This window comes from Bos mutus, chromosome 18 (assembly GCF_027580195.1).
Source record: "Bos mutus isolate GX-2022 chromosome 18, NWIPB_WYAK_1.1, whole genome shotgun sequence".
Lineage (NCBI taxonomy): Eukaryota > Metazoa > Chordata > Mammalia > Artiodactyla > Bovidae > Bos > Bos mutus.
The window spans coordinates 51,431,286-51,546,124 of NC_091634.1; the positions used below are offsets into that span (position 1 = coordinate 51,431,286).

At 51.8% G+C, this 114,839-nt stretch overlaps 3 protein-coding genes across 7 annotated transcripts; 2 read left to right on the plus strand and 1 right to left on the minus strand.

Annotated features, from left to right (window-relative positions):
- The first annotated feature begins 3,598 nt into the window (after positions 1–3,598).
- CIBAR2 (CBY1 interacting BAR domain containing 2) lies at positions 3,599–15,788 on the plus strand. Its single transcript, XM_005892453.2, is given in 10 exon segments — positions 3,599–3,743; positions 5,577–5,811; positions 8,161–8,191; positions 8,194–8,228; positions 8,342–8,443; positions 8,575–8,580; positions 9,665–9,769; positions 12,795–12,908; positions 14,637–14,738; positions 15,227–15,788. Coding segments are annotated over 10 exon segments (864 nt in total). The 5' UTR covers positions 3,599–3,723; the 3' UTR covers positions 15,341–15,788.
- A 2,243-nt stretch (positions 15,789–18,031) lies between these two features.
- Positions 18,032–78,524, minus strand: KIAA0513 (KIAA0513 ortholog). Of its 4 annotated transcripts, none has more exons than XM_070388609.1 (12): positions 78,307–78,524; positions 39,587–40,094; positions 37,564–37,663; positions 36,693–36,766; positions 33,530–33,600; positions 32,048–32,252; positions 31,669–31,709; positions 31,120–31,198; positions 28,474–28,551; positions 24,484–24,564; positions 23,994–24,088; positions 18,032–23,042 (listed from the first exon to the last, which is right to left on the minus strand). In XM_070388609.1, exons 2-12 carry the CDS (start codon positions 39,913–39,915, stop codon positions 22,993–22,995), a joined length of 1,203 nt encoding a protein of 400 aa, XP_070244710.1. In that variant the 5' UTR covers positions 39,916–40,094; positions 78,307–78,524; the 3' UTR covers positions 18,032–22,992. The 4 variants fall into 4 exon arrangements, with proteins under 4 accessions (XP_070244710.1, XP_070244709.1, XP_070244712.1 ...); XM_070388608.1 differs by lacking the exon at positions 78,307–78,524 and adding an exon at positions 69,407–69,544; XM_070388611.1 differs by lacking the exon at positions 78,307–78,524 and adding an exon at positions 69,290–69,409.
- Positions 78,525–78,634: 110 nt separating this feature from the next.
- ZDHHC7 (zinc finger DHHC-type palmitoyltransferase 7) lies at positions 78,635–97,369 on the plus strand. Of its 2 annotated transcripts, XM_070388612.1 has the most exons (8): positions 78,639–78,874; positions 88,708–88,793; positions 91,095–91,416; positions 93,194–93,318; positions 93,613–93,709; positions 94,137–94,218; positions 94,788–94,918; positions 95,528–97,369. In XM_070388612.1, the coding sequence occupies exons 3-8, from the start codon at positions 91,102–91,104 to the stop codon at positions 95,702–95,704; spliced, it is 927 nt and encodes a 308-aa protein (XP_070244713.1). In that variant the 5' UTR covers positions 78,639–78,874; positions 88,708–88,793; positions 91,095–91,101; the 3' UTR covers positions 95,705–97,369. The 2 variants fall into 2 exon arrangements, with proteins under 2 accessions (XP_070244714.1, XP_070244713.1); XM_070388613.1 differs by lacking the exon at positions 94,788–94,918 and having other exon boundaries at positions 78,635–78,874.
- The last annotated feature ends 17,470 nt before the right edge of the window (positions 97,370–114,839 follow it).

A 114,839-nucleotide genomic window follows, 5' to 3' on the forward strand; every position in this document is an offset into this window, starting at 1 on the left:
TCACATGATGTGGGGGCTGGCAAGTCTGAAAACCACAGGGCAGGTTGGAAACTCAGGCAGAAGCTAATGCTGCCGGTTTGAGGCAGATTTCTCCATCTCCAAGAAAGCTCACTTCGCTCTTAGGGTCATCCAGTGACTGGGTGAAGCCTCCCCTCCGCCCCCTAGTCTCCTAGGGTCAGGTCATTTACTTAAGGGCTGTGATGCCCACCACATACGCCAAGGCCTTCCCAGCAACCCATGCATGTGTGCTGGAGGAAACCACAGGACGCTAGGGCCCAGTCAAGAAGACACAGAAGCCCGGCCATCACAGTCAGCTAACTGCAAAGGCTGCATTTTAAAGTGAAATGTCATGCCTCAAGTATGTTGTCCTGCTGATTCCCAACTCTCACTTTAAAAAACAAACAAACAAAAAAAACCCCCACCCTTTTGAGTGTGTGAGTCAATCAGTGCAGGGCTCAGAGTAGGACGGGCCCAGGGCTGCCCCACAGGTATTGGTGTTATTGTTGTGACAGGAATTACCTCCATGAGTTGTTCATGAAGCTGGAAACAGACGAGCAGAGGGAAGGAAGGAGGGAGAGGGAGGGGTAGAGACAGCGTATGTCAGGGAGAGAAAGAGGCCCAGGGATGGAAATGAAGCTCTTCTCTAAACGTGCAGGGAGCGAGGGATGCCAGGCCTGGCTTGTGGCCACACCCCTCCAGGCTCGGCTCACTGTCACAGGGCTGTCTTCCCTGTGTGTGCCTCTGCTTCCTCTTCTTCTAAGACCCCAGTCATGGGACCACAGCCATCTTGCTTTGCTCCAGGAGGGCTCACTCAGCTAACAACAGCTGCAAAGACCCTTCTTCCTAATAAGGTCACTCTCTGAGGTTCTGGGTGGACATGCATTTGGGGGGACATTATTCAGTACCATGCAGCCCCCACAAGAGATAGAGCCGACAGCGTGTCAGCACAAGGAGGATGTGACCCCCCACATACACCCCAGCATGATACAGGCAAGACTCGCACAGTGACCAGCAGAGCCTCAGGGCAGCGCTGGTCAGAGGCACCACCTGGGGAAGTCGGGGAGGTGACTTGCTCCAGAAAGGAATAAGCCGAGGTACGTGAATGCATCGCTCAGGACCCACGGGGAGCTCTCGGCTCCCATGCAGAGAGACAGCTGGAGTGATAAAGGGACCATACAGGGATGCGGGGGAGGGCAGGTACCAGCACAGGACCAGCCACAGTAGCGCTGTCACCACCAGGGCTGGCAGACTCAGGCGATTGCCCTGGGGGCTGCCTGCCCTGTCCCTTTACTGCTGCACCAGGGACTCAGTTCTCCTAACAACAAGGCAAGGAAAGAGGGCCCTGATCCAGTTTCACAGGGGAGAAGACTGCTGCCCAGTGAGGTCAGGTGACTTGCCCCAGGCCACACAGCAGGGCTGGGGGCTGGGATCTGAATCTGTGTTTAGCTGACTCTAAAGTCCTCGCTTTCAAGGTGTGGAGAAAAGGGAACCCTCGTACACTGCTGAGAGGAATGTAAACTGGTGCAGATACCATGGAGAATAGTATAGAGGTTTCTTAAAACTAAAAACAGAGCTACCATATGACCCTGCAATCCCACTCCTGGGCATATATCTGGAGAAAACTACGATTCAAACATATACATGTACCACAGTGTTCATAGCAGCACTATTAACAATAACCAAGACATGGAAGCAACATTAGTGTTCATCAACAGATGAATGGGTAAAGATGATGTGGTATACACACACACACACACACACACACACACACACACACTGGAATATTACTCAGCCATAAAAAAGAATGAAATCATGCCACTTGCAGCAACATGAATGGATCTAAAGACCATCATACTAAGTGAAGTAAACCAGACAGAGAAAGACAAATACCATATGACGTCACTTATATGTGAACTCTAAAATATGGCACAAAAGAGCTTATTTACAAAACAGAAACAGAGTCATAGGCATAGAAAACAAACTTATGGTGACTGAAAGGGAAAAGAGGGGAGGGGTAAATTAGGAGTTTGGGATTAACATATAGACATCACTTTATTTCTGAGTGCCAAAGAATTGATGGCTTTTGAACTGTAGTGTTGGAGAAGACTCTTGAGAGTCTCTTGGACAGATCCAACTAGTCCATCCTAAAGGAAATCAGTCCTGAATGTTCATTGGAAGGACTGATGCTGAAGCTGAAACTCCAATACTTTGGCCAACTGATGCAAAGAACTGACTCATTGGAAAAGACCCTGATGCTGGGAAAGAGTGAAGGCGGGAGAAGGGGATGACAGAGGATGAAATGGTTGGATGGCATCACCGACTTGATGGACATGAATTTCAGTAAGCTCCGGGAGTTGGTGATGGACAGGGAAGCCTGGCGTGCTGCAGTCCATGGGGTCGCCAAGAGTCAGACACGACTAAGCAACTGAACTGAAAGCTGAATCACTCTGCAATACACCAGAAACTAACATACCATTGTAAATCTACTATGTTTCAATAAAAATGAAGTCCTTACTTTCATATACATTTTTAAAAAGATCACTCTTCATTATGAAGACCTCCAGGCATATACAAGTGAAGACTTGGGCAGTGGGTCCCCCATGGTAAGAGTTACCAACATTCTGCTTTTCTGCCTTCACCTCTTCCCATCCAATCTCTTATCATTGTTGTGGTTGTTAGCGTCATAATTCTTTAGGTAAGAATGGCAACCCACTCCAGTACTCTTGCCTGGAAAATCCCATGGACGGAGGAGCCTGGTAGACTGCAGTCCATGGGGTCGCTAAGCGTCAGACACGACTGAGCGACTTCCCTTTCACTTTTCACTTTCATGCATTGGAGAAGGAAATGGCAACCCACTCCAGTGTTCTTGCCTGGAGAATCCCAGGGACGGGGGAGCCTGGTGTGCTGTCTATGGGGTCGCACAGAGTCGGACATGACTGAAGTGACTTAGCAGCAGCAGCAGCAGATGTATTGAAATGCACAAATCTAACAATTAGCAAAATGTATTTTACTTAGTACAACTTAATGTGTGCTGCTGTATCTGTTTCCTTTTGTGTTATCTTTGTTTTCTTACTTTCCTAACAGTAAAAGTAAGTTCTTATAAAACTAAAAAGTAAGTTGATAACAAGGGGGAAACAAGCAGCAAAAATGAGAATTAACATATTTAAGACATACTTATACCTCCCCTCCATTCAGCAACAAGTCCTCAGGACCCCCACATTCCCTCTGTGCTTTTTCACACACCTCTCCTGAGTAGCCAGGTCTCTCAGGAGCCTGGGAGGGCTGGGTGGCCTTCTCGTGGGAGGTGTCCCAGCAACAGGACCCATGAACACAGCTAGGCCCAGGGCTGCATCCCAGGCCAGCAGCCCTAAACCCAGTCCCTGCACCTCTGGGGGAGCCCTCACACTTCCAGGTCCATAAGAACCTCTGTATTCACCACAGCAGGGGCCTCTCTGGGACCCTACCTGGACCAGTGCACGGCAGGGTGAGGCCTCCTAACCCTGCCTGGGGAGGCTGGTCCCAGGAGAGGTTGCCCTGGTGACCAGCAGAGGCTCCTCCCAGGGTTACTGTGGGCAGCCACGTTGCCCAGCAACCAAGTGGCAGCGTCCCTTGAGCCAGGACCACAGCTGCGCCCAGCCCTGTGCGACTTCTCCCAGGCCTGGGGGACCCCTGGGGCCCTGCCCTTATTCCCCAGGACCAGGACAGCTGCTGCCTCTGATCACAATGAACATCATTCTCTCCAGGTAAGCAGCTCCATGCTGGCCCCAGCTGAGAGGGAGGGGGGCGGCCAAGTTCTCAGGGCCAAATTAACTGAGATAGATGAGGCTGCCTGGACTGCTGAGGGGGTGGTGATAAGGATGCTGTCCTGCCCGCACCACACCCACCTCAAGGTCAAGGGACCATGGGGGCTTCCAGACTCGGGCCTCCATCTACTTCTCCAGCATTTTTGCCCACAGACCTGGGGTAGCTAAATTTACACGGTCCACTCCAACTTCTCTAGCTCATCTCTACCTAGGAAATCCCTTTATGCTTCAAAACCCACCAGGCATCATCCCTTCTGTGGAACTGTTCCCAACCCCACTGCCTGCAGCCTGATTCAATCACTGCTTTCTCAACTGCCTGTCCCTTAGCCAGCTGTTCCCACACCTGGATCCTCTGGGGATTGCAAACTCTGGACCACCTGATGTGTTTATTTACAAATGTAACCCCTGGGCCCCACTCACAGGGAGTCTAGGTCACAAGCCTGGGGGAGGGTGGGCTGGGATTCTGCAGGCTTAACTTGTGCCCTAGGTGATTCTGATTGAGGGGTCGAAGGACTCCACCTGGAGGGACAGAGAATGCAGCTGGCTGTGTGACCTGGAGCAAGGTGCTTCACCTCTCTGGCCTCCATGTACCTTGCTTGCAGGGTCATGCACATGATGGGTACTGCACCAATTAGGGTTTCTGGGGAGGACAAAAAGCCCTCCTCCCAGCTTCCAGCCTTAGAGATACCATTAGAGGAATGCTCGGCTGGGAGGTTTGGTCAGAGGCGGCTAGGGCAGCAACCACCTGGGATGAGGGATGAGGACAGGGTGCAGTGGGGTGAGAGGGAGGTGAGTGAGGCTGTGCCACTCAGCTGTCTCAGGAAGACAAAATCCAGCAGGTCCTCACTCACTCCGCACTTCTTCATGGAACACCTTTGATGGGCAGGCTGCTGGCTAGCAGCACATAAAAAATGAGTCAGCAAGCCCTCGCCCCCCACCCCTCTGCACAACAGGAAGTGATAAGTACTGGAAAATGGTGCACCACAAGGACAAACAAGGTCCAGGGCTGGGAGAGGCAGGAGGGACCCAAGGCAGAGCACAGGGTCTTTAGGGCCGTGAAACTTCTCTATGATGCTGCGATAGTTGGAGACAGGGCATCGAGCATTTGTCAAAACCTACGACATATACCACACCAAGAGGGAACCTTCAGGTAAATGAGGGACTTTAGTTAATACGGATGTATCGCCATGGGTTCGTCTTTTGTAACAAAGGTCCTGCAGAAAGGAAGGCTGTTAATAATAGGGGAAACCACGTGCTAGGGAACGGTTTGCGGGAACACTCTGTACTTTCCACTGTTTTTCTGTAAACCTAAAACTATTTCCCCCCCAAAAAAGTTTATTAATTCCAAAAATAAAAAGCTTTATGATGCAGAGAAGGCAGAGAATTTCAACAGCTCAGGAAAAAGACAGAATCAGGGAATTTCATAGAAGAGAGGTCACTGCCCCTCAGGATGGCTGGAATACAGACCAACTCTACCGGGAAGATAAACCCCCTCTAAAGGATCTCACAGTGCGAAAGGCCAAGTTAGGAGCCAAACCCACGCTTGCATGCCTGCCTGGCCACTGACCAGTCCCATGGCCCCTCTGGCCTCTGGCATCTGCCTTGCTGGCCTGACCCAGAGACTGTGGGTATTATCTTGGGGAGCAGGCACCTGGGCCAGGCCTGCCACTGAGGAGGAGGGCCGTGGGTGGGCAGTCCCTGTGTCACCTGTGTGGGTGTGACCTGGCTGGGTTTCACTGCCCAGAACGGCCCCTCAGGCCCGTGCCTCCCCAGGGACAGCCAGGTTCGGGTGATGGAGGACACAGTGACCAATGCTGAGAAGTCCTTCGGCCAGTTCTGCTCACTGCTGGCCGCCTACACCCGCAAGACAGCCCGGCTGCGTGACAAGGCCGACCAGCTGGTCAAACAGCTCATCGACTTCGCCAATACAGAGAACCCAGAGATGCGGGCCACCCTGAGGAACTTCGCTGAGGACTTGGCCAAAGTGCAAGATTATAGGCAAGCTGAGGTGAGCAGGTAGCTCCGGAGGAGCCACTTCCCAGGGTGGGGGGCAGTCTGAGGGTTGGCGCAGCCTGGTGGGGTTCACAGTTAGTGGATGCATCTCCTGCAAAGACAGCCCCAGAGGAGCCAGGGTGAAATCTTAGTTTATAGAACTGAGAGCCTGGAGGCTTGTGCAAGACAAGAAAGATGCAGGGAGTCAGGAAAAGAATTAACAATGGAAACTCCATGTGGTGTATATACAACGGAACACTACTCATCCATTAAAAACACCAATAACGCCATCTGCAGTAACACGGATGGACCTTGAGATTATCATACTAAGTGAAATCAGAAAGATAAAGGTAAGTGTCATAAGATACCACTTATATGTGGGATCTAATATATGACACAAATAAACACCTATGATAAAGACTCACAGATACAGAGGACAGACTTGTGGTTGCCAAGGGGGAAGACGTGGGAGAGGCATGGATTGGGAATTTGGGATTAGCAGAGGCAAACTATTACATATAGGATAGATAAACAACAAGGTCCTACTGTAGAGCACAGGGAACTATACTCGATATCTTGGGATAAACCATAACGGAAAAGAATGTGTAACTGAGTCACTCTGCTGTAGAGCAAAAATTAACAATATTGTAAATCAATGTTTAGGGATGGACTAGGAGTTTGGGTGGAGAAGGCAATGGCCCCCACTCCAGTACTCTTGCCTGGAAAACCCCATGGGCGGAGGAGCCTGGAAGGCTGCAGTCCATGGGGTAGCGAAGAGTCGGACACGACTGAGCGACTTAACTTTCACTTTTCACTTCCATGCATTGGAGAAGGAAATGGCAACCCACTCCAGTGTTCTTGCCTGGAGAATCCCAGGGACGGGGGAGTCTGGTGGGCTGCCGTCTATGGGGTCGCACAGAGTCGAACACGACTGAAGTGACTTAGCAGCAGCAGTAGCAGGAGTTTGGGATTAAAAGTAAAATGAAATAAAATAAAATAATAATCTCCAGCCAGCCCCCAAAAAATCCCCTCTGCTATGGTAGAGAAGACTGAAACAGCTTTTCTATCGAATAAGCATTAAACCAGAAGACAATGCATGTTGCAGGTGATCAGATAAGTGATGGCAAAAACAGAGAAACCTTACTCCCCACCAAGTGCACTCTCTGGAGATAGGAGATGACTGTCCTCAGGGAGGGGATGCCCTGAGAACAGGGAAGGGGACAGTGCCTCTGTCACAGAGGACTTCCTAATTCCACCCGGTGATTAGGGGGCCAACTGGGCTGGCCAATCATCTTTATCCAGAGCAAACTAAAACCTCTTTCTAACAAACAGGTAGGTACGGCCTGGAGCCAGGTGCCAGGCAAACTTCCTGGAGACACTGTCCTCCTGATGTTTACAGTTCAGAGATGACTGGCCTGGCCTGGTTATAAAACCAGCCAGAGGCTTCTTTAGCTTTTAAAAGGTTTACATCCATCTCAAAGGGACAGAGAAAGGATCTGTAACTGCCAAGTTTTTCCAAAGAATTGCTGTACAGAAAGGGAGGGGAAAATGTTCCTTTCCCTTTTGGCATTTGGGGAAATTATTATTTTTTTTTAGATTTGCATTTAGAAGAGCCACAAGCCTTGATGGAGGAGGAGGAAGGGGTTGGGTAGGGATTCCAGATCCCCTGGCCCATCTGTCAAGCCAGACTCAGATCTTATTAGAAAGGCATATTTGGGGGCAATGCCCTGGATGTGCTGAGTCAGAACCTCTGGAGAGGGGGTGGCTGGCGATCAGGGTTATAAGAAAAGCCTTGGAGGGACCCCTATGCCTGCTTAGTGTGACATCCACAGGGTAAGCACTTAATCCATGCCAGCTTTAACTGGACTGTTACTATTACCGATAATGTTCACTTAAGTGTCAAGCGTTGGGCTTGCACACAGACACTGACCCAGGGGCGTGAAGTGTCCCCTCACCCACCCTGCCAGTCCCTGGGGCTTCCCAGCGTGGTCCACTCTGGGTTCTCTGCTAGTTTGTGTTCCAGGTGACTCTGTCAGCCTCCCTGGTGACAACTTAAGGCAGTCTGGAGAAATAAAATGCACTGCGTCCCACCCAGTTGCTAAGAAACCCTGGGCGGGTACACTCCTTATACCCATTTTACAGGCCAGGAAACGGGCTCATCAAGAGGAAATGTGTGACTGTGCTCTTGGGAGGCACAGCTCTGAGCCCAGGCTGGTGCTCGCAACCCCAAGGCTGGGGGATAGCCCAATGTACAGTCCTGGGTATGCAGTCAGAGCACTATAAATGCAGGCCAGGGACCGCACAGCCTCTCAGCATCTCTCTGGCTCCACCTGTTCTGACTGTGTGTGTGTTTACGTGCCCCCAGGTAGAGAGGCTGGAGACCAAGGTCGTCAACCCCTGAAGCTCTACGGGGTGCAAATAAAGCAGACCCGGGTGAGCAAGGGCAAGGCGCTGCGGGGTGGGCCCCTACTCCCTGCGGGGTGGGCCACAGGGAGGGAGACACTGGCTGGGCTGGGGCCTCGGGAAACCACCCTCCTCTTCCTTAGGCTGAGATCAAGAAATTCAAAAGTGTCAGGAACAATGAAATCAAACAACTGGAAAAACTGGAGAAACTGAGGCAGAAATCCCCTTCGGATAGACAGACCATCGTATCCCTCCCGAGGCAGGGGCTGGGGGTGGGGGGTCGGGGCAGTATGTCACTGCACCCTCTGGGTGGGGGCTGCGTGGGCCACCCCAGGGGATGCTGGTTAACCTGGATCCCTAACAAAACCATTCTCAGTCTCAGGTGAGCGTCACAAATCTGTGTGAGGAAGGCAAGCTCACATGCAGGTAATGAATAGACTCACAAAATGGCAAGGTGAGCTCTACCCGGACAGGTGTGTGCAGGGCCCTGGGCTCAGGATGGGAGGATCAAAGGTCTTGGGAAAGCCATTGGTTGGGACTTGGGAGACCTGGGTTCTGTCCCATCAGCAATGCTATTCAGGCAAGTCGAGGAGTCAATCCTCACCACAGCCTGCTTCCTTGGGGTTACCTACTTACTGCTTGTAGAAGGCAGGCACTTGTAGATGAGAAAATGGAGAAAAGTGACTTGCCCAAGGTCACAGAGAGCTAAGGGGCCAACCCCAACTCACCTCTGTGTGTTCCTTCACGTGCCAGGCCTGCCATGGAGTCAGGCCATAGAGATTAAATCAAAGCAACCAATAAAGTAATCAACTAAAATCGTTCCACATATAGGAATTAATTATCAGCAAATGTGGAGTACCTACGGAGAAGGCAATGGCACCCCACTCCAGTGTTCTTGCCTGGAGAATCCCAGGGACGGGGAGGCCTGGTGGGCTGCAGTCTATGGGGTCGCACAGAGTCGGACACGACTGAACGACTTCACTTTCATGCATTGGAGAAGGAGGTGGCGACCCACTCCAGTGTTCTTGCCTGGAGAATCCCAGGGACGGGGAGGCTGGTGGGCTGCCGTCTCTGGGGTCGCACAGAGTCGGACACGACTGACGCGACTTAGCAGCAGCAGCAGCAGTGGAGTACCTAACAGGTTATAGTTAGAGTAATAGCTCAGCTGCACCCACTCTTTCATTCTTGGAACAATCCCGCAAAGCAAGCCTTATTACTGACCCATGTTTGCAGGCAAGTACATTGAGACTCTGGGAGGTTAAGCCACTTGACTGAGGTCACACAGCTAAGTGGGTCTGTCCAAGTGGCAGCTGCCCCTTTTGCTGTGGTCCTACTTGGCCATTCCTTCGATGACCAAATTGGCAAGAGGTGCCCATTACACAGGACAGCTGGCCCAAAAGTAGGGCAAAGGAACAGAGAATGATCCAGAATGGAGTCCCCATGACACCTTCTATCTCTGGGGCCAGGCAGAGACCAGCGTGCAGAGGGCCTCAGTGGATGCCAGCCGCACCTCCCACCAGCTGGAGGAGACAGTGGACACCTTCCAGAAGCAGAAGCTAAAGGACATTCAGGTAGGGGTGATCGGTCCCTGGTCAGAAGTCCTCGGGCTGTTTCATGTGTGAACTTTGGTGTGTTTGCTCATGTATGTCTGTGCATTTGTGTCTGCACCTGTGTGAATACACATGTGTTCCCTGTGACAGTGTGTGTGTGACCTTGTGCCCGCCCAATTCTCAGGGCCCTGACTCCCAGAACAGTAAATCCTGGCTTCATCCTGCCGTGGGCGGTAAGAGGCCGGCTGCTTGGGCAGCTGTCCTGCACAGCTGTCTGCCCGGAAGCCAGCACTGGCAGCCTTGCCTCTCACACCCGGCTGGCTCCCTGCCTGCCAGGAGAATTGGGCAGTCTGTCTCTTCCAGGCCTCTGCCTTTCCACACAGGGCCCTCAGGGCTCACCCTGACTGCCTCCTTTCCTCCGTAAAGCCGCAGTCACACATAGCATTCCTCCTTCCACCGAGACCCCACCCAGAAAGGTCCAGCACCCCAGCTCTTACCAGAGGCCCCAGGGAGTGAGGATCTTTAAGGGCAAGATGGTCACAGAGGCCCCTGCACCCACTCCTGGCCCCTCCTTTAATCCATTTTCCAAATTGCAGCCATAGGAATCTCACAAAAGGCAGCTCTGATTGGTCACTGGTACGGGTTTAACACCGTTCTGTGCTTCCCTTGTTCCAAGAAGAAAAGCTGAAATCTTCCCAAGGTCCCAAAAACCCCAGTCCAGACGTCCAGCCTCATCTTGGACACACCACTCCAAGCCCACCTGCACCAAGGCCTTTCATAACTCAGGGCCTTTGCACAGGCTGTGTCCTCCACCGAGGAGCTCTGGCATTACTCTGCATCGAGCCCACACCTCCTTGTCCTTCAGAGAAACTCACCTGCACCCTAGACCTGGTCCGATCAACTGTTAACACACACCGATCCCCCTGGCCTGGGCGGGGGGCAGCACAGTTATCCCTGAGGCTGCGTTCATTGTATCTTTAATTCACTGGTGAACCTAACACATGTTGAATACGCACTATGTGCCAGGCACTATGCTTGAGGCTGGGACACCACAGCCAGCCAAGAGGGGCCCTGTCCTGACAGGGATGACACGTTGAGGGAGACAGATCATGCGGAGCCCTGATGGGGTGGTGGAAATGTCTGGGAGAACTTGCCATTCCATGCCTGCCTCCCATACAGGCAGGAGCCCTGCCTGCCAGGGCCCCTCCTGGGTCCTGGGCACCACCAGCTCCAGGGCAGGGCACTCGGCGAGTACTCGTAAACGTTTGGGAAATGAATGAAAGAACGAACGAATGAAGCGAGTGAAGCACTAATGAGGACTGCTCAAGCATGCGCGTTGCAGGCAGAACCTAAAACCATCAGCACGCCGCTTTTCAATACCTGATGCGGCCGCGGCGGGCGCAGGCGCACACGTTTCTCCACGGTCAGAGGCCAGCAAAGCGCGCGGGGCGACGCGGGCGTCCTTCACATCTGGGGGATTCCATCTGTAAGACACTTCCCCGAACCAACAAATTTTCCAGAACTGGAAATAATCAATACCATTCTGTCGGTTTTACGTCACACTTCTAATGAAATATTTACAAATGAACTCTGACGCCGAGAGAACAGAAGCCCCGCTTCCAAGCAGGGGGGTTCGCTTACCCGAGCGGGCGTCAGAAATCTCCTGGAGGGCTCCTTAAAACGCTGCCGACGGGCCCGTCTCGGGGTCGCAGCCAGTGGGCCCCGGTGGACCGGGAATCTGCATCCCTGACAGGCCCCCAGGTGGGGCCAGCGTCGACGAGGCGCCCACGGGTCGAGGGCCGCGGCCCTGACAGAACCTCTCACAGGTCTCTGTGACTGGGACCACTCCTGTCCCTCCCGTGCTGACGAAGAAACTGAGGTTTGAGAGGGAACGTCATTCCCTCGGGGCCAAGCGCCAGTGAAGGGCAGGAGGAGGCCTCGCCTGACCGCCAGCACTGCCTCCGGCAGGGCACGAGGGAAGGAGGCGGGAAGCAGGGATTTCCAGCCCGCTCTTTGCCTCCCCAGGCCTTTCTTCTCCCAGGTGGCTTTGTGGCCCCCGCTGGCCCTCCGCCTTCTCCCAGGTGGCTTTGCGGCTTTCTCTGGCCCGCCTCCCCCAGGTGCTTCCCCTGTGACCGGAAGAGGAGAGTTCCCAAACTGCAGAGTTCCTGCCTATACCAAGCATGTGCCCTGATGATGCTTCCCTCACAGTGGGAACTTGTACTGAACACAGCATGTAGGAGGGGCCTGACACACAGTAGATGCCTCCTCTCGGGTCTGGTGCACAGTAGGTGCTTGTGCTGGGTTCATGGCACAGCAGAAACCCCCACTGGCGCCTGAGACACAATAAGAGACTGTGCTGGACATGACATGTAGTAGGAGCTTATCTGCACAGAGGAGGAGCCCCCACCAGAGCCAGCAACGCAGCAGGAGCTCTGTGAGAGTTTACTGAGCCAAGCTGAACCATCTGATCTAGAGAAGCAAAACTCTTTATCACTAATAACATGTTGACAAAGTGGGGCATCAGGTTGTGGGGCCAGTGGGCCTGGCAGTGAACCAGTTTCTGAGCTGAACCATCTGATCTAGAGAAGCAAAACTCTTTATCACTAATAACATGTTGACAAAGTGGGGCATCAGGTTGTGGGGCCAGTGGGCCTGGCAGTGTCTTACCAGCAGCACCCCCTCCCCATCCTGTAAGGCCCACTTCCAGTCTGTGGGTGACAGAGGCTGCAAGTTTGTAGCTGTCAATTTGCAAACACCAATCCTTGGAGATAGAGAAACAAGGGCCGAGTGAGGAAGCCCAGCTGGACAAGAGCTGAGAAAACGACACCCTTCAGAAAGTTCACAAGACCTCACACATTTCTTGAACAACCCCTGTGCAATTTTTGAACCATGGGAATGCATTAACAGTTCAAACAAAAATAATTAGAAATAATGTATTGAAATTCCCCACCTAGGACTTGTCCCCTGGTTGGTCCACATCTGAGGTGAGCCCAGAACAGTCCCTCTGACAGTGTTACTTACGTGATCTGGGTTTCTCTCCCCACAGAAGATTTTTTCTGACTTTGTGACCATTGAGATGGTCTTCCATGCCAAAGCAGTGGAGGTGTATTCCAGTGCCTTCCAGACTCTGGAGAGCTATGACCTGGAGAAAGACCTGGAGGTGGGTCACAGACACCCCATCTCCTATTTATGGCTGAATTGGGGGTTGTTTTTGTCTTTTTTTTATTGAAGTATAGTTGATTTACAATGTTGTGCCAATCTCTGCTGTACAGCAAAGTGACTCAGATGTACACACACATACGTTCTTTTTTAAAAATACTCTTTTCCCTTTTGGTTTATCCCAGGAGATTGGATACAGTTCCCAGTGCTATCAGTAGGGCCTTGTTGTTTATCTATGCTATATATAATAATCTGCCTCTGCTAACCCCAGACTCCCCATTCATCCCTCCCCCCTCCCACTCTCCCTTGGCAACCAGTCTGATCTCTATGTCTGTGAGTCTGTTTCTGTTTTGTGGATAGGTTCATTTGCGCCATATTTTAGATTCCACAAAGAAGTGATATCATATGGTATTTGTCTTTCTCTTTCTGGTTTACTTCACTTGGTATGATAATCTCTAGTTGCATCCATGTTGCTGCAAATGGCATTATTTAGTTCTTTTGTGGCCGAGTAGTTGGTTTTGTCTTGATAGAATCAGTTTTTGTTGGCAACATTTTGTAATTTCTCGAACTTTGAAGGCTTGTTTTAATGAACTTTTTAAATATCTGCCCCTGGGCACAGAACCAGAGGTGGAAAATTTCCCCAACACCATCTTTATGGACTATTCGTATCACCATCACCTGGGTGCTTAAAAACAAATGAAACAACAACAGCAAAAAGCATCTCCAGGCTGATGCCTGCTGTGCTTTGCATGTAGACTAAGTGCTTATGGTCCTTATCTGATGTAATTAAGATCTAACATTAGCCTTCTGAGTTATCTACAACATCCCGTGCCATGCCTCGTGGTCAAAGCAGCGCAGCGATTGTCTTCCACGATTATCTTCTGTGGTTCTAGGGTTGGCGGGTTCAGCTGGGTTGTCATCACTTGGGTCTCTCTGCCACTCTGTAGCTGGGGCTGGAGTGGTTTCAAAGGCTTTCTGGCTCATGTGTGGCTGTCATCTGGGTCCAGGACATGATTCACAAAGTTCAGGGCAAAATGAAGACACTGGCCCTTTGTTCAGTAATCATTAAGACTTCCAAGATAGCCGAGTCCTTCCAAGCTGGGAACCTTGGAATAGTGCATGAGCTGTACCCCTACAAGGCCCACCCTGTGTGGTCTGCAGTGGGGTCTGTGACCAAATAACTGCCCATGGCCCCTCCATAGGCCATAGGCTTCCTCACATCATGGTGGCTGATCCAAGGGTGAGTATCAGAGACAGAGCCAAGTGGATACTGTGTCGCTTTTATGACAGGTCTGCCACATTCTGTTTCTTAGAAGTGTGTCACTAAGGCCATATTCAAGGGGAGGAAAATTGTAGTCCAGCTCCTGATGGGAGAAGTCAAAGAATTTGTGGATGAGCTTAAAAACCATCATAGGAGGGTCAGTGAAGATTGGCCTGGCTCTGATGCCTTCACTCATCTCTATTTTGGTGATGGGGGGAGTGTGATCTCTAATCTTCCTGTGGAACTATGGACTTGTTACATAGCCTCTCTGAGCCTCAGTTTTCCCATCTGTAAAATGTGATGATAATACCCACTAATACCAGTCTGCTGCAGATCATATGGCTCCCAGATGGACCTGGTGCAGGTGGACGTCCTAGCAGTGACCTCTGCACCAGCCTTTTGGTTCTGCCGTCTTTCCTTCCCGCTCCCACCACTTTGTTCCCTGACCAGATCCAACCCTCCTGACAGGATTTTAGAGCCAAGATGCATGGAGTTTATGGGCGTTACGATGCTCGGCCACCACTCATGGATACCACCCTGTCCCCAGCTCTCCCATGGTCTCTTGCCCAGGTGAGTACTGGGTGGGGTGTGAAACCTGTGACAAGGTGAAGTGACTAGAGACCAGAGGCCGGCTGAGAATTCAGGTCTGAGAAGGAGGTGCTGCTTGCGGGGGTGGGAGGGTGGCCCTGAGTCTGACCTGGACCATCCTGAAGCAAACTCAGGGAACCACAGTGCGGGGACAAGGGGTGTCTCATGCTTTCTGAATAATTCTCTCCAAAGGCAGTGGAGGAAGTATGGTCCCAAGCCAGACTGCCTGGGTCCAAATGCACTGCTCCCAAGCTGTGTGACCCTGGGAAAGTTCCTTAACCTCTCTGTGCCTTAGATCCCTCACTTGCAAAGTGGGGCTAATGATAGTAACCCTTCAGAGGGTTGTGGTATTAGGTGAACACATCTACCTGAAGCACTTAGTAAATAATACTTGTCACCATTATTATTATTACTGCTATTGTTGCTGTGATGATGATTTTATTATTGTTGTTACTGTTATTCTTATTAAGAGTGCTCAGAGCACCATACGGAGCCAGAGAAAAGAAGCAGTGAGTGAGGATGACTCTGCTGAGGAGGACCCCGTGGAGGACCTCAGGGGACAGGCACAGAGGCTCCATCAATAGGACAAGAACTCCCCAGTCAGGAGATGGGGCTCACACTGGACCCTCACAGGCTCTGCCGTGTGCGAGTCACATGTTTTCTGAGTCCCGGTTTCCTCATCTGTACGACAGGGATCATATCCCTTGGCTCACAGGCTGCCCTGGGGACCAAGGTGCCCAGCAGGTGCTCAGTAAACATGGCTGCCTCTCACCCTAACTTGTACTGGGTCTCATTTCCTGTCTTATGACCAGGGCTCCAGCGTGTTTAAGCCTGTGTTAATGTTGAGAGTTTGGTGTTACCGAACCAAACTCAGGTTCACTTGCCTGTGTGCGGTAAAGTCACTTTACTGACACCAGGCGGTGGTGAAGGAAAGTGAAGTACTTACTGCAGGTGCTTGGCAGAGTCCTGGGCAGCTGGTGCTCAAAAGACCTGAACTCCCCATGGCTTTCAGAGGAGAGTTTTTAAAGACAAAGGGAGGGAGGGTGGCTGTGGGCTGTGTAACCTTGGGACCAGGGACATATCACCAAAGTAGAGGGTGGGGTGAGGTCCACAGACTCGGCTGGCTACCTGCCAGAGCCCTCCGGGTATGTACATTTGGGGAGAAGACCCCTCATAGTGCGGGGGGGTCATCTGAGCGCTGGATCACTCAGGGCTTAGCATACCTCCTGCTGCCTCCTGGAGACCTCTGCTGGGGAGAGGACATCCTGCAGTCTCTCGGGAGAGACGCTTGGCTCTGCTGATTCGATTCCCCATAGGGGTACCACAAGCGCCTTGTCAGCAAAGTGGGAAAAATAAACCTTCCTTGTGGGTGTGAAGAAAAGGGTGGGAATGTAAGCTGGTGCACCCACTGTGGCAAACAATTTGGAGTGCCTCAAAAAACTAAAAGTAGAGCTACCAAAAGATCCAGCAATCCCACTCCTGGGCATATACCCAGACAAAACTCTACTTCAAAAAGATATATGTGGGGACCCCTGGTGGTACAGTGGTTAAGAATCCACCTGCCAATGCAAGGGACATGGGTTCAATCCCTGGAATATTCCAGATGCCACGAAGCAACTAAGCCTGTGCTCCACAACTACGGAGCTGGCGCTCTAGCATCCAAGCTCCACAACAGGAGAAGCCACTGCAGTAAGAAGCCCACACACCTCAGGGAGGAGTAGCCCCCTCTTTACCGCAGGACTCTTTACCACACACTGCAGCTAGAGAAGTGCTGCGCACAGCAACTAAGACCCAGCATGACCAAAAACCGCAGAAGGTACACGCATCCCTACCCCAGCAGGACTGCTCGCAGCAGCCAAGTCAAGGAAACACTCTAAAGGTCCGTGGACAGAGAAATGGATAAAGATGTGGTACACATATCATCGATTGTATTATATATTATATATCATCACATTTTACACAGTGGAATATTATTCAGCCATAACAAGGAATGAAATGCCATTTGTATGGCAATATGGATGGAACTAGAAGTTATCATACTATGTGAAGTGAAGTCAGACAAAGACAAATATCATATGATATCACATATGTGGGATCTAAAATATGATACAGATGAACTTATTTTATACACATATGTATAACTGACTTACCTTGCTATATGCCTGAAACACATTGCAAATTAACTATATTTCAATTAAAGTTTAATTTAAAAAAAAAACTAAAACCCTCCTCATGAGATCACCACAGGATTAACATCCTCACTAGTGACTTTTATTACCCCAAATCCAGCTTCAGGACACCTCCTTGGGGAAGCCCACCTTGATACCCACTCCAAAAATAACCAAAACATTCTGTATTTCCTGCATTACATGATTTATAAAATATCTTATCAGTTGTATATAACATCACACTTTACATGTTATCTCATACTTTTATATTCTGTGTGTGCACGTGCACACACAGACACACACACACACACACAAATGCACCTTTTTTAACCTCAGCTGTCTCAACCCCACTTAGAGTTCCTGAAGGAAAATGACTTTGCTTGTTCATCTTGTGGTCCTGGAGCCTGGTGGTACCTGGTACATGGTGTGAGCTCATTAAAGGTAAATTGATGGTATAAGGGGCCTCTCCCCTCCCCTTCTGGCCCCAGTATGCCCGGAAAAGACCAATCGTTCCTAATTCCAGAGTTGGGCATTGGACAAGCTTCATGGGCTCTCTCCTATGAGAATAAAATTCCTAGCTTCCCTCCTTTGGGCCCAGGAGGTGGGAGGAGGGGTGAGCAAGGGCAGGAGCATAACTTTCAGGGTCTCTTATAATCAGAGAGAAAGTTGACCACTTCACCAAACATGCCTGTTGAACCGAGCTGTAAGAACCGACACGAAGGTGTCCTGCTGCTGTCAGGCAGGAGCGGTACCCATAGCCCTTCAGCCCCAGAGGCAAACAGTGAGGCAGCTGGGGCTCAAAGGCAAGACCAATGCCAGCTGGAAGCGGGTGGAGGCATCCCGGGGGCCGAGGCTCCTCTATTCACTCACGCACGCCTGGCGGCAACGCAGTGAACACTGCTTCCGCCCATTACCCTTCCCACGAGACACACACACGTCTGTATGATACTCAGCTGCTCGACCTAAATGGGGAGAACGACTATTTGACCCCAGAAAAAAGTGTTTTCTTCTGAAAAGCCACTGCTGTCAGTGACAAGATTGCAAATTCCATTTTTAAAAGGTGCTCATGGGTATGTGAGAACAAAAATTCAACATCAACAGACTGACTTCCTTTTTAGAGATAATTTATTTCAGTTTCCACCTTTTGACAATCTGAGGTGCAATATATGGACTTTTTTTTTTTCTTCACAGGAAACAGCTTTGATTTTAGCGCTGTTTTCAAAGCTCAATCTTGAAACTTTCTCCACCTGAAAACACAGTTTGTAGAACGCAACCTCATGGGATATAAAACTGGGAAACCATACATATAACACACTCGAATCACTGACCCTGATTTCTGGGTCACTAAGGGCAATGTGTGGAAGTGGCCAATGGGATGTTTGGGTCCAAGACCAACGGGCGCGAGAGAAACAGGGAAAGCACGCGGGAGACCCTTCTGCAGCCCAGAGGCCATGGTTAGGGCCACGAAGCTCTCTCACCTACACATTTTAAGGCGAAGAGCCTGCCATCTGAGTGTGAGCATCTCCTTCGGTTGGCCTGTCCTTCTCAAGGTGTCCATGGGACTCCCAAGCCTCCAGCACAGGGACAGACCAGGGCCCTCATCTGGGGCCCGTGCATTGGAACAAAGCCCATTGAGCACTTCTGTTTCCACAAGCGTATCATCCTGGACCAAGGAGAGGACAGATGTAGCCCCGCTAAGGCTCCAAGGGGCATCACCAGGAGCCCTCCTCCGAGCTCAGCACACCACTCAGGAGGGTGATGAGAGACAGCACCCTGGTCTGACCCTGCAGGACATGTCAGGATGCAGGTCACCCCTCCTGCACAGAGATCCTGTGAGAAGTGATGGGAACACAGAAAACCCAGACCATTCTAACTAAGAACTCTACAACAGGAGCAGGGCCCCCTTGAATCCTGGGGACACAGCCAAGGGGAGGGTCCTCTCCCCAGCTTTCCACTCGTCTCAAGCTCAGACTGATCAGCCGACTTGGGGACACAGGCCAGAGCCAGGCCACCTAGGGACAAGGCAGACCGTGTCTGAGGCGCTTGCTTGGGGAGGGACAGCGGGGAGACAGCAGCAGAACAGGCCTGGGGAGCCATGAGGAGCATCTTGACGCTCCTGGATAGGTACCCCTGGATGGGAACCATCTGGAAATGCTCCCCATGTCTGCTCTCTGGATAACCCTCACAGCCCTGCTCCTGGCCACATGGCCACAGGGAGGTACTGTGGCACGGCTCAAGGGAATTAAAGGGCTCTGGGTGGGGGAACAAGAACAACCCTGGGGCAGTGGACCCCCAAACCCGCAGCTCTGTCCCTGGCTGAAGAAGTGAGTAGCCAATGGGGTGACCAGCCTGGGATGGCCCAGCTGCTGCCCCCTCCCCCGAGGCTGCTGCAGGGCCCTTCCCCTTCCCCTTCCCAGTCTCCCCACTCCTCTGGCAAATGACTCCGCCCCCTGGCTTCCCAGCTGTCTCAAGTTGTAGGTAATTTGGCCACACAGCTTATCTGACCACACACACGGGCCTGCCGGATGCTCCCTAACTGAAAAGCCAATCAGTCAGGGTGCAGTGAAACCCAGGAAGGTCAGGCTCAAAGCTGCGGCCCTGACTTCTGGTTGTGGTCACCTGGGTTCAACAAAACCTCTGACAAACTCCTTTGTGGTGTGAACACATCTTTTTCTCACATCAGGAGACTGGGATACACTGCTCTGGCTGATAAATTAACCCACTTAAAACAGCCTGCAGAAAAACACACCTCAAGGCTGCCACCTTCTCTCCACGGCAGTGGACGTCACCATCTAACTGGGGAGGGACAGGTGAGCACGGGCTCCGGGAAGGAGAAAGAGGTCAGGCGGCGTCTCGAACTCCATCCTTGGGTCTCCATCCTTGACCCAGCGTGGGCTCACCTGTGACCTTGACCCTCCGAGGTTTCACTGGAGCACAAATCTCAGAAATTGAACTCTCTTTCTAGTCCTTCTTTTGGTAATTTAAGAGCTCCTTGGCCTGGTTGGTTTTTTTTTTTTTTTTTTTGGCAATAGGAAAATCACGGTCTACTTCATTTCACTGTACAAATAACTTACAGTATAAGAACTTGGTTCTCCTGCCTTTGGTTAAACATGCACGCACAGCAGATACAATCTGAATGTTAGCATGTCCCTCTTAAACACCTATCAATATTGCTAGAACTCTTAACAAAGGCTGAAGACACAACAAAGCCACATCTCAACAGCATCCTGTTTGCAAAGCAGGGTACTTTTCACTTGGGAGAATCAGCTATTTGGGCTCATTGCATTCACAGAGCCCTGAAGGGCAGACAGCAGGAGACCCGCCATGTCATTGCTAACGCAGGCCTTTGAAGCTCCGGCTTGGAACACTGAACATGCTGGGATGGGAAACTCTCCTGTGGATGTGACCCGATGCTTCCTGCCCTGAGCCTAAGTTTACAGGAAGTCCCTGAGTGTACAGGAAGGGCCAGGAGAGCACTTTCAGCAGAGCCTCCTGGGCATGTGGTGGGTGAGACTTCTGCACACGCTGGCACCTCTGAGCACCCGCCTGGGGCTATCTGTTCTGGCCGGGCCTCACAGGGAAGATCAAGACAAAGAGAGGAAGTGTCAGCGAGGCAAGCAGCCGGCTTCTGCTAGGGACACTGTGCCTCCTCCGGGTGATACTGGCCAGACACCCTGAGGTGACATGCTCAGACAAAGACAGTCACCAAGAGGAGACAGCAGAGTAGCCTCCCAGTCACCTTGACGTCGGCCACTCCGTGAGGCCTGTGGTCTCTGGTGGTGTCCCCTCATGGGGCTTAGTGTTTCAGGCAGCGGTTTTGGGGTCAGACTTACTCTCAGGAGTGAGACCTATTAATATATGAAGGGGAAGGGAAAAGACCCAAAGCCACCCTTGTTTCTACCTTCAACTGCTATTGCAAGAGACCTATACGGAAAAAAGAAAAAGGTCTCAGGATCATCCTGAAGTGAAAGTGCTTGGAAAAGCCTGGAGAAGTCAAAGCTGCATTTCCTTCCTGGTTTGCGTGGGTCCTCCTGCCCCACCCGGGATAAAGAGCCCTCCACTCCCCAGAACCCCTGGAAAGACCCAGAAGCTACTGTCTTCCTCCAGAAATCAGAGTGAATCACACTTCCACACAAATCTTATATATACAAGGATAAGTCTTTTGGGCACCTTAGAATAAAATGTTAATGCATTTCAACTAACCACTAAGAAAAAACTAAGAAAGCCAATGACACACAGTGGAGAGATGGCCCTTCGAGGGCCTCAGACAAGCTGGTCACTGGGCATGGCCCTGACTTCAATGGGGGTGCGGCACAGAGCATCAGGGGATTGTTGAACGTCTTAGGAGGGGCAGCATCACCCCAGGAGGCATTTGAGGAGGGCCTGCACACTCATAAGCTGGATGTTATTTCTCTGAACTGCATTCAGGAAAGACATATCTGATCACTGGGCCGGTTTCCAGCTGGCGTGACCTACCCCCACACAGGACAGGCAAACCAGCCACACGACTGTGCTTTGTTTAGTGATGTGGCCAGAGAGACTGCCAGCATACACACACAGACACGCACACACGGGTGTGCATGCCATCATGAACACAGCAGGGCTCCTGGAGCCCAAGCCCCCACTCCCTGACTCCTGGCAGGACATCTCACACCAGTGCACTCGAGTCCCGAGTGTTTCCCATCGCCTCTCTTAAGATCACCAGGACGTGCGTTGCTCAGCTCAACTAACACTCACTCTTCTCTGCAACGTTCCAGGGAGGCATCCCCCATGAGGGGACCTGTGATGTGCTGCCTGGAGGGCGGAGTCTCAGACATGTTTGTCATGCTACAGGAGGTGGAGCGAGAACGCGGGATGGACGGCCAGGGCAGGAAGGACAGAGCCCCGCTGGCCTTGCAAGGCCAGCGCCCTGGAGCCGGGCTGGCCAGGGCAGCCAGCATGCTGGAGGCTTGCTGCCAGACTGCAGTCCCTCGGGCTAGGTGGCTGTGCCTGGACAGACCTGCAGGGAGGACCCCTGGTTCCCAGCACCTGCGACGGTGAGGGGGGTGTCTGCAGAGTCCTCGGGAAAGCAGCCTGAGGGCTCAGGCAGCGGAAGGTGCAGACTTCCCAGGTGGCTGGGGTGGAGGGCCTGACCCTGCGAATCACACAGTCCCCACCAGAAGCCACCTGAGCCACGATGCCTGTAACTGACACAGATTTTTCTGTCTTTTAAAAATAAAGAGCAGCACTGTTTGCTTAGAAAGGGCAGATGTCTTGAAGCTGCTGAAGAAAATTCTCTTTTCTGGGCTTCATCATGGAACAGATGGCCCCAGGGAGTGAGTGGTGGAAGTCTCTCTGCCCCAGAAGCAAGCGGTCAGCTGACCAAGAACATCTCAGACGCTTCACACAGACACCTGAGGGCCGCGTACGTCCAACACAGCCACTTGGAGCGTGACGTCCCCGGAAGCCCACACCCCGACTGTGGCTGGGCCTTCTGCAGCCAAGAAAGCCGTCCACTGCCTCGGTCTCTCTCCCGCCCTGAAACAGAGGGTGTCTCTCTCCTCCTGGAGCTTCCTGTCACACGGAAAGGGCACCCAGTACCAGCCCAGACTGACACTGAGAGGCCGTCCCCTCTCTGCGTGGCTGTGGAAGGAACCCAGTCCCGCCCTGCAGGGAGGGGCCCAGATCCTCACTCCCAATTGCCCCGTGTCACTGGCGTGGGACTGATGTATGCCAGCTCACATCTGCCCTTCCCTACCTTCCCACACTCCCCGTCTTCTCAGCAGGAGGCTGTGATGGACACGTGCCCACCTGGGACCCAGCATCCTTCCTTCTGTGCCCCCTCAGTCCCAGGTCGCAGGCCTGCCACTCGAGGGTATGGACAGTCACCTCGGTTTTAGCTGTGTAATCCCAGGGGCACTTTGGCACGCAGGTGGGGAGCAGACACAGGCAGAGGGAGGTGGGGAGGATGGGCAACCAGATTCTTCTAACCGCTACTTCTAGGGCGGCGTAGGTGCTGCCGATGTCATGCAGGGGGGGTAACAGCCAGCTGCAGTCCTCTGGGGGAGTCTCGGGCCACCTCCTGTGGCCTACTCGGCAGCCATCTGCTCGATGTGGTCGCTCAGCAGCTTGTACTGCTCTGCAAGAGAAAACAACATTATTCCTTATGAGGGAGAGGGCGACACAGACAGGCAGGGTCTTCTCACAGGCACGGTGAGTGCAAGCTTCCGCAGGTGTGTCCGCAGCCTGGAGGTGGGCTCCTGGGAACCAGGCTGCATCTTCCCACAGAAATGACGCTACAGAGGGTGGGCCAGTAGGCCCAGCAGCCTGGTGTGGGCGGAGGAACGTGTCACAGGAGCCAGGCTTGGGTCCTGGGGGGCCATGTGGTAGGGGCACGGTGCTCTGCCCTGTGCTGGGTGACAGGGCTGGTGACAGCACCATGAGGCTGTCCAGGGCACCTCCTGAGGCCGCCTGTCCTTGGCCCTCTTTGACTTGGTGCAGGGTGGAGTTTTGGACAATACTGGTCTAGCCAAATACATGTCTAAGTGGAAGGCTTTTCGGGGGACAAGGAAGAGGCATTTGGTACCCATCATGTGGGATGATGCAGAAAGGCCAGCTGTTTATCAGGGAAGTTGGCATCAGCAGTGCATCTCCTTTCATTACAGAAGTCAGAGATTCTAGAAAAACCAACCTCAGGACCTCTGCCCCTCCCCGCCCCCAGACCTCCCAGGGCAGTGTGGTTCAAGAAATCAAGGTAGGTCATACGCTGGTCACTTAGAAGGAGGGCAACTCGGGGCCAGAGTCTGTCCATTTTCTAGGTCAGAGTCTGAGTGCCAAGTTACATCTTTACTTGGACCCTGTCATTAAGCACTGACTGGGCAGAACCCTCCCCCGCCCCCCACCAACTCCTACTTAGCAGAACTGGGTTTCCAAACCGAAGGACAAGTGTCCCACGCACTTAGGCAGGCAGGAACATTTAACGTCCCATTTCTAAGTAAAGTAGGGATAATTCTCTGATTGGGACGGGGATCCCACGTGCAGCCCACTTGGCTCCTGAACCCCCAGCTCCGCCGGCCTGGCCGGCACTCACCCTCATCCAGGTTGCCGATCACCGCCTGCTTCTTCAGAAAGTCATTGCACAGCTTCTTGTTCAGCCCGAACGCCAGCATGTTGTGCGTAAACGTGCTGGGGGAACATGGCCATGAGCTGGCACCCCTCCCACCTCCCGGGGCGGCGGGGGGCGAGGGGGAGGGAAGGGAGCTGGGGCCCAATAAGCAGCCTGCCAGGAATCATTAGAAAGAAGGAAAAACTAAATCGCCTCCTCAGCCAGCCAGCTTCGCTCACCGTGAAACGGTGTGGAGGCCAAATGGAGTGAATAGTGTGCTTCTGAGACATTTAAGAACTCATGGTGGTAACAACCCTGAGTCAGGGGCATGTGACATCATAAGGGTGGCACTCCCCCAGTGGAGCCCCCGCCAGGAGCATCTTACCCGGCGGCCCCTCCTTACTGAGTCTGGGCCTCAGTATCAGCACCCAGCCCCGCCTGCCCTGCTTTCTCGTCCCAGGGTGGTAGCACTCACCCCAGCTGCCCGAAGGTGATGTTCTCGTTGAACCGCAGGCTGTCGTCCCGCTCCTCCTGGGTCATGTGGCACCACCGCTCCCTGCAAGCACAGGAGGGGCAGCGGGGGGCTTCAGGCCCGCGTCCCCGCCGCTCGGCCCTCCCCTGCTCTGACCTACAGGTGCTGGCCTCCCTGACACAGAGGGGACTCCTGGGCCAAAGAGCTGTTGGTGCTGCTTCTAGGAAGCCTACCTGAGTAGGGGGGAGCGATATATACACACTCATCACCTTGTCCTGGCGGAGATGAGACCCAGGGCCCTGAGACAGTGTGCACTTAGCGGTCACCTAGAACATTTGCTAGGAAATGAGAATCCTGTCCCCCACCTTTTTGAAGGTTCAAGGACAAAGGAGGCCACAGCTCATGTTACAGGCAGGGACAACTGCAGAGGCCAGGGCCCCATCGGTATCTGAGAAAAGTGGGAGTCAAGAAGCCAGCAAGGAGGCCCTGGGGCTCCCCTCCCACTGTCTCCAGGCCTCCAGCTCTCCGGCAGGGTCCATAGCCTCTGACCACATGCCGCCTGCCAGGCTGGCCCAGCTCTGCCACTCACTCTGCTCCTGGCTTCCTCGTGGCCAAGGCCCGCCCTGCATGGCCGCCCCAGGGCCGGTGACTGCTATCCTGTGACCTCAGTGAAGATGGCGCAAAGCCTCTATGCAAAGATGGGAAACTCTACAAGGAGGGACCATGGTGCAGGAGCATAGGGTCAGGGGTCAGGGCTCAGTCAGGGAGGGTGCTCTTCTGAGCCTAAGGAGCTGTGTCCACGAGAGAGAGCCCAGGCCACCTGACCCCGCAGGGCATCGGCCCCTCCCCTTACAGCAGAGCATCGCTAGTCTCCATGGGAAGTCAGCACCCCCCATCCCCTAGGCATGACAGCCCCATGGCCATCTGGGAAATGAGTAGATGCCTACTTCCCCTTAAGAATTACACTCTGGACAAGGAGTCTGATTAAAACAGGGTTGAGAGAAAAAAAGATAAAAGGGAGAGAAGAGGGAGTATGAGGAGGGTCAGGGTGATGGAAAAGCCAAAGGAAGTGGAACAGAACCAAGAACATCAACTCTTGACTCCTCTCCCTCTTCAGGCCGAGGGAGGCCACTGGTGCTGCTGCAGCTGAGTGGGAATCACAGGACACCAAGGCGCAGCAGAGGCAGGAGGAGGTGTCACTCCAGTCTCCTCAGGCTCGCAGAACAGCCACGAAGACACCTGGAAGGCGCTTCCAGGCACTATACTAATGCCATTCCACGCTCCTTCCCATCCCCTTTCCCCTGGTGGACACCCTTAGGACTGTCCAGGCATTAAATCCCCACACCACCACCCGGCTCGCTGGGTACAGTTGCACAGGTCGTGCACTGTACAACCCCATCCCATGTGGAAGTGGCTCCCTTGCAGTTGTGCAGCACAGTAGTCCTGACAGTAGATGCAGAGGTGACTTTTTTGCTGTGGTGAGGACTAGAGTTGGGACATTTAATCTGATCTCTGACAAAATAGGCAGAAGGTCAATCAGGGGATGCCTACAATCAAATCAATTCTTTAAAACTGAGTCCGACGTCCAATATTGGTGGAAGTCTAATACCACAAGAGAGCAGGTCATGTGTCTAAAATGCCACAGTGAGAATCTGGATGTGACGAGCAGGTTACAGAACAGGAGGCCTCCTGAGAACAGAGAGGATGCTGATGGCATTGTCAGCCGACTTTGCCAGAGAGAAATCACGCTGGAGACGCAAGGTTGCCCAAGGACCCAGAGCTGAACTCTGGTCCCCCGTCTCAGGGCGTCCCGGGGGCAGGTCTAGGAGGTGCACGGCCAGACCACACCCGCCACAGGTGAGGAGGCCTGTGAGGCTGAGACTCACTCGCCCTCACGAGGCTCAGAGGCCACGATGCTCTGACCCGCTCAGACCTCGGCCACGGTGCTGGGAATCCTTGCTCCGGGAAGGCTGGCTAATCACCCTATCCCTTAGAGAGACTGTGGGAACGCGGGGGCTTTTTATGAACGGAGGTAGCTGCTGTGCTTAAGTGCTCCTTTTAAAGCCATAATAAGGCTGTGTTGAAAAAAAAAAAAAGACAAGATTTCACATAGAACAATAAGCACTAAAAATACATCACTGATTAAAGGAAGCATGCTTTGGGAAATTTCCACCAAATTTAAAAAAAGCACTGTTATCAGAAATTATATTTTGAATAGGCAGGCCTTTAACTCTAAAAATATCTTAGGAAGAAATCTAACACATATCAACTTCAAACAAAGTCAGAGTCCATCGTGGGCTCGCAGGAAGCAGCCAGTCTTCGACATTTGCCTTCAGAGGCCCCTTGACACGCACAGGCCCCACATCACTCAGTGGCTGGGGGCACGGAGCAGCTGTCCTTTCTCTGGGACCCTCAGACTCGTCCAAGTGGGCGAGGGTCTGCCAGAGCCCGCACGCCTCTGGACATGACTATAGAGACAGGTCCTCTGGCCGCATTGGCAGCTCCAGCCAGGATCAATAACCAAGTGGGCAACAAGTGACCCGGAGGGTGTGGTTTCAGGGTCTGCTTGGAGGGCCAGACTGGCCTGTGGAGGCTGGCTCACTCACGGTCAGAGCTGACCTTCTAGACCTCACCGTCCTCTCCTCTCAGGACACACACCAGGCCTTGCAGGGTTCTTGGGGGCTGTGTCTGCCTCCTGTCCATTTCAAGGTCTCTATCGTGGGCGAGCTCCCCACCATCACCAGCCTGTCCCAGCGCCGGGCCCGCCAGCTGCGAGTCCCAGCTGCACCTGGGTGCCCTCCCCCAGTGGCCCTAGAAGGGGCCCCGCACTGTCCAGGGACAGGCACGTGGACACACACCTCTTCTTCTCCTCCTCTCCAGCATCCCCTCTGGAGCGGCAGCAGAAACAGGTAAACAGAGGAACATGTCAAACTCATGCAAGATATGTGGATGGAAAAAGAGAGCAAGCGCGGAAGGAGGGTTATCACAGCAGAGACGGAGATGGAGATGGGGTTCCGGGCAGGTGGGGGGCGCTGGCCGAGATGTCAGAGAGCAAAGCAACATGAGATCCCCCTCACCTACAGGCGTTTCCTGCGTCTGCGTCTCCCAGCAGAGCAGAGAGTTCTGTCTAGAATCCTAAGGAACGGTCCAGGACCTCTCCCGCCACGTGCTTCCCTGCTTACCAGGATACACAGCCACAGCAGGCCATCCCGCCCCCATGGAGGTTTACTGACTCTCCCCCCAAAAGAAAGATTTCACTCAAGATCCCCTAAGTGCCAGTGGACTGAAGTATTAACCAGCAGGCTCTGCCCTCTCTCCTGCCGGGAGAAAGGTTCTGAGGTCTCCCCAGTGTTCGAGAAGAAAGGGGTTTATCTTATTAATGAGAAGAGATGCAGAGACTTCAAAGTCCCATGACTGGAGGGGCAGATAACGTGACCCAGGCCTGAGAGGCTGCTGCCCCTTCCCTGCCCTATTGCTGCACACAGCAGGCGCCAACCTTGGCTCGCTGAGCCCCAATGTACACTCCTCGCTGCTGATGGTTACAAAGTGGGGACTCCAAAGGGGCCCCGGGGAAGCTGCAGCCCAGAGGAGGCAGCTGAAAGTAGCGACTGCCTTCCCCAGACATGAATCCTGCAGCCAGGGTCCCAGCTCAGGAGCCTGGGTTCTTACAGAGAAAATCAGAGTGGGTCCAAGGGAGCCCCAGGGGCTTCGTTCAGTGGGAGTTCGCATTTCTGAGGAGGGTCAGGCCAAGTCATGCCAGAGCCCCAGGAGGAGAAGCGCTCATGCAAGCTGGGCCCCCCAACCCGGAAGCTGTGTGCTCAGGACCCTTCAGGCAGCTTGCAGGGCACCGGAGCCAGAAGGGTTCAAGGAAGAAACACAAGACGCGAGGACTCAGCCATTTCGTCCCTCTGCTGTCCTCTTCAGAAACGGGACCAAAAAGCCTCTCCCTGGTCCTCTTCCCTGAGGCAAGGCAGGCCTGGACTTGGCTCCTACCTGGTCGTGGGAGACCGCTTTCTCCTCTCACAGTGGACGGCATCGAAAAAAGCTGCATTCCAGAACCTCAGCGTGTGCCTGCAAGACAGACAAGATGGGAAAGCAGTGGGTCTCAGGCCCACGTTGTTGTTCAGTTGCTAAGTCATGTCCGAGTCTTTGCGACCATGGACTGCACACGCCAGGCTCCTCTGTCCTCCACTATCCCCTGGAGTTTGCTCACATTCATGTCCGTTGAGTCACTGATGCTTTCTAAGCATCTCATCCTCTGTCGCCCCTTCTCCTTCTGCCTTCAGTCTTTCCCAGCATCAGGGCCTTTTCCAGTGGGTCGGCTCTTAGCATCACGTGGCCAAAGTATTGGAGATTCAGTTTCAGCATCAGTCCTTCCAATGAATATTCAGTGTTGATTTTCTTTAGGATGGACTGGTTGGATCTCCTTGCAGTCTGAGGGACTCTCAAGAATCTTCTCCAGCACCACAATTTGAAAGCATCAATTCTTCAGTGCTCAGCCTTCTTTATGGTCCAACTCTCACATCCATACATGACTACTGGAAAAACCATAGCTCTGACTATATGAATCTTTGTCAGCAAATCAACATCTCTGCTTTTTAGCATGCTGTCTAGGTTTGTCATAGCTTTCCTTCCAAGGAACAAGTGACTTTTATTTTCATGGCTGCAGTTACCATCCGCTGTGATTTTGGAGCCCAGGAAAATAAAATCTGTCACTGTTTCCACTTTTTCCCCTTCTATTAGCCATGAAGTGATGGGACTGGATGCTGTGATCTTAGGTTTTTTAACATTGAGTTTTAAGCTAGCTTTTTCACTCTCCTCTTTCACCCTCATCAAAAGGTTCTGTAGTTTCCTCTTTAGTTCCACATGGACCGTAAAGGCGTATGTGCCTTCATCCTCAGTGGAGCTGGTTTCCTGGGCCTCGGCAGTGTGTCCTGGGGTCATCTGCATGTCTCCCAGGACCTATAATCTGGGAAGGCAGAACCTTCACCTGTAGGACACGGATGAAACCACTTCCCCTTCTCAGTCTCCCCTGAGGCTCCCAACAGGAAGCAGAGGCCTCAAGGAGACTTGCTCTTCTAGAGCAGCGTCTACTAACGGAAATGGGAATCTGGCAGGGACAGGCCATGCGCAGAGAGCAGACACGCTTATAGGGTCGCACAAGACAGAACCATTCTTCCCAAAGATCAGAGTCGGCAAACCCATGGCACATGGGCCAAACTCAGGCCTCTGTGTCTGTGTAAATCAAGTTTTAAGGGCTCACAGCCACGATCACCCACTTACATCCTGTCCATGGCAGCTTTTGCACTATAGAGGCAGAGTGGAGTGGTTGCGGGCAAAGCCTAAAAGATTTATCACCCAGCCCTCCACAGAAAAGTGTGCTGAGCCCTGAAGCAGAAGGTAAGACAGTAGCCCAGCTGAGCCCAAAGGGGCCCGAGTTAAATCATGGACGTGGGCCCCAGGCTGGTGGGCTTCTCCCTGCTGCCACCCAAGCCTGGCCCTGCAGCCCGGGGCCACAGGCTTCCGGACAGCTGCAGCCCAGCTCTGGCCGGCCACATGTCTCCCACACCCTGTCCTGTTGTGCCAAGCTCTCATGCCGCTAGACTGTAATCCTCACGGGAGGGGAGCGTCTGACACCCTTCGGGTTCCAGATGCTAATCTGCCTCCAACTTGTGAGTAAATAAAATAAAACACGTGGACAGAGAGGCTTTGGAGGGATGAGGGTGTGCTCACAGCAGAGGGTGGGGTGTCCCCTGACCATGGGTCTCCCACTCCATGGCCTTCGAGTGCGTACGTTATTTATATAGGTAAAACAGCTGGCTGCTGCTGCTGCTAAGTCGCTTCAGTAGTGTCCGACTCTGTGTGACCCCATAGACAGCAGCCCACCAGGCTCCTCTGTCCCTGGGATTCTCCAGGCAAAAATACTGGAGTGGGTTGCCATTTCCCTCTCCTAAAACAGCTGGACTAGGACATAATTCACATACCAGAAAACCCACACTGTGGTCTACAACTCAGGGGGTTGGGTTGTGGCCTATTCATGGACTTGTGCAACTGTGCAACTATTACCACTATCTGTTTCTGGGACATTTTCATCATCTCATTCCCTGCTTCCCCCGGATCCTGGCAACCACCAATCCACTCTGTCTCCAGGGCTTTGCCTCCTGGACACTTTATGTAAATACACTGCGTGGTCCTTTGGGTCTGGCTTTGGTCATTTGGCAGAATGTTTTCCAGGTCCACCCACACTGTGGCGGGTGTGGGCGCCCCATTGCTTTACGTAGCTGAGTAACAGCCCACAGTTTGTGCATCTGCATGGATGGACATCAGGTTGTTCCCACCTCTGGGCTCCTATGAACAGCGTGTCATGAACGTACGTGCACAGATTTTGCCTGAGTACCTGTTTTCAATTCTTTTGCTCATCTACCCAGGAGTAGAATTACTGGGTCATGGGGTAGAACTCTGTTTAACCTCTGAGGAACTGCCAGGTTGTCTTCCACAGTGGCTGCTGCCTCGGACAGTCCCACCAGCAGTGTATGAGGTTCTAATTTCCCCGCATCCCCGCCAACACTCGCTATTGTTATTTCTAATGGGGACGCAGGCGCTGGCAGCTGCTGCCCTCCAGGTGGAGGGTGGCCTTACCAGATAGGCTGCTGCTTCAGGTGTGTGTACAGGTAGATCTTCTCTCCTTTCCTCTCCTCCTCCGGGCTGCACACAGTCACTGTGGGACGGGGAGGGAGACTTGAGCAGGGCAAACCGCCCCAGCAGCCCTCCCGGCAGGCCCCATGTGCCCCCAGAGTCACACAGACACGCAGGGGAAATTCCAGGGCCCACACTGAGGCCCACATCAGTAACGGCATGCTCAGGCCTGGCCCTGAGGACTCAGTCCAGGGAGGGTCCCAGGAACGGCTCCCCCACCCTGGAAACGTTCCTTGACGTCCCTGGGATGAGAAGTTGGTCCCTAGAGAAGTGGTTTTTCCATGGAAATTCAGTAAGAAATTACAGGCTGGAGCAGGAGCAACTGGAGAATCACACAGGACAGTGTCTCCTGCCACGGGGAAGCTCGAGCCCCAGATGTGTGGTCACCTGCCCGGAGGGTTGCTGGTTCGCTGTGGACTGAACTAAGGCCCCGAGCGGCTGCAGTGGTGCCACCCGGGCACCCACAGCCCTGGGGCCCAGGGAGGCACTCACCGGTCTTCCGCGGCTTCTCCTGGGGTCTGCCCTCTTCCTCCCTTGGGGAGAGAAACCACAGAAGTGACAAAACAACCCCCAACCCCCGGTTTCCCAAAGAACCCTTCAAGATTGCTTAAACAGGATTATGTACATGTGTACATTTGGGTGGTTTTCTGAAAGCATGTGCATGAAATCAATGCTACGTTCACCAATCGCTAGTCTTTTAGAACTGAGATGTGGAAAACTCTGGAGGGCGGGGAAACAGCTGCGCTTCCCAAGAGTGGCTCTCAGGCCCCAACAACAGCCGAGGAGGCTGAGGTGCTTCTACCACCAGGCCAGGGAGCAGCCTCCTGGTCACACTCGTGGTCAGGGAGGGGCGCACACGGGGCACACTCACTCGCTCCTCCTGGCTGGGGGCCCCTTGGGCTTGGTCTCCAGCCCGAAGAAGCCCTTGACATTCTCTGTCTTGGCCGATGTGTTCTTCAGCAGCCGCTCGGCAATGTCCTTCTTTTCTGCCAACCAGCTGTTGGCTGACTTCAGGTAGGAGTCGATGCTCCCAGTCGGCTTCTCCTTGGACTCTGTGGGGAGCGGGTGCGGTTTACCTGGAGGTGGGAGAGTAGGGATGAGAACCGACTGGAACCACAGAGGCTGGGTTCGCCGCCTCTGCCATCGCTGGACATGCTGATGGGAAGCAAGGGGCTCAGGGATGCCCTCGAGAAAGCACAGGGCCTGGGCCCCTGTGCTCTCAGATGGCCCCTAAGCACCTACTGTGTCCAGGTCAGCCAGGTGTCACCAGGGATGGAAGAGGAAACAGGCAGGGACCCAGCCCCGAAGAAGCACTGAGTCCAGAAGGCGGGTGTGCAGCGCACATAGGTAGAGGGTAGCACACAGAGTGTGCTGCGTGGCCGGGCTGGGCCTGAAACAGGAGGGTGTTGGGCACGGGAGATGGTGGAGGAGGGCAGCCAGGAGAAAGGAGGAATGTCCTTCCCCAAGGCCGTGTACCGACCAAGGTCCAGGCAGCCCCATAGGCCCAGGTTGCTCTCTCAGGCCAAAGGGCCCCAAGCTGAGGAGTCAAGCCAGCAGCTATAGCAGCGCAGAGGGTGGGGAGAGGGTGGGCAGTGCATAGCTGTCAAGGGGAGGACGGAGTTGAGACACAAGGAAGGGGATGCTAGAGTGAACCCACGGTGCCAGTGCTGCCCTGACCCAGCTCCAGCCCCTGGGTGGGCTCCCAGAAGCCCTCTCCTTGAGGAGGCCTGAACAAGTGTCTGTGGTTGCAGCTCAAGGAGCTTACCAGGGGAGCCCTCCAGCTGCAATGCACCGGGAGGCCCCAGGGCCACGAGCCAGCACAGGTCAACCTGCCCTCTGCTCAGAGGCAGCTCCAGCCCACAACCCAGCTGCTCCTCTTCACCCTTGTCACAGCTGACCCTGCATTCACGTTCACCCGGAACATGAGACCTGCACATCCTCACACCAGCCATCCGGCATCCACCCTGAAACATCCTGCCCCGTGTGTCCACCTTCTCGCTTCCTCACAGCTGGACCCTCAGCCTCCCGACCCATGCTGTGGGCCCTTCTCCTCCTGTTCCAGGAGCCTCCCTCTTCCTCGTCCCTATCCTAACACGAGCTCCCTTTGTTTTCTGGACACCCCGCAGCTTTGCCTTAAGAAATCCCCACCTGGGGACTTCCCTGGAGTTCCAGTGATAAAGATTCTGTGCTTCCACTGCAGGGGCTGCGGGTTCGATCCCTGGTCAGGGAAGTAAGATCCCACATGCTACGCAGTGCAGCCAAAAAGTAAAAACTAAGTAAAAAAGAAATCTCCACTCGATGGGCGTTGGAAGGTGAGGGTCTGCCCTCCCCGTGAGCCGCGCTGGGGCCTCACCGATGTGGTAGTAGGTGAAGCACATGGTCATGAGGTTCTTGGCGGGCCCGAAGTCGTCCATCTGGTGACACCTGAAATGAGAAGAGCGGTAACTGGCTAACGGGTCCTCCCACCCGCTTCCCTCTGCACCTTCCTGAGAGGACCAGCATACTCACAGGCACGTCTGTTACCTCACCCACCTGATGCTCTGGAGAAGCCACAGAAAGAGCTCCCCGAGTCCAGGGACACGGCCTGGGAGAAGGTCTGATTCTGGGTGGGAAGGCCCTCGCCATCCAGCTACCAGGCCTCTTTCACTGTCAAGGTGGGACAGCCAGGGCCCAGGAAGCTCGACCCCGCCCCAAAGGGCAGCCCCAGAACTGGAGGCTGGGCCTCGCATCTCAGGCCTATATCTGCGTCTGGCCCTACTTCTCGGGAAGGAGCATGGGCTTGGGTGATACGCAGACGTGGGCAGCACCAGGACCACCTGGAGAGCGTGTTAGGATGTGGATTGCTGGGTCCACCCTGGAGTCTCTGGGTCATCAGGTTTCACGCAGGGCCCAAGAACATGCATTTCTAACAAACTGCCTTGGGAGGCTGATGTTCTGAGGCTCCTGGCCCAGAGACAGCACTTTGAGAATGACTAGGAATATGAATACCTACCTACCCTATACCACTTGCTGAAAATCAAAGTAATCAATTACATACCAGAGCCTGCACTAGGCTAGAAGATGTCCTACAAATGTAAAGGACTGTACTTACTATATTGAGAGTATGAGATACACATGGATCCATTCAACTTAGCAAACAAAAAAAGGGGAAAAAACTTCAAAAACAGGACCTGCCTGCCCCTGGCAATCTGTAGTTGCAAAGCTATAAGGATGTCCACTGCTGCTGCTGCTGCTGCTGCTGCTGCTAAGTCGCTTCAGTCGTGTCCAACTCTGTGCAACCCCATAGATGGCAGCCCACCAGGCTCCCAGCGTCCCTGGGATTCTCCAGGCAAGAACACTGGAGTGGGCTGCCATTTCCTTCTCCAATGCATGAAAGTGAAAAGTGAAAAGTGAAAGTGAAGTCACTCAGTCATGTCTGACTCTTAACGATCCCATGGACTGCAGCCTACCAGGCTCCTCCATCCATGGGATTTTCCAGGCAAAAGTACTGGAGTGGGGTGCCATTGCCTTCTCTGGATGTCTACTGCAGTACCATGAATTAGAGAAGAAAAGGAGGAATCAGCTAAAGCCCGTTAACAGGGCAGGTGCTGAGTAAATCTTGGTATAGTCATGCATTCATATATTACAACACCTCATAGCCATGACAGATGCAGCACTGGAATGCAAACGCACGGGACTGCATTTTTAGAAGAAGTATATCCTTGCTGGTGCATGCATTATTAAGAGTGGGGTTATCACTAGGAGATGGACCAGAAGTGAGAGAGCCTTTCCGTTTCCTCTTAGGCTTCTGTGTCTTTCCATTCTGTTCCTTCATGCACTTTCTTTCCTGTTTAGTTTTTCACTTCAGATAAGCATTACTTCAAAAAAGAAAATCAACAGACATTATCTAAATAGTGGGATGCTACTACTACTACTAAGTCACTTCAGTCGTGTCCGACTCTGTGTGACCCCATAGATGGCAGCCCACCAGGCTCCCCCGTCCCTGGAATTCTCCAGGCAAGAACACTGGAGTGGGTTGCCATTTCCTTCTCCAATGCATGAAAGTGAAAAGTGAAAGGGAACTCGCTCAGTCATGTCTGACTCTTCGCGATCCCATGGACTGCAGCCTACCAGGCTCCTCTGTCCATGGGATTTTCCAGGCAAGAGTACTGGAGTGGGTTGCCGTTGCCTTTTCCAAAACAATAGGATGAGGGCCACTTTATCATTTAACATAAAAATAATCCAATAAATCTAAAAAGCTACATTTCTATAAATATTTTTTGCAACCATAAAAAAATATATGCTCACAAACAAAGTCATGGAAGGAGTCTGTGTTTAAAATTTAACTCCCCCAACCACCCAGTATACTTATTTAAGGAATAATTGAAAGAAAAATGGAGAATCAGATAAGCATGTTATCATACGGGGCATACCATATATGACACTATCTATAAAAAGTATACATTCATGAAAGTTCCTATAGATACAAATGTCTGGAGGTTGAAGTGTCCTCAGGGCAGGAGAGTGTGCTGACCCCTGACCTCCTGGGGCTGCTCTGTGCAGCTCCCGATGCACCCCCAGAGAGTGTGGGCCCTCGACTCCCTCCACAAGGCCTCTCCACCCAGGCCAGCTCCCAGACCTGGATTCCTCCTGAGCACACCCGGAACTTGGCACATTCCGAGCAAGTGTAAGAAAAACAGGGGCTCCTTTCTTTTGGCAATTTTCCTCCAGTCCATGCCCTGTGTTCATGGGGAAGAGAAAAAGGTGGGGAGACACGGGAAAGTGGCTACAGCCTAAGCCACAGACCAGGACCTGCTCCAAGGCCACACTGAGTTGATGGGGGCAAGTGGGTTTAAATGACGGTCAGATCAGAGTCAGGGCTTCCCTCTGTCCCCAGTTTCCCATGCACCCACCCCATGATTAAAGTCACTGCTTAGTTACCCCCAGGCAGACATGGCTCCTCCCGTTCACACTGCGGAGGGCATGTCCAGGGCGTCTGAATCAGGTCAAGAGTCCTAGAGCCCCAGGCCTCAGGAGCAGGAGCCCCATGAGTCATCGGCCAGCCTCCACAGCCACACGTTGGCGGGGGGCTTCCTCCCCAGCCCACATGGTTCAGGACACCCTCTGAGACAAAAGGCCCCAGCAGTGCCTCACTAGGACTCCGGGCAGGTGACATCATCCAGCCATCTCATTAGTGGGTGGTGAGAGTATACAGCACGTCACTATAGGAAGTCCAGAGAACCCCGATCTGGGCCGGAGGAGGGCAGGGAGGGCCGTGGAATCACAGCCTGTCTCCAGACAGGAAGGGGGGACTGACTCACACCCAGCTGTGGCCCTCTCCCCTCCTGCCGGTCGGGGGGACTGTGCACTCTCCCCCGAGATGCTGGTCACGACTCCTAGCAGAGGCCGGGGAGCGCCAGAGCAACTGAGCTCACGACGCATGTGTGGGGCCGGTACTCATGACTGGGGTCTCTTGGGCGGGGATAGAGGAAAGATGAGCAGTTAGGACGGAGGCTCTGAGCCGCGATATCACTTACTCAAACAGGACCACCGCGAAGGACTGCACCAGGCGGTAGAAGGTGGGCTCCGAGACGCACTTGGAGTTGCAGCGCTGTCCAGGAAGAGGGCAGACAGTCAGGCAGCCGCTGGCAGGGCTGTATTCAGCTCAGAGGGGCTGCAGGTTCACCACAGTGTCTCCAAGTGCCGAGCATCTCTAAATGCAGCCCTACTCGAGCCCTGCACGAGCCCTGCTCCACAAAAACCCGGACTCAGCAAAGGGCTGCCCTGCCCCCAGACTGCCCCACATCATTCCCTGTGTCTCTTTGTGAGATTTTAAAAGCTAGGAACTTCACCCGCTCACCCACACATATGCAACCCCAAGGTGGCAAGGCTGGCTATTTTTTGGATGGGGGATTTATGGGCAGTTTTTCTACTTTTGCTTACCAGCATTTTCTAATTTTTCTTGTAAGAATAAATTAGTTGTGATAAAAAAATACTTTTTAAAAAATTTTATTATCAGAGCATAATTGCTTTGCAAAGTTATGTTAGTAAAAAGTACTTTAAAAACTAAGAACTTCATTTTACAGGAAAAACAAAAAAAGAACCTGTTGGCTATTTATAAAACTTCTCATCTGAGCTAACACGGCTGTCATTGTCTTGAATACTTTATGAAAACTGAATGTTGTGGGTTCTTTAATAAAAACACGCAGGGACACAGCCTACGTGCTTGTCTTTAAAAAGACGAACACACCTGGGATTTCCTGTGGCTGAGAGGCCGGGCTGCATCTTCCACTGTTCTAAACAGGCCTTTTCGAAACATCGCTAGATGAGCTTCGCATGTTTCTCCTGTGGGGTCGTTTCTCCTGAGCAGGTGGGCTGCCCCACCCCACAGCCCTGTCACCCCCTTACCTGGGCGCTCACATACCGGGCAAACCATTCCCGGCCTTTCCCATTCTCACTGCTACAGTACTCGCCAAACTTGGCTTTCTCCTCCTGGTCCAAGTCCTCCCTGCAGAAGAGGGCAGAGGGGAAAGACAGGAAAGCTTTAATCCTCTGGAACTAAAAGGACTACAGTCGGGGAAGAGGAAGGACAGGAAACCCTAAGTGCAGGCGACGCTGGACCCCGGATCCCCATCCTCGCCTCGGCTCCCCGATGGTACTGCACTCCATCAAGTGCAGAGGCACATCCCAGCCTCTGGGCAACCCCGAGAGGAAATGGGGTTACTGCTGTTTCCAGGATGAGGAGCCTGGCTCAAGGATCAGACACAACTGGGGAACAGCAAGCAGAGCCCCATCTAGACTTCCTGGCTCCAAAGCCCATGAGACTGCCCGTCTCAGTGAGGTTTGGGCACTCACCAGGTCCACAAGCCTCTGACAGCTGGGCTCTCCAACTCACCCGACTTCCCCTCATCTTTAGAGCTGATGAGGTATGGAGCCACCCACTGGAGTTAAGAATTCCTAACCTGCTCAGTTTCAGTATGACATATGGAGCCCATAGTCTGATGCCCCTCCAGCCATCAGAGGGCCTCGTTGCTTATTCCACTCACTTCTGAAGGGCCAGTCTGCTCTCTGATGCTCCCCGGCTCTGTGTGTAAGGGGTGAAGATTGGGGAGGGGGCCTCAGGCCTGCGAGTCACCACCCCCAGGGTGGACAACATGCTCACCTGATCTAAACCACTTCTAATCACCTTAGTTGGTGAGGGGGGCAGTACTCTACCTCCAATCTAATGACTAAAATAGGGTAGCAGAAGGCTGAAGGTCAATTGGCTTTTGCAATTTCGTTTATTTAAGGTTTCATAGAAAACATCTTGGCCTCATTGATCCCAAAATACCAACACCAGATGAAATGTGAGAATTTGCCAGGCATGTGCATGCAGCTTTGGAATGACTGCTCTTGACAAGGCATCTGACTCAGTTGTCCAGGTCCCATACTGCCCACAGACAGGCTGCCACAAATCGAACTGGCCTTCCTGGCAAGTCAGTGAGCTTCTGAGCTTTCTCCCCTTTTCATTAACTGGGTGTACTTGGAGAAAGCTGACTAATTTCAGTGTGAGTCAAACAAAATAAGTAGGAAGCCATCTACTGCTCTCCCAGAATGCACTCAAAATCACACATAAAAGCATTTGGGGGATGGACAATTATTAGGATGCTAATAAACTCTTTCCCTCTCCAATCGCAGAGAAAACTGAGCCACATCTGCAAGAGGTGGAAATCACCCTGCCAGTCAACCACTGAGGGGCTAAAGCACACAGGAAACAACATCCTGGCTGTGTGTGGTCAACAGGCAGAAATCCTTCTTACGCTGTAACAAAGCTGGAAAAGGGGCCCTTTGGCCAGAGCTCCTCAGGCCACAACATGTGCCCACCTCAGAGGCCTTGTTAAAATGCAGATTCTGACTCAGTGGGTCGGCTGGGGCCCAGGACTCTGCGTTTCTAACAATCCCATGGTGCTGATGCTGCAGGTCCTGAGGAGGGACCTTCAGCATTTCACGTGCTGCTGTGCAAAGATGTAAGACTTTGCACAGCAGCAAAGGCCAGAACTGACCCCATGTTTCCCTTTCCCCTGCTGAGCTGGTAACAGCTGTGAAACAGATTCCCAGGTCCAGCCTCTACTTCTGTGCAGCTATCAATGCTCCTGGTTCAAACCGTCAGGAGCCACCAAAGCGAGGCTGGGGAAAGGTGCGAGGGCAAGTCCCCATCCTAGCAGCTCTGTCAGCGTACCAAGAGGATTGGTACCTGAAACCTTCTGGCCTTGCAGCACCCCTAATTCACTGTCAGCTACAACACTTGGAAGGCATGCCCATAGGGGCTCACCTCAGATGCAGAGGAAGCAAAGCCAAGCCCTGAGCGGGGGGATCTTCCCAAGGGGGTCTGCAGGCAGCGGGTGGCGCTGAGCCCAGGAGGTGCCAGCCGCGGGTGAGGGCTGGGGCTTACCCTCCAGAGAAGATCTTCTCCACGTAGCCGCGCATGAACTCGCGGAGCTCCAGCGGCTCCTCGTCCTTGGCCGAGTCTGCGCTCTGGTTGGAGGAGAAGGACTCGTTGGAGGAGGAGCGGCGGTACTGGCCCCAGGACGGGTGAGAGGGAGACTCGCCCATGTCGTTCTCGCTGTCCGCGGACTCCGTGGTCTCGCTCTCCGAGGCGCCCTCTCCTGGGGAGCTATCCCCATCCTGCAGCTTCGGGGGCGGCGCCTCCAGCGGCGAGGAGGCAGACGGCTGGGCCCCAAAGTCAATCAGCGAGCCCACAGGGACCTCGGGGGCCTCCATGGCTCAGGCGGGGGGCTGCGAACCAGGACGTCGGGTGGGGAGGCTGGGGCACGGGGCTCCCAGGTGCGTCAGCAGTAGCCCGAGGCTGAGCGGGAGCCCGCCGGGCGCATGTGCGCTGCTTGGGAGCTGCTGGCCGCTGGGACCGACTCCTCCAGATGGCCCAGGGGGCCCTAAGGCATCTGTAATGGAAGCAGAGACACATCATCGTTCTCACCATGAGAGCTTCCCAACTTAGATGAAGGAATTAGGGCACTCCTGCCCCATCAGAAGAAGCTCCCAACTTCCAGAATTTGGGCCAGCTCTCTGCTGATGTCCTCTGCTGCTCCCTCACCATTAAGCATCCGCCATACGATGGTCAAACAGCGAACAAACACACCAATCAGGCTTTCTCCAGACTAAGCAAGCAGACCTCAAGAGGGGCTGCTCCCGCTGGCCCGCTCCCCACTCCAGCTGACCAGGCCGAGGCCGATAAAACCGGAAATCACCCGCCACGGGCTGTCGCTAGATCAGCAGCCGTGGAAGATGGTGTCCTCAGGCGCAGGCTACGCACATGGGCTCCTCACCTCCAAGGCCCGAGGCTCACCCTTCCCGGTCCCCTTCTCAGCTTTTGCCGACTTAAGACCCAGGGCCTCCCTGGCTGTCACACGTGGGGTCATCATGACCCCTCAAACCCTTCCATGGTTTCTAAGGGGCATTTGCCAACCAGACCCACCTCCTCCTCCCTGCCCGCTCCCTGCACCAGGGCCACCCTGGACAACGGCACCCACCTCCTGCTGCCCATCCTTCTGACCCTTAGGCTGAGTGGTCCTCTCCCTTCCCCTCCATCTTCCTCGCCCCACCCGGAATTCTATTCATCCCTCTAGACTTGGCTGAGTACCACCTCTTCACAGACCCTTTGCTCAAACCCTGTGCAATCTATTTACTGATTCCTGTGTGGCCACACTGGAACTTTACTGACACTCATTTAATAAGTCTCCTTGTTTGACAGATAGATATTAGTATTCCTGCTTACCCCACTAAAGTATAATCCCCTGAGGGGTGGACCATGCCTCAGCCACCTTTGTAGCAATACGCGAGCACCCGGCACAGTTCAGTTCAGTTCAGTCCCTCAGTCGTGTCCAACTCTGCAACCCCATGAACCGCAGCACGCCAGGCCTCCCTGTCCACCACCAACTCCTGGAGTCCACCCAAACACATGTCCATTGAGTCTGTGATGCCATCCAACCATCTCATCCTCTGTCGTCCCCTTCTCCTCCTGCCCTCAATCTTTCCCAGCATCAGGGTCTTTTCAAAAGAGTCAGCTCTTCACATCAGGTGGCCAAAGTACTGGAGTTTCAGCTTCAACATCAGTCCTTCCAATGAACACCCAGGACTAATCTCCTTTAGGATGGACTGGTTGGATCTCCTTGCAGTCCACGGGACTCTCATGAGTCTTCTCCAACACCACAGTTCAAAAGTATCAGTTCTTCATTGCTCAGCTTTCTTTATAGTCCAACTCTCACATCCATACATGACCACTGGAAAAACCATAGCCTTGACTAGACGGGCCTTTGTGGACAAAGTAATGTCTCTGCTTTTTACTATGCTGCCCGGGACAGAGTCCTAACTAAGTGTCCACTGTATGTTTGCTGGATGGATGACCAGACCTGACTGTGAACATGCGCCGGGAGTCGGGAAGCTGATGATGCAGGCAGAACTGGGATTAGGATCTCTGCTTCTAACCAGGTCTCCACCACTCAGTTCAGGGGTCACCTGCCAGTTCTGGGGTACCTCCCCAGTGACAAGAGAGGAGCCCTCCTGATATGAGTCCACCTTGATCCTGGGCCCCTGTCCCTGTCCTCTGCCTCTACAGATCCCAAATATCTAAGACAACACCTGGCAGAGAGGTGGCTTCCTGTACCGTACAACTAACGTATCTTGTGAGGCAATTCAGTATCAAAACTGCATTTACTGCCTCTTAAGAGCTTAATGTCCATGGATCGATTACGGGCTCCTCCAAATTCCCCAGCCCAGGATATTTTCATATGTCCTGAGTCAGAAGGATGGGATGGCTGCCTCCCTGTCAATACAGGACTCAGGAGAGTCCTACAAAGACTGCCTTGGTCCAAAAAAGAGATACAGCATGAATCCCAGCTTGAAAGAACTTTCTGGGCCAGAAGAACAACACAAAGTGTGCAGAGAGTCTGAGACTACGGAGCAGTGGGCTGGGGTTGGGCCAGCCCCAGGCACTTTGTGCCAGCAGGGCGGGTGAGCTGTGGCCTCTGCTCCCTGGGCCAGGGCCTGGTCAGAGACATCAAGGGCAGGGGAGGGCTCTAAGGTCCTTCGGACAACCATGCTCTCAGCTCTCCAGAGAAGAGAAGATCACGCCTATAACGACTCAACAGATGTTAAAAATGGAAAATCACACTACTAGGGAAAATGTGTGCAGCTACTATGATAAGAAAAATTGAGTTAATTATACTTATGTGAGAAATTCACCCAAATCCAATTTTTAAAAAATCTATAACACTACTCAATTAGGCAAGGCATACAAAAGGAAGTTATTAAATTCTTAGACAATTCTTCAACCCATACTAATAACCACACATATAGACAGGCAAATCAAAACAATTAGGTACCAGCTTACACTACAACGTAAGCAAAAATTAGAAAACTATAAATTTTCAAAGCAGATGAGATGATAATAAAACTAATATTTTCAAACAATTCCAGCAACAGGGATAAAATTAATAAGACTTTAGAAAGCAATTTCAATAATTTTTAATTTTCTTTCCTCTGATCCAAGAATTCAAATGCTTGAAATTTATTCTAGGAAAGTAATTCCAAACAGAAAAAACAGTTATGTGGTCTGTAACAGTATTTATAATCCTCATAAATTGGGGAGAAATCTAAATACAGTGAAGTGGCAAATAAAATCTAACAACTTGGTGCAATGGTAATCAGTGTATGATGCAATTAGAAGAATTCACTTTATACTCACATAAACAAATATTCTACAATCAACAAACGTTTACTAAATCCTATTGCATGCCAACCTCTGTTCTGGGTGCTAGAAATACTGAAGTGAATGAGTTTTAATTGTACTATAATTACAATCACGTCCACGTATGGAAAAGGACTGAAAAAGCAGACAGAAATGTATAATATGACAGTGCTGGCACTGAGAGCTCCCTTTTTTATTTTGCTATCATTAACCATGTAGTTTACAATGAATAAAAATTCAGAGGAAAAGGAAACAAGTATCTTGACACATTTCAGGATTCAGTCTAAAGGCTGCATCTTTTACCAAAGTAGAACCCGACAGCACAGAAGGGCAAGATCAGACCCTACTGTCACGGCTATTTCTGGTCAGGCCCGAGGCGCTTTCAGAGGCTGGTGGGAGCTCTCCTAGCGCCTTTCTAGCTTGGAAATTCGGGGCGTGCATGAGTCATTTTTTCCCAGAAGCCTCCTCGGTGGGCTCAGGAAGGAGGGGACAGGGTGAGGGGCCTGGCCCTGCAGGAGAGGAAGCAAAGGTGCCGGAGGGTCCTGGGTGCCATGCGGGCACCACGGGCTGCAGGGTGCAGGCCCCTCTGCCAGGGAATCTCTTCTCTCAACCAAACCTGCTCCCGGGGCTGAGATGCAGATGAAGCAGCCGCTTATGCTGAGGGCCTTGGAAGTACCCCACCCCCTTCCTTCTGGAAGGGAACAGAATTATGGGCCTCCATCCAGGACAAGGTGACGGTCACTCTCAACACACCAGGATCACACACCTCACTCGACTCCTGTGATCTCCAGCTAGAGAATGCAGAGGAAGTGGGCCCAGGGGTACCGACCGCACTGTCCCCAGGTAGGGCCAGCCAGGGGCTATCGCTAAGGTTTATGGGCCCAGTGGGATCAGACCTAAAGAACTTTCTCTCTCAAAGTGCTGAAATCCACTTCATGAAATCTTCTATTTTATTTCAAAATACCTCTGGGCTAAAGAAGACATGTCCTCAGGTTGTATTCAATCCCTCTGCTTTGTCCTGCCTACAAGAAGGACCCCAGACCCACTCCAGGGCCACAGCTCTGGGTTTTAAATCAGAGTGGAATCTCTGCAAATAACATTGATACTAAAAATGCCTTCTACAGACTTGCAGCCAAATGGACCTTCCTGCAACTGCATCCTCACAATTCGCCTCTTAGGCCCTAGAGCAGAAGCCTCTACCAACCAATTGAGTGAACCAAACTAGACTAAAATCCTAAGTCAGCCTATGGCTCTAAGAGGAGCCTTCTTCAGACTCGGAGTCAGAGAAGTGGATATCTGAGCCGAGATGGAAGACTCATAAGAACCCATAAGACTCTAGGGTCTTCTGAGCAGAAGACAGTGTCTTAGGGGAAGGAAGAGCCCACACAGGGGACCTAGGCAGCCATGACTTTGGAAAGTTCCAGACAAGGGAAGGCTAAGGAGGGAAGAGGTTGGTAGGGTGGAGGGGGCTGCAGATACCAGGACCCTGGGTTGGGTGCTCAGGGCGACTGGCAGGTAGCCATGGCAGCAGTGTAGAACAAGAGCAAGGGGGCCAGGGGAGGTGGGTGCGGTGGGCGCGTTCTTCCAGGAGCTTTCCTGACCTCATGCGCCCCCCCACCCCTGCATCCCACTGTGGCAGGAACTCAGAAGGAGATTGCCTTCTGTGGCTGCAGACCACATCTTCTGGGGCTTTGCTCAAACCCTGATTTCCCCGCACCCAGGGCATCTGGAGCGAGAACTTCTCCAGCCGGCTGGCCCAGGGCAAGCACACAGGCTCCTGGGGGCAGGGGAGACTCCAGAACCTTCTGTAGCTCTCCCCTGCCATCCGTCTCAGGCAGCTCCCTCTCCTCCAGTGCCCCTGAGCCACCAGAGGTGTGGCATCTCCCACCAGAAGAGGCAGCAAGCCTTGCTGGACCGGCACCGAGGACACGCTGGCTCCTGCTCCCTCCATGCCGCCCACCCCGCCTCTCACAGCATCAGGGACTCGAGGCTCGGGGGCGGGGAAGCAGTGGGCCCCCTGCACGTGGTTAGGGAGTGACCAGGCACGGAGTCCAAGCTCGGGTCAGTGTCGAGCCCAGGCTCTCTATCACTACGTGGTCCCTACAGGGGCCTCTCCGATGCTCTCCTGTGGGTCAGTCACCCTCCCAAATCTACACCATGGCCTAGAAGGTAGGCCCAGGGACACTCTTGTCAAATGCCCTCCCTGCCCCGGAGCAGAGAACCATGCAGGTCTTCACTGCACTTGCTAGATGGCTTCTCCCCTGCAGTCAGTCAAGCTTGCTTGAGGAGATTATTTCAGGGTTTCCCCTTTATCATAAAGATAAATTAGAGAAAGATCTGGAAACACAAGAGGAGGAAGAAAAAGCTGATCCCACCATGCCAACAAAACCCCACCTGCATCTGCACGGCTGCTCTCCTTGGTCTTGGTCAACAGGAAAACTCCTTTCCTACCACTGCAATGTCGAGAGAAATCCAGATGTGCGTCCTGCACCCAGCAGGGGCAACCCCTCCCATGACAGCTGCAAACCTGCAGGTGACCCCAGTGAAGATGGTCTTGTCCAGTCCCCTGAGGGGTGTCTTATTTCAAACAGATCTCACGGAAGGTCAACTGACAGTCTGGGTTTGGCTGTAGGGACAAGGGGAGGGCAGACAGGCCCCTCCCTGAGGTTTCTGGTCTCTGGGGCTGTCTTGAGACAAGTGAGCTTGATCCATGATTAGACTACTGTTATCTCTTTCAGTTCAGCCATCAAGAGACTCAGTAATGAATGGTTTCCAGGAAAACTGCACCTCACTGGAATAGCTGGAGGAGAGGAGAGGGAGAAGAAATAGGGGACACCTTTCCCACGTGCTGCTGCATCCATCGCCCAGTAGAGGCTGCTGAAGCCACGATGGATGGTTCCACAGAGGCCCACTCCCCTCCCCGGGCACCTGTCTGTGCCCTGGCAGGGTCCCAGCAGCATGGAGCGCGGCAACCACTTCCACACCTGCCCAGCCTGCCACAAACAATCAGCCTCACAGCGCAGAGGTTCTTCCTACGCTCCATCAGCATCTGTTCCACGAGCGCCCTTCCCCCTCTACAGTCCCAGGTCACAGAGAGCCCCCTGGGCTGGCCTGGGGCTGTGGGGGTGAGGAGGAGCCTCAGCCTGGCTGCAGAAGCCAGCCCCCCAAGCCCCAACCAGACCTCAGCCATTACTGAGGCTTGTGAAAACCTGCTCCATGTTGCTCAGAACCTCTCCCACAGCAAGACGACAGCAGAGACCTTCGTCCGCCTCTGCAGGGGCTGACCAGCTCAGCCCCCAGCTCCTGACAGATAAATCCACTCAGAGATTTCTGGCTGGGTGATAACTGACATTGTCCTGGCATCAGGAAGAAATGTGGGGCCATTTGGGGCTTTGAGGCAACAGTCATTCCAATGAATGAATACATGTCAAATAAAAAGTGTCAGGGCTGTCCTTTTAGATGTCAGCTGTTCAGACAGATTTATGCCCAATCGATGTGGATTGAAGATGACGTCAGGCCAGGGGGATCAAAGGAAACCATTACTTCAATTGGGCAATTAATGTAGTGGAGTTTCCTGGCAGCCAAAGCAAAAGAGGGAATTATGCTCAGTCATAAGATTCTTTCCATTCTGACAAATTCATTTGTAGATGAACCTTATCGAGATACCGAATTTAAAAATCAACTTGACAAGAAAATCCTCTTATGAAGAGTGCTGATTATTACAGTGAAAGTCTCTAATAAGTTTCTGCAAAAGACACATGCCAAAGAGATGCCAAAACACATGTTTTTAAAATGACTCTCCAGGACTCCCCCAGTAGTCCAGTGGTTAGAACTCCGTGCTTCCAATGTAGGGGATGGTGCAGGCTAGACCCCTAGACAGAAAAATAAGATCCTGCATGCCGCACGCATGGCCAAAAATAAATGAAATGACCCTCTAAAACCCAAAAGGTGTATGTTACATCCATTGGGAGCAGGTATCTGTCTGGCTGGAGCACGCTACAGGGTGAAGGTGAGCTCTCGGTGGTGGTTCCAGGATGGAGCATCACGAACCTGGAGACATCAGTTAATATGCCTGCGAGGGTCCCTCTCCCTCAAGTCCAATGTCACTTCAGGGTTTCTGGCCATCCCCAGTCACCAACCATTCACGGCTGAACTCTCTGAAGAGCACTTGCACCAACATTCTGACTTGGTGATCAAAATAGGGCAATGAGAGCTGGAGGGGGGCAGGGCAGGGGCACCCTCAAGGCCCTGCTCCAGGCACCAGCTCAGGGTTTCCTATCGGGATGGGAGCCCACGCTGGTTACGGAGATGGGAGCTGAGCACCTGGTGATGACTCACAACCCACAGTGGGGAGTCTCCGAATCACATCTCTCACTGCTGAGGAAGCGGAGAAGATGGGTGGGGAGTGGGGAGGGGGACAAATATAACCAGGTTTCAAAAGGGAAGGCGGTGGACGCTGGGACAGAGTGAGAGCTGCATCAGGGAACACCCACAGGTCTAAGCAGGGTGGGTCTGTGAGCACAGGACCGTGAAGCAGCGAGGACGAGGTCAGAGCTGATGCCAAACTGAGCTCGCGCCGTGTGTGTGTGTGTGTGTGTGTGTGTGTGTGTGTGTGTATGTTTCTTGAAGATTCATACACCAAGGTAATGCTGCGGGAACAGCACGTGGGCTCTAGCAAGGACCAGACAAATGCATTACAGCTTTGAGGACAAAACAGAAAAAGGTGGCCTGAACGCTGTGTAAGTAGGTGGATTCACAGTTCTTTGCATTTTAAGATCTTTGAGATCAGAGGTGGCTTAGCGCTGCTTCCAGCTAGGCCCATCAAGATACATTTGTCTCTGCTCGGAGATAAAATTGGTACCTCTTTTATTTTTTTAAATAGTTTTATTATTTATTTTTTTGGCCCCGCACCACATGGCATGCAGGATCTTAGTTCCCGACCCCGAAATGGACCTGCACCCCTTGCATTGGCAGCTTGGAGACTTAACCACTGGACTGCGAGGGAAACCCCAGCCTCTGTCTTCGAATAACTCATAAATTATTAGTGAGGGAACCTGACATTCCAACCCAGAGTTTCACAAGTCCACGGTACGCGTGCCACGAGTCAAGGGGTTTGATGCTGATGAGAACAACAAACTCAAAACTGACCTTCGGCTGCACTGTCAGAAGCACCTGATCCAAAACACGAGAGATAGTTTCAGTCAACTCTGCCTCTGCTGGTCAGGCAGCTCCTGGAACATTCTGTCCAATCCCACACCCCAGAAGGAGTTGGCAGCTCCTCTTGGGGCAGCAAATCGGAGTAAACATGTCTGGAGACCCAGGCCTCATGCTCCCCAGTCATAGGGCCCAGAGCAGCCCAGTAGGATACATCAGTTTGGAAAAAGTAATAAACTGGCAAAGTATTTTAATGTGATAAATGCTTGTAAGACTTGTGGAAAAGGAGAAAGCTATTGAGAATCTGGAGTGTCCTTAGTCGCTCAGTCGTGTCCGACTCTATGTGACCCCATGGACCGTAGCCCACCAGGTTCCTCTGTCCATAGGGATTCTCCGGGCAAGAATACTGGAGTGGGTTGCCATGCCCTCCTTCAGGGGAATCTTCCCAACCCAGGGATCAAACCCGGGTCTACCTACATTGCAGGCGGATTCTTTACCATCTGAGCCACTAGGGAAGCCCAAGAATCTGGAGGGCAACCCAAAAATGATAATAAAAACAAAATCCTAAAAAAAAAAAACCACAAAATCCTACCTGATAACTGTGTCACGTGAGCAACGGTGAGAAATTCAAGGGGGATTTACTGAGGGGGCGAGTAACTTGGGAGAAGAGACAGCGGATTCAAATCTGGGAGGAGCGGCTGTGTGACCAAGCAATCAGACTGTCCTCTGTGGTTCCAGCAGGAAGAGCACATTCCCAGCAAGGCAGCTGTCTCCACCCCTAGAATGGACCCTCCAGAGTCTCCTTCTTGAAAAGGGAGTCGGAAGCAGAAGGTGTTAGTGGGAGAGGCCACGGGACCGTTAGGGTTTTGTGCCATTTCCAACCCGAGATAACACTTTATGACACTGAATGCAGGTTTTTCTCCATTGCAGCTGTTGTAATGGTTATATCCGAAAACAGTTCCTATTTTATGACCTCCAGGAAGAAGCAAAGGTCTAAAATATTCACAGTTCCCAGGAAAAGGAGATAAGGGGCCATCTGCTGGCTCCCTCACACCTGACCTTGGTGGGTCAATATTAAAACTGCCAGGATGGGCTGGGCGCTGTGCTAAGGTGAGGAATAGGGTGGTAGAGGAGACAAGTTTCCTATAGTCTAGTGCAGGCTGCCTCCCTTGGTTCAGCAACACTGCAGAAGGCTCCAGGAATTCAACCAGCTGCAAGTGGATCAGGGAGGGAGAAAAAGGTATACGATGATTACAAACCAATGGCTCCTCCCCAGTCTAAGTCTTTGAAATTTCTTAGTTTTTCCAAAGTTGCTCTAAGTCTCAACTCAAATGTCATCTCTCATCAGTGCTTGGAAATACCTTTTGCACTTTACTGATGTCTAATTCATCCCAGGTAATTCCTCAATGAATTGGCGTTTGCTAACGATTCCCACCACTAACTTACCGGGTTGACTGCACTACAACCAAATGTTAGAACTTACAGGTACACCCTGTCCTTCCATGAGCACCTGCCCTTCTTTTTTCTTTTTTTTTTGGCCACACCTCGAGGCAGTTGGGATTTTAGTTCCCTGACCAGGGATCAAACCCACACCCCTGCAGTGGAGTCCTAACCACTGGACCACCAGGGATGTCCCAGCTGCACTTCTTTAGTAAAAGGACACAGCTGACAACTCAGTGACAGCGGGGTTCCATCTGGATACAGATGGACTTGGTTTTCCATCCTTCTGGGCAATTTGGCAAAATAACTGCCTCCTACCCGAGCCCCTGGCACAGAGACAGCCGCACTTTTTTGAACTGAAATAGGCTCCCTAAAAAGATCTGATCCTTGGTCCTTCTAAAGCCCAAGGCAGGCGAGGGATGGAACTCAACAAACGTCCATCCTCTTTAAGCTCAGTGCTTTGCCCCGGCAGCCCAACGCAGGGCCAAGACAAAGAGCCGTGTGCACTGGCCACCTGTGCCTCCTCAGGAGGGTCAGCTCTGGGCAAGTCCTCCTGGACGTGGGCTCACCTGGAGGCCTCGGAGAGCCCTCGGCTTGATGCCACAAGTGACTGTCACCGGTTGGCCATGACATCGTCATCTCTGGCTGGTGGTCAAGGTGCTCTGCCATCTGGAGCTGGTCAAGGCTGCTCATGCAGCTCTCCAATGGTCACACGCAGAGGGGACGCTGCTCTCATTCAAAAGCAACCCCACACAAGCATGAGGTTGTTGGTTTCTTCAAGACAGAACTTTCCCATAATCAGTCTATTTCCCTCTCTCTCTCTCCCCTCATCCCTCCCTGTCTTCCTCTCTTTCTGACACACACGGCCTTTGCTAACACTTTCTTCATTTCCTTATACACACCACCCACCTTCCTCTGGCTAAATCTCTTGGCACATCCAACCCCGGCTCTGCAACGTGGAGAAATCTGAAAATTGTAGTTGTGTCACGCTGGTGTTCTCTCTAGGTCATCTGTGGTCTTTTGAAATCCTCCCTGGTGTTGAAATACATTTAACAATATTTTTAAAGCCTATCTAATTTATCCAAAGAAAATAGCCCCCAAAACCTCTATGCAGCAAGCTTTACAACAGCAAAAGGAAAGTGAAAATAAACTAAACGATCAACAAGAAAGTTGTGTCAATTTTGCTATTAATTCTGGCACTTCACTGAAATATGACAGAAAATAATGACAACATGGCACTGTGAAAATGCTTATGTTAAATGAAAATGAAGCAGAAAATGAAAAACCAAGATGTAATGTTCAACTATATAAAAATAATACAGAACAATGTCACAGCTATCCTGTCTGCCTCACACTGTTCTTATAAGGATCAAATGAACTAATAAAGCAAACCAAAAAAAAAAAAAAAAGTCAAATGGCTAAAGTATCGTATGAATTCTGAATGGTATTTGTATTAGGCATGTGAAGAGTGTTCAGTACATGAACTGACAGGACAATGGGGACTTTGAAGATCTGATCAGTATCAGAGACCCTGGAGAAAACGGCCACTTCCAAAGTTCTGCCCTATGATTTTCAAATGCTCTTTGCTTTCATTTGTGTCAACAAGTGTAGACAGAAATTCAGTAACAGTCATTGGTATTAATGGTCCTCTCATTCAGAAAATCTTTTAAGAAAGCAAGAGTTATTCTTGCAATAAAGGCTTTGCTTTACTTGAGTGAGACAGGGAGGAAGGGAGAGGGGGATGGGGGGTAGGGAGAGAGAGAAGAATCTACTTTAAGAGATTAATTCTTTATCAAGCCCAGGTCAGATTCTGTAGCACGAGGCTATACACATTGGTGACCACCTGGATACAAATACTTCAATACGCTAAAGATTCTCGACTCCCAGAGAGATCTTTCCCAGCTTCTCTGTGTACACATTTCCTAATACCCCAAACGCAGAGGAATACAGCTCAGGTGCCTATAGTCAAACCATCCCTTCAACCCGGCAACCTGATGAGTGTGCAAGGCCAGATGTGTGAAGACGGGGCAAGGGGAGCTCAAGGTTCCTTCCACCCGTCCTCTATGTGATGCTGCACATCAGGTTTTCCAAATCCTTCCAACTTTTATCCTTTCATTTTCCTCCTTCCCCACATGAACCACAGTTCTCCTGTACCAGCTTCATCCTGACTTCCTGTCTCTGTTTAACCCAGATTTCTTCACTGAATGCCTCTCAAACAGCTGTCTTCCAGCTTCCTTATGGTTCTGAGTGAGGAGAGTAATTAAGCACACACTCCATCCCATCTCACCCACTGAATGTGGCTATAAAACCTGGGCAAGATGGACAGGGCAGCTATATGAGGGCTCTGAAAAGCAAACAGTAGCAGGCTGAGGAGGGAAGATGACCAGAGTTTGAAGTCCCGCCAAAGAGTCCTGCCTCCTCCCAACTCCAGGACCCCAGCCTGGACTGCATATAACCCAGTACCCAGAAAGAGGCCTCAGCAGAGCTCCAGAAGCTGCGTGCTGGCGTGGGGAGCAGGGAGGGGGTTGCCTAATTCTCAGAGGCAGTGGGCCCAAACCCAGGGCTTTTCCTCTCCCATGCTTCTGTCTTCTTGGTGTTCTCATGTCCCGGTCCCCAGCAACCCCCCAGCTGCAGAGGGGTCCACAGGTGCCTAAAGCTTTGAGGCAGGAAGCTTCCTTTCCAACTAGAGGAGTCGAAGGAGGTGAAAACCCCACTGGACTTTTCTCTCTTGGTCATCCTCTTGCTTAGTTATGGATGTGAGCTAAGTCCCAGGAAGACCGTAGCAGAGCAGGAGAAATAAGGCCCCTCCTTCCAGGATGAAAAGCCAAAGAAAGAGGCCTCTGGAACTGGAAAGGGCCGGGGAGACAGTGGAGCAGGAGACGCTCAGGAGAACAACCCCATAAAGCGGGGTAGGCACGCTCCCGGGATCAGCCCTGAGCTCAGCAACGGCAGATACAGGCCTGAGTGGCACACTGTGGCCTCAGAGCACCGAGCCTCGGGAGAGAACGCGGAGCCACGCTGGGGACACACGGCAGAGCTGAAGAGCATCATGAAGGCTTGGAAAACACAACTGGTGCGGAGACCGCAGAGGGCTGGCAGGGGTCCAGAATCTGAGCTCAAATGGGTCTAGTGCTTGCTACAGCAAAGATGGCAGCATTCTCCACAGGATTTAAATAAGACCCAGAGTCTCATAACGCAATATTCATATATTCAGGATCAACCCAGAATTGCTCAGTATACAAAGAACCAGGAAAATCCTCAGCTCACATGGGAAAGGATCAGTTGATACCAGTGCCAAGATGACAAAGTATTAGAATTAATTAAGACTTCAAAGTCATTATTATAAAGCATACTCAAAGGAGTAAGGAGGAACGTTCTTGAAATACAGGTAAAGACAAAAAGTCTCAGCAAAGAAAGAGAAGAAGTGAAGTGGAATCAAATGAAAATTTTAGAAGTATGAAACACTGTAACTGAAGAATCTTAAACCACTAGAAAGGCGCAACAGTAGGCTGAATATGATAAAGGAAAGAGACGGTGACCATGAAGACAGGTCAATAAAAATGATCTAATCTGAACAACAGAGAGGGAAAAAAAAGGTTTTTTTAAAAGTGAGTAGAGCCTTGGGGACTTGTGGAGCAAAACTGAAGGGTCTAACATCTGTGTCATTAGAGTCCCAGAAGAAGAGGAGAAAGAAGACAGTGCAAAAAATATACCTGTTGGCCGTGCCCTCCGCAGTGTGACGTTGCTGGGTGATAGACACACAGACAGTGAATCAGGACAGAGTCCAGAAATAGCCCCACACAAGGAGAGCCAACTGAGCTTTGACAAAGATCCAGAAGCAACTCCATGGAGCGAGGACAGCCATTTCAACAACAAATGGTGTTGGAACAACTGGACATCCATGAGCGAAGAAATAAGTAAACAGATAAACCTTGACCTGAAACCTTCACACCGTATTAAAATTATCTCAAATGGATCACAAACCAAATGTAAAGCTTTAAAAAGTTTTCAACTAAAACAATGTGAAGAGTTCCAAGATATGACATTTGAAAGCACAGTCCACAAAAGGAAAAGTTTATATACTAGACTCCATAAAAATTAAAAATTTTTCTCTGTTAAAAACACTGTTAAAAGAAAAGACAAGCTAGAGACTAGGAGAAAATATTTGCAAAACACATATCCAATGAGGGACTTCTATTCAGAAAACAGAAAGAACTCTCAAAACCTAACAGTAAGAAAACAAGCCAACCTAACAAGGAGCAAAAGAACAGACATTTCACCAGAGGGGATACAGAAGGTAAGTAAGTATATGAAAAGGTATGTGACATCATTAGTCATGAGGGAAAGGCAGATTAAAACCATAGTGAGCCACCAATTGGGGTTTCCCTGGTAGCTCAGCTGGTAAAGAATCCACCTGCAATGCAAGAAACTCCAGTTCAATCCCTGGGTAGGGAAGATCCCCTGGAAAAGGGATAGGCTACCCACTCCAGTATTCTTGCCTGGAGAATCCCATAAGGGATTCCTCCTCCCCAGAGGAGCCTGGAGGGCCACAGTCCATGGGGTTGCAAAGAGTCAGACATGACTGAAGCAACTTAGCACACAGCAACCAATTACATACCTGCTAAAATGGCTAAAATAAAAAATATTAGTCATATCAAGTGTTGACAAGAATGCTGAGCAACTGGAACTCTAATATACGTTGTTGGTAGGAATGCAAAAACGTTTGCCAGCTGTTTTGGTTTTGCTTTTTAAGTAAACTTTGAAATTTTAGGGTAGTTTTAGATTTACAAAAAAGCTTCCTCAGTGGCTCAGATGTAAAGAATCAGTCTGCAATGCAGGAGATGTGGATTCAACCCCTGGGTTGGGACGATCCCCTGGAGAAGGGAATGGCAACTTACTCCGGTATTCTTGCCGGGAGAATTCCACGGACAGAGGAGCCTGGTGGGCTACAGTCCGTGGGGTCGCACAGAGACAGGCATGACTGAGCAACTAACACTTTCACTTTTCTCACTTTACTGTAGACCTACCATATACCCCACATCGCTTTCCCTATTGTTAGCATCTTGTATTAGTTAGGTATATGTTATTATTCATGAATCAGTATTAATCTATTCTCATTAACTGAAATATGTACTTTATTCATATTTGCTCCATCTCTTCCTAATGCCCTTTTCCTGTTCCAGGATCCCACATGACACTGTCATCCTGTCTCCTCAGGCTACAACAGTTTCTCAGATTCTCCTTGTTTTTGAAAACCACAATTCTGAGGTGTATTTGTGTGTATTTTGTAGAATGTGCCTAGTGGAGATCTGGCTGGTATTTTTCTCGTGGTTAGACTGGGGTTATGGGTGTTGGGGAGGAAGACCCCAGAGAGAAGGCACCATTTCTATCATATCATTTCAAAGGCACATACTATCAACATGACTTCTCCTGGGTGACCTTGATCATCAGGCTGAGGTCACACTTACCAGGCTTCTCCACTGACAGTGCTCTTTTGTTTATCTCCCTTTCCAAACTGTGCTCTTTGGAAGGCTGTTGCTGTGGCCAGGCCCCCTTTAAGGAACAGGGAGTTATGCTCCAAGCCCTTCAGGGTGGAGGATATACAGACATCATTTGGAATTCTTCAGGATGGGAGATTTGGGAAGTTTCTTATAAACATATACTTGTCACATACACCCACTCCTAGATACGTACTTAAGAGAAATGAAAACTCAGGGTCATACAAAAATCTGTACACAAATGTTTCTAGCAACTCTATTCATAACTGTCCCAAACTGAAAATACCCCAGATGTCCTTCTCCGGGTGCATGACTAAACAAACTGTGGGGTACATATGAGTCGACCTCTCAGCAATAAAACCCCACCACACGTAACAGCTTGGTGAACCTCAACTGCGTGATGCTGAGTGGAAAACACTGTCCTTGGAATTTCACCTACACCCTGACTCCACTTATAAGACGTGCTCCAAAAGATGGGGGTCAGGGGCTGCCAGGAGTTAGGGATGGGGTGCAACAAACAACAAAAGGAAACGTGGGGGTGACGGAGAAAGTGTTTTGTCTCTTAACTGAATTCGTGGTTACACAAATCTGTACGTATTTTAAAATACACAGGACCGTACTCCAAAAAAGTCAGTTTTACTATTTGTTGTTTAGTCGGTCAGTCATGTCCAACTCTTTGCAGACCCATGCGCTGCAGCACGCCAGGCTTCCCTATCTTCCACTCTCTCCCAGAGTCGGCCCAAACTAAATTTTACTATATGTTAATTTAAAAAAAAAGAGGTGGAAGCAGCGAGCCAAGTGCCTAGAACAGGGGCTAATAAGTAAATAGTAGTTCCCTTCTCTTTTAAAAGTGGGGCCCTAGAGACCCCAGACCCCACAGCGCCATGGCTGACGTTCATCCAGCCTAGTGCATGACCTAGATTTCTTGGTTTGACCGGTACCTGTGTCCACATTTCTCCCAGGTGTCCATTTGGAACCACACACCCTTCCTGAAAAACAGGTCTGGACCTGAATCCTTGGAGAACAGGGTCAAACAAATCAGTCCTTTCCATCCCTGTGCCAGCCAAGCTTATGGGACACCACCTGCCTACACATGGGCCACCCTTCCTCTGCAGGCAGACAGGGTCAGACACGTGAGACAAGAGGTGGAGAACTGGGCGGGGCCTCGATCCCACAGTCCCTCATTTTTCCGTGATTTCTCATCCTTTGTCTACATGGAGGAAGGGGCTAAGTAGGAAGAAAGCACTCCGGATCAAGTCCGTTTGGTTTTAAAACAAAACAGGTAGGGCAATGCTAGTAGAATGGCTGCACATCACAGGTGTGGGTACGCACAGGAGACACACAGAAGAAAGGGTTAGTGAGAGAAACACAGAGACGACCTTCCCTGGGTTCTCTACAGGAAGCGCAGATAGCCAAAGGCCAAAGTAATGACAGTCAAGTTAAGAGCAACTCACGGAGGCAGTTCAAGCGCCTTGCCCACTGGCCTCCCCAGGGCTGCACACGGCTCCCCACCACAGGGCAGCGTCTCCTTTCCGACCCCCTCCCTCAGCCGCCGGCCACTGGAGGATAAGCCTCACCCGAGGCGGGTCCAGTCACGGGCCTGAGACAAGTACAAAAGCCCAAGCTGGACATAAGGATCAGGGTCAGCCACCTGGAGGAGCTCCATTAAGCCTAGTGAGCTGACCACTGGTCTGAGAAGGTCAACAGAGCCTGCAGAGGCTGGAAAACAGGCCCCCTGTGCCCCCAACACATGGGGCAGGGTTCAGTCCCCTCCTCTGCAGTAACAGTGACTTGGGATCACTGAATCTTTGAAATGGGACTCAATTTCAAGAGCCCCCTGCAACTGTCTTAAAATAGTCATGGGCCCTCTGCTTAAGAACCAAATGAAAGGATCCGCTCCGCAGAGAGAACTCTCATTTTACTGTAAAAGCCCGAGCAGCTCTGGGAGGACCCCAGCCCCTCTTTACCCACCCTTTCCTGCCGAGGAAACATCGGGGAACACATCTGTCTGTCAGAGATCATGCCCGTGGCTAGGGATGGACCCCCTTCTCAGTGGAAGGAGGTGCTGGGAGAGTTGGGGGTCTCATGCTTCTGCACACAGAAAATGCAGTCAAAGCTCCCCTCTGGGACCAGAGGGAAAGCCTGGGCTGGGTGACACAGGAGACCCTCCCTGGGGACTCAGGGCTCCTGACTTGCACCCCAGGCTCCAGGTCACCTCTTTCCTTCAAGTTCACACTATGGACTCAGCTTCCTCACGACTGACTGAACAAAGGCTGAGCTGCAGAGGCTGAATCAAGTGTCCATGCGGAGAAAAGACACGACTTCTTTCTGAGCTGCTGTGGTTTTCAGGAAACAAGAGATGGGGAAATGCTCATGCCTTTCTAAAAACATGTAGGTCCACAGAAGGCATCTGAGGCAGTTGAAGTCAGTCACACAGGGCAGAACCACCCAAGAAAGATGAGACCAGCTCTGTAGGGCAGCATCTGCTCCTGGAAGCAACATGGCCGCCAGGGAGCGGGCCATGCTCTCCAGGCTCGGCCACGCCTGGAGCTCTGCCAGCCATCAGCCCATCCCTCCAACCAAGGCCCAGAGTTCAAGAGAACTGGGGCGATGCCTCTGGGTCCCCTGCCAAGATGAGACAGGAGACCTGCCTCCAGGCCACCACCTCCACAGCTGGTTTTGCTCACTCCTTCCTGGAGTGACTGGCTCGTTTCCCTATTCCGTGTGTGTGTGTTGGGGGGGCGGGTGTTAGTCGTTCAATCATGTCCAGCCATGGACTGTCAGTCCACCAGGCTCCTCTGTCTATGGGATCTCCCCAGCAAGAATACTGGAATAGGTAGCCATTCCCTTCTCCAAGGGACCTTCCCAATCCAGGGATCCAACCTGGGTCTCCTTCATTACAAGCAGATTCCTTGTACTGTCTGAACCACCACCCACTGCTGCCCCCTTACTGAGCAAATGTGTCTTCCTAAAACTCCAGTCCAGACTCTCGTGTTAACAGAAGAGATCCCTTGCGCTCTTTAGACTGAGTATTCCTGAAAACATGACATGGAGGAGACTGTCATCCCATCAAGAAGACCAGACCTACGCTGGTTGTTCCAGTGACCAGAGAGACAGAAACAATGATAGAGACAGACAGATGGACACAGAGAGGGAGAAATGGGGTGAGACAACGGTCCAGCGCTGCGGGACCTAATGACAGAGCATCACCGATTCTATGAAGAAGTCTGAGATGTGAAACCAGAGTCTTTTATCAAACCTTTTCAAGATTCTTATACTACTCATGATAGAAGCTACACACAATTACATTTTTCTAAAAATTTTCTCCCCTTGCAAATTTGAATTTGCATAAAAGGATGGCATTTGCAGACATCGCAAAACAGATACTGCTCCCACCTCTCAGTAAGCACCGGAGACCTCTGGCCACACCTGAGCACTGCCGTGGCTGCTGGTGTGACATGCCCTCCAGAAGGACTATTGCTTTGGCCAGCGACAACGGCACGAAAAAGCCAAGGTGGTTTGGATTGTCCTTTTCCATAATGCTGTGACTATTATTTAGCACTTTTTAATAATTAACTGATAATTACAATCAACACTCAGTGTATGCTCATCACACACCAGGCCCCAGGCTAGCACTCTATGTGGAGAACCTGCTTTAATTCTCCTGTAATACAGGAGCTAGGTTATTACTATTCCCATTTTATGGCTGAAGACACTTCAAGGCTTAGAGAAGCTGCCTAAAGAGCTTTTTAGATAAGTATTTTAAACTAACTGTCTAAGGCCACAGAGCTAAGAAAGTCTAGATAAGGCCCAGCAGAGTCTGGGTCCACGACCTTGCTGTGAGGCAAGGAGGTAGCTGCTCACTGAGAGACAGCTAAGCATGCTCCCGGCAGCTGTCAGCGACCGGAGTGGATTACTGTTCCCTCCCGGAGAAGATAAACTATAGGTCTTCCTGTTTGGAAGTGATGCAGGCAATGTCAGATTTAGCAGTGTGACATTTTTTACAAAGCATTTAAAGAAGTTGTTTAATTCCTACTTTAGTAGAGACTGGCAAACACACAGGGCTTAGAGCTTTTCACCCACAAATGCTAGGTTTTCCTATTAGTTACTTGGGGCCTTAATTGAAAAAAAAAAAAAAAAATGAACGATTTTAAAATAATAATAAAAGAACAAAAGGAGATGTTGGGCTTCCTTGGTGGCTCAGATGGTAAAGAATCTGCCTGCAATGTACAAGACCCTGGTTTGATCTCTGGGTCAGGAAGATCCCCTGGAGAAGGGCATGGCAACACACTCCAGTATTCTTTCCTGGGAAATCCCATGGACAGAGGAGCCTGGAGGGCAACAGTCCATGGGGTCGAAGAGTTGGACAAGATTAAGCAACTAACACTTGCAAAGGAGCAAGAACAAAACAATTATGCATAAGTGATTCCAGATTTTATTTTACTCGAATAAAACCCCAAAGCGTTAGTGTCAGATGAGACTTTAGATTTCTAGAAGACAGTGGGGGCTGGCACAGACGGGATGGGGAGGGGCTTCTCTCCATCTCCAGTGGTTAAAGCAACATGCTTCCAAAGCAGGGGTCCTGGGTTCAATCCCTGGTTGGTGAACTAAGATCCCACATGCCGCTCAGCACGGGCAAAAGATTTAAAAAAAAATTTTTTTTTAATTAAAAAAAAAGGGATGGGGAGGCTGACAGAAAGCTCAGGGGAAAGGTGCAGACTCACGGAAGCAGCTCTAAGATGGGAAATGGTGACATAGGGAAGGGACAGGGTGTCAGCAAAGCCGCACAGCGGTGCACACGCAGCTGCGTCTGGAGCCCACACTTCTGCCCACAACAGCGCCAACTGAGTGAAACAGAGAACTAGGGAGAGGAGGGAGCACTCCTGCCCCGGGGCTGGTTTGACATCTCTCTGCTCAGTGCCGAGTCCTGCAACTTTCATCGTCGAAGGCCAAGGACACAGCCGTTGCCTCTCATCTCAGATGGAGGCAGTGCCAGCGTGACAGATGAAACGTGTTATCCTGTAGAGTTCAGGTCATGTGTGTGACCATTTATTAAGTCCTTACCAAGTCATGGGAATTGCGATTAAGACACAAAGATGAATAGTATATGGGCCTTCCTTTCCCAGACACCATCTAAGAAGAGACAGACCTAAGTGAATGATTATAGCAAGGGGGGCCAGCGCTGTCATTCCAGGATGCAGGCGTGAATGGGAGACCAGAAGCAGAAGCAGGCGATACTGCCTGGGCAAGACCTGGACTGCACTGTTCAGGTGAGATCTGGTGGGAGCCTGCCAGCCAGGCAAGGGAGACACTGCAGAGAAAACAGCACGGGGGACTTCCGACAGTCTAGTGGTCAGGGGGTGTGGTTCTACCCCTGGTCAGGGAACTGAGATCCTGCATACTGTGAGGTGTGGCCAAAAAGAAAAGAGAAAGAAAAAAGAAAACAGCAAGAAGCAGCAGGCAAGAGACAGTAATAATCCCCAACACACACGCACGTGCACACGTACATGCGTGCACACACACACAGAAGTTCAGACTTACTCAGACCTAGTCAGAGGACTGAGGATGAGAAAGATCATCAAGTGTAGCACAACACCACTTAATGTTTGCAAGTATTCTCTAAAAGTGTAAACCTGAAACTTATCATCAATCCCTTTTCTACCCACAGTAGTATGGGAGCTGAACTCTCTGATTTTGGGGGGCGTTCATATTTAACAAGAATTGAAACAGGTGTGACTCTGCAGAGCAGTCCTGCTTATGAGTGTAAGTACATGTCTGTTTGTTTGCTTGAAAATGTAGATGGCAGATGTTGACTTCAAGGTAGGTGGCAAGAAATGGGCTTCCGCTCTGCTTTGCTGCAAAGGTTTCCAAACAGCTTCCACGGGCGTAAAGCACACGGATCCACAGCTCTCAGCACGGTCTTCTCCAGACGTCTGCCCTGCAGAATTCTAATTTGTGCTGCAAACGTGCAGCGGCATTTTTTTTCATCTCAAAGGCTTTAGCTGGAGGCAGTGCCTGTTTGGTCTGCCCTCGTAGGAAAAGAAATGCTAAGTAGGGGTGGGTTTACATGAAAGGGAGACAAGGGAATGAAAAGACGGGGCCGGCACAGAACCTGTCAAGTTTCTAGAGACTAATAACCTCCTTGACGTTACCAGAGGCAACTCAGAAACGCAGCCAACAGGAAGCCACGCTGATCAACAGCAGGGCTCCAGCAGCACGCATGCTGGATAATTCTCGGCAGTGGGGGCTGTTCTGCGGGCTTGGCAGCATCCCTGGCCTCCACCCACGGATGCCTGAAGCACCATCCAGCTGTGATGAGAAGGTCCCTAGATGTTGTCCCCAGTTGAAATGCCTGATCTAGATTAACTCTGAGCACTAACACCACCACAGAGCCTCAATCCTGTTCACTGCTTCCTTTTGAAAATCTTTTTCTTGGTAGTATCACCGTCACCCTGCAAATAAGCTCAGTAAAGAACTATCGCGATGGGCCTGTGACATACCCAAGTCCTGATATGAGGCAGTTAGGGACTTACGAGAAACAGGAAGCCTTGTGCATGAAGTTCCCCTGATTAAAGGAGGCTCTAAATGGCAGTGACAACTATTCAGTTGCCTCTGGGATGTGAAGAGGAAGAAGTGGTTCGTTTGTTCGATCATGTGTATGTTTGATCACTCAGCAAACATTCTTGAGCATCACAGGGTGCCAGGTGCTATGCCAAATGGACAAGGCAAACAAGCCCAGGCGTCCAGGAGCATGTGCTCAAATCAGAGAACAGAGGTAAATAGGAGGCAGCATGCTCCCCATCGCAAGAGCAGTGATGAATGAAACAAAATGAAACAAAAGCACAAGTGGGACAGGGCTGCAGCCACTGTCCCTGCGTGGTCACTGAGCCAGGGAACGCGATTCACTCAAACTGAGATGTGCCAACCACGCAGACCCCAGACTAAGTGCTGGACGAGAATGTAATTGTCTTGCTAACAATTTTTATATTGATTAGATATGTCAATGATCATGTCCTGGGCATACTGGATTAAATAAAATCTACTATTAAAGTTAACTGGGACTGTTTCATTGACTTGTTTGTGCGGCTGCTAGAAACTGAAGCCCATATGTGTGGCTCACCCTGCCCTTCTATTCCTTCAGCCTGAGGAATCCCCACTGCCCACCAGCAGCCCAGCCCCAGCAAATGGCAAGTTCACAGGCTCTGTGGTGGGAATGAACTTGGCCTGGTTGAGGCTGGTGGGGTTGCCACCTGCTAGGCAGGGGCTTGGGAGCCAAGTTAAGGAGTTTGGGTTTCACCCCAGGAGCACTGGGAGAGGCCTGGAGGGTTTGCCTCAGGGGAATGCCACAATCTGATTTTAACTGTGCCAAGATGCTGTGCTCTGGTGACTGTGCAGAGATGGGACAGGTGAGGACAGAGGAGGACCACTGGGCGGGAGGGGTCAATCCCTGGGACCCCTCAGGTTTTGGCCCCTTGGGGTGACCTGAGAAATGGAAGTCCGAGATTCTGCTTCCTTCATGGGGCACAAGGGTCTTACTAAATTCCCTATACGTTACATTTGATTATGTGGACAACCTTTACTCCACGACAACACGAAAATGAAATTTTTTCATCATCCAGAGCAGGCCTCGGGCTCCTGAGAGTGATCCTGTTGCTTCTCGAAGTCCAGCATAACCTGCCTCTCTCCAGAGAGGGAAGTGGACCAGTTTCCCTCTGTGAACTGGTTTCCTATTTCCTGTGCATCACCACACGAATTAAGCTTTTCACTGTCCGATCTCACTGAATTCTTTGACTTCATTCTTAGCACTTACTAAGGCAATGGCACCCCACTCCAGTACTCTTGCTTGGAAAATCCCATGGATGGAGGAGCCTGGTAGGCTGCAGTCCATGGGGTGGCTAAGAGTCAGACACGACTGAGTGACTTCACTTTCACTTTTCACTTTCATGCATTGGAGAAGGAAATGGCAGCCCACTCCAGTGTTCTTGCCTGGAGAATCCCAGGGATGGGGGAGCCTGGTGGGCTGCCATCTATGGGGTCGCACAGAGTCGGACACGACTGAAGTGACTTAGCATACAGTTCAGTTTAGCTTTCTTCTCTTGTGAGGGTTTCCCCCCGACACACTTTTCCTGGGTTCTATTTTTGCATCTTAGCTTCCCTGTTTCACCCTCAAAGCTCCTCACTCAAGGATGTCAGCTGAACAGTAACCCACCAAGCTCACTAACTCTGGCATTTTCTGTTGATGCTGCTCTTTCTAGATTCTCCTTTTCCCCTGCCTGTTGGTCATCACTGCCACCAGTGAGTCATCGGCTCTGAGTCATGCCTGGCTGGGCTGCAAAGGCCTCAGAGCACACCTGTCTGTGCAAGGCTGGCCCTTGGGAACACGGCCCGCACCCAGCACGAGCTTCCATACATGGATTCAGTAACGAGGAGAAAAAACAATTGCCTTGACTCTCTTTTTTTCCCTTCCAGATTTACCATTTCTTTCAGCTTTTGGTGGAGATGATTCCCACACTGCAATGCATCTTGATCATTCACTTTGCATCTTCAGAGTCAGAAGGAAGTTTCCAGAATAAGCCCAGAAGGCCCCAAGGATGAGAGGCTTTTCTTCCATGACATCCCTCCTCTGTCACGGGACACGAAGTGTCACCCCATGTGCCACGCTGGGACCACACCGCCTTTTGAGAGCTATGAAGGTACCACCAAACTGTGCGTAAAACACGGAGGATGGGCCCCACTCCAGACCAGGAAACGGGAGAGATGAGCTGCAAACACAGCCTAGTACTTGGACCAGACCTGCATGAACCTGAGAGCCAGCGCTGCTCACAGGCTGTGACGGGAGGCACATAGGCCTCCTCGCCAGGGCTAACCCTGAAGTTCAAGGCACCGGATCCGAACCCACAAATACAAGCTCTGCTCCCACACTCCTCCCTGAAGGCCCCATGCTCTACCATTACAGATTCCTATTTTTCTAAGCATCTCCCTTCTAAATATAAAACTCTTGGCAGAGGTGTTGCCATCAGCTCTTAGCACCTGGGAACAGACCAGCCTAACAGGTCCCCACAGCAAGGGTTCTGAAAAGGCAAGAGGCATGAAAAGTCAGGATGGGAGTGCAGTGTGTGGGATGACATGGGGTGGGGTGGGGGTGGCACTTGGGGACATTAAAGGACTTTCAGTCTCTGCAAAGAGACACAGAAATGGGCAGAGATGGTGCCCCTGGGAAGGAGACGGGAAGCCAGGGGAGGAGAGGTAGAGACAGAAATCACTTTTCCCTGGACATCCTCCCATATAATTTGAGTTTTGTACCACCTGCATGAATTACCCAGCCAACAAAAAATTAAATAGGGAAGAAGTGGGTATTGGGTATCTGGCTGAGATGAAGCCAGCAATAAAAAGACCTCTGAAGGCGAAGGGACAGGTTACACTGGCTGCTCTGCTCACAGGCTGCCCTGCTCTCATGACCCTCAACCCCACTCTCCACCTACCAGGCCCAAATCACAAGTTTTTCTAGCAACTCCTGCATGGCCCTTTTTCTGAACCTTTTTCAGGGTCAAAATCTGAGACACTGAAACTCAGAATTCTCAAAAGCCTTACTTAAAAGCCCCTCAGAATCACTGGGAAAGTCCCACAAAGGAAAAATGTGACTGCTCTGATGTTGTGGCCTCCGGCTCCGACCGGCTATGCGAGGCCTGACATGGGAACATCGTGTCCAGTGGCACCGTTTATCTCGCCATCAGGGAGCCAACCCTTCGTCACAAGGACGGGGACAGAAGTGTGTCCCCAAGGGAGCAGTCATCCCCCCAGGGCCTCTGGAGCTGTCAGGGAAACTCTGCATCCTGCCCCAGGCTGGAGCCACCAGGGAGACCTGGCCACCAGCGGTTATGGGGAGAGGCCACCGGCTCTGCAGTCAGTCGGGAGGTTCGTGCGGTCCTGGATGACCCTGCGCAAGTCACTCTATGAATCAGACCCTCCCTCTCCTCGCCCGGGACCCACCTAGAGCACAAGCTGTAAGTTGTAAGGATCACAAATACTTTAGGCATAAACATCCAAATCCATGTCATTAGCCCGAAAAATAATCCGGCCCCCTCCTACCAGTTTTACCCCTTAAAATGTTACTGGATCTCGAAGTTAGAAGGTGTTATGCTTTGAGCATCCCATGAACTGAACCATGGAAAGAGATGCTGAGGGACCTCCCTGGTGGTCCAGTGGCTAAGACTCTGTGTTCCCAACGCAGGGGACCTGGGTTCTAGATCCCACATGCCACAACTAAATATCCTGCATGCTGAAACTAAGACCTGGTGCAGCCAACTAAATAAACATTTTTTTTTTAAATCATAAAGTCATAATGGAATAGGTTGGGCCCCAAATCCAATTTGACTGGTGTCCTTATAAGAAGAGACAGGGAGACACACACAGAGGGAAGATACTGTGAAAACACATATACATACACACAGACACACAGAAAGAAGGTCATGTGACCACAGAGGCAGGGATGGGGGTCATGCAGCTGCAAGACAAGGAACAGAAAGGGTGGCTGGAAACCCCCAGAGGCTGAGAGAAGGGCAGGAACAGACCCCAAGAAGGAACCAGCCCTGCTGACACCTTGATTTTGCACGTCTTGTCTCCTGATCTGTAAGAGAATAATTATCTCTTCCCTAAAATCCCCCAGTTTGTGGTACTTTGGTACAGCAGCCCTAGGAGACTCATAAACTGATCTGGTTTTACTGTCTGTCTAAAGCTTAAAATTCTCTGGCCTGACAGTCAGCTGACCAGCCTACGGATGGCTGTCTCTAGTAAGAGAAGACTAACTTATTATCTACCAATGCAGCAATCCCTCTTATCTTTGACAAGGTCTGTTATAAAAATCATTCATTTAGCAAATATTTACTGAGCACCTACTACGTGTCAGGCACTCTTTGGGGCTCTGTTGATGCGATGTTAAACGGGGAGCCGACACTAAAAGCACGTACACATATGGCCATTTCTGATTACCAATGATGAAAGTAAAACAATACGACATGAGCAAAGTGGGTTGGGGACCAGGATGAAATTATTTAAATTGTTAGGGGAGCTTCCACTAAGCTTGTGACACTGGACCAGTGACCTGAATGACAAGGAGTCAGCCACAGGAGAATCTGGCTGGAGGAACAGCCAGTGCAGAGGCCCTGAGACAGAGCAAGTTAGACCCAGTCAAGGCCCAGAAAGAAGGAGGGACTTTTGTTGAGGGAGGGAGTGGCAACTGATGAAGCTGGAGCAACAAGGAAGGTCAGTCAGTCCTTGCATAGTGGGCCCAGGTAAGAAGCTTGCATCTGATCCCAAGACTACTGAGATGTCACTGGGGAGAGACATGATTTGATTCAAAGTTGTTTTTGTTTTAAATCACTCTGGGACTTCCCTCTTGGTACAGTGGCTAAGAATCTGCCTGCCAATTTAGGGGACACAGGTTCAATCCTTGGTCTAGGAAGATTCCATATGTTGCTGAGCAACGGAGCCTGCAAGCCACAACTACTGAGCCCATGCTCCTCAACACGAGAACTTTCACCTTTGTCCTTCCAGATCTACACAGCCACTGATGCACCCCAGACTGCCTTGACTTTTTAAAAATTGTTTTGCACCACTGACCTGCTGAAACACACTCAGATAACCTCCTCTGGTGTCCTTTTTCAGATCTAGATGCTCAGAGCTAGAAAATGGGATTCAAGCTTATTCTTCCCTAATGAGAACAGCTGTGCCCTCTTTAAAGAGGAAAGGGAAAAAAAAAAAAAAAACACATCACCATAACGCAAACAATGCCATGTATAAAAAAAACTGGATAAAACAAACAAAAGTACTGGGTCAACTCCTCAGGTTTCACAACCACTGCATTTTTCTTCTGGGTGGAGGACAAGGAAAACGATTATGGCAAGTGTCCCTAGAATTGCCTTGGTCTGTTGCATCACGTGGCTGAAGACACCTAGACTATTAGGAAACTCTGAGCGCTTGAGCAAAACACACTCCCTGCAATCATACTTCCCACTAGGTTTCTCAAGGACCTATAAACAAATCTGAGTACACGCAGACGCTCAAGCCTGGGGTAGAAGGAAGTGGTGGAGAGCGTCTACGCTCGAGAGCCACGCTGCCTTAGCAAGCAGGGAAAGCGGTGGGGGACAGGGATGCTGGGAATCCCGCGGGCCCTGAGATGTGTGTGTCACCGGCCCGCATCCTGCATCCTGCTCAGCGGAGCGGTGATGGGCCACTGCATCTGGTGTCAGACAGCTAGGCTTAACACTGCTTTGCTCCTACTAGCTAAGTGACCATGGGCAAGCCATTTAGCCTTAGTTTCCTCATCTGTGACATTTATGAAGATCAGTTAAGATTCTGTGTGTGAGAGCCCTTTGCAAATTACTCTGTGGTGTAAAAGTGAGGGATTATCATTGGCAATAAGGATTTTTACTCCTCCCTTTGCATGTCATATGGGTTGACTTTCCCTGACTTTCTCTCTTCCTAGGCTGCTTTTGATGTTTCTTTTCACTTGATTATTTCCTTTTGAGAGAAGGGAAGGGAGACAAAAGCAGGTAGCATGATGACTCATTTCACCTTAAACCCTTCCGAAAAACTGTCCTAAAAAATGTGCTCTCAGAGCCATTTTGTTGCTGCTCAGTCGTGTCTGACTCTTTGCGACCCCATGGGTACCCTGCCAGGCTCCTCTGTCCATGAGGTTCTCCAGGCAAGAATACTGGAGTGGGTTGCCATTTCCTTCTCCAGGGGATCTTCCTGGACCAAGGATCAAACCTATGTCTTCTGCATTGGCAGGCAGATTCCTTACCAATGAGCCACCTAAGAAGCCCCTCAGAGCCATTTGGGGCCATCCTAAAGCAATTTACCTCCAAAGAACCAAAGCTATTGTCATGCAAAAAGGACCATGTCTAATATCTGTGGATATTCTGCACTGTCTGGAAATCTGTAGCAAATAATTCAAGGTTTGTGATTTACTCAGGTTGCTGAGTAGTTTTTCACTGGCCTTAGTTGCTGTGTTCTCAAATAATACAAACTATCTTCACATTAACCCACACAAGCCATACAAAAGACAAAGACGGAAGAAAATCACAGGAATGTATTCCAGAACCAAATGAGAAGTTAGAGATAATCTGCTCAGTAAAGTGCATATTCCTGACTCCTCAGCCATCTTCATCTCTTTAATGGAAAAAGAACCTCATGAGTCAACTTTCTCATTGTGAGCTGATCTCAATAGCCAGCCGATCGCCCTGTGCTTCAAATGCGTAAGCAGTCCTATTTCTGCACCAAGTGGAAATAAAAGCCAGTGACAGCCCAAGGGAGAGAAGGAACAAGGGAAAACACACACTTCCAAACAGAACCACGGAAAGATGGAAAAAAGCGCTCAAGCGTAATACAACTGAATTTTTTTTCTTTGCTTAATTCGGTGTTAAGCATCTTGGTTGCCCTGGTTTAGGTTGAGGGAGGGGGTGCCTTGAATCAAATGAGCTCCAAACCTCAGCTTTAGGTGACAATGGTCTGGAGAGTCGCCTGCTCCCTGACAGCTGTCAGCTTGCCTCTATCATTTACTCACCCCAGCGAGTCAAGCTGCACGTCAAGCTTCTCACCTGTGCCAGCTCAGAAGTGAGTTCCTGCCCAGTCTGCAGGCTGGCACCCTGGCCTCACACTTAACCAGAGTCACAGGAGCTGCCCAGTCCCTACTGACAAGTCCTCTTCCTCCTCCCAAACTCAATCAACCTACAACCCAGAGAAGCCCAGACCCCAAGCAAGGCGAAACTCCCACCCAGCTCCAGAAAATCCCCCATCCTGTCCTTTCCAAGACCCTGGTCCCTGTGCCAGGCCACCCTGAACCAGCTGCTCTACACGGCCCCACGGCAAAGCTCCTCTTGCTCCCGACCACCGCGGGGACGAGGGGGTCCCGGGGAGGCGGGTCGAGCCCTTCTCCTGTGCCCCCACACCGCCCCCGCTGCCACCTCAGAAGCAGAGGGGCAGCAAACTTAAAGCCCAGCACGCAGCACAACTCACCGAGTCTTCCCCATCCCGGTTCGAGGAAGCCCCTCCCCAGCACGCTCGTCCAGGAGTCGGGGGGGTTCCTCCCCCAAAACTGGGGAGCAGGCTCCATTCCTAAGCCACCTGGCGACACCGTCAGCCGCCAGGGATGGGGACACCTTTTCCAGCCCCTCCACCCCCCAGGGAGCGCCCTGCTCCCCATAAGGTGGGCTCTTGGCCCCCTCCTCCCGTTTCCTCACCTCAGCGCGAGCCGAGGCCGACCCCGCAGAGCCCCGGTCCCCACCCGACCACCCCTCACCCGCCGGTCCGCGGGCGCTCCGGCTGTCGCCCCTCGGAGAGCGAGTCCCCGCGCCGCCCACAGAGCCTGGCACGCCGTTCCCCTCACGGGCGCCAAAGGGCCCCCCGCCCCTCTCACCGCGGCGGGGGTTGGACGGCCGGATGGGCCCGGGAGCTAGCGCGCGGGCGGGCGCCTTTGGGCTCGGCGGTGTGGCCACTGCACCGGCCCCGGAGCCGTGTCCTTCTGAGGCCTGCCCGCGCGAGCTGTCAGTCAGCAGCCCGGGCCCGCCCCCCCCCGCCCCCCGCCCCGGACTGCGCAGCCGCGGTGCGGCCCGGAAGCAGCGTCACGTGCTGGGGTGGGGCCGCTACCCGCGCCTGAAGCTCCGAGGCTCTCGGGCCCCTCCGGCCCCGGCTCGCTCCGGGCTGGGGCCGCCTTTCGGATGCAGGCGTCGTCCCCCGCCCCTGGGAGCACTCTAGGGGACTTCTAACAGAAGGTCGCTGCAACCCCGTTTCCTGGATCTGCTCAAAAAACTAGGGTGTTCTCCCGGGCCGAGCAGAGCTGTGGGGTGGGGGGTGGGTGCAGGCCGTTCTGTGGACAGATGAGTGAATTACTTGGTGATTCTGGAGGTGGGGGAGCCCAGGAAGGGAGTATAACCTGATTCGGGTTGCTACCCCGCCCTGGTGTCCGCACCTTTAAGACAAGGATCCCCTTATGCCATTTCCTGCTCTTCTGTTTCAGTTAGGCTGAAGCCTTGACTTTAAGGAACGTACTTGTGAAACCAGTCAGGCAAGGATGTATGGAACGGAAGGGCACTGTGAGGCCGATTGATTTTTTTTGAAAGGGGGCATCTTAAAAAGCTGATGGATTCCACTTTCTTGAACTCCTACGCGCATCAGCATCTTTTCACCAGATACAATAAACACAATTTTCGAGCTGTCTGGCTTGGGTTTCTTCCACATCTCTTCAAAAGAACAAACCAAAACCACAAAAGGTAAAAAATATGTGTGCTTCGGACACTTATTTTTTTTAAAAGCTTTTTATTTTATATTGGAATATAGCTGTTTAACAATGTTGTGACAGTTTTGGGTGGACAGCAAAGCGACTCAGTCATACATATACATGTATCTGGGATTTTTCAGTTCAAGAGCAAGCATAGGAATGTAAATGGACACCCCCCCTCCCAAAAATCTTGGGGTTATGGCAAGCTTGGTTCTAACACCTAGGGAAACAGACTGAATTCTGACACTGCAAATTCTCTGAAGACAGTTTCAGAGCTACACTGCAGGGCTATAGAGCGCCTTTGGGTGGGTAACTAAGCTGTGTCCAACTCTTTTCAACCCCGTGGACTGCAGCCCTCCAGGCTCCTCTGTCCATGGGATTTCCCTGGCAAGAATACTCGAATGGGTCACCATTTCCTTCTCCAGGGTATCTTTCTGACCCAGGGATCGAACCTGCATCTCCTGCATTGGCAGGCAGATTCTTTACCACTGAGCCACCAGGGAAGCCCTAAAAAGCTCTGCCTTTCAATAAATGCCCTGGCATCTGAACTAGGGCAGAATGTCAACCTCAGAAAACTGGGGCAGGGGTTGTTCTCTGAAGTCTTAGGAGTTAGGCAGGAGGAACTGGAGTTCTGCCACTTAGAAGAAAAGACACCTGTGGATTGACGATCAAGTGTCTTTCTTGTGCCCCACACGTGGAGCTGCTGGTCCCTGGGAAAGTGGACTGTTCAGACTTGCTTGGGAAAGTTGAAGGGACCAACGGGAAGGAAAGAGCTGGGAGCTGCGATTCTACAAGAGGCATGGGGCCTTCAGCACCGCAGCTGCTTCTGGTCCATTTCTGATTTGCATGACCAGCTCCGTGTAGTCATCATTTGTGAGAAACCAGATCTCTGGGTATTTTAAGCTTCATGTGAATTCAGAGAAGTGTAAGTTATGTGGGCACTACAGATGCGGGGGGCGGATCCCGAAGGCTACAAGAGCATCACGAAGACTGTATGGAATAGAGGAGGATCGTATCTGTGGCTGGAGGAAGTCCTCCTTTGGTTCAGTGAGTGAACCCAGCACCAGGAGTAGACTCTTTCAGCCTTGTCCTCACTGTGGTGATACCAACTATTCAGGAAGATTGGAAAATGAGGGTTCATTCAGGGTCAGACTCCATTTGGGGGAAATATCATTTATCTTCAAGAAGATTCACCTATCTCTCCAAACTTCATAAAAGATCTTCTGAACTTGCCAGAAGGTTGGAGAGAAGCACATGACATGGCCATTTTACTTAAAAAGGGGAAGAAAGTAAATTCTGCAAACCACAGACCAGTGAACTAGACATTGGGCCTGGGAAACATTCAGGACAGATGACTCATGAAAAACATCTGTGACCCCGCAGAAGAGGAAGCACCAGTGGCAAAGATCAAGTCATGCTGGGTTAACCATGAGATTTCAAGATATGAAATCTATACTGGTAATTCGAGGAAATACGATAGAACTAGTGTATTTGGACCTGGAACGTGTATTTACCAGAATGTAAATGTGTAAGTGACAAAAGGCCAGGCAAACTGGGTTTTCAAAAAAAGAGGGCATATAGGGACTTCCCTGGTGGTCCAGTGGTTAAGACAGCTTCCACTGCAGGGGGTGCGGGTTTGACTCCAGGTGGGGGAACTGGGGTCCTGCATCCCTCAAGGCACAACCAAAAAAAAGAGTGGTGATCATAGGAATACAGTGGCTTACATGACTGAAAAGTTCTGGGGTTGGCCCAGCAGGATCCAGGGGCCAAGTGATGTCATCAGAACTTGGTCTCGTCTCTCTTGCCTTCTTGACTGCTTCCCTTTGAGGTGGGCTTCATTCTCAGATCAGGTGCTTTTTTTCAGGTGTTTTTCCTTAGTATCTTTTTTTTTTTTTATCATTGCTTTACAATGCTGTGTTAGTTTCTGCTGCGTAACAAAATGAATCAGCCATGTGTATACACCTTTCTTCCTGTAGAGGGTGCTTCAGGAGTAGGAGGCTATGAGCTCCTCTCCCACTTGTATGACCCTCAGCACACTCCTTAAACTCAGTGGGCCTGTTTCTTCATCTGAACAAGGGGCCAACCGTGACATGTTCATTCGTTCATTTGCTGTGTATTGCACTGTCGCAGGAATGGGAGAGGAGGAGGAATTTTTGATAATGTGCCGGGGAGGAAGACATGCTGAAGGGCAGGAGAGGGCCAGCTTGGGATTCCAGGGAACGCAGAGCCCAAGGCACAGGCCTGCTGCCCTCGACGGCTCTACCTGCAGCTGGAGGTGAGGTGACCCAGTGAAAAGGAATTCAGGAATGTGTCACACCACTTTGGGTTTAGACTTCCTGGGCCTTGTTCAGCACCTTGGGTTGGAGAGCTTCAGCCTTCTGGCTTCCCTGATCTGGCTGATGCATTCAACATCACAATCTCAGTGGAAAAAGTAAGAAACCACCCAAACTCCCTTCTGAAGAAATTTCTGATTTTTCCACTGTACAGATCTTGGAAGTCTCTTTCTCTCCCACTGTTAAAATACCAGCATACAAATCATAAATGTACAAGGCTGAATTTTTACCAAGTGAGCACCCATACAACCAGCACCCAGCTCAAGAAATAGAATATTACTAGGCCCCAGCATCCCTACTACCGTGGTAATCACAGCCCTGCCCTGTCTTCCTATACCAAAGGTCAGTTTTGCCCGATTTTGAACTTTTACTCAACATCCTATTTGTGAGATTTACTTGTGTGTAGTGTGCACTTTCATTCTGTAGAGTCTTGTATTTCACTGTATAGGTAGACTACTATCTGTTCATTCTGGCTCCACACTGCAAACAACCTGAATATCCATGAACAATGCTGTACTGTGTATTGTGGGAACATCCTATCACAAGTCTTCCGATCTGTCTTCAGCAGGTACTCCTAACGGTCCTGCGGGGTGGTTTAACAATCACATTCCTGCCCCCGGCAGTGAAGTGGATGGAGGCCCCAGTTTCTCTGCATGCTCACCAGCACTTGGTGTTTTTTTCATGTTAGCCATTCTACTGGGTGTGTAAATAGTATTTCATTGTGGTTGAAGTTTGCATTTCCCTGATGACTAATGAAAATGAGCATTTTTTCATGTTTGGATTTTCTTCTGTGAAGCACCTGTTCAAGTGTTTTGCCAATTGTTCCACTGGGTTGTCTCATTTATTTTAAATTTTTATGTATTTAAAAATGGATACCTGGTTTACAAACTTAACAAGTTACAAACCTATTCCTTGTACATTTTCCCAGGGATTGTATATACAAACATATATATACCCCAGATCTTCTTTTTCAAATACAGTTTTACACCGTAGTTAGCTGGTGATGGACAGGGAAGCCTGGCATGCTGCAGTCCATGGGATCGCAAAGAGTCGGACACGACTGAGCAACTCAACTGAACTGAACTGACACCATAGAGTTAATATACCTCAGATATCACTGCACAGTATTCCATTCGTATGTATAACACACTCTACTTCATATATCGACAGCATATAGGGCAATGCATTTTTATGCTTCTACAAACATTCTACTATAAATACTGAAGTGCAAACATCTTTGTGTGCATGAGGGACTCTATCTGGAGGATAAATTGCTAAGTTGGGTCAAAGGGTAAATACAATTAAATTGTTTTGATTCATACCTCTATCTTGCTCTGCAAAGAGCTGAATAAAGTGACAACTGTACCAATTTGGTCTTCCTGCCAACACACAGAATCGCCAAACTTTAATGTTCATCAACTGACTAGGTGAAAAATGGGATCTCTTGATACTCTTAAATCTGGATTCATTCCTTTTACTTTGAATGAGGCTGAGCATCTTTTCATGTGGTTGAACGGAGGCTCCACTTTAAAAGAACTATTTCGTGGGATGAGTGGTTAGCTGCACACTAGCTCCTGATGGATACACAGAACTGATCCTGGAGCTGAGATGTCCTCATTCCTGTGAGGACATCCAAGGGTAGGTGTTTGGTTCCGTGGGCCTTATGAAATAAAAGAGAGACCCCAAAAAAGTGTGTTGAACCACTGTCTCAAAATAGGAAGAAACCTTGGAAATCAAGTCTAATCTTGTATTTTTTTAGAGAGTAAAAAAAGAGCCGAGGCTTAGAGAAGGGAAATGACTTGCAGAAGACCACATACCAAGTCTGTTGAGAAAGATGAAAATCCTTGATAAGAGTTGAATTGTTTTTGTCAACTGCTGTCATCCTGTTAGATATTTTAATGAATGATTTCATCATGCTACTTCCTTTAGCAACAGGGCAATTTTCAAGTTACAGTAAACAAGCCCGTACAGGTGTGGGGGCTGAGAAGAATTACAAGTCTTTTTGTGAAAGACTTTGAAATGGGTCACAAAGTCAGCGTGTGTCTTCAACGGGCAACTAGGTGTTGTCCTGCACACCCTTGGATTATCTGGGTCTATGGATCTTTTTCTTTGCAGCTATTTCTAACTCTATAGGTTTTTTTTTTTTTTTTTGGCAGCATCAGGTCTTGGCTGCAGCCCTAGGGATCTTTCCTTGTGGTGAAGGGACTCAGTAGCTGTGGCATGTGCAGGCTTAACTGCCTCCCAGCACACGGGATCTTAGTTCCCAGGCCAAGGATCGAACCCATGTCCCCTGCACTGGAAGGCGGATTCTTAACCACTGGACCATGACGGAAGTTCCATTCTATAGGTTTAAAATTTATTTATTTATTTGGCTGTACTGGGTATTAGTTGGCAACACTTGGGATCTTTAGTTGCAGTGTGTGGGATCTAGTTCCCTGACCAGGGATCAAACCTGGGTATCCTGCACTGGAAGTGTGCACTCCCAGCCACTGGAGCCAACAGGGGTGTCCCAACGCTATAGATTCTGGAGAATAGACAGCAAGGCCAGTGATTCTGTTACCAAGGCTGTTGCCCCAGAATCTTACCCTTGCCCCTCCTTCAAATGAAATGTGTGTTTTTTTCTTTAATTTACTTAGTTTAAATTTTTGGCTGTACCATGTAGCATGCAGGATCTTAGTCCCCGACTAGGGATCAAATCTGTACCTCCTACAGTGAAAGCTCAGAGCCCTAACCACTGGGACCACCACAGAACTCCAAAACCAATTATTCTTATCTAAGGAAATCCCGTGGACAGAGGAGTCTGGTGGGTTACAGTCCATGGGGTTGCAAAGAGTTGGACATGACTGAGCGAATGAGCACCCACAAGCATGCAAGTTTCAGGAGGAAGATGCAAAGAGAAAAAGTAACAAGAACTGATGAGAACAAACTAGGCCAAAGAGTGGGGAAGATGTGGCTTCCAGTGGACCTTGAGTCTCATTATCAGCTCACTGTAATATATTAGCACAGGCTAAATGACACACTCATCAGCGCCAGGACAGCTGACAACTGCCAGGACAGCAACTGAAAAAGCCCATAAAGCACTGCAAAGGAGAGGCGCAACAGTTCTGGGTCCAAACCACACCCCAGTTCTCCAGTAAGTCATGAATATTCTTTCCCCTCCTGCCAATTCCTTCCTTTTAACCTTGACCTTCTAATATATTTGGTGGCTCCACCAGATTTGGGTTGAGAGCTGATTTGCAAACTAGGTTGCCCCTTTCCATTCTTTGGCTATTGAATATAGCTTGTGTGATTCCACTCTTAGCACCAGTTTCAGGAAAAAGACAAGAGGTCTCCATGCAAGTCCAGCTGACCTGCTTGGTAACAATTCCTGCCCACTGATACCTGACATTTAAATGAACCTTGTCTGGCAGAAGATCAACTGACTTCCCTACTATAGAAGCCAGTTTTGATTTGGTTCAATTAAGCAAATTCTTTTTTATTTTAATTTTTGGGCCACACTGGGATGTGGGATCTTAGTTCCCCAACCAGGGACTGAACTCGTGGCCCCTGCATTGGGATGCAGAGTCTTAACCACTGGCAGCATTCCTGACTGCCTACATGTACCTGTCTTTTGGATTCATCTTTGAACCACTTTTATCATTCATCGTACCTACTTTTCCCCTCATAAATTAGTGAGTTAAATCTTTGACATGTGTATGAGACATAAATCTTTGGCATATTTGTATGAGAGTCATGATTTAACTTCCAAAATTTCTCAGATCTGTTTTGTTGTGTTTATTAACTTTTTTTTAAAGATACTTCTGTGGGGAAGGATAAATTAGGTTGGGATTAACATATACACACTGCTATATATAAAACAAATAACCAACAAGGACATACTGTATAGGACAAGGAACTATACTCAATATTTTGTAATAACCTATAAGGGGAAAGAGTCTGAAAAAGAACATATACACATATATGTATAATTCAATCACTGGGCTGTATACCTGAAACTATATTGTAAATCAACCATCAGATCAGATCAGTCACTCAGTCGTGTCCGAATCTTTGCGACCCCATGAATCACAGCACGCCAGGCCTCCCTGTCCATCACCAACTCCCGGAGTTCACTCAGACTCACGTCCATCAAGTCAGTGATGCCATCCAGCCATCTCATCCTCTGTCGTCCCCTTCTCCTCCTGCCCCCAATCCCTCCCAGCATCAGTCTTCTCCAATGAGTCAACTCTTCGCATGAGGTGGCCAAAGTACTAGAGTTTCAGCTTTAGCGTCATTCCTTCCAAAGAAATCCCAGGGCTGATCTCCTTCAGAATGGACTGGTTGGATCTCCTTGCAGTCAAGGGACTCTCAAGAGTCTTCTCCAACACCACAGTTCAAAAGCATCAATTCTTCAGCGCTCAGCCTTCTTCACAGTCCAACTCTCACATCCATACATGACCACAGGAAAAACCATAGCCTTGACTAGACGAACCTTTGTTGGCAAAGTAATGTCTCTGCTTTTGAACATGCTATCTAGGTTGGTCATAACTTTCCTTCCAAGGAGTAAGCATCTTTTAATTTCTTTAATATAAAAGAAGATATCTTTTAACATTGTTGATAGCAAGTGTATCTTAAGCATAGCAGCCACTTGCAGTCTCGACATTATCCAAAGACAGTCATCCTTTCTTTCAGCCTATACAAAAGGAATTGCCCACAGATTGGAAGCCTACCTCTCTTTTCTTCCTTGTGGAAATAAATAAGCCAGGAGATTAGGAGGGCTTCCCTGATATCTCATCGGTAAAGAATCTGCCTGCAATACAAAAGACACAAAAGACTCTGGTTCAATCCCTGGGTCAGAAAGATCCCTGGAGGAGGAAATGGCAACCCACTCCAGTATCCTTGCCTGAAAAACCCCATTGACAGAGGGTTGACAGTCCAAAGGGTCACAGAGTCGGATACAACTGAGTGAATAAGCACAGGAGACTCAATGAGGATTGACTGAATGTATGAAAGTGAAAGTCGCTTAGTCGTGTCCGACTCTTTGCGACCCCATGGACTATACAGTCCATGGAATTCTCCAGGCCGGAATACTGGAGTGGGTAGCTTTTCCCTTCTCCAGGGGATCTTCCCAACCCAGAGATCGAACCCAGGTCTCCTGCATTGCAGGCGGATTCTTTACCAGCTGAGCCACAAGGAATGTATAGCACCATATTAAATGCACAGGCACAGTAACAAAAATCTTAAACTTTCAAAAGTTGGAATTCAATGACTAATGCACCTTTTACTTCCAAAAGCTTAGCTATATAAGCATATCTGGGAGCAAGAATGGTAAACTGTGAGAAGGTGGCTTGCAGACAGTGAGATTTCTATCCTTCATCCTCAATGAGTTTTTATCAATCTTACAAGTTAGTGGGTACATAAAGAATTTAACAACAAACACTAACTGAGCGCCTACTCCCCAGCCCTGAGGAAATTGTTCCCAGTATGGGAAATACCCGTCCCCCGCGCCCCCCGCCCACCTCCGCCAACCACCACACACACAAACAAAGCTAACTACGTTTCTACCTTCGACAAACTTAGGACTCAGCGTCTGGAAGGGGTCGCTGGGACGCTGTAGTGTCCACGCCGCCTAGAGGCCGTTAATCGGGAATCACGCATACAGCGGCGCTTCGCCTTCCCCCAACGCGTTTTCCGGCCCAGGCGTCCCCCTGGCGCTTCTCCACTAACCCGTGATCGGATTTCTCATCCCCGCGCGCCGCACGCACAGCTCGCACCTCTCGCTGGCTTCACCCGCGCCGCCGCGGGCCCCTGGACAGGCGGGTCCGAAAGCCTGTGGCAGCCCGTAACCCCCATCCTTTCTCTTCCCCAGACTTCAGCTTGCACGGATCGGTTTATTTTAGAAAGCGGACCTTGAGACTAAGGAGGGCTACCTTTCCCTGGGAACAGCCAGTTTTTAGGACCCGCGGTCCCAGAGTCACAGAAACCCCGCCCCCGCCCCCGCCGCGGCGCGGCCGGATCTGCGCAAGCGCGGCGCCGCCGACCCCGCGCGGTTCACTTCCGGGAGCCGAGCCTCCGCGCTTCCCGGCCCGGCCTCCGGGTCTCGTGTACCCCTGGGCGGCCGACCCCCTCCGACCGGCCCGGCGGGACCGGGCCGAGCCGCGGGGCCCGCCGTGGCCCGGCCATGAGCGCGGCCGCATGATGCGTCCCTGCCTCGGCCGCTGCAGTCGCCGCCGCCGCCGCCGTCGCCGCCGATCGGGAGGAGCCGCAGCGCCAGGCGACCCCGCCCGGGCCTCGGGTGAGCGCGGCGGGCCGGGTCGGGCGGGCTGCTGGCACCTGGCTCTCCCGGCCGCTCCGGGGCCCCCCGTCCGCCAGTCTCGGGCCCCTTGCTCCGTCCTGCTCCACCGCGCCGCGCCGCACCTGCGACCTTCCCGAGCGCCTCTCGGGGGCACCTCTGTGCCGGCGCTTGACTCCTTCCTCTGCCAGGTGTCTCCTTGTCACTCCTTGGTGCACCTCTCGGGGTAGGGCCCGAATTGCAGCCCCAGCTTGTTGCCTGACCTTGGGCGTGACACTCAGCTCTCCCAGGCACAGTTCCCTCCTTTTGATAGCTAATAAGGGGGTTGTTGTTAGGGCCTGAAGACACAGTAGCTATAAACCCTTTGTAAGCTGTTAAGAGTAGTTTATGAGCAAGCATTACAATGGGCTTTCTTAAACATCGCCTCTGGCTTCTCAAATGCGCCGGTTCTTCACTGCTTTATACGTTTTTAGCTTTTCTTGTTCTTTGCCCAGCTCCCTCCTCTTCTCTTTCTCTGCCCAGGGTCTTTTCGGGGGTTACCTACCAGGCCACCTGGGACAGTCAGGTCAGCCTTCAGGGCAATGTTGAATCTTGCTGCAGCCAGAATCATCTCTCCTGAGGAGTCATTGCTGCTGGAACTAAGTCTCTCTTCTCTGTTGGATGGAGACACTTTATTGGCTTGTGGGTAACTGGTTTTGTGAGTGTAAAAACTGTCCATATAGCTGCTCTGTAGCTTCTTTGGCTGACCAGGTCCTGTAAAGTGCAGTCCAATCAGTGCTACAGTGTTTAACATTTGCAGTCTGCTTAGCATTTTTACTTAATGCACATAGATTTATCTATTTTACTGCTACTGTCTCAAATCTCGGTCTAGAAAGCTATAACCCGGTCCGCCAGTCTCGGGCCCCTTGCTCGAGGGTCTAGAAATCTTGGTCAACATATATTCCTTCTTAGACTATTCACCTCAAAGATGGTGAATTGAATCTTCTGATACTTTTATAACTTTAATTTTTTTCAAAATCAGACCTAGTTTTTTGATACTGTCTTACAACTTTTACGAAACTGAAGGCAACTTTTAAAAGTCACCTTGTTAAATTTGCTTGTTAGTAAGTTGGGATCGGAGAAGGCAATGGCACCCCACTCCAGTACTCTTGCCTGGAAAATCCCATGGATGGAGGAGCCTGGAAGGCTGCAGTCCATGGGGTCGCTGAGGGTCGGACACGATTGAGCGACTTCACTTTGACTTTTCACTTTCATGCATTAGAGAAGGAAATGGCAACCCACTCCAGTGTTATTGCCTGGAGAATCCCAGGGACAGGGGAGCCTGATGGGCTCCCGTCTGTGGGGTTGCACAGAGTCGGACACAACTGAAGTGACTTAGCAGAAGTTGGGATACTTGATTAAAGAGAAAGTCTCTGGGGGTATTTGAAAAATGGGATGGAACACACATGTTAAATCACATCTCTTGAACATTCTGGTAAAAATGTAAGGGTCGGAGTGATGGACACTTTGGATTGTGTACTTTCCGGAGTGAAGCTGGTAGGTTGACTTTTGAGTTGTGAGGTGGAGGAGAATGAGACTAAATGAAGGTAATTTGCTAAAGAATTCATAAAACAACAGCTGGAACTCTGTGCACACATCTCATGTCAAAGTCAAGTGAGTAGACATGTATACAGAAGTTTTGTTTTTTTTTTTAAACCAGTGACTCAGAGCCTGCCTTGATTACAGTGAGTAAATTGGGAAATACTGGCATGACTAGAATGACCTCAGTGAGAGAGAAAGTACTGAAAGGAACTCTGTATAAGAACTGTCTTGAGCCAGTCAAACGTCTGGACGTGTCTTTCCACTTTTACTGAAACTGTTCCCTGCAGGCTTGGACCCTTTGGTGACATAGTAATATCATCTTCGTTAATTTGAGGAACTGGACCAAACAGTAAGTTCACATATGAAGTTAATGCTTGGGATGAATTGAGTAGTAGTTTTCCTGACGATTCCAGACCTTCCCTGCTCCAGACCATGCTGAACAGCTCTAAGGATAGTTTTCTTGAAGCAGCTTTTTGGGGGTCAGTCAGTTCAGTCGCTCAGTCGTGTCTGACTCTTTGCAGCCCCATGGACTGCAGCACTCGGGCTTCCCTGTCCATCACCAACTCCTGGAGCCTACTCAAACTCATGTCCATTGAGTCTGTGATGATATCTTACCAGCTCATCCTCTGTCGTCCCCTTCTCCCGCCTTCAATCTTTGCCAGCATCAGTGTCTTTTTGGGGGGTATGTTTCTTTAAAGTAATATTTTATTTAATTTTTTGGCCACACCATGAGGCTTGTGAGAACGTAGTTCCCTGAATCAGGAATTGAACCCATGCTCTAAGCAGTGAAAGCACAGTCCTAACCACTGAACCGCCAGTGAATTCCCCAAAGTAATGGTTTAATTATAAAATTAATACATACTTGTTTTGTTAAAAAAAAAAAAATCAAACACTAGAGCAGAGCATGAAATACAGATTCCCAAACACTTACTCTTGCTCCCTTTTGTCCCCAAAGCCAGTGTCTCGTTAACAACTTGTGTGTGACCCTTCAGCTTAGCACCGAACAAGAGAGCCACCTGCAGAGCTGGCCAGCTACAAAGTCGAGAGGGAACAGTTTCATGTGTCTGTACTTTGCTCTGCCTGTTCTGGGATGGCATTTCATCAGTCACTTGCCTCTGATTTTTTTTCTCTTTCACCCACTTCTTTGCCTCTGTCTATAGACATGTTCTTGTCTCGATTACTGCTTGATTGCATTCTTGAAAAAGCACCAGTAGAATTTTATTAATTGTCTGATAAAATCCAGACTCCTCATGGAGCCATAATGCCGTATATTGGTACAGCACCTCATACTTTTGAAAACAACTTTGTTATCCTGCAGTGTTTTGTGTGTCTTGGGTGCTTGGTAAATGTTTGATGAATGAATGATCTTGCTGGGCAGAGTGGGAGTCTTCTACACGGAGGAGACAGCAGGAGCAGAAGCTCGGGGCCGGGGGTGGGGGGGTCCATGGACACAGCAGGGAGACAGCGGGAAGGCTGGGCGAAGAGCCGGGAGAGGCCCGGGAGCCAGAGTCAGTGGAGCCCTGAATGCCATGGCCCCAAGGTTTGGCCCCTGTGTCGGTTAGGATTCTGCAGAGGGACAGCCAAAGGTGAGGGAGCCTAAGCCTGGGTTGTGGGAAGGTGGGCAGGGAAAGGGCCGAGCGGTAACAGAAGTGTCAGCAGCTCCTAGGAGGAGTGACGGGGAGGAGGACTTGGGTCTCGAGGGGAAGGTGCGTAGTAAAATCCTGGGTGTGCAGGGAGCATTATCACTTAATGGGAGGAGAGGCCCGCTCTGTTAGGCTGGCGGTTTAGGTCGTTGTGGGAGAGGGCACAGGGCGTGTGCAGCCCCAGTAATTAGCAGGAGCAGTCAGGACAGAGAGGCTTCCAGCTTCTCTTGAGACAGGCTTTTACAGCGTTATCTTGGTTGAAATGCTTTTAATTCTTAGCGTTCTGTATTTCCAAAACTCACTCTGTTACAGAATGTATTTTCTAAAACCAAGTGCTCTGGGAGGCTGTGTGTTTTAATGGAAGAACATGGGCTTTGGAGTCAAAACTCCGAAGTTTTTTTTTTCTTAAACAGACCCCCCACTTGACTGACAGGCTGTGGCTGTGGTACGGGGAGAAAGGTGGGAGCTTTGGTATTTTGTCCATGTGGCTTCGAGGCTGCTTCATGCAGTCTGTGCACTCCTGGTGACACACCCAGAATAAACCCTGCTACTGGGGGTCTCTCCCTCTGTCCCCCCCACTTCCTTAGCTGTCCACATTACTCGCACCCCGCCCACCATCTGACCCCACCCCAGGCTCCCACTTTTGACCCTTTTCCCTATTCCTTTCATGTTTCTGTGGGCTTCATTTTTGCTTTCTCATCTCACTCAACAGGTATTTGCAGAGTTCAGGGTGTGCCGGGGGTATGAGTAGAACATTCCATTGAGGTGATGACAGCTGAACAAGACAGCCGGGGTGGAAGGGAGGTGAGAGGTGAGGTCCGCAGGCCCCAGGTGGTAAGGCTGTGCAGCCACACGGGAGGCCTGGGGGTTTTGTTCTAACTGTAGAGGCAGCCGCTGGCTGGTTTTGATAGACCCAGGAGTGGCAGGGTCTGACTTATCTCTGTTAAAACTGGCTCCAGATGCTGATTGGGGAATGGGTTAGGGGCCAGGGAGTAGGTTGCGGGGTGCGCAGAGGCCACAAGTATATAACAGTGCTGGATCATGCAGCCCAAGTGAGGGCTCCTGAGCCTTGATCCGGCTAGGCAGGCTGGTGGAAGGTGGCTCACATCTAGGCAAGTTTTGAAAGTCAAGCCCACAGGACCTGTTCATGGGTGAAGTGTGGGGAGCTGGGGGAGGAAAGTGAAGTGAAGGGTGTGTCTTGATTTTTGACTTTGGCAACTAGATGGTGGGGCAGGTGCCGTTTATCAAGATGACAAGGTGGGATCCCAACAGTCTGGCGGGTGGAGGGGTTTCTGCTTTGACCTGACTGTGGTCTTGTTGAGTAACCAGTCAGAGACACTCAACAGCACATTCTTCGTTTGCGGGTTTCCCACATGCGTCTTCTCTAACTTCACGGAACTGAGCTCTTGGAGATCATCTGGAGAGCACACAGCCAACGAGGAAACCCCAAGACCCCGCCTGAGCACCCCAACGCTGAGGCATCTGTGGAGAAGGGCCTGCCAGGAGTCTGGGAGTGGCTGGCAGGGAAGGGAGGGAGCCAGAGTCGCCCCCCCCTCCACCGAGAGCCTTGGCTCCCTCTGTTTTCTCGGTTTGTCCTCTTTTGTTTTAGTATGAGAGGCCTTCCGAGAGAGGTTGCGTGAGTTTACTGTTCACAGGATGGCTGATGTGGCAGCATACCTCTGAGACTTGGCTTCGGTCCATTGTTTTTTTTCCCTCAAACGTTAATATTCCGTTCTTCAGCTTCAGTAATTTGAGAAGAAAATAGCGGTTCATATGGCATATATTATTGGTCTGGTTTGAAAGCCCGAACTAAATCTTTCATGATTGCAAATGGGTGGGAAGAACAGTAAGAGCATAATGGCAGTTGCGGTGAATGCACGGGGCCGGGTGATCTGCACGCTCCCCTCCTCACCAGCTTCAGCGAGCAGCCGTGTCTGTCGTGTCCCCGCCTCACCCGGGCCTGTGCCGCTTCACTTACACCGGGCTGCAGGCGTGCTGCCCTTCTCCTACGCCTCCCCTGCCTCGGAGCAGCCCATTTGCGGGGCCACGTGTGACATCTTCCCGTTATCCCCAGTGATGGCACCTCCTTGGAGTTCTTAAAATTCTCCCTGGAAGCTTATTTTTTGGTCATAATTATTTCTCTTACATCATAGTAAGTTGAGAAAATAACAGGAAATCCAGAGAATGAATTTTAGACCAAATGATGGAAAATGTGCCAGGGCGGATCATTAAAGAGGATAAGTCACACACACACGTGCCCCTGCTGAGCCAGCCTCAGGCCCACCTGGCTCCCGAGCCCACCCTCCAGGCCTGTGTGTGCTGACTGCTCCAGTCATCGTGTGCCTGCCCCCATCTGCTCCCTCCTGGCCCTGCTCTGGGTCCTGGCAGTCCCTCCTGGTTGCTTGCCTTCCTCCTTCCATCCAGTCATACTTTGTCAGAGATGGCTCTAAAACATCTGTTTACCAAAGCCCCAGTGTTTCCCTTTGCAGCAGAACAAAGTGTGGAATTCCAGATGCCCTAGCCTGGCCTTTGGGTGCTTCACGGGCAGCCCCAGCCTCCTTCCCTGCCTCCCTTACGCTGCGGGTGGGGGGGGTGGTGGTGCTGCAGCCCGTGAGTTCCCTTTCCTGCCTCCCCGCCTCTTGCACCATTGCCTTCCTAGTGGACATCTTTCTGTTCTCTGGACAGGATGAGCTGTTGTCAGCTCTTTGCGTCATCACCCTCTGCCTGTCACTGGGGGGAAACACCGAGACACCACTTAGCAGGCTGGTTCCCATTTCTGGTGTGTGAGCCCTTGTGGGCCGGGGACCTGTCTGTGGTCGAGCATCCTGCGGGCCTTGCGTGGAGTCCGCATCTTGGGGGCCCGCCCCCACGTCTGAATGCTGCAGATCTTGGGCGCCGCGTCTGTGCCCAAAGCAGAGATTTGCTTACTGCTCTTGTTTATAGGTCAGCAGTGGGTGTCTGAGGAGTAGAACAATGCTGAGTGTAAAAGCAGCGCGTTAATGTAAACATGAACACCAGACTCTAGGGTAGACATTCCTGTTCCCACAGTAGCAACCGATCACCAAAGAATACTGATGTGTTTTGCTTACTTGTTTTCAGTTTGTTTATGAGACGCGTTTCCCGTTTATAGGCATGAGAAAACATTAGGGGAAGAGATTAATAAGACACCTGCCCACAGATACTGTTAAGGGTAAAATGAGACAGGGCCTGGCTCAGAAGGCGGTGTCTGCAGGGACAGCGCCTAGAACGCGCTGTTTCCACACCCTTCACACCTGCACAGGCACCTATGCTGGGCATTTGTCTCTTCATTTTTTAGTTGAGGAATAATTCATGTAAAATGAAACAGACAATTTTAAGTGTATACTTTTTTATTTTAAAACATGTATTCGGCTGTGCTGAGTCTTCGATGCGGCATGCAGGATCTAGTTCCCTGACCAGGGACTGACCCCGGGCCCCCTATCTTAGGAGTGGCATCCTAGCCACTGGACCACCAGGGAAGCCCCTTACTGTCCTTTAACAGTTTGTTGAGTTTTGTCCTGACACCGCGGGTGTCTGTGTGGCCTGCTGCCCTGTCCACGTAGGGGACTTTGCGTCAGATCAGAAAGCTGCCTTGGGGTCTCCGTCCTTCCCCATTCTGCGTTCTTTCAGAGTACATTAGCTTGGCTTGGTTAGAGGGCCGTGGAGATTGACTCCTACTGAATACATTCTTCTGTGTCTGGCTTCTCTCACTTAGCCACATTGTTGCATGTATCTAACCTCCCCCCATTTTCTAGAATGAGTTGTATGAATAACCATGGTTTGTTTGTTCATCTCCTGGTGAGGGATTTGGGTTTTCTGGTTTGGTGGGTAAGATGAACAGAGCACCTGTGGAGCAGCTGTGAACAGTTCTGTACATGTTTTGTGTTCACACTCATGCATGTATGCTCAGCCACTCAGTTGTGTCCGACTCTGCAAACCCATGGACTGTGGCCCACCAGGCTCCTCTCTCTCTGGGATTTCCCAGGCAAGAATACTGGAGTGGGTTGCCATTTTCTTCTCCAGGGGATTGTCCTGAACCAGGAATCAAACCGGCATCTCCTGCATTGGCAGGCGGATTCTTTACCGCTGAGCCACCTGGGAAGCCCGAGTCCCATTCACCTTGAGGTGAATGCCTAGAAGTGGAATTTCTGAGTCACAGGGCGGATGTTGGTTCAACTCGGAGAAAGTGCCAGACCACTGTCCAAAGTGGTTGCTGTGTTGGTTACTTTTTAAAATTTATGAAAGTAACTGGGGATTTGGCCTCATTGTAGAGATTCTGCTTAAGCCCGAGGCCTGGGATGCGTTGACCTATGTTTTGCAGAGTCAGTTTTCTTTTAAAACAGTGCTAACATAAGCTCATTTGAAGATCCTCAGAATGAATGTGAATGAAAAGTGGAAAATATTACTAAGCATAATTAGGCATTACTGGTTCAGCATGTTATTCAGCATTTAAAGTTGCTGGCTACTGCATAGACATTTGAATAAAGTTACTATACGTAAATGCCATATTTTAAAAGTCACCTCTGGGCTTCCCTGGTGACTCAGTGGTTAAAGAATCCGCCTGCCAATGCAGGAGACATGGGTTCGATCCCTGATCTGGGAAGATCCCTCATGCCGTGCAGCAGCTAAGCCCGAGCACCACCACTCCTGAGCCTGTGCTCTGGAGCTGGGGAGCTGCAACTGCCGAGGCCCACATGCAATAGAGCCCTTGTCCCGCAACTAGAGAAGCTGCAGCAACGGCAATCCCACGCACCCCAACTGAAGAGTACGCCCTGCTCTCTGCAACCAGAGAAAACCTGCACAGCGATGAAGACCCAGCCCAGCGAGAAATAAAGACTTAAAATTATAACATAAATGCAGTTTTCAAAAAGAAAGTCACCTACTTTAGTTTAAGCAGCTTGTGGTTCACGGCCGCATTTGTTACTAAAAGAGTTCCGAAGGGACTCGGTCACAGGTGCACCAGAGAACCTTGGTGTGCGGGCCAGCGCTGGCCGTGGGCAGGAGGTTGTCCAGCTCAGCGTGGAGGGCGAGCAGGGGAGCCTGACCTCAGAGCCGGCGCAGCAGAAGGGGGCACGTGTGGCCAGGAAGCGGCGAGCAGCCCCCGGTTCCTGGGGGCTCAGAGCCCATCCCGTGGAGACCACCAGGGGAGCTTAGCCTGCCTGGTCCCCAGTCCCACCAGTGCCCCGTCGCCTCACCGCCCTCCACGCCAGCCCTCTGGCACCTCTGTTGTCTTGGTTTCAGACAGCAGACACCAGCCGAGGGTTTGCCCAGCAGAGCGGTGTTTCGTTGGTAGGACACTGGATGCAAACGGAGTGGACCGGCCCTGAGGCACCGGGGCGGGTGCAGCGGTAGAGCCGTGCTAGGGAAGGACGCCTTGGTTGGGGGCTGCGTTCGCCAGACATCCCGTTGTTTGGAAGTTGGTCCTCTGATTCCTGTTCTCTCCTGTGGTCTTTCTTTTTTTTTTTTCCAGTTTGTTTTTTAGTTGATCTACAGTTCTGTGTCAGTTGCAGGTGTACAGCAAAGTGAGTCAGTTATTCTATGTATATGTATGCGTGCGCATGTGTGCATTCTTTTCCAGATTCTTTGCCATTATCATTCTTAAGAGGTGTCAAATGCAGCTCCCTGTGCTATAAAGCAGGTCCTCGTTGCTTGTCTAGTTTCTATACGGTAGCATGTATCTGTTAATCTCAAACTCCTATTTTCCTTGGCTCTTTTCTGTTTAGTTCTCCTTTCTGGGAGGCTTCCCACTCTCTCTCCCAATCCTGTTTTTAAGAATTTAAAATCCTATCATATTTCTATTTTTCAGTAAGTAGGGGTCCTCAGAACGCTCCTCTTTGTCTCACAAACGCAGTCTCGTATTTCTTTGGTTGTCCTCCCTGTGCATTGTACCTGCTCTCAACTCCTGTTTCCCTCTGGCTTCTTTCTGGGGCTCTGTCTCTCATGAGACCTGGCTGGGGCTTCCTCCAAAGTATCTGACTGTCGGCTGTTTGCTCACATTTAAGCCCGAGACCTGCCAGGCCGCGTGGCAGGGGCCGTGCCCGTGGTCAGCCGTCCTCTGGCGGCCCTGCTCCTGGGGAAGCCTGGCAGCAGTCTGGCCTCTCTGGGGGAACGCCCCTACCTCGTGCTGTCAGCCGGCTTTTCTTCTCGGGCCAGACGAGTGCTTCCCAGAAGGCTGTGTCTCCTCGCCCACCTGCCGGTGCCCAGTGGGAGACACCCCCAGGATGCTCCTCGCGCCCCACCTGCCCCTCGAGCACTGTGCCCCCTCCCCCGGGGCCCTGGTGCACCCCTCACCTCTCACTCCGGTCTTCGCTGCAGTTCCTTGGCTGTGCCTGGTAAAACGGTGACCTGTTGAAATGCAGGTTGACTAGATTTGGTCTGGATTATCCCCAGGGCTCTTTCTCAAGGGATTTTGGCTTACAGGTTTTATTTAAAACCGGGGCTAAAGTAACAGGGGGATAAAATGGACAGGTTTATAATTTTCAGGATTCTGTCAATTTACTAGTAATGAAAACCTACAGGAGTCATGATTTCATAGTTAAAGATAGTTCTGAATGCCAGAACAAGCAACTTTTCTAATTAGATTTTATCTTTCAGATCCTGTCACATAGGACAGTATGCACCTTAAGATCCTGAAGAAAAGGCACAAGATGTTCAAGTAATGTCTAGTAATAATTTGTGAGGTAAGTGTCTCCTTAGGTATATAATCACTGTTTCCTCTCTAATTGCTCACACTAACTTGTACCCTGTTGATGGTTAATGGTCACCTCCTGTCAGTGGTTTGCTGACACCTACTCTTAAGAGGAGAGTGTGTCCCGGAGCAAGATCCCGATTATTAGCAGGAGTTACAAGACGAGGGGGAGAAGGCAGTGGCATCCCACTCCAGTACTCTTGCCTGGAAAATCCCATGGACGGAGGAGCCTGGTAGGCTGCAGTCCATGGGGTCGCGAAGAGTCAGACATGACTGAGCGACTTCCCTTTCACTTTTCACTTTCATGCATTGGAGAAGGAAATGGCAGCCCACTCCAGTGTTCTTGCCTGGAGAATCCCAGGGACGGGGGAGCCTGGTGGGCTGCCATCTATGGGGTCGCACAGAGTCGGACACGACTGAAGTGACTTAGCAGCACAAGCCGAGGGTAGGTCTCCTGTCTACATGACTGGAAAGGTTTTGCTTGGATGGCTGTCCCTTAAACAACGGAGGTCTGCAGTGTTGCTCCTGGTGTTCTGGGAAGCGAGGCTCGATTTAACACGAGGAGAAACAGGTTCAGGGCTGTAAACAAAATCCCATTAAACTAGCCATGGAAGTAGAAAACCGACGATGTGACATCTGCTTGACTATCGGTCAGCACACTGCTTTCGGGTCTCTCTCAGGCAACCTGAATACAGAGCATCCCGCGGAAGACGGTGTAGAGTGAGGCCGCGCCCTCGCCCTGGGTCGCGGCGCCAGTGCTGCACCGTTTGCTGTCACGTTCCCAGTGCCTGTAGCTGAGTGAGCGTGAGGGAGCAGTTTCTTCACTTCCTCCCCTCCTTTCCTGCACTGATGCGGCGTAGGTGCTGTGACTCAGCAGAAGGCGCCTGCGCTTGGTCACAGAGAGCCCAGTGTGTGCAGCCCAGCCCCCCACATTCGTGGACTGCTTTCTTGAAAATCTTGAAGTAACTGTGGGCTATCAGACTATCTGATGGGTGGGTTCTACACACCTGGCTCTGAGGCACACAGCAGGACCCTAACGTGCTTCTGTGACGATCCCAGCCCACCCCTCCGGCTCCCCTGAGTTGGTGTGTGCGCGCTCCCCTCCGGCTCCCCTGAGTTGGTGTGCGCGCTCCCCTCCGGCTCCCCTGAGTTGGTGTGCGCGCTCCCCTCCGGCTCCCCTGAGTTGGTGTGCGCGCTCCCCTCCGGCTCCCCTGAGTTGGTGTGCGCGCTCCCCTCCGGCTCCCCTGAGTTGGTGTGCGGGCGCTCCCCTCCGGCTCCCCTGAGTTGGCGCGCGCGCTCCCCTCCGGCTCCCCTGAGTTGGCGTGCGCGCTCCCCTCCGGCTCCCCTGAGTTGGTGTGCGCGCTCCCCTCCGGCTCCCCTGAGTTGGTGTGCGGGCGCTCCCCTCCGGCTCCCCTGAGTTGGCGTGCGCGCTCCCCTCCGGCTCCCCTGAGTTGGTGTGCACGCTTCCTCAAAGTCAGAGCTGCCTTCGGTGCCCCTGTTTCTGGAGCAGACAACCGGGCTCTGACAGAAGGCTCCTCCATCTCCGGACGCACGGCCCTGCGCCCTGCCCAGCACCCAGGTGCCACTTCTCACAGCCTGCGTCCTGCCTGAGGAGCAGCCATGCAGCAGAGGCAGTCTGGCCAGAGGGCTTTCTCAGCCTTGGTGGACTGGTATGACCCACTAGGAAGCTGCGTGGAGATCACCAGGCCACTCAGCAGATCTGAGAGAGGGACAAGCTTCACGCTGTTGCATCTGGTTTAAGTGAGATGAGAGGAGGTTATGGGGTAAAGCAGCAGCAGAATGCTTAGGAGGAAAAGTGCAAGTTTGTCTTTAGTCTCTGACCCTACATGTTCTCATCTCTCAGGGGATTTCCCAGTTAACGGGGGAGGGTTGTCAAAAGAACAGGCCAGTGAGTGAGGGAAACTGTCGAAAGAAAGAGAGAGGAAGGGCATTCTAGGAACAGCATAAAGGAAAGATGGAGATTAAATGGGAGCCTGCCTTGGAAGCATGCTCACCCACTGTCAAAGAGTTAGGATGCGGGGAAAGGGAGAGCCCATGCAGAGCGAGAGGAGAACCATCGGGCGAGAACCCTGAGCCGCTTCGGGGGCCAGCGTGGACGCCAGCAGCAGGAGTCACCTGTTCGCCAGCCTCTCTGCCGCTGACCCACACGGGCAGTGGGGCTGCCCAGGCCTCGTCCCCTCGGGCTCGGAGCCTGGCCCTCGCCCTGCGTCGTCCTGCTGAGGCATGGCTGGGCAGCCTCGGTGACCGTGTGTCCCCTCGCCCCTTCCCGCAGGGAAACCATGCCATCCTCAGGACACCGGCTGCGGGACGTCGAACACCACCCTCTGCTGACCGAGAATGACAGCTACGACTCCGCGGCCTCCTCTCCCGCCGAGGCCGACGCGGCCGACAGAGTGTGGTTCATCCGCGACGGCTGTGGCATGATCTGCGCCGTGCTGACCTGGCTACTGGTTGTGTACGCAGACTTCGTGGTCACGTTCGTCATGCTGCTGCCCTCCAAGGACTTCTGGTACTCCGTGGTCAACGGGGTGGTCTTCAACTGCCTGGCGGTGCTCGCCCTGTCGTCTCACCTGCGGACCATGCTCACCGACCCCGTGAGTGCCCGCCCTCACAGGGCTTTCCTGCCAGTCTGGGCTGGGGAGACACCAGCAGCTGTGGCTGGAGGGCCTCACACTCCGTGGCCTTGGGGTTCAAGTTCTTGGGCACAGGCTAGCGGCCTGGTCTGTAGCATCTCTGGAGCACACACAGCACCCAGATGGAAGTGCTACTGGGGTCTATTCAGGGAGCACAGGTTAGAGGTCGGGCGCCAGGAGAGGCTGCAGGGAAGCTGTCAGGAGGGCTGTGCCCCGGGCAGCGCCCAGGCTGCACTGGGGTAGGACGCAGGGCTGGGGCCATGGTTCTGGGGACATAGCGACAGAAAAACATGCCCTGCAAATGGCTGGAATACGAACGTGAGCTTGAGGAACGTGCCTCAGGTATCCAGGAGGTTTCTTTGGTGGGGTGAGGAGCGTAGGTCACCAGTTGCAGGGACCTGGGGGAGTCATCGGGCAGCCCCAAGGGGGACCAAGGCAGCTGCCCAGGGCTCTGAGCCGCAAAAAGGACCAGAAAATGCGTTCATTTCCTCGCCGTCTGGTCACCACGTGTCGCCTGATGTGTCCCCCCCTCGGGTTGCACACCTGTCCTCTGAGCACGTAGGAGTGCTCTTAAGTGGGTGGGGGGTGGGGGTCGCGCGCTTACTGTAGGGCAGCGAGTGCGTGTCCGTGAGAACTACGGTGCGGCGCTCCTAAACCTGGTCCCTTTCTTCTTACGGGACCTGGGACCCTCCCCCTATCACTTCCTTCCGGCGATAGGGCGGTCTGCCCGGCTCCTGGGCACCTTGGAGCCCAGTGGTCCTCGGTCTTCACATGCGCGTGCTGGGCTTTGCAGATGTGGTGTCGGCCCAGCCGCGCAGAGCTGGGCTCGGCCCCTGCGTCCCCGGCAGCTTTCTCTGACTGTCTTTACTCCTGCTGACGGCGGTGCCCTGCCGTCTCCCCCACCCTTCCTGTCCCCACACGCCTGCTCTCCCCTCCCTAGTGGGGCTTCTTCTCCAGAAACGTATTTCTGTGTGAAGGACAAGCCCCATGGGGCACAGAAACAAGACCCAGGCTTGTTCCCAGTCCACACAGCCATGGCGTCCAGAATGGTCTCCCAGACATGATCTTCACTGCCTGTGTCCACTGCCCAGAGAGCAGACCCTCCGCCCTGCAGCCTGTGGCCCATGGCCACCCAACACACAGGCCCTCTGCAGCTCCCCGTGCTGGGGGCTCGCGTGGATGCCCTGTGAGAGCCCCGCTGCCACTCCCACCCCTGGGGCCGGACACCTGGGGGCCAGGGGCCCAGGCCACACTCCCCAGGCTCGTCTGTGATAGGTCTGCAGGGAAGCATTCATTATGTAACTTTAAAACACGAGATAAAGTCCTTTTTCAGACTGTTTTGTTCAGCCACCCCCTGTGCAGCTGATAGGAAACCTGTGGGTGCTTATCAGGGACACCCTGCCCAGGAGTGTGGGCAGAGCTGGCTGCCCAGGGTGGAGGGGGAGTGGCTGAGCAAACACAGCCAGCCTCTGGCGTGTCCTGCATGAAGTTGGAAAAATCCAGGTGACTCGCCAAATTATGAAGGATAATGTGCTATTTGAGTTCATTTTATAGCTTGTTTAATTTTCATGAAAACAAAACTTCTGGTCCTATGAGTAATAGCTGTTCTTCACAGTGATATAAGTGGCAAGGACAGCATTATAAATGACACCTAAGTCTAATTCCTAAATTTACTGGGGTTTTTTTCTTTCTAAAACTTCCTTCCTCCCAGCTAAAATACATTGTCATTAAACCGTAGGGGGCGGTACCCAAAGGAAACGCTACTAAAGAGTACATGGAGAGCCTGCAGCTGAAGCCCGGAGAGGTGATCTACAAGTGCCCCAAGTGCTGCTGCATCAAGCCTGAGCGCGCCCACCACTGCAGGCACGGCGGCTCTGCCCTGGGGGGCCGCGGGCCCCGGGTCGGGGGAGGGGGGCCTGAGCGCCCACCGCTGACAGCAGAGAACCCGTTTCCAGGCAGCCTGAATACCCACCACTGGAGGGACCCCCATCCTTAGGGCAGCCTGAGCAACCCCCCGCCAGGGCCACTTTGAAAGGACATCCTGAGCACCCACCTTCCCTGGGGCAGGATCTCCCGGGTGACCTCTTAGCAGAGCTGTTTTCAATGGGTGGGGTTTCCTCAGCACAGAATAGTGAAAAGCTAACTTCTGCTTTTCAGCATTTGCAAAAGATGTATTCGGAAAATGGACCATCACTGCCCGTGGGTGAACAACTGTGTCGGAGAAAAGAATCAGAGATTTTTTGTGCTCTTCACTGTGAGTAAAGATACTACTCCTGTAGTGACTTGTGTTGAGTCTTAATTCTTTATATACTGTCTTACCTGGAGCGAGGGTACGTTTATTCTGACATCAGACCTGCAGTCCCTTCTCTGGGGTTCAGATTACAACTGTGTTGTTGCTGGTGGGGAGGCACCCAGCAGTGAGTGTGGGTTGCCCGTTGCTCCAGGTGTTCGCTGTGACTTAACTCTCTCCTGGATACCTTGACCCACCGTTGTCACTAAAACGTGTTTCCCTGTGGTCTATTAGTCTGCGAGATTACGGTCCTTGGTCCCGAGTGACCCCAGGGAGGCATGTCACCTGCTCCCCTCACTGCTACTGCCCACCTCGCACACCCTCACTGCGCCTGAGATGCAGCAGTGGACGCAGGGGTCCTGGCACCATGCTGACCAGTGTCTCCCTGCAGATGTACATCGCTCTGGCATCCGTGCACGCGCTGGTCCTCTGCGGGCTGCAGTTCATCGCCTGCGTCCGAGGACAGTGGACAGGTAGGCCTGGGGGGGTGGCTTCTCTTGCTCGTGCCGCGGTGGGTGGAGAGGGAGGAAGGGGCCTCCGGTTTCAGAGGAAACCCTCAGTTTCCATTTGTATCCTGCAGACCTTTGGGACTGGGTCAAAATTCGTATTGTCCCCTCAGGCCTGGTGTGTGCTCTGGCCACTGGACAGGCATCATTCAGGGCCATCGGATGAGGCAGGACGAGCCGTGCAGCATGGACTCGTGTGTGCGTCCTGCTCACAAGTGTAGGCACAGGCAACTCCCATCTTTTCTGGCTTTAGTTGTGTTTTAATACACAGTTCTGTACACGAACACAGTCTCAACAGAAACCTGGGGAAATTACTGGGTATTTCAGATGTGCTGACCAGGCCGTGGTGGTGTGAATGCTGGCCTGGTAGGCCGCCCTCTGCCCCGGGTGGACAGCAGGTGCGCCTGTGAATGAAACGAGCTCACTTCTCTGTGGACAGTGGCGCAGAGGGGCCCTTCCGCGAGCTGGACCCGCGCCTGAGGCTTGGGACGCTGGGTGTGCTCCGCCGTGCCGTCACACGCCCCTCTCGTTCGCAGAGTGCAGTGACTTCTCCCCTCCCGTCACTGTCATCCTGCTAATCTTCCTGTGCCTTGAGGGTCTGCTGTTTTTCACTTTCACTGCGGTGATGTTCGGCACCCAGATCCACTCCATATGCAATGACGAGACGGTACGCCCCTCCTCCACTGGGTGTTTCTGGCCTCAGTGCACAGGCGTGGGTGGGCAGTGGGCGCAAGGCCCGGTGTTCCCCAGGGGGTGGGCGGGGTGCCCTGGTGGACCGTGACAGCATCACTGCCTGTGTCCCTCTCTCCGGGCACAGCTCGGGGCTCAAAGGTCCCTTTGATTTAAAAGTCAACAGAGCCAGGCAGGTGGAGCCAGCAAACGCCCCATTTCTCGAAGACCCTGCCCTCGGCAGCTGAGTGAGTCGCAGGGACTGGATCGCCTTCATGCCTTTCAGCTGAAGGCCTCGAGCAGGCACTTGACACGTATTTGTAAGACCCGGAAAGAAGATTGGTGCCTGGACTGGAGGACCGGCCCCCTTCGCGGCCCTGGGGCTGCCTGAGCTTTGCACCCGCCTGGAGGCCGCTGCCCAGCCGTGTCTGACATGGTCTGGCCGGCAGCTGCAGCCCGGCCATGTGCACAGGGGCCCGCAGGACTGGCACCAGGACGTGTGGTTCGGGTGGTGCCTCCCCCGTGGCGACCACTCACCTGCCCTTCCTGCTCATACCTGCCCAGGGTTTTCCCAGTGCTGCCGCCCACTTGCTTTTCTTCCTCCCAGGAGATCGAGAGGCTGAAGAGCGAGAAGCCAACGTGGGAGCGGCGGCTGCGGTGGGAAGGGATGAAGTCCGTCTTCGGAGGCCCCCCCTCGCTGCTCTGGATGAACCCCTTCGTCGGCTTCCGGTTCAGGCGATTGCAGACAAGACCCAGGAAAGGGGCCCCAGAGTTCTCAGTGTGAGGCCCTCTCGTCACTCCAAAACTTGTTCACGGACTTAATTTATCTGGGGTTGGAAAGGGTATCAACAGCTCCCCTGTGACCCCAAGGGCGAGTGGCCCAGCGGCCTGCAGCGAGCGGGGCTTCACACGTTCACAGTCACAGACGGCAGGTTCCCCACGAGTGACGTCACTGTCCAGTAATGGAGGGATGTGGCCGCATGGAGAAGCCAGATGTTCCCTCCCTGCAGTCAGGAGTCTGTCAGCACGCTCAGCGCTTTCTAGGAAGCTGTGTGGGCCGTCACACAGGTTGTTGGAATCCTACATGCTGAGCTGCTTGCCTCAGTCATGAAGAAAAGCCAGTCCAGTGGACAGAACGCCACGGTCGGTGGCCCTGGGACTCTTCAGGCCCCCTCGGTCCAGGAGGGGTCTGGACGCAGGAGCCCGTGGGGGCTACGGAGCAGCAGGGCCGTGCGCTCGCTCCTGGCCTGGGGCCCGGCCCTGACCCCGTGAGCAAGTCCTCGCGTGTCAGTGTGTGTGCGTGCACGTGTGTTTTAAAGTGGGCCGTGTTGTTCAGGCGACGTATCATGGGGGTGTGCTGCAAACAAGCTATTTTTTAGAAACCAATGTTTCAGGGAAGAGGGGCGAGCTGTGCGGGGTCCCCTCCCGTGGGGTTTACATGAATGTATTGCATACTGGAGAGTATCGAGATCCAAAGAACAGTCATTCCTGTGTGGTCCTCTGTTGCCCTCCTTCCTGTTTTCAGTTTATTTTAACAATCTGGAGTGTGTTGACAGGGCTTTGGAACCGCACTGTGTGGTTCCAGCTGGATCAGCGGCGCGTCCTGGCCCCTCTGTGGCCCCGGGCTTGCGCAGCTGACCCTGCGGGAGGTGGGTGAGGCCCTGAAAAGGGGAGGGGACCTGGAGGCAGGAGCCCTGTGGACCTGGCCTGCAGACAGTATTCAGGATGGCAACAACTGGTTTGATTTTTAAAATTTGTACCTTTTTTGGGTATCATTTTGTTTGTTTCTCTACCCATGTCACAAGTGATAAAATAGGACCCTTGGTGCAGAGCTTAAAATTATGCCAGAAAGCAAACAGCTCCCCACCCTGGGGATTCGCCTTAAACTTGCCTGGTCTGTCCATGTTTTATGGGATTCCACCATCTCTGACACAGTCTGGGGTCCCGAGCCCCCTTCCATGCTGAGAAGAGTGGGCGTCTCCCGCCTGGTCTCCACGCCTCTCTGCTCACCCATGAGCCATTTTGCTTTTGTTTGAATTAACCCATCCTCTATCCTGATCAGGGCTGGCGCAGAACCACAGAGGGCCTACCCTGACAACAGACGGAGCCGAGGGGCACAGGCTGCAGGGTGGAGGCGAGGTGGCTTGGTCACTGCAGAAAAGGAGGGTCGGGGGGGCTGAGACACAGCCGAGGACAAACAGGAGACAGGAGTTCCCGAGATTGTTCTGCACACTCATTTGCACATCTGTCATTGGGGTTGGATGTGTGTACTGAGCTTCAGTGTGAGGCTTTTAATATGTATATCCTGGTTATCAATAAAAATTATCGAAGTGGTTGAATCCTGTGAGACTTGGCAAATATGTGCAAATCAAGTATACTTGACTTTTCAACCTCTTCTTTCAATGTAACTTTTGTAAGAAATAAAGTCACCAACTGACGTTGTCCAGCAGTCTGTCCAGTGGCCGGTTCTTGGTGGGCTGTAGGCATGTTTCCGTGCTCAGCTTCAGCGCCTGAGACACGTGACTCAGCACCGAGGTCACGCTCACACAGGTCGCCGTTTCCACATTTTTCATTTTACTCTCAGTCGATGCACCTCGTCTCACTTAGCTTTGCCCTAAAGCTTCCTTAATTTTTTAGTGTGCTTGGAAATAAAAACAGTTTTAAAAATCCCTTAAGTGCTTGCTGGGATTCACCAGTGAAGCCATCTATTCCTGGACTTTTACTTGTTGGGAGGCTTTTGATCACTGACTCCAATCTCCACATTAGTTATAGCTCTGTGCAGATTTGGTAAAACTAGAAAGACTATACGTTATAACCGATGCCAGAGGAAGATCACGAGAGACCACTGTGAGCAACTATGGCCAGCAAGCTGGATAACTAAAAGAGGGGGATCGATTCCCAGGATCAGAAACCTACTGAGACAGGCATGAAGAAACAGCAGCCACTGGAAGACGCCAGCAGAGGTGGGCGCCACGGTGTGCTTGGGGAAGCGTGGCCAGTCATCACTCTGGTCATCACCGCTCTGGGGGACGCAGAGGCAAGTGTCAGCGGCACATACTTTGTTTTGAGGAATTTGTGGGGGCAACTTGAGACCTCAAATCGCTGAAGAAGCAATGTTGAAATCAAATGAAGCATCTGGGTTTAATTTTGCTTCTTCGTTGCATCTCCTCGTTCTGTCACCCTTGAGGACGCCGTGTGGAACAAGTCAGGAAAGGAGACGGGGGTCCCCTTCAGAGTCGGCGCCTGGCTGAGGGCTCTGGTGAGGCCGCGCAGGGCGGGTGGCCCTTGCGGGTCTGCCGTCTCGGAACAGCTCTGCTACTTCCCCCACCCCGGCCAGCCCAAAGAGGGGTCACCCTGCCCGGAGGCCAGCGGCAGGTCTGTCTGAAGGCCTGGAGGCATCATCGCATCACCAGGTGCTGTTGGGCCCACTCTGAAGGGGACGTGACCCTCCGGGTGCAGAAGCTCTGACTTGCTCGCAATACAGGCGCAGCAGCCCTGAAGGCCTCTCCCTGACAGGCCCGACATGGGATGGCCAAGCTCCACACGCCGTCCAGCCACAGGTCCACCAGGAAACTCAGACTCAGGCAGCAACCATTCCTCCAACACACCAGCACCATCCCCAGGCTGGGAGAACTTAATTGAATTCCAAGAAAAGCCCCAAATAGATAAATAATGGTCATGATTGCCAAGATGTGATTTTGACATTTCCAGTTTCCAAAGTGCCTTCCTCTGTGACCAGATCACATGTTCCCTATGATCTTCTAGGCTGGTAACAGTGCACCCATTTTATAGACCAACAGACTTTCCAAGGTTCTCACAGGGAGGAAGAAAGGAACGAGTCCACATGGACGTTCAGAATAAAAGCACTTTTTTCTAACCTAGATCCGTCTGTTTTTACTTTTTAAAATACTGAGTTCAGGGACTTTCCAGTGGCTAAGACTCCACTCCCAATGCAGGGGCTCAGGTTCGATCCCTGGTCAGGGAACTGATCCCATATGCCACATCCACAACTAAAGATTTCCATGTGCCACGGCTAAGATCTGGCGCAGTCAAGTACATACAGGTATTTTAAACATTTAAAAAAGCACTGAGTTTAAAAACAGTAATAGTAATAACTTCTTGAATAAGAAGGAACCGAAAACAATAAATTAAACCTTCACTGATCGGAGGTAGCACAGGGCTGGGGACAATGCTGAAAGCAAAGAAGGGTCAGTCCTCAACGTGGCGTTGGCATCGCATCCACCAGAGGGCGCCATTGGACAGCAAATGCACCCACACTGCACAGTGCTGAGGCCACAAAAATCCCTGCACCATTGTCTCAGCCAGCCAGCCAGTCCACAAGTATTTACTGAGTACCTACTATGTGCCGGCAAGGCCTCTGCCCTCAGTAAACACAAACACAAGAAACTGAATGTGTCATTATATCCTGTGATTCGTGCTAAAAAACAGAGCAGCAGGGAGAGGGAGCGTTAGTGTCAGTGTGATGGAGAGTGAGCATTCGGGGAAGGGCTGGGGCCGGGAAAGGTGTGGTGCTCAACTCTGAATTGCAGCTGGTTAAAATCAGAGAACTCGGGGTGGAAGAGCCGGTGAAAGTCGCGTGTCAGCCTGCTGGGCTCAGGGAAGAGGCTGAGGGGTTAACACGTGTGCAGACGCCGAGGTCATCCCCTGGGTGGAGCGGAGGTTCATCTTAAGCAGATTTCTTAGACATGGGCCAACCACCTTCCCCAAAGTCCAGGAGCGAAGCTCTGAAGACAGGGTCTTCAGAGACATTTCCATCCTGGGTGGATTGTTAGGGGGCCTCAGTGGGAGCAGGGTTGGCCTCTGCTGTGGGAAGCTGGCCCAGCGTGGTGCAGGGGCTGGGGTTTAAGTGGCTGGGAGGGGTCTGCACATGGCCTTTCTCTGGCCTCGGCCTGGGTGATAGTCTGCTATCTGGTACCAGAGGAGAGTCGCTCACTGGGTGGCTTCGCAGGCTGGCTGGCACACACGGGGTTCTGTGTCCCAGAAAGCTCAGTGACCAAGCAGCCTCCGTGAGGGATACTTTGTGGGCAGATCTGGCTTCAGCCTGCGTGGCTGTGAGACATGGTTGAAAGACATCCCTGCCACCTCCCAACTATGTGACCTGCACCCAGTGCCTTCACCTTTCTGGCCTCAGTTTCCTCATCTTTAAAACGATGCAACAACATTTCCTGCCTCATGCAGCCTTTGGGAGGATTAGAAAGGAGGGACCATAGAGGGCTGACCAGGAGGGCTGGTGCATAGTAGGCACGCCAGAAATGGGGGTAACTGTGACGGCCTATCCACTGAAGGGCTCTGCAGCCAAGCAGGACCTCAAGCCAGACCTGTGCGGGGGCAGGCAGGTTCTTCGTCCATCGTGTCTGCCCTTTCTTGGTTTGTTTGGACTAACATGGAGTCCTCAGTTAAGATCCTGCAAGATTTTTTTTTTAACCAAATAAAAACATAACCAACTAAACAAAACCAAGTCCATTTATAACAAAGTCCCACCAGGGCAAACAATTGCAGTCTCCCCAGAAAGCATTTTATCCATGGCAGGGAGGCCTGTGGAATTTTAAGAGGCTGCAGCTCGTGTCTTTGAAAACCACCAGCATCTTCGTGTTTGTCTAGGACTCTCTCCCCGCCGGGGTACTTTTCCATCTGCCCTCATTTCCCAGCAGAGCCTGAGGCCTGTGGGCAGCCAGCAAGGCGCTCTGCACTCCGAGTGATGCTCTGGAGCAGAGGCTGCAGGCTGGTGGCCGTGACCTGGATCCAGCCCCCACGGGTGGCTCAGATACCACGGTCAGTTGCTAACATCTGCAAATCAGGAGATTTCACCTAGAAATGCAGAGTCACAGCCGCCTGGGCCCCATTCTTCCTGGCCAGGTGCCTGGTGCCAGGGCAGCTGTCCCCACAAACACAATCGTCAGGACAGCATTTGAATTCTTTTCAAAGGATTTATGGGGGCAAAATTCACATAACATAATACTGACTATTTTAGGGCATAACCCTCCCAGACTTCAGACAATCCTACAAAGCTACAGTCATCAAAATAGCATGGTATTGGCACAAAAACAGACATATGGATCAATGGAGCACAACAGAGCACCCATAAATAAACCCACACACCTAAGGTCAATTAATCTTTGACAAAGGAGGCAAGAATATACAATAGGAACGACAGTCTCTTCAGCAAGTGGTGGTGCTGGGAAGGCTGGACAGCTGCGTATAAAGCAATGAAGCTGGAACACACCCTCTCACCACGCACAAAAATAAACTCCAAGTGGCTTAAAGACTTAACACGAGATGGGACACAAAACTCCTAGGAGAAAACACAGGCAGAACACGCTCTACTGTAAACTGTACAAATGTTTTACTAGGTCAGTCTCCCAAGGCAATAGAAATAAAAAATAAATAGGACCAGATCAAACTGACAAGCTTTGGCACAGCGGGGGAAACCATAAACAACCTACAGAAGGGAGACAGTATCCGCCAACAGCGCGACTGGTAAGGACGCAATCGCCAGAACACACAAACAGCTCGCACAGCTCAATAACAAAGAAACAAAAATTCAATTGAAAAATGAGCAGAAGACTAAATAGATATTTCTGCAAAGAAGAAATACAAACGGCCACAAAACACACGAAAAGATGCTCAACACTGTTAGTTATCAGAGAAATGCAAATCAAATCTACACTAAAGTACCACGCTTCACACCAGTCAGGACAGCCATGATGCAAAAGATGACAAAGAACAAGAGCTAGAGAGGCTGTGGAGATGAGGGAACCCTCCTGCACTGTTCGTGGACACGTGAGTTGGTGCAGCCACTATGGAAAACATATGGAGGTTCCTCAAAAAACTAAAAACAGGATTACCAAATGATCCAGCAGTCCAATTCTGGGCATATATCCAGACAAAACTATAATTCAAACAGATACAGGCACCCAAAGTTCACAGCAGCAGTATTCACAATAGACAAATCACGGAAACAACCCAAAGGCCCACTGACAGAGGAATGGATAAAGAAGAGGTCGCACAGAAAATACGATGGAAGATTGCACAGTCATGAAAAAGAACAAAACAACGCCATCTGCAGCAACATGGATGCAACTAGAGATTATCATACAAGTGAAGAAAGCCAGACAGAGACAAACAGCCATGTAACATATGTGGAATCTAAAACAGGATATAAATGAACCTATGAAACAGAAACGGACTCGCAAACATAGAGGAGACTTGTGGTTGCCAAGGGGTTGGGGCCGGGGGCGGTGGAGCGGGAATTTGGGATTAGTGGAAACACTCTATCATATACGGAATGGATGGATGAAAAGATCCTATTGTATAGCACAGGGAACTATATTCAGTGTCCTGTGATAAACCATCATGGGAAAGAACATAAAAAAAGAATGTGTATGCTCGTACAACTGAATCACTTTGACGTACAGCAGACATTAATACAACATTGTAAATCATCACTTCAGTAAAAGAAAAGAAAAACAGCTGACCACGTTCAAATGAACAATTCAGTGGCACTGGGCACACTCACACTGCTGTGTGACCACTGCCTCTTCCTAGCTCCAAAGCGCTTCCATCATCCCCCAGGACACCCAGCATCACCCACCCGCCTTCCCCAGCCCCTGGCGACCACTCATCTTTGTCTACAGACTTGCCTATTCTGGATGCTTCCTGCGGATGGAACCACACACTACCTGGCTTCTTTCACTCGGCGCATCTTTGAGGTTCACACGTGGGTCAGCACACGCTTGTATGCAAATTGCAAGCGTCCACTTCCATGTCACACGGCAGCCCCGAGGTGGGGCAGGGTGGGCATTCACTCCTGCCTTGCATGTCTGCTCTGGGCCTGTCCCCTCTTCCTCCTGCCCTGCTGGCTTCTACAACCCATGGGCCACTCAGATTAGCAGCTGCATGCTCCCAGGAGCAGGGTCTCAGGTAGGCAGCTGCTGAGTGATTTGGCAGTCCCTGCCCTGGGTGTTCCCTACGTGTACTCACACACTGACACATACACACATATGCAGCGTAACAGCCCATCCTGCGGCTTGGCACTTTGCTGCTTTTCACTTAATATATCCTGGAGGTTGTTCCATCTCCTCTTGTTCTCGGCTGCATACCACTCCACTGTGTGGTTCTGGTTCCGACAGAGCGAGGGCCCACGCCTCTGAGCCCACATAGGGACAGTCCTGCCAACACTCAGACACCCAGTCTGGCCCCTGCAGCCTGGCAAGGGAAGTCTGAGATGCCGTCTCTGCTTTCTTGGTCTCAAATCTCCTTGGGCCAACACTTGATGTACCTTTATTTTTCCAACACCTGACGTAGCATTTGTACTCCACAGACGTGTCACAGATGCTTGTTAATCACACAAATGAAAAAAGAAACTACTTTTCACGCATTGTTTAAGGTCTGGCTCAGATACCACTTCTTCCAGGAAGCCTTCCCTAGTCACCCCTCTCTGAGCCCACAGGCCCTGTACTCCCATCACAGTACTTACGCCTACCATCTGTGACTGTCAACATCTACCCCATCAGCTATGATTTCTCTGGGTATTGCCAGGAGTCGGACGGGCACGCAGCACAGAGCAGTGAACGGACACCAGTGCTGTCAGCGTCGGGTCTCGAGCACGCCTAGTGGGCTCAGGTTCCTCCAGGCCCAGGGAGGTGGGAGGCAGGTGCAATCACACCCACTTGACAGATGGGGAAGGTGAGGCTTGGAGAGGCTCAGCATCTTACCTGAGGCCACCCAGTTTCCCACTGGGGGAGGGGCTGGTGACCCCACCTCTCCAGCTCTCCCCCACCCCAAACTTTGCTCCCACCCTCCTTAGGGCTGAAGGGGACCCACAGAGCAGAGCATGCTCTGGATCTTGGGGAGCAGGAGGAGGTTCAGGGGAAGTCTGGGGGGGCAGGAGGTGGGCAGTGTCTCCAGCACCGTGGTACTCTCAGGACCCCAGCAGGGAGGTAAGGACGGCAGGGGAGGAAGAGGTGATCCGCGGGGGAGTTCCACGTGAGCACACGTGTCAGCCCCAGGGCCCTTTGACAACGCTGGGAAAGAGGCAGTCACGGAAGACGATGCCTATCAGCGCCCCTTCCCCGCCGCACCCCAGAGCAAAGGGCTGGCCTGCCTCCGGTGGCTGGGACCACCATGCTGGTTGGGCCACAAAGTTCACAGTAGACTCTGCCCTCTCTCACCTCTGCTGTGGAAGAGTAGGAGGGAGAAAAGAACACATTCGCTGAGGGGAAAGCACAGAAGATATTAGGAAGCTTCATCTCAGGGAGACGTGATGGAGGTCGGGGAGCTCGCGGCAGTGAGGTGCACGCACGGCCACATCTCCGCCGGGTCCCCACCAGGTAAACAACACTTTGTCTTTGCTCATTCAGCTCCCTCCTGCCCTACTTCCTGCTGAGAGCTGTGCCTTTCTCAGGTGGGTTCCACGCTGCAAGCAGAGTTGGGGAATAGGGAGAAGGAAACAGGCCCCACAGAGGCTGGATCCCCCTTTACTGTAGAGACTTGAGATCTGGACAAGACCATGAGAAAACAAGCAGAACTGGGCACTTCCCTGGCGGTCCAGTGGTTGAGAATCCACCATTCAATGCAGGGAGACAAGGGTTCCCTGGTCAGGGAACTAAGATCCCACAGGCCGTGGGGCAACTGAACCCACATGTCACAACCAGAGGAGCCCATGCACACAACAAGAGCTCCTGCCTGCCTCAACTAAGACCAGACGCAGCCAAAAATAAGTAAATGTGTGCATATATAAAAGAAAACAATCGAAACTGCAGATGAAGCTCATTTCCATGACAAAAGCCAAGCAGAGGGAGTGAGTGGCAACTCTGAGATCTGAGGTTGGCAGCAGGGCTGCGGTGGATGGCAGGGGAGGGATTCTGGATGGAGTCACTGCAGGATGCAAAAGACACAGGGAGGAGAGAGAATTTTGAGAAATCGTGGGCTCCCCTGGTGGCTCAGTGGTAAAGAGTCTGCCTGCCAATGCAGTAGACACGGGTTTGATTCCTGGATCCAGAAGATCCCCTGGAAAAGGAAATGGCAATCCACGCCTTACCTGGAAAACCCCATGACAGAGGAGGCTGGTGGGCTACAGTCCACAGGGTCGCAAAGAATTGGACACAACTGAGCAACACACACACACACACACACACACACAGCCCACACAACTGTGGGCTAAGGAGTGGATTCCTCCTGACGTTTGAGAGAAATGCAAGTGAAGATGTGGGTTCCTTCCGAATCCTTTTTGATGGCTGGACCACACCCCTCTATGATGTTCTCTGGACTGGGCCACCTGGAACCTCGGTTCTTATTAGGGTTCCATCCGCAAAGCCCTTTTCACAACAAGGAAATGATCTAATCCCCATCAAGAGAGAGAGGCAAGGGCTGTCGTCACCCCACATCAAAGATGAGGAAACTGAGGCACAAAAAGGTCATGTGAATTGCCCAAGGTCACAGCACTAAAAAGGGGCCGAGTCAGGACAAATCCTCAACGTTTTCCTGACTCCGAATCCTTAACCTCTTTTCTCTCTCCAGCTCTGCCCCAGGAGAAGGATCCTATGACACTGAATCGTCTCTTTTTCAGGGTTTAATATTTCGGGCCAGATCTGAGTGAGGTTTGCTGTTTCCTCCAAAATTTGGCCTGACCTCAGGGCACCACTGCCCGGACACTGGCAGGAGTGCCCTGTTGGCAGCTGTGGGCTGGTGGGCAAGCTGCTCTTGGCACGACACAGTGGAAACTCAGACAACTCAAAAACTCTATTTATCTTTGTGGTCAAAACACACAGGGCAATTTTATAGATGTCAAATAGGACGACGGCCAGTGTGGGCACAGATGGAGAGTGGGCACTGCTGCCCTGTGTCAGCTTTAAACCCGTACGACCTTTGGGCGAGCAGTCTGGCACCATGAATCCCATGTCTTAAAAACTCGAAGCCTTTGACCCAGCAAGTCCACTTCTAGGAACACAGCCCAAGGAAACAGTCTACTGGACACTACAGTGTTCTCACTGCCACCGGGACCGACCTCAGACTGGGCTCCTACGGGGTCAGGAGCTCACGCTGACAGCCTGACTGGAGCTGGTTCACTAGAGCAGTTGTTCCTCCCCGGCTTGTTCTGCTCCCCCTATAAATGCAAGAGCATTTTGACTATATTGAAAATGAGCGTCTAATCAGGCATACATATTTCTATGTATTTCATGGCTTGGCTTCAATTCTGAAAGCAACACAGCTTTCAGTCCAGAGGGGACATCAGGGGTCTTCTAGTGCAACATTGCCCAAAGTGGGAGGTGAAAGGGTGGGTGGAGTGGGTGCCTGTGTGCTTGGATAAGCTCGGGGAGATGGGCAAGTGCTTCCTCGCGGGCTTCTCAGAGCCTTTTGCTTGATGGTGGGCACTGCAGTTTGCACGAGACAGAGGCGGCAGCAGCAGACTCCTGGAACAAACGGCTACGCCCTGGGTGATGGCAAACGACAGCGGTACCCTGCCTCGAACCTCTGGAGGCCAAAGGTCTGAAGCCGAGGGGTCAGCGGGGCCGGGCTCTCTCTGAAGGCTCTCAGGGGGAGCCCTTCCCGCCTCTTCTGCCTTTGGGTGGACACAGGTGTCCTTGGCTTGTGGCTGCATCTTTCCCACCCCTGCCTTCATCTTCACATGTGTCTTCACTCAGTGTGTTTCAGTTCAGTTCAGTCGCTCAGTCGTGTCCGACTCTTTGAGAGCCCATGGGACCGCAGCACGCCAGACTTCCCTTTCCTTCACCAGCTCCCGGAGTTTCCTCAAACTCATGTCCATTGAATCAGCAATGCCATCCAACTATCTCATCCTCTGTCATCCCCTTCTCCTCCTGCCCTCAATCTTTCCCAGCATCAGGATCTTTTCCAGTGAGTCGGCTCTTCGCATCAGGTGGCCAAAGTATTGCAGCTTCAGCTTCAGCATCAGTCCTTCCAATGAATATTCAGGACTGATTTCCTTTAGGATGGACTGGTTGGATCTCCTTGCAGTCCAAGGGACTCTCAAGAGTCTTCTCCAACACCACAGTTCAAAAGCATCAATTCTTCGCGCTCAGCTTTCTTTATAGTCCGGCTCTCGCATCTATACATGACCACTGGAAAAACCCTGACTAGACCATGTGTCTCACTGGGCCTAAATTCCCCTTTTCTTCGAAGGACCCCAGCCACCTGACTCCAGTCTGACTTCATTCTAACTTCATCATGTCTGCAAAGACCCTAATACAGTCACACTCACAGGTCCACGTGGATATGAATCTGGGGGGGTGCTCTTCTCCAAAGCATTGATGGAAGCTTCGGGGAGGGGGGTGCCAAGGAGCCGACTGATGTCAAGATCTCCCAGCATCCCTCAACCTGCTGTGCTGGGAGAGTGGGGGTGAGGGTGGGCTCAGGGTGAGAGCAAGTACAGTGAGACCACTATGCCATCCAGACAAGAGGAGATGGCAGCTCGGAGCCAGTGCAGGTGGTGAAGCGGGTGGCCTGGGGCGTCCCTTTGAAGGTGGAGCAAAAGGTAACTCTGCATTTGGACGTGAAATGGGAGAAAACGAGGCATCAAGGGGGAGCTCCAGGTTTTAGCCGGAGACACCAGGACAGCAGAGTTGCCATCAGTGCAAAGCAAAGAGCCAACTGGTTTCCCGCACACTCGGGCAGACTGACGTGGACTAGGACGGAGGGACTGGCCCTTCCGGGGGAGCATGGACCTGGGTGCAGAACCACCCCTGCCCCGCCCCATGACCGTCAGTCCTCTCTGTGTTTCCAGGAGCAAGTCCACACCCGCCGTGTGTGCACTGGCCTCAACACCTCCCGCCAGAGCCACCTCCTGACGCTCCGGCCCCACTCCCTCTCCCACTTTCTGTGCACCCACCGCCTCCCTGTCAACACGGGAGGCTGCAGACCTTGGGGCCTCGGTGTCTGCCAAGGCTCACAGGTGGTCTTGTGGTTCTGGGGGAGGGGCAGGACCCTGCCCACACCCACCAGCCCCAAGGGGCCTTCCCAGCAGCTGGGGTGCGCCCAGAGTGTCCTAGGGAGGGGTGGGCTGGCCCTTCCCGGGAGGGGGCACCGCCGTGGGCACTGCCAGCAGACAACAGGGGCTGCCCAGTGCAGGAGAGGTCCCTTAGGTGGGGACTCTTGTGGCTTTCGGTGACTGTGTGTCTCAGGCTGGGCTGACCAGCTGGCCTCGGAGAATCCTGCGGGCACAACCTCAGAACTGGAGTCCACTTCTGTTTCATCGGGGCCAAGGGTGGTTCACACTCATGAAAAAGGGTCTTGCTGCCCAGGCTGAAGGCACTCGCCAGCCGGCCGCACCACAGAGTCACTTCTCAGGTTTGCCACAAAGCAGGTTAGGGAGCCACAGTCCACTGTCCTAATTTGAGCTCTGAAATGTCTGTGGACCTCTCCCTTTTGCCGGGAATTCAAAGGACCTGGTCCAACATCTGGGCAAAAAGGAGGCTGGCCCAAATTCCAGGCAACCGCCTGGCCTGGGCAGCAGAAGACGTGGTGATGAACTGTGACAAATTCCTCAGGCAAGGGGCAGAGCCCTCGGAGCCTCCGTTTTCCCGTCTGTAAAGTGGGATGTCGCTCCCGTATGTTCCGAGGGTGGGATGGCCCCACGTCCTCCAGGCCTGGCTCGGTGGAGAAGCCTGGGCGAGGGTGGAGGCCCTCCTGCCTCCACTGTAGCCCTTCCTGCCTCAGCCAAAACAATTCTGGTCACTCTTCCAAGTAAAAGCTCCCCACCAGGATGTGCAAAACCCACTGGCCAGTGGTTCGGGATCTCATGGCTCTGATTCCGGTCTAGGGCCCTTTGGGTTGCTGTAAGAGTCAGCTAGGACCTGACTGACCACCTTCCTTTCTAGCTGTGCTTCTTTCCTATCAGTCATGTGCGGCTGGGTAAGCTGCCAGTCACAGGGCCCCACCACCGGGCATACATGTGATTCAGGCCTGGCCAATCAAAGAACTCCTGCCCTCCAGCCACAGGGATAGGACTAAGCCTTAGTCATGTGACTAAGGCCGGCCAATCAAGATTCTTCCCTGGACTACCAATATTCTGAAACAGGAAAAGAGATGCGATCCCTTTTCTTTTTTCATCAAGCTGGAGGACCTAAGCCTGAGTTCACATCAGCACCCTCTTTCTCACTGCTGGGAGAAAACCTGTTTACTCTCAGAGAAAATGAGGTCCTCATTTTCAATGGGGAAAGTCAAGAAAGCTCACTTGGCAGCAAAGTTTCCGGAGAGGATCTTTAAGTTTCTCAGGGGTTAATGTAAGTAAGAACTTTGCTTTTATTTATTTATTTAGTGGTGTCCTTCCCTGAAAAACCAAAGACTTTGCAGCATCCAGACAGCACTTGAGACAGTTCAAGGGATACAGAGAGGGCAGGCAGGAAGAGCGAGCATAGGGCTGAGCCAGTTTTAAAGGGACTTGGCAACTGGCCAAAAAATAGTCACGCTGTAACCCTCTTGACGGAAAAGGCAATGGCAACCCACTCTAGTACTATTGCCTGGAAAATCCCATGGACAGAGGAGCCTGGTAGGCTGCAGTCCATGGGGTCTCTAAGAGTTGGATACGACTGAGCGACTTCTTTCACTTTCCACTTTCACGCATTGGAGAAGGAAATGGCAACCCACTCCAGTGTTCTTGCCCCGGAGAATCCCAGGGACGGGGGAGCCTGGTGGGCTGCCGTCTATGGGGTCGCACAGAGTCGAACACGACTGAAGTGACTTAGCAGCAGCAGCAACCCTCTTGATGGCAGGGAAGACGCTGAGGGTTTAGGTGCCCCTCCAAAATCACACACAGGGTGTTTGAAGCACTCTTTTAACTCCAGAACCCACGTCCCCAGACTTGTGAATTTCGCAGAAATTTAGAAAAAATTTTTGAGAACTAAAAAGGATCAATAAAGTTCCACAGCCATCTCTGACCAGCATCCCTTCATAAAATGATAACTCCCAGCAATGGAGGAAGGACATGAGCTGTGAGCAAAGGTCAGTCCTCTTGTTTGAATTTTGTTCGGTTTGGAGGGACACTTGGTGATTTTCTCACGTTTCCTCAAAGCACCGACTACTGGGAAACGGACGTGAGCAGGCAGTGGGTGTGCAAGTACCCTGGGGCTGCTGTAACAGCACCACAAACTAGACGCTTTGAAACAGCAGAGATGGGGCTTCCCTGGTGGCTCGGTGATAAGGAATCTGACTGCCAAAGCAGGAGGCACAGGTCCGATCCCTGATCCAGGAAGATCCCACGTGCCTCGGAGCAAATAAGCCTGTGCACAGCAACTACTGAGCCTGTGCTCTCGAGCCCGGAGCTGCAACTGTGGAGACCACACGCCGCAACTGCTGCAGCCCGAGTGCCCCAGGGCCGGCGCCCCACGATGAGAGAAGCCCCTGCAGCGAGAAGCCTGTGCACCTCGACTAGAGAGTGGCCCCTCTCCCTGCAACCAGAGGAAAGCCTGCCCAGCAGTGACGGCCCAGCACAGCCAAAAGTAAGTAAAACTAGTAAAATCAAACAAAAACCTCAGCAGAAATGTATAGTCCAGAGCCCTCAAGTCTAAAGTCCAGGTGGCAGAGACTTCCCTGGTGATCCAGGGTCGAAGATTCTCTGCTCCCAACCAATGAAGAGGCCCTAGGTTTGATTCCTGATCAGGGAACTAGATCCCACATGCCGCAACTAAGACCCAGCAGAGTCAAACAACAAAGAAACAAAAATTTTTAATTTAAAAAAGTTTAAAAATATCAAAGGCGTCCACAGGGCCAAGGGCTCTCTGAGGGCTCCAGGAAGGATTCTGTGGCTTGTAGAAGAGCCACTCCCATCTCTGCCTCCATCTTACATGGCCTCTCCCAGGTGGTCTGTGTCTAAATTCCCTTCTTCTGACTGAATAATGGGGTGAAGCACTGGCTTAAGATGAGAATAAACTTATATTCTGAGTCATTAACAACAGTAGGGAAGAAAGTGTTTGAGCCAGCTTCAAGTGGGGTTGTAAAGATGAGTTTTGCTTTGGATATGTTATGTTTGCAATGACTGTAATACAAGTATTTGTGATTATATCCTGTAAACAATCATGAATGTTAAGCCTGGACATATTTGCTCTTAAGGGCTGTAGAGATATTTGAAGAAAATAATAAAAATGAACTGCTTTAAAAATAAAGAAGTCAATAAATTCCCCTCTTCTTATAAGGACACCAGGCATTAGATTGCTGCTGCTGCTGCTAAGTCGCTTCAGTCGTGTCCGACTCTGTGCAACCCCATAGACGGCAGCCCACCAAGCTCCCCCGTCCCTGGGATTCTCCAGGCAAGAACACTGGAATGGGTTGCCATTTCCTTCTCCAATGCATGAAAGTGAAAAGTGAAAGGGAAGTCGCTCAGTCGTGTCCGACTCTTCAAGACCCCATGGACTGCAGCCCACCAGGCTCCTCCATCCATGGGATTTTCCAAGCAAGAGTACTGGAGTGGGGTGCCATTGCCTTCTCCGAGGCATTAGATTAGGGCCATCCTAATCCAGTAAGAACCCGTCTTAACTTGATGATATCTGCAAAGACCCTATTTCTAAACATAAGGTCACATTCACAGGTTCTGAGGGGCAGGACTGGCATAGATCTTTCTAAGGGACATCATTCAAGCTGGCTGAGCAGGCCAGCATTACAGGGCACCTCCACCCTCGAGGCCCTTCCCATGCTGACAGCAAAGTGTAAGAAAGATGGATCTGAGGGACGGTGCCCTCCCAGCTTGGGGAGAAGGGTTGGACCGCCAGGGACAGCTGGGGACCCCTGGGCGGACCCAGCTTCCCTCACATGTTTCCGTTCCAAGGAGTAACTGTCTGGAGGGCAGCCAGTTGGCAGCTGGCAAAGCCAGGCTAAGACACGGACCTTCAGTGCTGGGCCAGGGCTGGACTGTTACCTGGGCATGTTCCTGGGGAAGAAGCTCAAAGCCTCAGCCCCAGGCCAGGAAACCGGCCCCGCCAAGGGGCAGATTCACAGCAGAGGGATCCACGCCTTGGCCTTTCGGATGGCAGGAGGGCTTGACTCTGCTGCGAGGGCCCTTCTGTGTCCCCCCAGGATGCATGCAGAGACATGGCAGCAGCCACCAACCTGGCCTGACCTCGGTCCTCTGGATGCAGACCAGAGTTTGCTCACAGGCTCCCTGGAGGCTGACGCTGCAGGGGGGACTTGAGTCAACCAGAACTACAAGCTTCCGAGAGAGGGGTGGTAACCAGCCTGAGGTCACACAGAGATCATTCAGTGCCAGCGTGAGAGAGACCTGCCTCCCAGTTCTGCCAATGCAAGCCTTTTACCCACTGAGGTGGTTCTATCAGGGGAGGCTTTCGCCCCTGGGAACCAGGGTTGACTTTATAATGGTTTTACAGTATTGTCAGGAAGAAAGTGTCACCCACTTCAAAGCCAGGCCTGCTGGACACTTGATCTTTGGAAAAGGAGAGAGAGAAAAGCAGCTCTGACTAAACACCTACTGTGTACCAGGTGCTTCACGCTCCCATCCCCCATCTTGCCTGTGAGCAGCAGGAGGCGTGGGGTGGCTGGAGCCATCCAGGGGCTCCTGTCCCCTCTCGCACCATCTCAGCATGCCAGTTGAGACCTCAGACCTCGCTGAGGCTCAGTTTACTCATCTGTAAAGCGAGATCACAAGCTCAGCGTCACAGGTGCTCACAAGGATTAGGGATCCCATCCCAGGAACGGGCACATAGTAGGTGCTCAAGAAAGGTGACGTTCGCTAATTATTAGAGAATGCGGATCCAAACGACAGTGATTTCTCACACCAGTCAGAATAGCCATCATTAAAAAGTCTACAAAGAGGACTTGCCCTGGTGGCGCAATGGATAAGGATCTGTCTGCCAACGCAGGGAACATGGGTTTGATCCCTGGGCTAGGAAGATTTCATATGCCGAGGAGCAACTCACCCACGCTCTAGAGCCTGTGCCCCACACCAAGAGAAGGCACCGCCATGAGACGCCCGAGCACTGGAGCCAAGAGTAGCCCCTGTTCGCTGCAACTAGAGAAAAGCCCGCACACAGCAACAAAGACCCAGTACAACTAAAAAAAGTCTACAAACAACAAATGCTGGAGAGGGCGTGGAGGAAAGGGAACCCTCCTACACTGCAGGTGAGACTGTGGACTGGTGCAGCCACCATGGAAAACAGCTGGAGGTTTCTCAAAACACTAAAAGCAGAGCCGCCATGTTATCCAGCAGTCCCCTCCTGGGCGTATGTCTGGGGAAACTGTAACTGGGAAAGACCAGGCACCCCTATGTTCATTATTTGCATCAGCCAAGACATGAAAGCAGTCTACGTGTCCATCACCAGACGAACGGATAAAGAAGGCATGGTACAGGTATAAGATGGAAACATCACTCAGCCGTAAGTAAGATTCACGACGAAGTAATGCCGATGCAGTGACACGTTTGGACACAGAGACTATCACAGAAAGGGAGGCAGCCAGAGACAGATATCACGTGGTGTCACTCACATGCGGAATTGGAAATATGACACAAGTGACCTTATCTACAAAACAGACACAGAGAGAACAGACTTGCGTTTGCCAAGGGGAAGGGGAGGCAGGAGAGGGGTGGCGTGGGAGCGTGGGGCTAACAGATGCAAACGGTTACACAGAGAATGGATAAACAGGTCCCACTGTATAGCATAGGGAACTACATTCACTATCCTGTGATAAAGCTTAATGGAAAAGAACATGAACAAGAATGTATGCAGATGTGTAATGGAAGCACTTTGCTACACAGTAGAAATTAACACAGCACTAAATCAACTATACTTCAATAACTTAAAAAAACACACAAAGAAAGGTGGCGTTTTAACTTTCCACTGCTAATGGAATACTTTTCTGCAAACTTTACCACTTCAACAGCACATGCTCAGTGTCTGCTGTCTGGGGTCAGAAACTTTTAACCCGGTCTCACTGGGTCAAACCGAGGTGTCAGTGGGGCCCCTGAGGTTCTGGGGACAAACTGTCCTTGCCCCTTCCAGCATCCAGCAGCGGCCCCTCTTTCTTGGCTCATGGCACTGTCTCCATCACCAAAGCCAGAGACCCTGCGTCTCGGACCCACCTCCATTGCCTCCTCTTTCTCTGACCACAGCTGGGAAAGGGACTCTGATTTCAAGGACCTGTGATTCCACGGGGCCCACTGGGATCACCCCAGGACCATCCCTCATGACAAAGCCCTTCACTCAATCACGCCTGCCAAGTCCCTTCTGCCACGCCAGGTCACACACACGCAGGTTCCAGGAACCAGGCGAGGGCGTCTTGGCTGGGGTCGGGGCGGGCAGGGGGCGGGCGGTACTCTGCTGACCACAGGTGAGCCGAGTTGAACTCCATCGAGCAAGGGAAACCTGGGCTGGTCCTGGCAGTTCTTCCTGAAAGAAGAGGATTCCACTACACCCGGCTCACTCAAGGGCCATTTCCCACCCCTGCTGTTTTTGACTCTCTTCAAAGAAGCTCTGTCTAGCCAAGGAGACGGGGTCAGGGCTGCCAAACCTTTGCTTCAAAATAAACCTACTTGGAAATTTCCACCGGACCAGGCCCTTTCCCCCTCCCAGACCTGCCCGAAATCCCAGACCAAGCAGGGCATCTTACAGAAGGACCATCAGACTCCAAGTTCTCCTGAGAAGGTGTCTGTTGTTGTTTGGGTGTTTTCTTTTCTTTGGTTTGTGTGTTTTCCCTGTCAAACTAAACAGCACCCGGCACACTGTCACGCAGGAATGATGAACTGGTTAGGACATTACCCTTGACTTAGGAGAGGGTTTTACAGTTGTAATCGTCACAAGGATCTTATCTGTTCCCCCACCCAGCTCGTATCCTCCAGGGTCCCTCCTTGCAGCCTTCAAAGAGCACACAGCTATTTCACAAGCTCCGCACATTTACAGGGAGCATATTTTATGCCGACACAGAGGCAGGCACATATGTCC

Bases quoted from the DNA above. Each gene is read 5' to 3' on its own strand.
- KIAA0513 (XM_070388609.1), bottom strand. From the start codon at position 39,915: ATGGAGGCCCCCGAGGTCCCTGTGGGCTCGCTGATTGACTTTGGGGCC. The intron at 31,710-32,047 runs GTGAGTGTGCCC...TCTCTCCCCAAG, and splicing joins CCCCCAGCCAGGAGGAGCGA to GGAGGAAGAGGGCAGACCCC. The intron at 31,199-31,668 runs GTGAGTGCCTCC...CCCGTCCCACAG, and splicing joins GGAGAAGCCGCGGAAGACCG to TGACTGTGTGCAGCCCGGAG.
- ZDHHC7 (XM_070388612.1), top strand. From the start codon at position 91,102: ATGCCATCCTCAGGACACCGGCTGCGGGACGTCGAACACCACCCTCTG. The intron at 93,710-94,136 runs GTGAGTAAAGAT...GTCTCCCTGCAG, and splicing joins GATTTTTTGTGCTCTTCACT to ATGTACATCGCTCTGGCATC. The intron at 94,919-95,527 runs GTACGCCCCTCC...TCTTCCTCCCAG, and splicing joins CCATATGCAATGACGAGACG to GAGATCGAGAGGCTGAAGAG.